This window comes from Melanostigma gelatinosum, assembly GCF_949748355.1.
Source record: "Melanostigma gelatinosum genome assembly, chromosome: 10".
In the NCBI taxonomy this organism is placed as follows: Eukaryota; Metazoa; Chordata; class Actinopteri; order Perciformes; family Zoarcidae; genus Melanostigma; species Melanostigma gelatinosum.
In genome coordinates this window covers 15,878,165-16,021,229 of record NC_136643.1, presented here as the reverse complement: position 1 = coordinate 16,021,229, position 143,065 = coordinate 15,878,165, and the positions used below count along the sequence as shown (strand labels likewise).

The 143,065-nt window shown below is 41.8% G+C and overlaps 8 protein-coding genes across 9 annotated transcripts; 5 read left to right on the top strand and 3 right to left on the bottom strand.

Annotated features, from left to right (window-relative positions):
• Positions 1-3,062: 3,062 nt before the first annotated feature.
• dlx2a (distal-less homeobox 2a) lies at positions 3,063-5,268 on the bottom strand. The gene is made up of 3 exons (XM_079276800.1): positions 4,831-5,268; positions 4,195-4,379; positions 3,063-4,060 (listed from the first exon to the last, which is right to left on the bottom strand). Exons 1-3 carry the CDS (start codon positions 5,138-5,140, stop codon positions 3,737-3,739), a joined length of 819 nt encoding a protein of 272 aa, XP_079132926.1. The 5' UTR covers positions 5,141-5,268; the 3' UTR covers positions 3,063-3,736.
• A 10,190-nt stretch (positions 5,269-15,458) lies between these two features.
• itga6a (integrin, alpha 6a) lies at positions 15,459-31,367 on the top strand. Its single transcript, XM_079276492.1, has 26 exons — positions 15,459-15,665; positions 21,776-21,900; positions 22,007-22,086; positions 22,199-22,460; positions 22,594-22,725; positions 23,539-23,752; positions 23,982-24,175; positions 24,256-24,350; positions 24,777-24,904; positions 24,984-25,073; positions 25,165-25,226; positions 25,314-25,483; positions 26,202-26,345; positions 26,445-26,560; positions 26,971-27,133; positions 27,809-27,895; positions 27,988-28,067; positions 28,171-28,248; positions 28,329-28,431; positions 28,510-28,686; positions 28,794-28,874; positions 29,422-29,529; positions 29,622-29,720; positions 29,820-29,945; positions 30,623-30,743; positions 31,229-31,367. Exons 1-25 carry the CDS (start codon positions 15,469-15,471, stop codon positions 30,728-30,730), a joined length of 3,219 nt encoding a protein of 1,072 aa, XP_079132618.1. The 5' UTR covers positions 15,459-15,468; the 3' UTR covers positions 30,731-30,743; positions 31,229-31,367.
• Positions 31,368-32,202: 835 nt separating this feature from the next.
• On the bottom strand, positions 32,203-34,988 carry LOC306783462 (nuclear pore glycoprotein p62-like). Its single transcript, XM_079277111.1, has 2 exons — positions 33,011-34,988; positions 32,203-32,905 (listed from the first exon to the last, which is right to left on the bottom strand). Exons 1-2 carry the CDS (start codon positions 34,703-34,705, stop codon positions 32,747-32,749), a joined length of 1,854 nt encoding a protein of 617 aa, XP_079133237.1. The 5' UTR covers positions 34,706-34,988; the 3' UTR covers positions 32,203-32,746.
• Positions 34,989-35,627: 639 nt separating this feature from the next.
• On the top strand, positions 35,628-40,065 carry pdk1 (pyruvate dehydrogenase kinase, isozyme 1). The gene is made up of 11 exons (XM_079276996.1): positions 35,628-35,977; positions 36,437-36,578; positions 36,668-36,739; positions 36,824-37,008; positions 37,643-37,738; positions 37,839-37,916; positions 38,040-38,104; positions 38,199-38,297; positions 38,377-38,487; positions 38,779-38,892; positions 38,968-40,065. Exons 1-11 carry the CDS (start codon positions 35,869-35,871, stop codon positions 39,106-39,108), a joined length of 1,212 nt encoding a protein of 403 aa, XP_079133122.1. The 5' UTR covers positions 35,628-35,868; the 3' UTR covers positions 39,109-40,065.
• A 112-nt stretch (positions 40,066-40,177) lies between these two features.
• On the bottom strand, positions 40,178-59,992 carry ppp1r9ala (protein phosphatase 1 regulatory subunit 9A-like A). Of its 2 annotated transcripts, XM_079276948.1 has the most exons (20): positions 59,859-59,992; positions 57,348-59,376; positions 49,754-49,886; positions 49,537-49,657; positions 49,052-49,156; positions 48,578-48,713; positions 47,087-47,248; positions 46,873-46,926; positions 46,327-46,556; positions 45,977-46,073; positions 45,752-45,878; positions 45,416-45,567; positions 44,582-44,897; positions 44,449-44,506; positions 44,293-44,364; positions 43,795-43,993; positions 43,351-43,395; positions 42,422-42,538; positions 41,437-41,625; positions 40,178-41,264 (listed from the first exon to the last, which is right to left on the bottom strand). In XM_079276948.1, the coding sequence occupies exons 2-20, from the start codon at positions 59,223-59,225 to the stop codon at positions 41,106-41,108; spliced, it is 4,350 nt and encodes a 1,449-aa protein (XP_079133074.1). In that variant the 5' UTR covers positions 59,226-59,376; positions 59,859-59,992; the 3' UTR covers positions 40,178-41,105. The 2 variants fall into 2 exon arrangements, with proteins under 2 accessions (XP_079133074.1, XP_079133075.1); XM_079276949.1 differs by lacking the exon at positions 43,351-43,395.
• Positions 59,993-65,565: 5,573 nt separating this feature from the next.
• Positions 65,566-93,741, top strand: rapgef4a (Rap guanine nucleotide exchange factor 4a; the record flags this gene model as incomplete). Its single annotated transcript, XM_079277647.1, has 31 exons — positions 65,566-65,633; positions 69,106-69,248; positions 69,361-69,449; positions 69,973-70,119; positions 81,541-81,613; positions 82,796-82,860; positions 83,976-84,026; positions 84,140-84,246; positions 84,661-84,782; positions 84,889-85,072; positions 85,169-85,253; positions 85,545-85,605; positions 85,755-85,831; positions 85,941-86,087; positions 86,899-87,014; positions 88,183-88,268; positions 88,649-88,727; positions 88,841-88,991; positions 89,841-89,929; positions 90,094-90,124; positions 90,210-90,288; positions 90,760-90,906; positions 91,567-91,664; positions 92,038-92,163; positions 92,315-92,493; positions 92,599-92,689; positions 92,765-92,815; positions 92,996-93,083; positions 93,229-93,293; positions 93,371-93,425; positions 93,608-93,741. 31 exons carry the CDS (start codon positions 65,566-65,568, stop codon positions 93,733-93,735), a joined length of 3,078 nt encoding a protein of 1,025 aa, XP_079133773.1. The 3' UTR covers positions 93,736-93,741.
• Positions 93,742-95,705: 1,964 nt separating this feature from the next.
• Positions 95,706-114,998, top strand: map3k20a (mitogen-activated protein kinase kinase kinase 20a). The gene is made up of 20 exons (XM_079277036.1): positions 95,706-95,831; positions 97,230-97,415; positions 98,421-98,508; positions 100,903-101,004; positions 102,054-102,119; positions 102,243-102,271; positions 102,756-102,893; positions 104,038-104,124; positions 104,297-104,371; positions 104,467-104,573; positions 106,933-107,068; positions 110,413-110,457; positions 110,554-110,584; positions 110,685-110,824; positions 110,950-111,012; positions 111,125-111,214; positions 113,203-113,319; positions 113,489-113,563; positions 113,726-113,876; positions 114,043-114,998. Exons 2-20 carry the CDS (start codon positions 97,257-97,259, stop codon positions 114,762-114,764), a joined length of 2,421 nt encoding a protein of 806 aa, XP_079133162.1. The 5' UTR covers positions 95,706-95,831; positions 97,230-97,256; the 3' UTR covers positions 114,765-114,998.
• A 1,366-nt stretch (positions 114,999-116,364) lies between these two features.
• cdca7a (cell division cycle associated 7a) lies at positions 116,365-120,902 on the top strand. Its single transcript, XM_079276517.1, has 10 exons — positions 116,365-116,449; positions 117,165-117,305; positions 117,408-117,542; positions 117,625-117,825; positions 117,958-118,035; positions 118,120-118,311; positions 118,420-118,548; positions 118,642-118,791; positions 118,876-119,012; positions 119,105-120,902. Exons 1-10 carry the CDS (start codon positions 116,429-116,431, stop codon positions 119,136-119,138), a joined length of 1,218 nt encoding a protein of 405 aa, XP_079132643.1. The 5' UTR covers positions 116,365-116,428; the 3' UTR covers positions 119,139-120,902.
• Positions 120,903-143,065: the final 22,163 nt, after the last annotated feature.

Genomic DNA, 143,065 nt, shown 5'->3' with positions numbered 1-143,065 from the left:
AATAAAAAAAACTCAGGACATATACAGTCCTTTGCCCAAGGAGAATAGGCCCACATTTCCATACCATTAAGAACGAGTATGAATTGTGCTGCTGCTGCTGCAGTGAACATAAATCTGCTCACCTAGCCCCAGAAAGGCGCAGCTGCATCAAGAGGGTCAGCGTTATTTCGCTGTATTCTCCTCTTGATTATACGAGCTGGGCCCATCAAACCCAGCATAATTACAGTAATTTCGCCCTTATTTATTCTAATGCAGTTTCCCCATCTCTGAGGTAATTATGAGCATTTTTCTTTTCGCACGGAGGATCTTTCTGCGTTGACAAAAGAGATAGTGCTCTGAAAGAAATGTGCTGCTGCAGATAGAAAGAAGCGAAATAGGTGAGCTGCCATTTCGTCACTGTTCCCTTAGACTGAGCTTATGTGTAAGGCTGGCAAATTGCTTGCAGGTGTACATCACAGAGTTTTCAATGCGAAGAGGCCTCAAAATTAGCAAAGCACAATGTAAGAGTAATGAGAGCATTTGTGTGTCTCCGCTTCCTTACATCCTCTCGACAGCTTTCTTTGCTACAGGACTTTTTGTCCACACAAAATTAGCACACTGAATACAGGAGACATATAAAAAATTTAAAAAAACATATCCAGCCTGAGATTTTACTCACAAGGAACCAACCAGTCCTAGACATACTTTGATACCATGAAAAATCAGCAAGATTCAAGCATGTTTCCTGTTTTTTTCTATACTTTCAATGAATATTTAAGATACAAACATTTAATACACACCTCTCTGCTTGAAATGGAGAGGCAAGCTCCCTCTCAGGATCTCGCAGAAAGCTGCATGGAGGAAGATGGGCAGCAGCATCCTGCAGCAGATACAAGATAAGCGAATAAATCCCACACATTGTGTCCCATGTGTTGGTCTCTCAGCTATAGCAGCAGAGTTCAGAATATGACTGAAAATGTCTGCTTTATTTCCCCTCTTTATAGCTGTTGGGGGGGAAAAATGTAGATTATTAGCATAAATGTTTACTCCTCATTACGCTGATGACATTGTGCACTCGAGATCTTGGTAATCTTTGGGGTAAATTATGAGTATTTTTTTTTATTTAAAGCAGCAGTTACCATGCAATTCAGGCTAAATCGGCGTAGGCTTCACACGGATATAATTATCGTTGAGTCAAGATGTTAGACTAAAAAGTATGCATTGATATCCCCATTTATTATGTACATTCAACTTTGACAATTTTGATGCTTGAAATAGCGGGAAATTGTCTTGTGTAAAAAAAATAACACCCCATATTAGGACATCTAAAATTGCGAAGAATTATATAATTGCAGGCTTTCAGATTTCAGAAAGCCAATGCTCAAACCAGAGCAAATGTTATTGAAATTGCAGATCAGGGTATCAATTAGGATAGGGGGCATTTACAAGCTGTAGAAATGCAGAAGTGGGCCTGTAATAAACCACAGTAAGCTCTAATTAATGGAGGAAGTCACATGGGGCAACATAACACATCCACAATATTCAATTATCTTTATTTTATTTTTTTAATGGACGAAATCGATAAACAGTATTGTTCACTGTGCTGATAACTTCACAGCTGTCGTATCAGTAATGCACTCATCAGTGAAAACCAGCTCGTATTATTTCACTCCACATCACGAGGGTCATGATACATCCATTAGTCTCTGTACAGTAACATATAGACACATTAAATCTACAAATGTCCACTCAAAGGTATACCCAGGCCCATATATATGTCGATGTATGTTTTGGCGCACAGCAGACCTGCTGCATGCTGGGATATGATCCTGTCAGCTCCATCATAGAGATCTAGCATCCGCTGACAAGCTACAGTCCTAATTATGTAGGCTACAAGGAAACGATCCCACTTGATGGCCCGTGCTTGTTTGAAGGGAAGCGTGTGGGTAAGACAGTGATGATCATGAATGAGAACTAAGTGATGGGACTGTGCATTAACAATAACCCCCTCCCCCCCCTCATCTATCTATCCATCGGAGTCAAAATAGCTCAAATACAACAGACTTTACTGCCAGCAATACATGTCGTTTTTGGACGTGCCTGCGGGCCCTGTGAGCCACATAAATAATGTAGGTCAATGTGCTCGTCTTCAGAGAGATCAGAGGCTTTAACGTTGGCCTACTTGTGAGAAATGTTTCCATGATGTTGTAGCTCCAGGCTGTCTTGGAACTAGTTCCTCTTGTTAGGCTGAGTTCATAAAACGTCTGGAAAGCGATTCACTGACTCCACAGAGTCTGAGGAGCTTGTACTCATTCATACCCACCCTCATCTTCCCATCTCGCATGCCAAGGCGTGTTGTTGTGTTGCCGCCCCCCCCCCCCCCCCCCCCCCCCTCCGCTGAGGCTGCGCCCCGGGCCCCCTGCCTGCCTGAACGAGCTCCGGTTCGGCTAACGCTGATCATGTGCGGGCTGAACCGGGTAAAACAGACAGCCGAGGAATCGTCTCACGCTTGTCCCCGCTTTTGATAGCACCTACACTCTTGTAGCTTATTAAAACAACAGTATCACTTAAGAAATCGCTTAAAATCCAACTCATTTACAGCTCAGCTAACATGGTTGTCGAGCAACACAACCAGAGGTAAGCGCAATAAGGCAATCGATAGACAGGTGTGCGTTTATCGGCTAGTGTATTGCAACCAAAATGCAGGTAGTTTAAATAAATCACAATAACATGTTTGCCGCAGCCCGGCTCCATTTAAGGTGGTAAGAGTTTCCCAAAGTAAAGTGTGTAATATTAAGCAACATTATCATTTTCTGAAATAAAGACATTTGATGTGAGAACATTATGCAAGCGTTGATTGTACGCTTTAATACATAGCCTTGCTCTAAAATAAAGCAGGCTGGAATAATATTATTCTCTCATTGCAAAACGAATAAGACAACACAAATTCTCCCCAGTCATCCATAAATGGCTGTCAAGGGGGGAAAAGGGAGAAATGCATGTGCACAGAAAACATTTGTGGAAATAAAAGGAGGGATGCATATTCACAGAAAACATTTTTATTTAAATGACGTCTGGTCATATATAGAACATTGCTAAAATAAATAAGACAAAAATACAATTAAGTGTGATACAAGTAGCCTAAATCAGAGGGTATGACAATCAGTAGCTCAAGGTGGTTAATGGATTTGCACCAATAGCCTAATAAAAAGAGTCAAAGCAACACGGGCTGTCAAAAAGCTGTGGTAAAATATTTACAAACATGGATTCACTTATCCCCCCCAGGCCTATATATAAATCAACTTGACATAAGGAAAGGGTAAAGGTACACTGTTTTATCGCACAACAAAATGAGGTCATATTGAAAAAGGCACCATACAGTTATAACTTGTGCTACATTTGTGACAGGTTGTCCTGCGATGAAGGTTTTGTTTTTGCGCATATGGCAGAAAAAGTGAAGCCCGCGTAAAAGTAGGCTTGCGCCCAGGCTGCGATTGCTTTGGGTAATAGTGGTTCACTCATCCCTCGACATAAACAAAATAAATAAATCCAAAAATAACTGTAGAAATCTGTGACTACCATTTCCTAGCGCAACAACTGACAAGGTCCATGAGCCTGTCTGGCTCCCTTAACTTTTCTGTGACGTTCGCATGGCGCGCACACACGAGGTCTGTAAAATGAAGGTAATGCCATTTTTGTCATTCTATTCACCAGTATTGTCCGATTTAAACCCTTTGCTTTTTTTTGTATTTGTTTTTCAGAATATCGTTCCAGCGCTTATGGCGGAGTTGTGGTGGTGCTGGATCAGAGGTGGCTGCAGATGCATTGAGTTCGTGGTGGAGTACCAGGAGTAGTTTGCCAAAAACGATGAAGGCGCAGACGTGTTGGGAGGGCTGCAGCTCTGAGGTAAACTGGAGTTGACACTGTTCATTCTTTGAGTCTGTGGAAAGTCCCAGGCAGTAATTGGTGGAGACACGCAAGAGGGAGATTCACTGGAAGCAATGTGTTGCTCTGGGATGAGCTCTCCACTTTTCCACAACTTCTTGAATTTTGAGCGGCGGTTTTGGAACCAGATTTTGATCTGAGAAACAAATGGCAAGCGTAACATTGATTAATCGTTATTTTCCGGCTCAAATCCCTCGACCGTTTTAATCCATCACAGATCAGACCTGAGAGCGGACAGTTGACAGAATATAATGTCTTTGATGCACCCACCTGTGTTTGCGTCAGGCCCATCGATGCTGCCAGCTCGGCTCGTTCTGGTAGAGCCAAATACTGCGTCTTTTGAAACCTCCGTTGAAGTGCAGCCAGTTGGAAGCTGGAATAAATGGTTCGAGGTTTCCTGACCTTCTTTGGTTTTCCATTAACCATCCGGATTTCTGGCTCGCGCTCTTCTTTTTCTGAGGGAATATTCAAAAAACATTTCAAGTCATGCATGAAGAATATTTTTTTTCCCAGTTCTATAGAACTATTAATCATTTTTGCACGACCATCAGTTTGTGTTTCGCAGTTATGTGTAGGCTACACATAATAATAATAATTTTTTTTAAATCAGATTTGTATATTATAATGAAAAAAAAACAGGGGTAGTGAAAGGTTGCTTAAGATTCGTGTTGAACAATAAGTAATTGAAAATTCACTATCGGTGTTTTGTGCGCATCTGAAAAGTTGTCTGTCTTAATCATTTCTGAACATAGTAGGCCAAGTCTTGTCCATTATGTGTTATTTATGATTCAACTTGCTCTTCATACAGTTCATGCAATAAGCACGTTTAGAAGTTTGGTCTCAAACAAAAGCATGAAATGAATTAAAATATTATTTAAACTCAATAAATAACAAGAGCTTCTTTACCTGTATCGACTGGAGTAGGAGAGGAGTTGGAGCCGTAGGAGCTGTATGCACCATAAGATGAGTTGAAACCAAGGTCGTAGGACTTTGCGTTATATGGCACAGTGCTGGTGGCGTTGCCGTGGTACTGGTAGCCGAGTTGGCCAAATGGAGAGCCGTGGCCAGGCTGTTGGTTGTTGTAGTAGCTGCTGTCCGTCGCCGTGGACACTGGCAGAGTCGGGGACTCCTGCGATTTATGCAAACTGTGGAAATTGCTTGAGGTAATCTGGTTCGAATGCATATCAGTATTTAAGTTTTCAAAAACCCCGGTCATCTTCGAGTTGGAGCGGAGCAGCCTCGTAACCTATGCGCGGAAATAAAATCACAGAATTGCGAAAACTGCAAGCTGAAAACACGACTCAAATCTTGGACTGATGACACCTTTTCGTGAATCGAAACGCATCCCCGTGTAAACTGCGGCAAAAATCAGCGGAAAAATCAGCGGAAGGTGTGTCCCTCTCACAGTGGCCTGTGATTATCTGCTACGGGCGGTGGTGGGAGCACATTTATGAGAGAGGGAGAGCTACTGTGTCTGAGGCAGCCAATGAGTAAAGGCTGCACGCCTGACTACTCCCCACCGCGTCCATCCTCCATTATTTGCTCAGGTCTGTCTGGTCCGGTTGTCTGCAGAGAGTTTTCTCTCAAAGCATCTCAAAAGAATCAGTGAACAGTTCCTGCTGGCCCAACAGGTCTGGCCCTATAACTAAGACTTTAATCAACTCTGTGCGCAATCAGCCATCTAACCCTGGAAGATAAAACGTGACTTCAGCATATGTATCATGTACTTGACTACACAGCAGTGAAAGGGACCGCAGATTAGTTGCGGTTAGCCCTCTTCATTTGAATTTTACGCTTGTCAGTATGACATATTTATGTCTGTTTGTGTGTTTTGGGGAAACAATGCCTTTTTTGTGTGTTTTTTTTGTTTACATTCTGGACTAAAACAAGCAAAAAACGAAGTGACGAGTAGTCTACAGAAGAAGTCGCAACCACACAGAGAAAGGGAGGGACACTGGGGGTAGGACTAGGTCAAAGGGGGATCTAAATGTGTCGATGCAATATTAAACCCAATATGATGCTTAAAGCGGTGACAACAGGAAATAACTACAGCGCCCTCAGGTGTTGGAAATCTGACTTACTGCTTGTCTGCAAGAAAAACAAAACACAACAAAAACATGAACCGCCTGATAATCAAAATCCTATTTACTGTGACAAGGTTCACAGAACTATGGTTCACCACAACAACTTCATTTGGAGTCCAACGTGTTGGTGATGTGTTTAGTGAAGCACAGAAGTTAATGTGATGACAAAGTTGTTGAGGCACCTGTTCACCGCCACAGGATGGCAGCACAGTTTCTTTTACAACTGAGACAGAGTCACTCAGCTTTCTGTAATACCGCTGCCATGTATTGATCGGGCTAAGCTGCTGTCTACTTGCTTTTTGCTTTATTCATTCGGCCAGAGCATCACCAAGCACTCCAGACAGTGTCATGAATATGCAGGGCTTGTCAAAATAACACTTTTACAATCGAATGCAAGCCAAAACAACAGCACAATACTACATTTATTAAGCTTTCCTGTCTGTTAAAGACATGTTGCACAATGGTATGGTTATGGTATTATAACTTTAAAACATTCAATCCAGTGGGCCATCACCCATTTCAAGCAAATAAAGGAACAAAACAACTAAATCCTGCGTAAAGGGGCCCTCCAGCAATTTAAGACTTGCTGGATCCCACAATTACCGTAATGCAACTCGATAGTGATTTACCAGATACAGCTGGTAAACATCCACATATTTCAAACTCAGTACACCCAGCTTTCAAATGCTGGCTTTCTGTTATAAATAACCAAATACCTGGATGATATATAAATGTTCCCAATCTGAGTATTCCTCCCTATGACGGGTGAACGAATGTTCATGTGCACAATTGGTAGGATGTCCCTTTTATTTTCTTTAGTCTGGGGAAGCCTGAGTTAATTGGTGTTCCATTTCAGTGACAGATTCTTTTTTTTAATCCATTTCATGACACATTGTTGTTATTTTCCTTTATTCTGCCCATTTGCCAGTGAGGGCATGATGAGACCCCATAGATTCAGTCCAGGGAGGCGTCTATCTGCCCATTGTTTCCCATGAAAGGCAAGCAATCCTCTTCCACCATGGGCCAGTGGGGCTGCATGCCACTGCTCATTAGTGGAGTACAGTCTCTGTATTCAAAATCAGTTTCTCTATAAGACTGAATCTGTAATTTACTATTCTCATAGTTAACAACTGAAGTCAGCTTTCTTTTCATCGGGGTGCAGGTGAGAAAAAGGGCCTTTTCCTGATTTGAACAGTGTTAAAAAATGTTTGAGTGTAAAATATCGAGCTGTTTAATAGGGAGGAAGTAAACAGCATCTAAGTTTATTATACGAATAAGGAGGTTCCCCTAGAGAATGCACAAGTCATCCGATTTTTAGATCGTGTTCAGGAAGGAATTCACAACATAGTTCCACAATCTTAGAGTTCAGAGTCAACATCTGGACGTGCCAAAACATTCATCACAGCGGTGTGTCGACTGCATGGCAACATGGCTCTCATCATACCTTTTCTTCCAGCCTTTCATGAAATAGACGGTTGCTATTGCTGCTTAAGTTCTTGACAGTCACGCCCAGTTGCTTGATTATAATTTCAATCCTCTGCTGCGGAGCAGCTGGTGTAGTGGATCTTCCCCCAGTGTTCAATGACATGAAAATGATGCCAAATGACGGGACACAGATGTAAGCTGCTTTTATCATGCATTCCAAATTCCCATTTGTACAGGAGCTTCTCTTGACTTGGCCTTTAGCACACGAGCCAGAAAGCTTTACATATGTATTCAGCTTCTTTTTTTCCAGTTTTTAGTGTCTCATCTTTTTTCATTCTCGGTGTAAAGAAGGACGAAACGACACTGTACATAACAAAAGCACTTCTCTATGTCTTTTGCTCTGCTATCAATAATTCAACCATTGAAATAACTGTCTTGACTGCTAGACATTATTTAAGATGTACATCTATTGTGAGTATAAAGTATGAACAGAGCACACAACGTACTGAATCAAAAGTTGCAAACAAGGGACAGAAGGTCTCATAACTATACGGGAGACAAATACAGTATGTAGTACAAGCAATACGGTTATAATGTAGCCTGTTTCAATCACCATTGGATTACAGCCGCTACATCATTTCAAGAGAAAAACATGAACTCATGAAAAGGAAACTGGCTGATATTGACATTTTGTCTTGAGGAACCAAAGTGCACAAAACGGGAAGTCATTGTGAAAGATAACAACCCAGACATTCTGGGGAGATATTGATTTTGAGCATCTGTTATATCGTTTTTTTTGTGTTGCAGAAGCTCAAAAGGCAAACAAAAGATGAGATCCTTTCAATGACACGCCATTTGCACACTGTGAGTTGACGTTTCAGAAATAGTAACATGACGCAGTAGTCAATAGAGCAGTATAGCGTAAATCAACACAACGCTCCATGACCACACCGTGTCTCTGTGCTGTCAATAGTAATGGCACTGTCCAGTACAGAACCTGCAGTACACTTAGCAATACAGGAGCCAGAGGGGGGCGGGCTACTCGTCCCACCTATTATGCATGTTATACACCAAATAAAAATCTGTATTTATTTAATTAAAAACGGCTTTTGATTTCAGGACATAGTGGAAAGTCTGAAATCCTAAATAAACCTGAAAAGATGAAAAACATGCATAATCTGCCATAATTATGTGCAGAACAATGATGCGTAAAAAAGTGAAAAGGAAGAGTACTTTTCCAGACCTAAAATATACTAATAGCACAGAAAGTGTGTTAAATGTACTGTATATTAATGTGTACTTCAAACAGTATATGTCTTGTGTTCTCGTTAAAGTACATTTTTATCGAACAAAGTTATCAAAATGCACTCAATCTTTTTTTCGTGGACAACCACAAAGTATATTAACGTAGCAATACAACTCAACGTGAACATGAATATACTAAAATTGCACTATTTGTGAGTACATTGCCCATACTATTTCTCCCCAAGGTGTAATGATCTTTGTACTAAGGTACATTTTAATTAAATACCAGCAAGTTATTACCATTTAACCTAAGCTGTATTCTACTGTACCTGTTAATAAAGTGCATAATATTTGGTAAGCTGAAGTATGCAAAAATACATGAAAAAAATAACATTATATTCCAGCATATCTTGAGTGCAGCTTGTAATATGTATGTGTATTTATATATGAACAACTTAAGTGGTTTCAATTTAAGGCAAAATAAAATATACAAAGTAACACACAGTAATAATTTGTCAATATGTATTTTCTAAACTTGGGTTTGGTAAATGGACGTCAGGTGCTTTTCATTATGTACTGTACTCGAGGGTCAACAGAGGCAGTAATGGTTTCTAGCTCAGCAGAGATTTGGCTGTTGCCGGGTTCTCTTCATTGATCTCCCGCTGAGTCTATTGGAGCATACATCACCTTGGCAACTCACCCTTTTAGTGAGATCAAATTATACTGCAAGTTTTTCAGCTTTGGCTTAAAAGTTTAAATACCTCCATGAAAAGCTTCCAAACAACAGTGGGAGGTTGTTTTTTCTCTCCATTGTTTCCAAAATGTTTTTAAGCTTTAGCCCACGTCACAGAGTCAGCAAATATGAGATGCACAAATCCAACTCATGTGCTTCTTGCGAACATGGAAATGATTTACCAAGTGTTTCTTGACCTCTCCGTCTGAAAGGTTGAACCCGTACTGCATGGCTGCGGACATGAGTGGAGGTGAAGTTGGAAACCCTCGGCGTGGTGTTCATGATTGAGCATGTGTTTCCTAAGAATTAGTCATGGTGGCTTTTCCTCTGAGGAGAAGTTATTTTTAACAACAAAGGCTTTGATGACAAGCGCAGGCAGAGCATAACAATTGGAAGGAAGTGTGCAGTTTTGAGCCCATAACAAAAATCAAGAAAAGGCAGAACTCAATTGAGACAATGCTGATGTATAAAAAAACAAAACACAACCGAATCTTTAGACCTTTTTTGAGTAAGTTCTTGGTCTCCAGCAGGTTGAAACATGCCCACAACCTCTTGGCCACTGAAATATTGCAAAACAGCGTCGTGTCTGATGTGAAAACACACTTCTTAGTTCCTCATGAAAATTGGATCATTTTAAAAGATTGGTGGAGATGGTTTTCACAAAAAAAAACAGATTCCAGCTCAAGTAAATTCCCCGCCAGCTGTATGATTGTCGTGACATAATGATAATACACCCTATGCAATTCCTTTGCATCAATGCAAAAAATTGGTTTGCACTTTGCAGGGATAACAAAGGAATCCCCAGAATTCCCTGTGTCATCTGCACGGCCTGCCTGAGAAAGAGAGGTCTGCGAGGTCCCGCTCCCTTCATTGTTGACTCAGTGGCACACCCCCCACCCAGGACCCATAAATGGAAGCAGTCCTTTGTGCGAGGGGAGTGGAGCAGATTTACTGCGGATGGTCTCCCTACAAAGGACCACGGCACTGTCACAACAGGACCAGGATCAGCTGCTCCCCTTTTTCACACAGTATGATTTAACGCCGTGCTTCACACGACCACTGACGCAGACACAACTTCAGCAGTCACTCAGCATCCAGACCTCTAAGGTTGTACTTACTATACTTTTGCTGATCATATTAATTCCAGTCTTACTAGCCATGTAAGGCCGATAATTACCTCCTTTCTTAATTTCCCCCACTGGTCATATTTTAGACCATGTTATCACAGATTTGTGTGTCGAGTCTGTGAAGTAATACTCTAACCAAGGATGACGAAAATCCAGCGTGATATGTAATCAATCTTACATGCTCATTATCAGCAGGGTAGGTCATTGACTTAAGTCTATCAGATGTCATTTAGCAACAACAGCCATCTGTTTAAACTTTGCATTGCATTCATTAGAAGGGTTTCTTGGCACACCCCCCCCCCCTCCATAAATGCCTAGGCCAACTGTGCATTTTGGGCAGGCTGCCTTGTCTCTCCTACAACTTCTTTGGGTTTGGTTTCCTCCACCAGTCTCTGTTATGTTGGCTTCATTACTGTGAAACAGAAGGAGTTGGCCCTTCTGTCTTACCAAGGTTTTGAGTTTCAGAGCTCTTAAAACATAATCATTTCAGCACGATGGTGGCGAATCAGTGAAATCCAACCGCTACCACCGGTACCACTCGGGCGTTGCGAGTCGTCCAGATTGCAGCACAGATGTAAACTCCTCACAGGATTGCTGAATCAGCATGAAATGTTATCAATTTGACATGCCTCTGTGTGCTGTATAAATGTCATCAATGTGCCTAAATTAAAGTATTCCAGATATCCTGCGTTTAAAGTAACAGCACCCATCTGTTTGCATTGCATTGTAGTCATCGCTATGCCCATGACAACTGTGCATCTTGGGCATGTTTCCTTGCCTCTCTGATAACTGTGGGCGTTGGTTTCCTCAAACAGTCTCTGTAATGTTGACTGAATGGCTGTTAAACCCGAGGAGTCGGCCCTTCATGTCTCACCAGATTTTGAGTTCCAGAACATCTCAAATCTAATAATTTCAGCATGAAGGTGGAAAATTGGTGTAATCCAACCATCAATAACAATTAACCATTTAAATCTCAACAGAATCTCAACAAAAACCCGTGTTTACATGTTACATTTAAAGAACTTTGTAGCTAAATGGCTGTAATTGCAATGTTCAGATTCTGCAGGCTGAGGCTAATAACGGCATGCTTACAAGTATTACATATCTATTAGGGGTGTAACGGTCTCACAAAACTCACGGTTGGGTTGGGTACGATACAGTGGAGCCACGGTTCGCTACATTTCGGTACAGTAGAAAACTATAAATGCCAGAGAAATGTACTTGGTTTTAAAATATATTTGTTCATTACAACTAACATCATGAAGTTATTCTCTGACTTTGAACAATGATGGAACTATACCTGAGTGACTCATCTTCTGGGGTGTCTTCTTAGCAACACATAAGCATAAAAAACAAAAACTGCTCCTTAATGTTATGTAGTATTGTTACTTACATCTTGCTTACATCTTGTATTGTTACTTACATCTTGCAAAGAGATTTTTAATCTCAATGGGACTACCTGGTTAAATAAAGGTTTTTAAAAACGTATTCGGTTCGTCATGCGTACCGAACCGTGAGCCTCGTACCGAACGGTTCAATACGAATACGCGTATCGTTACACCCCTAATATCTAGATATAACTTTTCTGCAAATACAATTCTTTTTATAGAAAGACACATTTTCAACATGCTGTTATTGTCAAAAAACGTATAGATGGTCTATAAGAATGACAAGGAAAGAGGTTTTCCATTGACTAAAACATTTTGACATTAAAAAGCTTGAATAAAAACAGTCTCCCTGCATGTGAGAAAGACTGTTTCTCTGATTAAGACTAGGATAATCAATATTTAGCTTTAACGATGGAATATGTATGTAGGTGGCACTAGAAAAAGGAACCTAAATATTTACCTCCAGATAAAACTGAATATCTTCACCAGTGATTTGACGAGGGGGCCGCACAGACCTTCAGCGTTCATTTTGCTCCTTCAAACGTGCAGCTAATCTGTGAAGAAAAGCCTCGTCACCTGCAGGAGTCCACCTGCTAAACCTACACCAAATCTCCGGTTTCTCTATTCCCACTGACCTGAGACAATACGAGACCATTGAGCTTCACCTCCTCTTGCAGCTCGTGTTACACAACCACCCAGGGCAAAAGTGGACATGAAAGTGCCGTTTGTGTGGTTGAGTGAACCCAGGTAAAGGCAGCTACACACCTTTTTGCCCGCAGGGACACACACAGAGACCACAATTTCAGAAAACATTTTTTTGGTTCTTTAGATTTATCAATTGCACCAATAGGGATCTACAGTTTTGCAAGCATACAAGGATATATTGCACCTGATCCTATATAATGCATTGTAATAGGTTATAGACCATAGCATGCATGATATGATGTGTATCTGTCCATGTGAAAACTTTCAGTTTGTTGCTCATCAATATTACTGCGAACTATCAAGAATAACTGTATCAGTGTTAATCAGAGTCGAATTCATATTTAATTAGAACGAGGGATATCATTTCAACAGTCAAGTGAAATGGGATGCTTTAGTATGGAAAGCAACAGGTGTAGGAATCCATAAAATAAATCCTGCAATATCAATACACAGCACTGACAGCAGAATGGGACGGGAACAATTGTGCTCAAAGTGAAGCCTGTTGTACCCGCCAGAGATGGGGAAGCCTGTTTGTATGAATGAGGGGGCGTATCGTTATCAATGAAAGAATTATCTTTCCCCAGTGAGGAGCCTGTAGAAGAAGGTCAACGGCAGCTTACATCAGTGAAGAGGCTTGTGATGATGCATCTGAAGCATCCGTTACCAAACCCACAGCAACAGAGATGCCATTCACATATCTCACACCAGAACCTCCCAAGTCATTTGCTGCAATTAGGAATGTGGTTAAGACCATCACCCCCCTTCAGCCACTGCCTGCCAACACACACACACACACACACACACACACACACACACACACACACACACACACACACACACACACACACACACACACACACACACACACACACACACGCGCACACACACACGCTTTCTAACTTCAACAATGCCCACATTGTGTTGTGTTCTGCTGAGGATTGTTGGCCAGGCTGATTCAAACTTCACACCAGCATCAAACACAGACACGGTGCTAAAAGTGAGGAGGCGATACAATGACGCTGTTTTATGTTTCCTGCAGGTTTGGCCGGCTCATATCACTGCTGCTGGTGGGTGGAAACCTCAAAACCTTTTGCCAGCTTTTCAGTAACTGTGGGGCTGATCCTTAAGGAGAGTTTGTGGAGGTGTTTGTGAAAGCATTTCTTGAAGATCGCTTTAGAAATGAAATCGGTGTTGGGATGTCCTGATGATCTCTCGTGTGTTTCATGAACACAGAACCACAAAACCTTTGTCTGCAGTTGTTCATTATTTATGAACATGGTCAGGTTAGCAGGTGTTGTTGCGTTAATATTTTATTCATTCATCAATGGATGATCAACCCCCAAATCAGAGTACATTGTCTATGTTCAAGTAGTCACACAGTGAATCAGGGTTTTTCCAATAAATCATGACATTGACTGAAATTCCAATCCCTCCAAAGATAGTTCAGCCTTCTAGTGACCTTCAGCAGCTTGTCTGGCTGAATCTGGGAGGTTTATTTGTTCAGCTGAGTGAAACACTGGCTGTTTATCTGCGTTCAACCAACTGAAATAGCAAAACAACCTTAATTAGTGTGGCCTTGGCTGCTATTTGTCCTATTTTATAGAACATGTAAAGCCTATACTGTATAGATAATTGCCATCATGTATAGAAACATAGAAGCTACTCAATGTTAAAATACAAATTTCCTAGTTTGGTTCTAATGGCATTACTATTTTGTTTTTAACTCTTTAAATGAGGCATTTAGAAGGAAAATGAGAACACTGGCCATTCATTTAGATTATATACATGTAGAAGGTTAGATTTTGATATACATTTTGTCCAACGCTACTCTAGTGCTTCTCAAACATCTCTGACGCAATTTTTAGGTCTGAAAATGATCAACAACTCTGGCATTTAGGGAGCAATTTGTTCGTTTTATCTACGCCAGCAGTAGGAATTTTAACTCCTTCCATACGTGAGCCAAAAATAACTTGATAACTTGATATATTGTATTTCACATATGAACCAACAGTAGATGATGAGATGTGAAGCAAAGCCGTGAAAAGTCTTGGTTGTTGGATGGTTGTCCACTGATTATATGGAAGTGATGATACATTTCATAACTGTTACCTCAATTTAGTTCAGTTTAATAAAAAAAATACCTTATTATCTTCTATATTTGGCTGTCTTTTCACAATAAAATGGTCCTGTGGTCCACTACAGTGGACATGCTGTGAAATTAAATATACAAATCATTTTTAAAAAGTCTAAATTGTAAGATGTTTTTTAAACTCTGAATAGGAAAATCACAAAAAAAGAAGAAGTTGGAAGACACTCTTTTCCCTCGGTTCCCAGGAGGATATAGGCCCTTTTATTTTTACCAGAAGACATTTTGACACGCCAGACAAGAACGCACAGGTCTAAATGATAAGATATGATCAGATAATCAAGCTGTTTTGCAAACATTACACATAAAATCACAACAAACACATTCACACAGATAAAAGGAATGTAAAAATCCAGATTATAGTCGTGTAAAGATAAAATGATAGAATGGAATCAACTCATGCGCAACAGTGCATAAAGGCACATAAATGCATTATCTGTTCATCACCTTTTTGCTATTATCACTGATTTTATGTAAACATACCTCAATTATATATTATAAAAAAATCCCGACTGCTCGGCACTGTTCACTGTTCACTGGTGACCGAAGGGAGCGCTGTGGAGCGGGAGCGCAGAGTCCTGCGGGGGAACAGCCAGGCTCCAGTTAAAGGAGACCGGGCAGCGCGCAGAGGAGCAGCGGGGTCAGCGGCTCGACAACTTTGGACTACTGCACTCACCTGGACAGCGCTGCAATGCTGCTGCTGCTGCAGCCGGGGAGACCCTCTGCTGTTTATGCTGCACTTTTATTTTATTCTCATTTTCTGGAGCCAACTTTGGTGCTCGCATTCAACCTTGACACCAGTCATGTCATCAGGAAGGACGGAGAGCCGGGGAGTCTGTTCGGGTTTTCCCTCGCCATGCACCGGCAACTCAACCCGGATAAAAGAATGTGAGTGGTGTTCTTTCACTGTAGCACTTTACTGCTCTGTTGGCCTTCATCCGCCAGTGATTGTAGTTTAAACGCGCACCTGACGCGAAAGGTTCCTTACTGACAGAAGTCCATCTTAACTTTTACAAGATCCTCATCCTAATTTCTTTGTCTGAATAAGTTTTTCCCGTGCAGGAAACACATTGTTTATTAGGGATTCTCCTTTTTCAAGACAAACTGATTTCCATCCAGGCGCTGCTGCAACCTATAAAAATGCTGTAGTCACTTTCTACTAAAGCCCACAGTGTTTCTTCTCGTGTTTTTGTTCTAAATCTCAATAGCAGTCTCCCCGTGGTGCTTTGAATATGAAATGGTGAGGAGTCTAAAGACAACAAGTGAATACACAATGGTTACAACTGTGATGTAAATGTGCCTGTATGGTCACACTGAGAGGAGAGCTGTAATGTTGCAACTGTTCTCAAAGAGGTGGTTCTCTGGATAGCGTGTGAGGATTTGCTGCTTTTTCTACTTTTGATAAGATTGTAAATTGAACATCTTGTTGACTAGTTGACTAATGCACCCTGTAATGCAAATGTTTCATTCATGCACAAATTATTCAGGGCCCACATGTTTTGTAATTGTGCCAAGATAAGAGTGAACAGCAGTTAAATTGTGAGGAAGCATTTAAAGGATTTCTGATTCTGCATGTGTGCACAGTAAATAGTTTCCTTTGGCCAGCCCCGAGGGAGCAGAAAAGACACCAGAGTAAAGTGAGCCTGATCAACCTGCCACACAAGTGTAACGGGGGTGAAGTGAGGAGGGGGGGGGCACAGGGTCCTGCAGCAGCATGTTGAGAAACAGAGAGCACAGATAAGGAGCCCTGATAATGGGACATAGAGAGATATCACATAGATCAGGCTTAACTTGTGGAATTTTATCTTACAAGTGTTTTGACTAATGTGCAAAGGTGTGGTGTAATGAGTGAAGAAAGTTCAACGCTGTCATTTCTTTCTTTTTTTAAATTTTTACAAGGATTCTTCCGCGCAAAGCCTGCATCCTAAAAAGAGGCACTTAGACATTTGTCAGAGTTGCCAAGTGTAAAGAGAAAGTCATATTTGTTGGACAAACAGAGGCTCGAAATGTGACACTGGCCTGATATTTGGTTTTCAGCCAGTAAAAGTAAGAGGAGAGTGAAGATTCACCTCGCTTACATGAGGATGAGGAAGCTGCTCCAGTTTGACCAATCGTACTACACACAATCTGCCAACATGTGCAAAAGAAACAAACAGCATCCTTGCATAGGGTTACAATTGTTGGCGTATGCTTTGGTTAGCTTTAAAGCTGCTACAAGGAACTTTCATTTTGTGTTGAATTTGGCGGCCCCTGTGGAGAAAAGTGGTTGTGTTCCCGAGCATCAGATTCCCTTTAGGAAAGCTCTAATTTTACTGCAGCAGGGTCCGACAGTGTTCAGTTCTGGTTCTGGCTTTCCCGCGCCTCCTTTCTCTCCAGCGGGCCCAGCAATACGGCTTAGCCCTCCAGCAGCGTGGCGTTGGCTCCCAGCGGGGACCGGCGGAGGAGCGAGGCGAAATTCTAAAGCTGAAGGAGTTTCTGGGGCACCTGCATGATTTCATATCATTAACAATGACAGATATAGCCAAGCGTCCTGCTGATGGTCATGTTAACTCATATAGAGGCATCAGTATAAAATTGAGATTGACTTCTTAAGACGTCACTGTTCCATGATATTTTATAAGCAACAAGAGCTTCAACCAACCAAAGAATATTAAGAAACTGTGTAAAAACAGGATATCACAATTCCCTGAAGCCCAAGGTGACAAATGTTCTTGTTGTCTCAGCAACATTTCTGACTTATCGTTTCAGCTCGACTGACAATTAATTGCTTAACAGCAAAATACATAAACAATGAAGTCAATCATGAGTTGTATCCCTCGTTCTAATTGTTCACATTGTCGTCCTCTCACATCCTGGTCTTTGAGTCTGTGTTACGGTATAAAAACGTTGCACGTTATTGTAACTGACAGCAAGCTCCCCCGCCTCAGCTCCAAATCCTCATGTGATCCTGAGATTTTCAGCCAGCCGAGTCAAGTGAAAGCTCAGTCGAGCACACAGAAGTAGGTGATGAACAGCCCCGTCTAACTCAAAGCTCGTGAGGCACCGTGAAGCCAGCAATGCGTCACACACATCTGCATCTGTCTCTTCTGTGCTTATATACGAAGATGTTTCTGATGATCGCCAGCAGCTGTAAAACTCTACTGGCTGTCACTGTATTAATGTGATAATAATACATTATGTGTGAAGAGAGAAGTCCTTTCTAAACACTGAATATGTTTGGTGAGCAACATGTGTGACTAGTAGATCGATTAACTTCCTCTAATGTGAAACCCCAACTGGCCTTTGATCCCTTCAGAGCTAAAAGCCAAACCTGCCCCACTTTACTGCAACACAAAAAAACATATTTTTTTGTGATTACAGTGATTTTCAACTCATATTGCTTCCATCCATGTGTGCCACTCTCTCCATGTTGTTCCTCTAATGGGTTCATTGAAAAGCAAAACTTGGCTTGATGGTGTTGATGGTGTTATTACGCCTCTCATTGGTCTGTGATGAGTGGAAGGAACAAGGAGATCCACGTTTCAACATGAGACTGAACAAAAACGCGGCAATGTGCAAAGAAGCAACTGGATGCCCCCTCCATGAATAATGTGTTGGGTTAATGATGTGGATATAACAGCCTCTGGATGAAACCAGAGAAAACGGACATTTGACTGGACATACACGGCCATCTGTGCACATGTAACCTGATAGATTAAACGCATCAGTGAACCATCGGTCGAGACATTCCAGTCAAACTTCACACTGACGTTCGAGAGTGATTGTGTTGCTTAAAATATGATTAATAAACAGTTAAAATGGGCGACTTAGTCTTTGTTTTAAGCTGGATTCTTTACTTAAAGTTGGTCTGTATCTGTAGTAAATATTCATGATGTATTCTGTGATGTGTACCCAGCCAATCACAGGTCAGCACCAATCAACGTGTGTGTGTGTGTGTGTGTGGGTGTGTGTGTGTGTGTGTGTGTGTGTGTGTGTGTGTAAACTGAAACAGTTAGAACAGCTGCAGCAGTTCTTGTGGCTTTGAGTGCACAGCTGTGGAAGCACCGGACCACATCTGTTAACAAAGACCAGTGAGATCACTCTGTAAACCCACAGCAGTCGCTGTGTATTTCCATTTACACTGCGACACGCTGCATGATGGGACGTGGTTTCACGCTGTGGCTGTTACTGGGTTCAGGCTCTGTAGTAGTTGTAGAGTAAAGAATACGGTCTGCGGCTTTATAGTTTATGCTATCATCACAAACAAAACATTGCATTCATTTCTGCTGCAGAAAGTAAAATCAAATACAGAAATTTAGTCTTTTTGTTCAAACTGAAAAACTGTCTGCTTTCGGGCGTGTTGCATGTAAATGTCAATGTTACCCCTCAGCTACTTGCTAAATTCTCCAGCTGTCACTTTCCAGAGTAGCGGTGCTGTTGAGTTGGAGGTGTTGTTACGGCCTCTTCATAAATCTGGTGTTTGTTCTGCATAAACACCTGTGAAATCTACAGGGCTGTCCTCGACCCAAGAGATTTTTTATTGGAACTCACATGATTAGTTGGTTTAATCAACAGATCTGTAAAACTGAGTTTCTCCACATGTAATCACACAAAAGCACCACTTTAAATCTCGTGTTTACCAGAGATGTGCTCACAAGCTTCTTGGAAATAAGTCATTCAGCATGAAAAAGCATAAAGAAATGACTTATTACCAAATTAAATCTGAGTCGACCAAAACATAAAAACAATTGCTGATTAATTTCAAATCAATTGTTGCTCTAAATCTAACGCGATCAAATGTAATTCATTGGCTCAACTCTGAGGTCATTTCTGAGGCAGTAGATTGCAGTGGTGTTGTGTTGGAAAATGTTATTTGGTTTGTCCGATATAAAATAACAGCGCTGTCAATGTTTCTCGTGTTCTGCGGTTCTTGTTGGGCTAAAACTGCTGTAGCTCGGAAGCTGAAGTGAAGCCGACTTTGTAAAGGCTCTTGTTTGTATTTGCGTTTCACTGGGTTTTGTTTGAGGAGAGGATCTGGTCTTCAGTCTCACATCAGTCCTCCTCAGTCAGAAGAGTCCTTGTTTAAAATGAGGAGCCACGGGGCCGTCCCGAGATCAATAGGTTACTGGGTTACTGAGGGAACTGCAGAGTCACAGGCAGGAGAAAAGGGCGGAGAGGATTTCCTCTCAGTCCTTTGACAAAATTCCTCCACTGAGCTGACCAGCCTAGCTCACACGTGATAGTGCAGCTCATCACTGTGTGCTGTTTGCTATATTTCTTCCTTCACGTCAAAGGAAATTTCAAACAAACAAAAAAGTCTTATTTCGGTAGTTTTGATAATCTTGCTACAGTGATCATACTATAGTTTAGTGTGAAAAATCCAAACCAAGGCTGAGCCTCAAGTCTTCATAAGTACATTGCGAGTCATTTCTAGTCTTTCAGGTCACATGAAGAATTGCGTTTTACATTTTTGATCTATATTGTTGAGTTGTTAGACAGTTATAACACAAAGTATTTTCAATTGATATGGACGATAATAAAGCAGCTTCGCCCCATCACTGTCTTGTTTATTTAAAACAGAGTCAGTTGAAAAGATTTAAAATGTGTTTTTAACCAACTCACAGAGCCAAATTACGTTATCTTAATTAGCTAGCTAGCTGCAGCTGATAAGTCTGACAGGGACAGTCGTCATTTCAGCCGACAAAAATTGGCAGTTGCCAGCTGGAAGTGGGATGCCTGCTTTTGTTTGTTCGACTGAAATGAAGGACCCAGTTGTTTAAACAGTTGCTAAGAAAACCCGAGTGGCAAACATGTCTCCATTATCATGTGAACTGTGTACAAGAAAAAACAGTTAGGGGGATTAGCTAATGGCTAACTGCTGACAAGATAAACAACTCCATGTCGTGGAAATTGAAAAGTTAACTACTTAACGATGAACCAAGTTGTGAAAACAGAAATGAGATGATTTCATCAACAAGTGGACTTTTATTCGATGAGAGAATCCTTTCTGTTGATTCCTCAGTATGCACGATGAACTCACCACATTTCAGGAATCCAATTATGTGCATTTTGAAGGAAAGTCATGTGCTAGTTCACAAAGATAAATACAAAAGTATGCCTGCTGCAACCAAATTAGATGATCGTTTTGTTAAGTGAGTCATGTCCCAAGGCATTGATGATATTTCATTCAGAAGTACAAATTCACAAATACTGTGACCTTACTCAATTTAAAATCACATAACATGAGAGATATCTTTCACTTTTTTTGTCTGTGTCTAGTTCTTGAATTACTGTGTAAAAGAGAAGTTAATAAGTAAATCCTTCCAGTTGCTGCGGTCACCCAACTAGAAACACATTGCTTCTGCATGCCTGCTGAGGCTGCATGATGCTGTGGATTTAGCAAAGAAGTTGTGGTCAATGAACTATGGTTGAAGTGAACGTGCTCCAAATTGCGGCTTGAATTGATGGTGAATGATAGTGACAGTGTAAATACAGACAGGAATCAGAGAGATGGGAGCACGGGGGTATGACATAACCTGAACTATTCGGCCCGACTGTTCTTAATTCTTGTTGATTCTGAAAATGACAGAGATACTTGCAGCTAAGCGACATGTGACTTGTTAATCTGAAACAAGCTTGTGTTGTCAATTGGCTGTTTTCTTTACTTCTTCTACTTCTTGACAGTTTTTGACAACTGTGACAGTCGGATGGAGCAATGAGGAAGAAAACCACTCGCCCTGCCAACAGCAGCCACAGCCTGAGCCTTTCAAGATAACAGCCAGACGACATGTGGCACATTTTTATAGGCAGGAAATGCCATTCCTGTCACTGTCACAGTCGATCTTGTAACTAAATTTCAACAAGCTGCTTCCCTGGAGCTTAGAAAAGTAGAAAATGACTTACTGAAGGTGTAGCAGACAGTTACTTCAGCAAAACCACCTCAGTACATATCAATACGTCTCGGTTTGCTTCAGTAAATAACAGTTTGATAATATTGTTTTTTTCTTCTTCTTCTTCAGGCTATTGATTGGAGCACCCAGAGCCAGAGCTTTGGGAAAACAGACAGCCAACATCACAGGAGGCCTTTATAAATGTGAAATCACTCAGTCCAACCATTGTGAGCGTATTGAATTTGATAGTGAAGGTGAGTTGTCTGTCTGTCTGTCTGCATATACAGTACCGCTTACAAATGTATGAATATATGAATATAAATGCTTACATTTTTGTCTTGTGCTACTGCACTTTGAAAGAGGACGTGCGTGTCGAGAACAAGGAGAATCAGTGGATGGGGGTGACGGTTCAGAGCCAGGGACCCGGGGGAAAGATCGTGGTGAGTCAAACCGAGCATGGGAACCAACGTTCCCACCAACAGTCAGGTCTACTGTGGTCTTATGGGCTATAAAAGGCATGAACTTAAACTCAACTGTGTTTCGCAATTTCAGACTTGTGCTCATCGCTATCAGAGGCGCTTGTATGTGAACACGCCTTTGGAGTACCGGGACATCACCGGGCGCTGTTATGTCCTGAGCCAGGACCTGACCATCGACCTGTTGTCTGATGAGGATGGAGGCAACTGGAACTTCTGTAAGGGCAGACCCCGAGGCCATGAGATGTTTGGGTCTTGCCAGCAGGGTGTGGCTGCCACTTTCACCAAGGACTACCACTACGTGGTGTTTGGAGCACCAGGAGCTTACAACTGGAAAGGTCACTAACTAACCACACACACACACACACACAGTGAATGACACCATTTACTGAGAGAATAAAGTTCCAGATTCTGTTAAAATAAGAACTGGAATATTTGTGTTTTTTAATGATGAAATAAACATTTCTGCAGGCATAGTTCGAGTGGAGCAAAAGAACAACACTCTGATAGAGATGGGAGTGTATGACGACGGGCCGTATGAAGTTGGAGATGAGCATCGCTTGAGCCCAGAGCTGGTGCCTGTACCTGCAAACAGCTACCTCGGTGGGTTTCTACAAAGTAAACGGAACTATATTCGTGGGTAACTTGTGTCCTGATTCATTTTTGCACTGTGGTTACTTCCTCTGTAGGGCTTTGCATTGCTTACACATTTGGCATGAGAAGTGATTTACTGAAGCATTTTCGAGCTTTGCCTCAACATTAGTGTTGTGAAAACCTTTTGGTATTTTACTGCGGGACATTTGGAGTTAAACTAAAGTTGAATTCAACACAACAGCTCTGCCATGAATATACCTTTAAAAACTTTATAATGTTCAGTTTTTGTTGGAATTGCGTATTGAGGCGCACTTCTCATTTTTTTCCCTCCCTATTGACATTCACGCCAGTAGAAGAATATACCGTGGCAGTTTGGGGCAAAATGGTATTTTTAATCATCACATCTGAAACTAATGACATGCTTGAAGCAAACATGCAGCTCAGGTTCTTGATTATATCTTTTAAAATCGGATTAATCTAAACTGTCTTTGTTCGAAGTTTCCACAGTATTGTTACCAGTTGATTACATTTCCGGCTGGGAAAGACGAGGCAGACAGAGCAAGTTTTGGAACCGCTGCAGTAGCCTAAATATAGTTTTCAGTGACAGACATATTGTCGTTGATGCTGCACTAGTGACTCCAAGTGGTTCGTCGGGGCAACTGCATAGAGGTAGAACAGGCAGGTGAAAAGAAAGTGCTGCACTGAGACACGTGGTTGCCTTTACCTCACTATTCCAAATTAGGGAAAAAAGGGGGTGAAACTCTAACTTTTCTTCCGTGTAAAATACGATGTTTATGTCCTACAACATCTCTCACACTTCAGGATTCTCCCTCGATTCGGGACACAGCATCACCAGGGGCCCTGGCCTGACGGTGGTGGCTGGAGCACCCAGAGCCAATCACAGTGGAGCTGTGGTCCTGTTGAAGAAAGAGAGCCAAACCTCCTCCAAACTTTTGGTGGAGCACACTCTGCACGGGCCAGGACTCGCGTCCTCGTTTGGCTACGACGTGGCTGTGGTCGACTTGAACGGTGACGGGTAGGGAACTTTTCACCGTCTCTATTCTGCGTCAGGATACAGATAATTCATGTCATCAAAGAAACTTCTGTAAAACTTTGAGATTTTAGGAAAAGGACCTGACTTACTTTGAGGTTACTTTATTATAGTGGTGTCTTATTTGCTTGTAATGTATAAATTCAATCAGTTCTTGATTCTGTTCATATTGTGTATGATACTTGTCAATCATTACCTCGCTTCTTTGATTCAGATGGCAAGACATAGTTGTGGGAGCCCCTCAGTTCTACATGAAGGACAGAGACGTTGGGGGAGCCGTTTACGTCTACATCAACCAGGCAGGAAGGTGGGACAGAATCACACCTGTTCGTCTAAATGGGACCAAAGACTCCATGTTTGGACTGGCAGTGGAAAACATTGGAGACATCAATCAAGACTCATATGAAGGTAATTTATCGGCCATTTTGTCGCTTATTTATGTCTCTCTATCAGTCTCTGTCACATCATATGGTTTCTTTCTCATGCAGACATTGCCATTGGAGCTCCTTATGATGACGGCGGTGCAGGAAAAGTCGACATTTATCATGGCTCTGCACAAGGAATCAAAACCAGCCCTGCACAGGTCGGCTTTCTTCTCAATGTTTTCATATCAACAAAGGTTCACGTAGGGATACTAAATCACCAGGGTTTGAAAGCTGATCATTCGTCAGTGTTGTGTTCACAGCATACTTCCGCTGCCCCCATGTGGCCAAAACATCAGTTACTGCCGGTTTAAGCTCTGAAACGATTGCATATGTTCAAGACGTTGATTTGTCTGGACCTTCCTGTGGACAGGGACTCAAAACAAAGCTTTCCTCTGTGTATTTCATTAGTATTGACACATAGTTTTGCTTTGGAACCCGGAGTTATTGAAGTACTTGCTGTCAAAAGTCTCAAAGTCAGTTTGGCTTCTGATACTAAATATAACACGTTGTGTTGTTTTATAAATCAGCTGACCACGTTTTTTTAAGGCCTAATTCATTCTTAAATGTTTCCTCCGTTGTTACAGATCCTTTCAGGAAAAGAGCACAACATGCGACTCTTTGGATATTCTCTCGCAGGGAACATGGACTTGGACAGTAACTCTTATCCAGATGTGGCTGTGGGCTCTCTGTCGGACACAGCCCTGATCTACAGGTAATTATCACCCATTTTTTAAGTCAATTTAAACACTGCTGATTTGTACCACAACTTCTTTCAACAACCTTTATTTCAGGGCACGGCCAGTCATTAGCATCAGGAGAGATGTCAAAATATCTCCACAGGAAATCGACCTTACAATCAAAAGCTGTGGTAACAGTACTTGGTAGGTGCTCTAACATTCCTACATTTCAACAGACCTCACAGTCAAAGCGTCGTCTGTTGTTGTTAAAAACAAATCCATGTCCTGTTCTTAGCTTCACGGTGGACGCGTGCTTCACCTGGAAAGCAAACACGGCATCTTACAACCCCAGACTAAGTAAGTGAAATGCTGAAACAGAATCTTCTTTTGCAAAAACAAAACAAAACGTTCAGTTCATTTTTGATGCTTCCCTCTTCACTGCAGTTATCGGCTACTCTGTCGAGGCGGATGGAGATCGCAGGAAACATGGGCTGCCCTCCAGAGTGATGTTCCTCAACAGCTCCCGCACTGAAACAGACTACCAGTTAAATGGCACCTTGGACCTCCGCGGCCAAAACCAGAAGTCATGCATCAAGATAACAGCCAAACTAACAGTGAGACCAATCTCCCACATACTTAAATCACATTTGTAGGATAAATTCGACTCAGAGCGCAACCGTCAGGAACAGTTGGAGTTATTAGTCTGCGCTTGTTTAGCTCAGCGAATGCTGCCTTCAAAGTACGTTGTTGCGAGTAAAACAGAGAGGTATATTTCGGTATTTTTGTGGCAACACATACATTTGATGTCACAGAAATAGCTTTTGAAGTTGCAAGCTTTTTTCTTGCATACAAAACAATTCTACTTTCTAAGCTTCTTAAAACCAATCCTACACATATTAACAAGTTGATTCATCGATCAGTTGATCATCAGAAAATGAAGCGTCCACTATATTTGACAATCAATTCATCGTCTCAGAGTTCAACATTATCTGATGAGAGCTTCTCACTTGTGAGGATTTGCTGCTTTTTATCTTATGTGACAGTAAATTAAATACATTTGAGCTTTGATTGGGTGACATAATGCTTTAGGAAACAAAAAGATGTGCTCTTGCCTTGTTTTCTGACACTTATAGACCAAAGTATTAATCAATGAATCAATCAATATTGAAAGCAACTCTGTTTCTGCATGAATGCAATGACAATAAAAGCCACAGAAATAAACAAATGATTTATATAACAATTCTAACAAAGGAAAAAAAAGATTTTCCTGTACAATAGAACCCATGTAGAGATAACTATTATGCACCGTATGGTGTTTTCTGATTTGCACAGGACAACATTAAGGACAAGATGCGCAGCATCCCCATCGAGGTGTCTGCAGGAATTGCGGGTACTAAGCGGCAGAAGACGAGGAACGGCCTCTCTCAACTCATGCCCATATTAGACTCCTCTCAACCAAGCAAAGACGTCATTGAGGTAAACATTCAGACAGCATTTATTATCAAGTTAAGGACAACAGGTTCACAGCGGAGCACAGTTTTCACATGGTTTTGTTGCGATTTGTTGTTGCTGCAGGTCAACTTTGTAAAAGAGGGATGTGGAAGTGATCATATTTGCCGGAGTAACCTGAAGATGAACTACAAATTATACTACAAACAAAGCAACCTCGACGTGTACTCCCCACTGCCCATGTGAGTAGAATGTGATCGAAAAATGAGCTCAAATGCATTGATTAAATCTGCATCGAACAACATTGTTCATATTTACAATCAATCATAACTATAGAACTGCTTGTACTTCAAATCCCAATGAGAGCCAACACCCAGTTCTTCCATAATTAACTCCTAAACTTCTTTTGGTTTTTGAGCCGCACATACTGTGGGTTGAATGGTGGAGCTTCACTACTCTAGAAAAAAAAGACTGTAATGCTGCTTTAGTTACATGTTTGTTGCTCAGTGTCTGCTGGTACAATGTCAACTACAACAACTTGAAAAGCCAATGTTAATGTATGAAAACACAACTATATATTATATACCATAAGAGTGTTTTTTCCCCCGTAAAACTCCACCTGAGGTGAGTGGTTATGTTTGTGTATTTGCAGCAATAACAACGTCCCTGCGTTCCATCTGAATTACGAGAGGAAGGACTTGGCGCTGCGTGTGACCGTCAGCAACATGAATGAAGATGATGCATACGAGGCGAAGCTGGTGGGGACGTTCCCAGACGCGCTGTCTTACTCTGGAGTGCGCTCGCATCAGACGACGGTAAACAAGACCGGGCACGCCGAGAGACGAGAATGTTTTACCCAAGTTACAGCTGCTGAAAAGACATTTTACTCAAAAGCAAGTCAAATAAGAATGAACTTTAATAGAAGTCGAAATTAGGTCAGTCAAAATTTAGCGTAGGGAGGTTAAAGAAATAATGTTGTGATGATGATTTTATATGATAGACATATTAAATTAAAGAACACAGAAAGGCTACAACATGTAAAACACGAGTCCTTATCTCCAAACCAACAGAATATTACTTTTCTATTGATGACACAGCTTGCGCATACAACGGATTATCAATTATAAATAACAGGCTGTACAACCTCCTAACTTAGTGTAGCCTCACTAGAATTATCAAGAAAAGACGACACAACTCAATCAATTAAACCCAACTGGCTGACAATAAATGACAAGCTTATAAACACTGGACACGAGCATTAATGAAAGAACCTGAGACTTGTTGTAGAATCAACAGCAGAATAAAACATACAGGCAGACAACACAGAGATGAATAAACGAAACAAACACAAACTTAAACACATTAAAGCCGATAGAGAGATGCACCGTTTTGATACAGTGTAGCGTAGTGCACGTTATATATGTACACCACGTTATCCTGCTCTTACGTTTGTTGCAGCTTTGTTTTAACTTTCTGCTTTTGTTCCCCAGCTGGAAAAGCCAATCATCTGTACAGCCAATGTGAACGCCTCTCAAGCCGACTGTGAGCTGGGGAATCCTTTTAAGAGAGACTCAAAGGTATACGGACTACAGTTTCACATGTGCATCCTGACACTTAGTTGTTGTATTTGAAATATGAGAGATGTGAGGTGTGTTTTTTTTGCCCCCAGGTTACATTTTACATCATCCTGAGCACTGTGGGTATGACTGTGGACACCACGGAGATTGACATCGACCTGCAGCTCCAAACGTAAGTGTTGCTGCTTCATGCTTTTCCTGTATTTTCAGATAAATTGACATCAACATAAATGCAAATATTGTACTAAATCTGTGTGTTGTTGTTTTTCTTGCAGTACAAGTGTGCAAGAAGATATTGCCCCCGTTAGAGCGAAGGCTAAAGTAATCATTGAATTGCCGTTGTCAGTCAGTGGGTAAGTGTGTGGAACTAGTTTGACTGCAGATAAAGTGCCTCCAAAGTATGTAAAATAATACTTTGGCTTGTTTTCATCAGAGAAGCCAGCCCTAATCAGGTTTCCTTTGGAGGCGTTGTGAAAGGTGAAAGTGCCATGAAGACAGAAGAGGAGATTGGAAGTTTGATTACTTATACATTCAGAGTAAGTTTATTCACCCAACCTTTGCTGTCGTAGAACCTGCTAGTCTTTGAAATCACAACATATTGATTTCTCCTTCAGATTCACAACTTGTGGAAGTCTTTGAAGTCTTCAGTCAAAGCCTCGCTTCACATTCAGTGGCCCAAATGGAACAAAGACGGTAAATGGCTTCTGTACCTGGTGAAGATCACTGCCGCAGGACCGGAGGACGTCCTTTGCTCTCCCGAGTCTGAGATCAACTCTCTCAAACACATCCAGGTTAGTGTTTCTAAACCTTCACTTTCATGTACTCGAGGTTAAATCAGCACTGACCTGAAGTCTGCTTGGTTCCACTTTGAATTAATGAGAATATAATGTACTTTCAGCGGGCCAGGACAAAACGTGAAATCGGAGAAAGAAAGGCTGTTGGCAAAATGTCGTCACCGTCAGAAAAGAAGAAGGTTTTGGTGAGTCTTTGTATGGATGCGTTCACATTTCTTCATAAACAGTTGTGGAATGTAGCTAACCACATTTACTCAAGTACCACGCTTTAAGTATAAAAGTGAGGTACTTGAGTATTTTCTTTTCATGCCCACAGTTCAAACATATGAAGAGCTTATGAGATATGATGTTGTGTTAAAAGTCAAACTACAGCAACAGTACAAGTACAGCTGAAATGATTAGTCAATGAACTAATTAGTCTCTTGACAGAAAATGCATTGGCAATTATTAAAAAAAAAATTTTTATTTCCTGGCTCCAGCTCCTTAAATATATTTGCTGTTTGTCCTTTTAATTATTTCTATTTATTTCTAATCATGTCGAGGTGTGGACTATTGGGCTCTTGAGTAATTGCGATGAGCATTTGTCACTACTTTCAGTCAATCATTTGAGTATTTTTTAACAGTGTACTGAAAGCAGTTTAACGCAAGTAAAATAACTACACTTGTCATCCATCACAGTTTATAAAGGTGTAGATTGCTCTGATGTGTAATGGGCTCTCCCCCCCCCCTCAGACGTGTGACAGTGAGATCAAATGTGTGGTGCTCAAGTGCCCCCTTCAGGGCCTGGACGGTACATCGCTTGAACTGAGATCTCGTCTCTGGAACTCGACCTTCATCGAGGTGACACGTCGTCTTTCTAATACGTTCCACGTGTCTCATCTGTGATGTGGAACCAGTGTCTGACCTGAGCGGCTGCTTTTGTTTCCACACAGGATTACGCCTCCATCTCAAACTTGCACATTATTGTGAAGGCCTCGCTCGTCCTCCACACTCAGGCTCAGAACATGATCCTGAGAACTCCTCACACTGATGTAAGCAGCTCAACAGCTACCGACGTCTTATTCCCGTTCCGTCTCGCTCCTGACTCACCCGGTCTCTTGGTTTTTCCACGCCTCGCTGTTTTATTGCAGGTGACAGTGGCGGTGTCGCATGAAGGTGCAGTCGCACAGCACAGCGGAGTTCCCTGGTGGATCATACTGGTGGCTGTTCTTGCAGGCAACTTGATTTTGGCTTTGTTGGTGTTTCTGCTGTGGAAGGTGAGATACAGGGATGATACACCTTCATATCACACATGTTTATAATACAGGATGACAATAGGAGGTAAAACATGAACTTCATTGAACTGCTTATGATCAGAAAAGGTTTTTGAACAGTACAAGACGTGAGAGTTAATAAAAAAGGACTTGATCACTTTGTTTTTTGATTTTTATTTGCTGGCTACAGATTAAAAAATAATGGTATTTTGTCTCTCTTTGTTTTCATATTAATGTGAATAACTTTATTATTTGTTTTGACTGTCAAAATAATCATTATTTGAAGGCGTCATGGCTGTGGTAACCGTTCTTTTTTGACATTGTGATGAACATAATGCTCTATAATAAAAATTACAGTTTGAACAAATATATCTATACATCCACATGTTATAGAATAACTAAACAGATATTCACAATGCATACTTTATTGTCTGTATGTGAATATGTATGTCTTCAATCTAAAATGGATGAATTCAGTAGGTTACAATATTCTGCATCTGTAAATCAGCAAAGCAACATTTAGTTTTTGTCAGGTGACGTTTGAGCATCAACATCTGGACTCTCCAGATAAAGTGTTATGTTCATAAAAATGCATTTTCTCTGGTGTTTTGATGGAAGACATCATAACCGCTGTTGAGTGTCATGTCACTCTAAACACTTCATCACTTGCTCCCCCTCAGTGTGGTTTCTTCAAGAGACCATCAAAAGACCAATACGATGCTGCATATCAGAAGGCAGAGATCCATGTTCAGCCCTCTGACAAAGACAAGCTCTCTGCTGAGGCCTGATTTATGAGCAGGGGTAACACCAGCTGTCAGCATGGAGTGTGACTACCGCAGTGACTAATGAACTCGCTTTCCAGCCAGCTGACTTCATGCAGAAATATTCAATCAGACACATAATGTAGTGAGCTGATGAAACCTTAACATTTACATTAAACAAAATTAAAATATTTTTAAAAAGTAATGTGTTGATGAAGTGCTTGAGGTTTCTGCTATTCATACAATATGTGTCTCTGGATTTTCCCCCCCCAAAAAAATCTTTGCATTTTCTTACCAACAGGCTTATTGTTTTCATTTTTGGGGTAGTTGTTCTGCTCTGCAAGTGCCTTTACTGCATCGCTGTTACTGCTTTGGCTGTTTGAAACGTCCAATTAAAAACTGCAACGCATGCTCAACATTGCTGCACATCTCTCCTCTTGCTGTTTACAGTGTTGCATGAATATTTACGACATTTATCGGTTTTTAACAATGCATCTTGTTTTGTTGTTAAATCTCCCTTCCCAGTGTGGATTCTTTAAACGCTCCAAACAAGAGGACAGCGTCCCTCGTTACCACGCAGTGCGGATCAGAAAGGACACTCCTGAGAACAAAGACGGAAAAGTCAAGCTTGATCCTTTTGAAAGAAAGCAGTGGATGACTAATTGGATGGACGGTGAAATTTACTCGTGACGTTAAACGTTAAAATGATTTTTACAAACAGCTTTAACCGGATTTCTTTTTTTCCCGGATGAATTTTGCCTTTCCTTCTTCGCTTGAAGAACATCAGTGATTTTACTTTTTCAGGACTCAGTTGAGTTCATGTCTTTGAATTGTTACACTGTATAGATGAAATGCTTTTTTGTACGTTTAGTATATATTTAAATACTTCTGCACACTGTATATTTATTTTTTGATAAGAAAATAATTTCATGCAGCCAAAGAGTTTTTTTTCAGTCTCGCGTGTCCTTTGAGCGGATGGACGAAGTGCAAAGTTTACTGTTGCTGTGGAGTTGTAACGTCTTAAAAAAGCCAAAAATCTATGCAAGGAAAGCGCTCCTCGCTCAGTATTATCTGAACATTCATCTGCGTTTCTGTCTGTTGATTTATGTCTAATTTCAGGACATTTCAACATAGAAATCCATCTTTGGGTACATTATCATTTCACAATAATGAAGGGTGCATAAATGAGCACAGCTGAGGTCTTTTCCCTCCACTTCTGTGCGTTGATTCGTCACCTCTACTCACTATTGTGGCGTCAGGTAACATCCACTACTGTAGGTCAACACTGAATGTTTTGTTCCATGTGTGGAATCCAAAGGGAAGGTGGTCAGTAGAAACTGCCATGTAAGTGTTATAGATTAAATTCCAGGTGAATGACTTGTTGAGTTGCCAAGTGTAATAAAATGCTTTGAATGCTACTGTGCCTTTTCATTAACATTGGAAGTATAAACCGACAAATGTAGGGCTGGAGCTCATCATTTAATTCACTTTCTCGTTGAGTCTATAAGATAACAGAAATAATGAAAAATGCACATCACAATTCCCTGAAGAGAAATGTCACATCTTCAAATTATTTGTTTTGACCGAAAGTCAAAACCCCAAAGATATAATCAGTTTACCACCACAGAAGAGAAGCTAGAACTAGGCAACATTTGGCTTTTTGTTGATAAAAACACTTAACTGATAATCAAAACAGTTGATGAAGTCTACCTCTGTGACTTAAACATTGCCACTGAGACATATTGCAGACATTCTTATTGGCTATCCAATAAAACAGAGCCTTACGTCATTGATTTATTTAATGATATTATTTAGAACAACCATAGCATTTACATGGGAACAGATCATTTCACTCTATATAAAAGCTACTGCGGAAATATTGAACTTTATGCAACCAAACGAAAAAAGATAAAGCAAGTTAACAGGAATTGCGACTGGTTTTGCATTTAAAATATCTAAACCCCTTAAAAAGACTTCCCTCTTTAGAACAACTGGCAAAAAGCATCATTTCGTCAATATACACGTCAACGTATTCATCCCAGATCAGTCGAATGTCAGACGAAAGGTTTTCTCCTGCTCCTTGCGCTGGTTGTCACACAACTTCGACACTTCTTCCACTCTCCTCTGCAGAAGAACAGAGTTCTGATCGATCCACTGAAGTGAATCCATGTGGGTGTTGAGGATTTTACAGATCTGCTGAAGCTGAAAAACAAAAAAGACAGAGGTCAATTTAAATGTGCAACAATATATGTCAAAGCAACAAAAAAGTGTCACGGTAGGTTCAACTTCAACGAGGCCTCGTCTCACCGGGTCACTGGTGTCTGCTGGGCCGCTGGACGTGTTCAGGTGCTCGATGATCTCCTTCAGATCCTGAGACATCCTCTTCAGCTGCGCGTCCACGTTCTCGGCGAGCTTGTAGGTTCTCTCGCGTTCCTCGTCGGCGTTCTGCATGTAGATGGTCCCACTCTGCTCTTTCACCGACTCCTCCAGCGGGCAGAGCAAGTCCTCCAGCTCTTTCTGTTGGGAAAGGATGAAGTCCAGCTCCTGGTTGAGCCTCCTCTGGTCCAGCTTCACCTTCTCCATCTCCTTGTGCAGGGACGTGATCCTCTCTCCGTTATCCACCAGCATGCGGTCCCAGGCGTTCACCTGAGTCGCCTGCTGCAAGAAATGCCTCTCTTGGTCCTCAAGCTCCAGACTCCACTTGTTAATGAGACCCTCTAGCTGGGCGTAGGTCATCACCGGAGGGGCGGCGGTTGTAGAGAGCGTTGTTGCCGTAGAAGTCGCTGCGATACCTGTTGAAGGTTTGAGCCCCATTGTGAAGGCCGTCGCAACACCTGTTGGGGCAGCTGCAACAGTTGCGGTAGGGACAGAGGTGGAGGTGATGGTGGCTGCCCCCAGAGGTTTCAGCATAAAAGCCAGACCTCCACCAGCTGCCGTAGTGGTTGCAGCAGCCGTGCTTGCTGCTAAAGTTGGAGCTGCACCCATAGTAAAGCCTGTACCTGGTGCAGCGGCAGTAACAGCAGCAGCAGTGGCGGCGGCGGCGGCAGCAGCAACAGCAGCAGCTGTAGAGATGGGTGAAGCAAAGAGAGACGGGCCTGGAGCGTGGACTGCCTGGTTGGATGCGGGAGGAGCTGGGGTGGATGAGGGTTTAATCCCAAAAGCAAATCCTCCACCCTGACTGGCTGTGACTGTAGCAGTGGGTGCTGGCTGCTGGGGCTGCATGCTCATAGTGAGGTTGGATGGAGCACCGGTGCCAAAGCTAAAGCCCCCTCCTGGGGCAGCAATGGGGGCTGCAGGTGTGGTAGCCTGGACCTTGGTTGCTCCAAAGCTGAACCCTCCAAATGAGAGGCCACCTGCTCCTGTAGTCGCTGTTACTGTGGCTGTTGGTGGTGCCCCAAGTTGGGGTTGCATTGCAGATTGGAGTTGCATTGCAGGTTGGGGTTGCATTGCAGATTGCAGTTGCATTGCAGGTTGGGGTTGCATTGCAGATTGCAGTTGCATTGCAGGTTGGGGCTGCATTGCAGATTGCAGTTGCATTGCAGGTTGGGGTTGCATTGCAGATTGCAGTTGCATTGCAGGTTGGGGTTGAGCTTGAGGAGTACCAAAGGCGAAGCCCCCTCCTGCAGGAGCGGCAGTCTGTGGTGGGAAACCCCCGCTCAGGGTGAACCCTGGCCCCGCAGCCGGAGCTGCTGTGGTGCCTAAAGTCAGCCCTTGTGGCGCTGCGGGTTGAGGAGTGCCCATGCCAAACGAGGCGTTGGGGGTCCCAAAAGAGAAGCCTCCGGCGGCTGCTGTGCTCTTCGCTGGGGTGCCAAAGTTGAAGGAGCCGGTGTGGTTGGTAGTGGCGGTGGCCTGAGTCGGAGTGCCAAACGCGAAGCCCCCACCAGTGGCTGCAGGTACGGCGTTCGTCATCCCAAAGCCCGTGCCGGGGCCTGTGACTGCTGGCTTCGGAGATCCGAAAGAGAAGCCCGTGGAGGCTTGTCCGAAGTTGAAACTGCCACTCATTTCAGTTTCCCGGGACAACAACTTAAATATAAAGCTATCGAAACCAGCTAACTCACAAAATGGTCACTTCCTCGCTGAACTTCTGCGGCTTTTGGCGGGTCACCAACACGAGCTGGTTCAACCCACGAAACCCGAGGGAATAGTTTCTCTGCTACGATGGCTTTCCAGATGTTAGCGGTTGATGAAGTCAATCACGGGTTTTGGAACGTTACGGAGACTTAAAAACTAACAAAACATCCTTCGCAAAACGTGGGCCTCTGTTTCGTACTTCTTTAGACAGGCATTTCTGTCGACGACTAAAGGAAATGACGGCAGATCGGCCAAACTTAGTTGAGTTTGCCCCGAGTCTTGTCTGCCAACGCACAAAGCCCGCCTCTTGGTAAGACTGACAGCTCTAATGCCCAATTAAGGCCCGGACCAGACGAACTGTGATTGGTAGAGCTTGCTGCCTGAAAAACTCTCCCAGGGAAAAGAGAGCCCTGTGTTCTTCCCAAGAGTACTGAGTCTACGACAAGATGTTAAAATTCATGCAGCTTACGAGCCGTGTAAGGAAATGAAACACTAACGTAAAACTAAATGTAAAAGAAAATATATGTCCGAAAGGATTATTGAGTACATATTGTTACATTCTTAATGCCAATGACATTCAACTATTTATTTTTTTCTGAAAGACTATACTAAATACACTTTTTGTAATACCATTAAAAAATAATTTTAAAATTAATAAAATATTCCATTATGCTTTCCCATTTATTTAATATTTTTTATCCGTTTTATATTTATGGTATATTTCTTATACCTACAAAATAAGAAGCATATATGATTATTAGTATTTTTAAAAGTATGTTAACATAGCCGAAATACTCACGCTCTTGACACAGTTATGACTCTTTGTTACCCGCATAGCCTTCTTTCTGTGTTGACATTTATTCCACTTCTCCATGAACAATTAAAGGGCGATTAATAAAAAAACAACGGCGACTATTCACAAATTTCACCAAATCACTCGGTAACAGATCGTTGATTCCACGAGTGTGTTTGCGTGCTGCTGACGCTAGCGTGGAAGCTAATGTCAACAAAGATCAGCTAACTTAACTGCGTGTCGGAACTGTAGATGTGACCTGTAAGCACCGCCATCGTCTGCGAACACAGGAGCTGCCACGATGCGGATTTTAAGGTTTCTGCGGAGCAGCGTGTCCATAGGAAAGGACATTGACTATTACTCCAAATTCTCGCCCTCTCCTCTGTCAATGAAGCAGTTTCTGGATTTCGGTAAGAGTCGGTACACACACACACACACGTCAGTTTTTCCCTTCCAGCTGCAAGGATCCAGTCACAGAGGGTGTACAGATTGTAAAGCCCCTCGAGGCAAAGCGCTGATATTGGGCTTCATAAATAAAATTCACGTGACAGTAAATTTACCAGAAAAAAATGAATGAGAAACTCTTTCTATCGTTAAAATAACCAGACAGGCATGTATGTCTGTTTTTGGACTATTCCAACAAAGACACCTGACAAGTTAAGGAAGTGCTTAACATGAATGCAAAAATCATACAAATCCAATATTAGCATAACCGGTCTGGGTCATTATTTTGCAACATTGCCCACAATGGGCCTTTTGATAGCTGCCTCAGCATGAACTGCATGGCAAAAGTATGCATTATCAAATCACCCAACCTGACAACATCGATGATTACGGTAATCATTTTTGTCTCCCAATAATGTTTTCAGGCTCAGAAAATGCGTGTGAGAAAACCTCGTTCACCTTCCTCAGACAGGAGTTGCCCGTGAGGTTGGCAAACATCATGAAAGAGATCAACTTGTTGCCGGACAACTTACTGAGGACTCCATCGGTGCGGTTGGTCCAGGGCTGGTACGCAGGCTTCCTTCTGCCTTTTCTTAGTTAGTTGTCTCTCAAAACTACGCCGCCGATGCCAATAAACGGTGCTGTTTCATGTGCAGGTACATGCAAAGTCTTCAAGAGATTCTTGAGTTCAAGGACAAGAATGCAGATGATGAGAAAGTCACATATGAGTAAGTAGATGAAACCACTATGATGTTTTATTTCCTCTATACGACGATCTAATGCCTCGCAGTAATCGTTGCGTCTTCATTTAGGTTCACAGACGCGGTGATAAAGATCAGAGATCGGCACAATGATGTAATCCCCACCATGGCTCAGGGAGTCGTGGAGTACAAGGAGAACCACGGCACGGACCCCGTCGTCAGCCAAAATGTCCAGTATTTTCTGGATCGGTTCTACATGAGCAGGATATCCATCAGGATGTTGCTCAACCAGCACAGTGAGTAGAGCCTCTTCTGCCCCATAAAAGATGGTCTGCAAGCTTTTAACGCCACTGCCACAGGAAAACAAAAACAGATAACACCCAGACACCCAGACGGGCAAAGACGCAGTCAACCAGCCTAGACCTGGATGTTATAACAACAATGTTAACACTAAATATTGTTGTTGTTATTAAGACACAGTTCCTGCTTTGTGCATGGCAAACACATAATAAGGAACAGGAGGCATATAAAAGAAAAGAAAACATTACAATTAGATTATGAGGGAGGAAGAATGAAAGAAACACGCCACGGTCACAACATTAACAACGGGCTTCTCTGTGTTTAGGAGATGAGAGAATGCAGAGATGGAACGTTTTAGTTTTTGGTCGTCACGCTCCCAGTGAGTCGGGACAGAGTGAGAGTGTGTTGAGTGTCAGAATTTAGGGTTTTGGAGTTGAGAAATAACAAAAAAAATGGAGAGACTTAAGTGAAAAATCTCCAGTTTCTGATTAAATGTTGCATTTTTCAGACGGTTGATCAATTAATTGAGAATTGGGGGAGTAATATGTCCTCAAATGTCTATTTTTATTAGAATAATGAACACTTTCTATCGTAGCGCGCGGTTATATATCTCTGTGTGTTTGATTGCAGCGCTCCTCTTTGGTGGGAAGGTGAAGGTGAACCCAGCTCATCCCAAACAGATCGGCAGTATTGATCCAAACTGTCGCGTCAGCGAGATCATCAGAGGTGAGAACACTTTTATGTTGAAGTGCTCAGAAATGTCGTCATTTGTGTTCCCACCTCAAAAAAAAAAAAAAAAACTTCTTCCCCCCCCTCTTCCCTGCAGACGCCTATGAAAATTCACGAAACCTTTGTGACCGGTACTACGTGAACTCTCCGGAGCTGATACTGGAGGAATTCAAAGGTAACTTCTTCAGACATTAGTCAGAAAAACAACACTTTAAATTGCATTATTAATGAATAGATACACATGAATTACTTCAACCGTACCTGATCAACTGTATTATCATCTCTTTGTCCCCGACAGTCAACCCCATCACTGTGGTCTATGTTCCATCTCATTTGTACCACATGGTCTTTGAACTTTTTAAGGTAGGATTTGCTTTTTGAACCGATAATTCCACAGCCGGTGTTTCACACGATACGGTTTCACGTCACGCTGCTGTCTGTGCTTCCGTCGCTGCAGAACGCCATGCGGGCCACCATGGAGCTGTACGGCGACGCCACGGAGTACCCTCCTATCCACGCGCAGGTCGCTCTGGGAACTGAAGATCTGACGGTCAAGGTAAAAGCTGTGCTGTTATATACCCCCCCTCCAAAAAAAAAACATGGCAGCGTAAACCAAACAAGATGTTCTTCTCCAGGTGAGTGATCGCGGAGGAGGCGTGCCGCTGCGAAAGATCGACAGGTTGTTCACCTACACGTACTCCACGGCTCCTCGCCCCAGCATCGACGGAGCCCGAGCTGCTCCTCTGGTCAGTAACCCTCATTGTGTGATCGTCACTCCTCTGACTTTGCTCTCGACTTATCCAATGTGACATAAAACACATGCGGAACGAATAACGCCAAGATAAACATAATAACCTTATAAAGCTTTTAAGATTCATCAGAGGATACGTCTGGGACTGAACTACTGTTACTACTTATGTCTATAGTTAGACGGTGATACTTTTTGTTTTAATTAAAAACAAAAGAACCCACATGCCTCTTACATCATGTGCTCTTTGCCATAAATCTGCTGACTGCTCTGTTTTACTTGTGTCCAGGCTGGTTACGGGCACGGCCTGCCCATCTCTCGACTGTACGCCCGCTACTTTCAAGGGGACCTGAAGCTGTACTCTCTGGAGGGCTATGGAACCGATGCTGTGATCTACATCCGGGTAAAATGAGTTGTGCGTGAACATCATGTGTGTGCGGCGTGCGTTATTTACAGCGTGTGTTACCTTCGTGTTTAGGCGCTCTCCACGGAGTCCATTGAGAGGCTCCCCGTGTACAACAAGTCGGCCTGGAAACACTACAAGACGATCCACGAGGCCGACGACTGGTGCGTCCCCAGCAAAGAGCCGAAGGACATGACGACGTTTCGCAGTTTCTAGATCCAACAGGCTGCGCTCCTGCAGCAAAGTATGCAGGAGAGGTGGTGTTGTGCCAAATTCCTCATAGGTCAATTGTTTCATTGTGACGAAAAACGTGTTTCCTTCTCACTCCTACTGGTACCATGAACAGCGATGACTCTGGAAAGCCACATTGACGTTGAAAGTCTAACTAATGCTGGAAGTTTCAGGCTGATAACATATTGACCGTGTAACAGAACCCTCAGATCATCATGAAGGACGAGCTGACGTATGCCGGACAAACAATAACGTAATCGTTTCAGCTGATTAAATCAGTTGAAAGGTCATTTTTCGATGCTTTGAGAACAAACTAAATTCCATTTAATGACGCGTCATCTGAAAACGTCACCAAGTGAAACTGTCAGCGTGGTTTAAGGTTTGAACCGTTTGCTCCACTGGTTTACAGCTTTTCCTTCAACGCGTAGCTGCTTTCATTTAGCTGAAAGCTGAAAAGCTTTAACTGTTACAGTCCGTCTGTGTGAGGAGCTCGTTCAGCTCAGCTCCTCTGCTTTTCAACACTTGTTAGATAACTAGTTGCTGCTTGTTTTTAAAATCCGTTGGAAGTTTCTGCTGATGAGTAAGTGGTTAAAAAGTGTCTATTCATCAGTTGGATGATGTATACGGGCAACATGTGATCAAAACCATTGATTTTTCCGTCTGTAAACAGACATTTTGCACCTATTTTCACTTTATCTATACAAGTAAAGTGGATTGTTATAATTCAACATTGCTGACGCACAAATTTATAAGCCATGTTGTATTGGGTTTGCAACATTTAGTTTTCATAATATCACATATAAGAGAAACATGTCTGGATTACTGTGGTTGTATTATTAAGACTCATCCTGTCAAACAAGCTACACAACATTGTCCACGTTACTCTGAAGCAGTTGCTCTGTATGGATCATGTTCAGTGAAAAATAAATATCTCCACACAGACGGATGTGTGTTTGTGTTTATGTGGATGGAAGTGATGGTGGAAACCGTCACTCGATGTGTTGCACGATAAGATAAGCTAGAACACAACACAAGCAAACCACATGAAGTGAAAATGAGTTTATTGATGCTGTACCAGGAAATGTCTCTTTAATTCACAAGAGGTGGAAACCATGACTTTTTTGCTTGGCACACAGAACATGGCGTCACGCATGAGAGAAGACGAAAAGGAAGCACTTGGGGGTTTGGGTTGAGAACAAATCATTGTCCAGCCTCGCATTCATGCACGACTCACACGGGTCCTTGTCATGGGCACGCTGACCGTCTGGTGGAGCGGCAGCGAGGCGTACGTGTAGCAGACCTGCCGAGTCAGCGTTCGCCTCGTCCCTACTCCGTCTGTTTGCTGCCACGGCCTAGCTATTCTACTTAGTAGAAAAATGTATACAGTATAAAATGAACAATGGTATTTAAGTACAAAGAAAAAGAAAAAAAGATATGCAGTTAATAAGCACATGTATAAAATGTATTTATACATTTAAAACCTTGTCACCCATTGAAGCTTAAAAGACAAATATAGTGCTTTTATCTGAATTGTACAACAACCGTTCCTGCAGAAGAGTTCATGTACATGAAACAAGTTGTACTAGCAAATATAGAAAATGCTGGAGAAGCAGTACACATTTGACTTCCATATTTAAATGTGTGCATTACTACATTACATTCTGAAAACAAAATTTGTTTTTTTAAATCATAGCTTCAAGCTTGTAGTGGTAAAAAAAAACGTTAGGATTCCATTTTTGGTCACATACCAAACGTGTTTTTTTTTTTTTTTTACATTCCCCATCTTTCATTTAAAATAGTTTGAGCTGAAGTTTGTTAAAACATTCCAGAGAATCAGTGACGAGAGAAGAATGAGGAGCTACTGGATGACCGTGAATCACAACTGGCACAACAGTCATTTCTGTGGTTGTCGGGGTGCTCAGGGGCCCGGTAGTGATGAGGTTTATGGGATGCATGAATATCCAGAGAACAGAGCTGATACCTCAGCAGACCGAGTCGGTGCTGACCGGCAGTTTCCCGCTGCGCCGCACCTCCTTCTCTCTTTTCTCTCTCTGCTTCTCCAGCTTCTCCTGGGCCTTACGCATGTCCTTCAGCTTCTTCTTGATGGTCGAGCGGTCGCTTTGACTTGACACACCGAGTGCCTGAAGGAAAAAAAGAGCACAGTGAGGACAAAATAATGCTACCATAGGATGACCACATGGTGGCAGTGAACGGCTGACAATATTTCACTGAACAATAGACGTCTTTTGCAATGAAAGAGGCCTTTTACGAGATAATTATTGTCATAATTATGATGCTCGGTTTTATTTTTACCTTCAACTTTTCACTGTCCAAGTACAAGAGCTGTTGTCCGTCCACTCCCTTAGCTGTGAACTCCGGGGTGTATTGGTCCATGTTCATGCCCATCAACCAGTGACAGACCTGTTGATTGGTCCATTCACAGACAGGCCGGTTCTGCCACTGATACTCTTTCCCTGTGGCTACTGGTTCATCGTCTAAAGTCTACAGAAGACACAGGTGGTGCGAAGAGACATTATAAAAGTAAGAGTGAGACTCTCTGTGTGTGTTTCATGTCAGTCGATGCCATGGACTGTACTGTATGTGTTTGACAGCGTTGATCAATGTTCCTAAAGCACAGTGAAGTGGTGAAATGCAAACATTAATCATCACAAAATCACTTGAATAAATGCGGTTTGAAATGAATTCCTCTGAGTGAATTATTATTTCTATAGGTGGAGAAATTGCTGAAAAGTGAAGCCAACTGGAGGATGTATACAACAAGCAAAAAGAACATGAAGTGCAAGTTCTGTTGAACAAAACTGTGTGCAGTGTAAACACTTCCTAAGCTAGCACCAAGAAAAACAAGCGTGCAATGGCATCAAAAACATCAATGACATTCTCAGACACCGGTCTGCGTGTCTTCATTCTGTTTGTTTCACTGAGAGAGACTCGCCCTCTGTAACACCAGAGCAGACTGCTGCTGAAACACCACTGAGCAGGCAGCAGAGCAGTCGACATGCTTCTGTGGTCGGCCAAAGCTCGTAAAGAACGTGAAGCACCGGTTGACGGTTTAACAGAAGCTGAAGTGCAACATCACAGCTGACTTAGTAAAAAAACAAAACAGCTTTAGCACACACACACACACACAGACACAGACACATGCAGCTCTCTTCAATTCCCTCTGCATTCATGATTCACTCTCAGCTGTGAAAGGGGGAACGGCTCAAAGAGCATGCTTGAGAATGTCCCCTTTCAGCGGCATCGCGGCGTCCCACACGGCAACAAGGAGAGCACTCACCTCACTGGAAGAGAAGACTAACGTGTGTGAGCGCCCAGACAGATCGGGTTCAGCGACTAACCCAGAGGTGTCTGAACTGGGGCTGGCAGGGTTAGAGTCATCTATCACTGAGAAACTCTGGAACAAGTGGGGGAAACAAGGAACGCAATTTACTGAAGCAGCACATCACCAAACAACAGTTCTGTAGCAGGACAAGCAAAACATGACAGCGGTGAGAGCAGCGCTGCTTCCATTAGGACTGAAATGATCGTGATAAACCATTTCAGTGGCAGCAAGCCAAGTGAGTGACTGTGACTCAACATGCTATGCAGCACAATATTCAAGAGTAATTAAAATCCAATCCACCACCAAAAGTACATCAACAACCTCTAAACTACAGCAACTAACTATACTAACACACAAGCACACACACAACAGGTATGGGGTAATGTTTTTTCATTTAGTAGATGCTGTGAGATTTATTATTTGATTCATCAAGAGATTGGTTTTTAAACTATATTGGGAATCAGGGAAATATTACCCAGACTTGCAGGCTGTTGCACCAGCTATGTGTAAGTTCATATGAAGTTTAATTTTAATGTAGCGGAAGAAGTACACTCTAAAAAAAACATGTTGCACTATTCAAGTTAGTTACAACGCAGCAGTTAGTGTTGATTGTTACACACACACACTTCCCATTAGCTGGTGCAACAAGCCCTACAAACTGCATCCTCTTAACACGAGCTGCGAGGCTTTCTGAATGTGGATACAAGGACAGTTAGCCACGATTAGTTTCCTACAACACTACCACATACCCAGTTGAAAAGAAAAAGGTGAATTATTCATAGGATGTGTGGGGGTGAGAAATTACAAATCGCAGAACTCTATTTGTTAGTGACGCTCTAGCGTGGCATGTAAAATCAAAAAAAGGTAAAACAAACATACTGTACCAAATCTAATGAGCGACTGAATAAAGAGGACCAGGAGAGATTTGTCTGTTTAAAGGAAACACGGTTCAGTGAGATAAAACGTCCAGGCAGCAAAGCACTGACACAAACTGCCACAATGCACACGGCAACCAAACCAAAACTCTTCTCCGAGTCATCATTTTATTCTCGTTTCAGACGGTGTCTTGAACTCATTAAACGGCTTCGTGGGAACAGATGTATTTGATGCGTCGCTATTTGCAAACTCATTGAAAAGCCACCAAATCCTCCCCTGCTGGCTCTCTGGCTAACATGTGGATCCAGTTAGTGCATCTCATGTAGAGAACTAGCCAATGACAGCACATGTCTGGCTACTGCCTGCTGTTACGTTTCTACTAGTTTTACTCTTTCAATGAAGACAGAACTGTATTATGATGATGGAGGACAGACCCGGACTGTTATTCAAACCTTATTCTTGCGGTCCTGGCTTTGCTCACTGCTGGTCTCTGCAGCGTACGGCAGGCTGCTGCTGGAAGAAGAGGGCTCTCTGTCTCGGTCCCGCTCTTTGTCTCCGAACCAGGAGAAAGGCATACAGGTGGGGATGGAGGTCATCGAATCCGCAGGAGACAGGTTCCCTCCAGACTCCTCCAGTAACTCTGCCGATCCCCTGGGCGTTGGAGAAATGATCCACACTCACCGTAAACATGCGACAGCTTAATGCATCACGTGTTGCATTAAACATGGCTCAGTAGGTGATGACCATCAGATAAACTACATTTCTGGCAACAAGAAAGTAGGTCTTGTGTGGCTCAATATCCACGTATCTTTAGTTATCTACATGTGGCACTTTCCCCAACACCTACAGCAACATGGATCAACGGATAACTCCAACAAATGTGTTACAAAACCATTTGGAATATTCCTCACCTTTAAATTGTTAATAAATGAAGTTGAGCAATCACAAACCTGCTGTCCAGAGATGCTCTCATAGCCTCCTTGTCATGTTTCTTTCCTTTGCCACCTGACTTCCGGAGACCTCTGTTGATGTAAAACCGTTTTAGTTAGTGCAAAGACAGGCGGTCAGTCTTGAGACCAACGACAGCGATCACGACGGAGTCTCACCCAAAGTCTGGAAATCGTCTTTTAGGTTTTCCTGCTGATGAGGCTTCATTTAGTTCCTCTGTAACGAAACAATAGGCTCAGGAACAAAGCAACAAGAAGTGCTGCGATGGCCCATATTGGTCTACTTCCATACCTTTGAGCTCTTTGCTCTTTCCTTTCGACTCCCTCTTCTTGACATTGCGCATGAATCCAGAGGGGGAATGTGGGGACAAGGTGTCTTTTGGAGAGGACAAAGAGGGACTTCCGCTGCTTTCGATACCGTCTCCCTGTGATGGAGACAAAGACGGGCTGCTGGACAGCTCTGACTTACTCCTGGATCTGTCCCTGGTCACTCCTGGATCTTCTTTTTGTCCATTCCCAGGATAGCAGACAGGAACCGGAAGGGACAGGCTCTCCTGGATGGACCTCCTCCTCCTGGGGGATTCATGCTCCTCCTCCTCTTCGGTTTCCTGTAGGGACAAAGCTAACTATTTAAGGACAATGCAAGGAGGGGATAAAAGCTTATTACATAACAGAAAGCTCCGATCGGCTGAGTCATGAACACACACACACACACACACACACACACACACACACTATAGAAGGTGCATTACTGTTTTGTACGATCAAAGAGACACTCAAGGAGGTTCCCTCTTGTGTTTTAGAGCAGCGGCGAGTATCTTAAGGCAATTCCCTATTTCAGGCAAAGTGCTGCCTCAATAGTACAACAGTGAGTTTTTTTCAAGATTTTGCTTTGACAGCAAGAAAACAGATCAGCCACAGAAACGGTGGCAGTAAAATTCACAAGTTTAGATGTGCTCTGCTTCTTCTATAAAAGAGAGAAACGAGGTGTTTCGTCACCATTAGCGTTACCCCTGAGACAGCATTTTGAGCATGACATGCCTTGACAGGGTTTTAGGTTTCATGTCATAGCTTACGTGTGGCCTCAGGTGGCTGTACGTATCACTAATAGATGCTCCTGGCTGACCTGAGAGTGACTTGAAGCCACTGCGAGGCTCTCCTTCAGTTTGCTCCTCGATGGAGGCTGACGCTTGGCCTTCTGAGCCAGCAGGCCTTTTGCTCGGTGCGCACTGGTGTCCAGGCGCTCAGTCTCAGGCACCGACTCACTCCAGTCCTTTTCTGCACAGGAGGAAAAACAAACAAACAAAATAAGTCATGAGACAGTGTGCACGGTTTTAATCATTTACCAGGCTCACTGGAGTTTATGATGCGGGCTTGTGAATGTTTAACAGATCACACAATTGAAGTGTGACGCGCATAGTACCCGTTTTAAATTAAATTATGTTCGAGTAACCCTTTGTACCGAGTAGTGAGTCAACGGATTGTGAGTTGGCGGCTGGGTCTTGGCCGTTTAATCTCTCGTCTGCCGCTGAGTGCTGACCATTGTGACGCTCCTCGTCTGAGGCCCCTCTGGACTCCAGCACAGCTATCTGTAGATACAACAACACTCAGGCTTATTCCAGTGTCTCTGCTGCGGTGTGTGTGTGTGTGTGTGTGTGTGCATTTCCTTTTCAAGCGGGGGTCTTACCCTGTTCTGCAAGCTCTCCAGCTGCTCCTTATACCACTTGTCTTTTTCATCTAGAAGTTTTTTCAGCTCCTCCTCTTTCTTCACAAAGTCGATCTCTCTGAGGAGGAAACAAGGAAATGTGGTTTCCCTTCAGTCCTTCAGCTTGTAAACACGTTCTAATGGATGTGGTTATGACTACGCCACTGAACTCCAAAATGTAAAATCAGATCTTATACTTTAACAATACTTAACTTCTATGTAAAATAACTTGTTTGTATGCTCTTGATATATGAATAAATTGACTTGAGTGAACCACTGAATTCAACAAGGCCTCCAACTGTAAAGCATGGCGTAACTCGAGACAAACTTACTTCTGCTGGTAGTCCTTGAGCAGCTTCTTGGCCTTGTTGTACTTCTTGTCCAGCGTCTCCTGCTGGGCCTGGGTCTCAGCTAATTGCTCATTCACAGTCTTACACAGACCCTGGGCCTCCAGCCAGCAACTCTCCAACTTCAGGATTTTGTCGTCGCCATCCTCGATCTTTTGCTCCAGTGTGCACTCCCGCGCTTCCCACAACGATCTATCCTCCTCAGACACCCGTAGCTGCACAGAGAGGATGACATGCTACTTGGGTGGGCTAATTGAATTTGCAGGTGGGCCACAGGAATAGGACAGTCTCTGTGTTGCTTGTAGTAATAAATAGAAATGTAAAAGAACATTTACATTGTGTCTGTCCCTGTAAATGCAACAATTCACATTCTTCTATAGAATCTGAGTGTCAAGAGGCTATCCTTAAGTATTTGAGGATTAATCATCATCTCACTGAGAGTACATAAGAGTTAAACATTCGGAGGCAAAAAGGCTACTAGGAAACAACTATTCTCAAAAAAACAAGAGAATAAAAAAAAAAAAGTCGTACCTTTTCCTTCAGTTGGTTTATTTCTGCTGCAGCAGTGCTGTGTTTATGCTGCAGCTAAGGAACAAAAATAGGAAAATAAAAGATTTGGTTATGCCTGTCGCTGTATGTTAACCTTTGGTTGTCAACACAGAATACTGAGATGTCTGATATATATTGTGTATCACATGAGACAGAGAGTAATGGTGAGGAGGGGGGGGGGGGGGGGGGGGGTTACCTCTTTAAACTTGAAGACCATCTGAGAGCTGTCCATGTTGGTCGGCATAAACAGAGCCTCTGTATCAGGCGGCTCAAACAGCTCCGCGTTGTGCCCGGGGGAGAAATTGGAGCACAGAATCCTCTCTTCCACCCCGTCGTCCTCCTCCTCATAGCGCTCCTCCTGAAATATGACGTCACACATGGCATCACGCATTGCAAACATCGACACACCCTGCATGCCCGTGAACATGTCTAGCGTGTCAACAACACTCCCAGAGGCACAGGTCACCACAGACTGGAGGGAGCGTCGGAGAGTCGCTTCACGGGAGGCAGTTTGGCTACACGTCTGTAGCTCGTCCGCAGCGTCGAACACATACACATGAACAATGTTCTCATTGGACAAGACTTAACACACCTACACACACTTTGCATAACCACAGAGTCACTTAGAAACTGTGTCCACTGCAAGTTATGCAACATTCCCTTTCTGTCTTTGTCAATCCCTCTTACGTTCTCTGCCCAGCGTCTCTACAGTGAAACAGGAGACCGGCTCCTAAATCATCAGAAAACAAACATTTCACAACTCTGCCAGACAGTCAAGAGGCCGACTGCACCTTCCAACACAGCAGAGCGGTGACGCACGGATTGCCTCACAGCCAGCGTTTCATTTCCTGGTTGAGCTGGGTGGGATTGGAGCAGGTGTGGCTCGGGGGGCTAATGCCGTGTTTATGTCAGAGCGATATTAATTATGACTGTTAAACTTATAAACAGCATACACATCAACACCCAAGTCATATTTATGAGCGGGAAACTGGGATTTTTCTGGAAGCTCTGATAAAACTAACTGGGCACATAATCACAGAGAAGCTCCTGGAAACCACACAAATATGGAAAGCCCACATCAGTCGATTAAACCAGAATTTAACGGATATTATGTTTTTCAACTGTGAAGCAAGGAATCTCTTTCTGTGTGTGTGTGTCCTCCACATATCTCCAAAACCGCTCGTCCAATCTACTACACACGGTGTAGCGCCGGGGACCAAAGGGAGTGCTTTGTTGAATTTGGTGTAATTTGGACACTCGACAAGTTAAATATCAATAAACTTTGACAGAATAAACTTAGTGGCTGAAGAAGAAGGCTACTCAAAACTTTATTAACTATTAATACCACACAGTGAAAGTCCTGTATTCAAATGTTTAATTAAAGTGAAGCGTGAAAGAGGCATTATCGGCACAATAATACTGGGTAGTTTTATGAATAATAAAGTATTATGTTTCAATTTGTCAGGTAAATGTAGTACTACAATGTAGTAGAAGTATACAGAAAGTAGTGTACAGTTGAGTTGCACATTTTTCACCTGGTTTAAGAGCCTTTATGTAGTTAATTTGGGTAACAACTGGTTAGAATAGGAACATAATTCATTCATTTCCATATCTAAACATCATAATAGATGTATAGCTGTTGGTCGTCCTTGTAGTCTACATGGTGGAGCAGTGACAGCTCACTCACCTCCTCCGTAGAGTGTTCATAGGGGTCATCCAGATGTTGTTGCTCCTGCTGCTGGTTCTTCTCCTGCTCTAGTGTCTCGCTGATGAGGCGGGCCACCTCGCTTTGGGCCCCCGGCTTCTCCCGTCCAATTGAGAACCTGTTTTTCAGAGCGCGATGCGTTAAGCGTGCCATGAAATGGAATATTTTACACGTTGGCTGTAAACAGCTTACTGTAACTTACTGTCTTTGTCTTATTTGCAACGGGGAAATGCTAATTTTGAGATGCAATTTAGGTCTGACCATGTCATGTGAGGCTGTTTCATTTCAAATCATTAACACGCCGCAATACTTTGTGTTGTCGAAATACACACAAACAATCATTCATGGCCTCTGGACTCCAGAGATAAAAAGACTGTTCACCACTTTTGGCTAATTATGATAGCAGTGGCTCAGTCTGGTAATCAATGGGGTCGAGGAGACGGCCTTTGAGCTGACCTCACTGTGCCTTTGGTGTTCTTCAGGACTGTTGCAGCAAACAGTTGGGTGACGCCCACAAGACTGACGCCGTCCACCTCCACTATCTGGTCATTCACCTGTATGCTGGAGACACAGATGATCATCGTCATAAGGAGTTATATGCACCACCTTCAGCGTAGTAGCACATATGAAAAAAATACAGTAGAGTCAATGCAGCTGGGAATAAGACAAATCGAAACATGCATGGGAAACAGAAGTAGCAACTGTTTTCTTTAGCTGCCTCGTGTGGTTATAAATAAATGGGATTATTTGTGTCTCGTGTGTCACTGGGCCCTGGGGGAATGAGCAATTCCTAGAGTGTGATGTTAAGAACCGTTGCGGTGGTGCAGTGTACAGCGAGTGTGTACCATGTTTACGGTTCTATACAAACCACTACCGGTGACGCCGTAACAGGGCTTAAATGTGGGGTTGTACAAAAAGGAGGCAACAGTGCTCTAACTCACCGTCCATCGTTCTCAGCTGCTCCCCCCTCAGTTATGGTTTTCACAAAAATTCCTAGCTTCTCCAGACCCTGGTCAGCGCCCACTCCCATTCCAATGATACTGATGCCAAGTCCATTGTCTCCTGAAGGCAGTAACATTGTGAAGATTTTTTAAAAAGGTGCGTAAGAGAAGAACTGCTCACTCTTTGCTTATTGTACGTAGTGTTGACTGAACTCACCTTTCTCAATTTCCACAGGGAACACCTCCATCTTCTCCACTCTCTTTTCCAGCTCATACTCTGCGGAGGCTGCGACTGGATCCACGTCGTCATTACGCCGATCGTATTCCTCATTGGAGAAGGTGCTGAAGACCTGCGTCAGTCAAAATATCAAGTGCATAAGCTTCAGCACACCACCTTCTGTGTCCTTACCAACAAGTCAGACAGATTTATGTTGAGGGGTATCTATGGAATCTGCGCATATAATTTTCACTTTTGAGCTCTTATTTATCTTGGCAGGAGGAACAAGGACACGTTTTTTTCATTCGAGAGAAATTGCAGCAGGGCCTTTTGATGATGATTTGGACGACTGGCATTGAAAATCATTCCTTTATTTATCAAACTCTGGCCACAACAGTGTCTGACAGAGATTATGATCTTCAGTTATCTAACCCTATAGACTGCATTGTCAACTCTAGTTTATAATCTTTTGCATCTTGAATGAAAGCTATATCAATCACATTTTAGAAACAGATGTAAATGAAGAGACACGGAGGCCTTTCGTCACTGTTTTAAGACGTTGTGAACTTTGCAGGCAGCCCTCACAACGCACTGGATGTGACCCAGAGGCCGTTTTCTGGTTGGAATTATAAAGCGCATACACACAGACGTGCAGCAGCACATGAGCAGCGTGGAAAGTAGGGCACAGCTGGGGAGAGCTGAGCAATGGATGCAGCAAAGATCAATGTTCAGAGGCAACAAGTGTTGTCAGCAGCACAGTTAAAAGACAGATAATAAAGAACAATACAGCGACGAAAGTAATCCCATGACCTTCTGTCAATGGGTATTACCCGGTACTCAACACCAGCCTTTCGCGTTGTTACATACACCATGTGCTATTTACCTTCAATACCAAACAGAAATATTATTCTTAATCCTCTCCAAACTACACTCACAGGGTCAGGCTGAGGTGAGCACCACAATATTCAGCATGAAACGGACTGGGGACGAGCATCTGTTGTGACTCAGATGGTACATAGTCGTACGAGTGTAAAGGTAATTCAGGGTTAAGACGAGGTTAGCACCAGGGCTGCAACAAACAACTATTTTCATTATTGATTGATCTGCTTATCTTTTCTTGATTCATCTTTCAAACATAAATACAGAAAACACTATAGTAGGCCAAGGTGGCAAAAACGTTAGATTGTTTAGTGCTTCCCACAGGATTTTGTGAGACTCTGGTGGGTGGACCTTGGACCCTGTAAATTGTAAATGGTGGTCTAACGGACCATTGTCAATCCGTGATCCGGCTGGATTCCCCCTCGCAGTTTGGGCGTGAACAGCAGATTCATTTCACAATTTAACGTTAACTATCACAGTGTGAAATAAAGTTTTCCGAGTGATCGTTATCCGCCAATATTCAGTAGAAATATGCCATCAGGACATCTGGATTCATGCTTTGTGTTCGCCTATCCCTGATAAAAACGTGCGTTGTAAACAACGTATCTGTGTTGAAAATTGATAGGAGAGCTAGTAACGGTCATTTTCACTAAACAGAGCCTGAACCCATCATAATGTAACTGAACGAACCTTCGTTCATTAGTCGTTAGCGGTGCTTGCCACCGTTACTAGCTCTTCTCCTGTAAATCTTAACACGGATTGGTTGTTTACAATCTAACATCAGGGATTGCCGAACAGAAAGCATTAATCCAGATGTCCTGATCGCATATTTTACTGAATATTGGCAGATAACGGTCGCCAGTAAAACTTCACTTCACACTGCGATTGTTAACGTTAAACTGTGTAATTAATCTGCAGTAATGAATAATGAATGTAAAACACTGTTCATTTATCATTAACAACATAAAGGACTAAGAAAACCACATTTAAAAAGTCAAAAAAGTGAAAGAAATACTTGGCCAAACCCTCTTAGCAAAATACTAACAAATACTATCAGTCTTAACAGAACAAGGAGAGAAGAAGCAGAGAGTGAGCTCAATTATGAGAGACTAGTTTATAGACATAAAGACAATAAGGCTTGTTGATAAAAAGTAGATTAGAGTTTGGCAGACTCCTTTAGGGGATAATGACTGATTATAGGGATGAACCCAACAGTGGGTCTGTAACATAACCCCGACTTGGTCATCATTAGTCTTAATCTGGGTGGAGTCATGATGAAAATGGTGGTGGTGGTGATGATGGTAGTGGTGGTGGCACGGATGCTGGCAACAGTGCCCAGGTGCTGCAGACTGAGTTAATATCAAGCATAAATTGTGATGAACACACTAAAAACAATCCAAAAACAATGGGTGACTATTTATTATGGGATTAAAGGATCGAATGCAACATTTGCCATGAGGATGTATGATGTAATCAAGTAAACATTTCCACACGAGGCAATCACGTCTGAGGTGTGGATCTTACAGCATGTCAAGACCCGAGGAATCAAATAAACATAGTGGTGCAACACATCATAAAACTCAGGGTTCGGATCACAGATCGGATCAGCACAAAAGAAAAAAAAAGGAGCAAATTTAACTTTTAGAGATCCCTGATCACGGCTTTTATTTTTTTAAATAAAACTATATTTTCCACTGTGATGTTAACCCATCCATGAATCACAGTGTTATGTTAGAAACCAAACACATAGTGATTTGGTACACCACTCCCATGTAGCCTCTCAGACCAAACGAAAAAAAGATGAGAAACCTGAGGATTATGCACACTGGTGCAGCTCTGTGGTGCAGGCAGGAATGCTATTCATGAGGCCTCGACCCTCCATCAACCCGAGGGAGCCCTCCGTCTGAATCCTCCTCCTTCCTTTCACACTCATAGGTTTATAAAACAGCTTTTAGTTTATGACCCATATATTGTGGAATATGGGTGTCCTCTTCATCACATGAAGGCAAAGTCATTGCACACCAAAGAGCACTGAAAACTGTTTTTAAATAACCAACAAGCTACTCAATACATTTTTGCCCTGCTTGCATGTCGAAGCTTATTTTGCATGTCTCTGAACAACAAGCTTGAAAGTGCCTCTATAAATACAACAAAGCTCATCAACTTGTAAGTTAAAAATGGATTCACGGAACTAGAGCAGACAGAAATTTCACTGAGGATGAAAGACGCCTTTTTTAGGTTAGACTTTGGAGACTTAAGTAATTAAGGGTTTAAAATGTAGGCTAATAGAATATAGGGAGCAACACTGCATCCTTGAGCAGTAGCAGTCGGATTGGCCTCTCCTCTACTTCCCCAAAACTCCTAAGTCTGACTTTCCTGTTGCCAGGGACCCACAGGCCTTTATCGAACAATGTTCTGTCCTTTTCTGAAACCCAATCGCTCAACAACTGTTTCCAACAAACATGTCTTTATTGGCCTCTCCGTCACAAACAAGCCTCATACACATGTCAGAAAAATAACATGGATGAAAGCAGCGGGAAGTTGGTGACTGTTAAGCCCACATCTTTACAGAGACCTGGCTCTAGACAGAAGACAATGAAATTAACAAACACTGTTCCTGTTCATAGTCTGTAACAATCTTTAAAAAGCAAAAGCAGGACTAGCTCGAAATCCATAAAACCAGCCTGAAAATGAATTAAAACTAAAACGATTGCATGAAAGCAGTACAGTATTGTATAGTATAAGTGTGGATCCTGGTGGGAGTTGGTTAATGGTACGATATGATTGGCCAGTCTGCACTCAAGAGGCGGGATTTAGCAAAGGGTCAATTTCTCCCCTAAAGTATTAGTGCCATCACTGAGGTTGTGATGTGGGTCAACTGACTGCTATGCCATCTTCATATTTCCATTCGCTCCCAGCAGTGTGTGTGGGCCTTTCTTCCATCTTTCAACAACTGCAGTGGTCTGTCCTCTCTACATGCATCACATGCCCACACCCAAACCAAAAAATCCTTCCCATATTTCCCCTCATTCCTCTCCCCACAGCAGAACACCGATGTGGGGAAATGAGTCAGCAGCTGCGAGGAAAAGCAAACCAGAGAAATCTCTCCGCCGGAGCAAAATACGAGGGCTTCACCACTGGATTTGGGGGAGCTTGTAATGTAAGTGGGCCGACAAAACGACAACAAATCCAAACATGCTGTGAGAGCGAGCCGGGGCAGATCATAGAGTGATTACGGAAGACGACATGTGACCCAGTTTTTAGATTCTGTGTAAACACACCAGGAAAAAGAGTTAAACAAATAGTACTTCCTGTCTGCATGTACTTGGAATTATCAACACTTGACTGTAACTGAAATAACAATGCTTACGTTTGAAGCGTTACTGTGTGACCTACAGCAGGAAGAGGTGGAGTCTGAGAGGAGCAGAGTGGAATCAACATTTCCAAAGGAGTGCGAACAAAAGAAACAGGTTAAACAGGTTTGTTATCAATGGAACACAGAAGCTACTGTTGTCCTGCAAGGGCTGCTGAAAACTTTTAACACACAACTACTGCTAATGTTCAGTTAAAAAACACACACACAGAGTCTTCTAACGTGTTTGTCTGTAATCACATAATGAAAGCGTTTAAGGCAATCACAATCAAGCGCCAGACTCGTGCCAAGTTGTTTAATGAACAGCATTGAGCCGACCGCATTAGTATTCCGCCCAGTTTTGTCGGATAGTCGCCCACTTGCCCAGGTGGCTGGAGGGAAAAGTCAGATCCCACAAGGGGAGGGCCTGTCTGCTGGTTGGATGAGGGTGGAGTCTTTGTCAGACACATTCCTCTCTCTGCCCAGCAGAAGACCTATCTCAGAGAGGAAATGGAAAGCATAACACTATGGGATGGGTTGGTTACAGTCCAAATGTGGAGGATGCCCCATTTTTCACAAAATAGATTTTTGTACATTGTTGATAAAGACATGTTGACGGAACGGAAAAAAAAGATGAACTCAACCGCATGAGCACAGTACAGCATCGACGATAACGTGCTAGATTTATCTTTCACAAAAATGCAAGCGTTTAATAACTTCACAGTTAGCTTTCTATTGTGAAAGTTAAGTATTTTTTTCCCTACCACCCAGAGACTGGCTAATATTAGGTGCAGTGGAGCACAGAACTCCAGATACCACCCCTACGGTGGATGGCGTTAATCATTCAATAACTCTTTGGTTTCCCCCCAAACTATAGGCTTCAAGGTGGAAGTAAATTCCAGTAGACGCAAACCTGTTAACTGCTTAAAAAAAGAGATTTGAGATTCAAAACGTTCTCCAGATAAGGTCATGTCTTCACACACTAATGTTACAGGCCTGGTTTATATTTGCAGTTACAGAGGAAATGGCCTCCTCACCAACACCAAAGATATCATCAGTACAAGCAGTAGTGCAATATTTAGACCGCTCGTACAGCCAGAGGGTTTAGCAAACTTATATACTGACACAGCAGCAAAGGGATTGCAGCAACAATGCCCCACTAAAGTACGAGTCTGTGTTACCGTATATGCAGAAGAATCTTCTCACAAAACCTAATGTACAGAATTATAGCTGTGCCATGGAGTATTTTAGCGATTTTCTTTCTAACATTACACATTTTGAGTATTTTTTTAAAATCACAAAGCAACTAATTTAGCAATCATTAACATCTTTTATTTGGCTTGACAGAAAACTTTCACTTTTTAAGACTTATTGAGAATGTGTGCACTAATCCTGACTGCTTTAGAAAGCCCTCTTCGACAAAGTTTGTTTTTAAGGGCGATACATGCTGAAACTGAACATCTCCTTTACTTTAAAAAGGAGACCTTTCTTCCACACAAGACACCTCCTCTAATCCAGAAGATTTGGGTTACCTCGGAACCTAAAGAAGCACAAAGCACTTCCTCTCTCCTTGTTGGCTACAACTCAAGTGTGCTCAATCCCAGAGCCGGCTCGGACTAGCAGACGGCGGAGAATGATGCAGTGCTGGCGGGAGGCCTTTGTTAGCCGGGCCACAGGTAGAAAGGTTGGCTGAGGGACATTTGTGTGACTTAATTGGCTAACGTGCATACCACGTAGCCTTGACCCCATGGTTTTAATCCAAGCGCATGCCATTGTTTTGACAAATCTCTCGGAGTTCTTTCCAGCCTGTCAATTAGAAGAGAATAGGGACTGAGGGAAAAAAGCTAGTCTGAATTCTTTGAACATACAAACTAATATTAAGTATTTACCGATTACTTACTACACACTATTATAATCCATATAATTCAATGATTATTGAAGTGAATTTGACAACTTAATGTCCTCGCATAACAACTAAACCTTGCATCAGATATCTGTAGTCTCCCTCTCATGGTTGTGCCAAACAGACACAGTCTACCATATTGTTGTGAGCTATAAAGCTGTGTTTATCTATGTTATAGCTTCTCTTTGGGCAGAGGAGGCACACACTGCACACACTGTTGTTTGTGTCCACTCTAGGGTCAGCTTCTGGTCCCCTCTCCCAGGACCCCCAGCCAGGATCACTGGGATGGCGGGGGGGGTCCACACCCTGAGATAACAGTGCATTTTAAGGCCTGGATAAACACTGAGCTGTCCACAAGATATGTATGCAATTTGTTTTTCCCTGCTTTAGCTAAATGTTATTTTTAGATTTGGTGATCGTAGAATATCTATGGTAGAAGATGTTACCTCCACTTCCCTTAAAAACATGTTTGCAATGTTTACAACATAAGATGTGTGGCGATATACCAAACGAGAATACACAAATACATACTATGGCTATCATGATATCATACTACAGGAAGTCCTGTTGCTGCAAAATTGCAGTATGGTGCTGTCTGTTTCTACAACCTTATTTGTATAAGGACAACATCTCCAACTGAGACTAGATAGAGTATGAAAGCACCAACGGTCATATTTGAAAATGGCCAAAGTCAAAACATTATAGGACATCAATAAAGAGATATTACATCTCTTACTAAACTCAAACATGAGGACATTCAGAGAAAATAAAAAGACAGAATGTCATTCTCTGCATTTCTAAAAAGATGTATATCCTAGTTAATGGCTGGTAAAGACTCCCCAGCTGTAATATGATAACTTAGCCATGCCTGTAAAAGAGATGGTATGGGTGAACACCATCCCTGAAGTCCTTATATCCACGTTGGAGAGAAGTGAAAAGTCCCTCATGATTCACCAACAGAGGGGAACTACTCTAGATGGGTATGAATACCCGGGCAGTGGAGTGACTCAGAGGTAGCCATGATTTATTTTACTGTACAGACTCAAGTTTTACATGTCTCCACCTCACTGCTCCTGCTTCCACAAGCTCTTACGCAATGTCAACAATATTTTCAGAAATACCACAAACAATGTTGCCAGCTAAAGTCCCCAAATGTCTCCCCCCCTCTCTCTGCTGATCTCTTGCAGGAGGGGGGGGGGGGGGGGTCAAACTGCCTGCCTCCCTCATCAGTAAGATTAAACAAACCATAGCCTACATTTTTGATAATACAGTGTGGCAGCTGTGACGTCAACCTGCCCAACAAAAGCACTCATTCTCAGCCTTGACTAATTTGTCTTGCGTCTGCAGGGAAACATCTCGGTCAGCCAGTTGCTGAATCAGTGCCGACGGTGGTTTATAATGACGGTGCAGTGCAACATGTTTTCAATAGCTCAGATGTAAACATCACGCATGATACTAACCTGAATGGGTCCCGTGGAGAACTTGATTGTCCTCTTTGGGAGAGGCTCCTCCTCATCCGACAGACCAGTCGTCTCGTAACATTCTTCATAATCCCTATACATTTGATCATCCTCCTCTTCCTCTTCTTCATCCTCCTCCTCCTCCTCTTCTCTGAGGACCTGGTCTACATCTCTGTCATCCACAAACGCTGCATTCTCAATACCGTACACCACTGGTGAAGCTCTATCCAGGAGGATCTGGCCCACCTGCTCCTCCAGCTCACTCTCCTCCTCTGCAACCTCGTCATCTTCCTCACGATAATAGTCACCATCTCGATCCACAACTGAAACGTCCTCCCGTCTCTCCCTTTTCAACCCAAATCCCTCATTGTCCTCTAAAACTCTACCTTCACCCACGGTCTCTGCTGCCCTTTGTGTCTCTTTTGGGACGTGATGAGCGGGGTTACAGCTCGCTTTTTCTGTTGGAGAGGTTCTCTTCAGGTTCGTTATTAGGTCATCTTTGGGGCTTTGCACCTTCTGTTCCTCAAACACATTATCTTCAACGTTCTCATCCTCCTCACTCTCTGAGGACTCATTCTGAACCACGACCAGTTCTGCCCGTACCACGCCCACCCCCCTGGAGTCCGGCGATGAGGTCTGGCTGGATGGCTTGTCCGTTGTAGGACTCCTGGCCTTTTCGGGGTGTTTAGCCCTGTTGGTGTTCTGAAAGCCACCATCTGATGCTGGAGGCTGCTTCACATCCCTTGGGGGCGGACTATGTGGCTTGCCTTCATCCCCACCAACAGATGTCCGACTAAATCCATCACCGGATGACGAGGAGCGTTTGTAGCCATGGTTAACTGGGCTGGATTTTTCTGGTGAAAGGGGTTTGTGAGCGACATCAGTTGTTGGAGAATTAGATTTGCATGCTGCATTGGTAACTGGGCTGGTTGGTTTAACACTAGACGTTGGTCTGTTCATGGCACAAGCCGTCTGGGATGTATTCTTGTTAGTGGCATCAGTCACAGTAAAGTTAGTGGCTTCTTTAACAGGAGAAGTGGATTTGTGTACGCTGTCTTTTGTTGGAGAAGAAGACATTTGTTCAGTGGCACCGTGTTGTTTAGCAGACGCCATTCCTCCCTTTGCAGAAGCTGTGCTGTTGTCTACCGAGTCATTCTCTGCCACATAACTCTCCAACCTTTTGGACATGGGTCCCGCATTCAATGACACTCTAGACCCGTGCCTTTTCTCACTATCAGGCTTCTCATCCGGTTGACATTTAACTGTGGAAGTGGGAGTTTGCTCTGCTTTGATAGCGGTCTCAGAGGATCCCGATACCCTCCTTGTGCTTTTCCCCTCATCGGAGGAACTTCCGAGGGACAAACGATTCACTACTCTGTTTGGAGACTGTTTTTCAGCTGCAGGCTGCTCTTTGACGCGCCGTTCAAAGAGTTTTCTGGTCACAGAAAACTTCTCTGCCAAAGCCACTTTGTCAATCTCAACATCTTCCCCCTTGGGTGTTTTATCGACATTTTGTGGTTCTGGGCTTGTGGCACTGTTGAGGGGAACTCTGGGAGTGTTGACTGGAAACTGCTGCTTCGTTGGGGATACAGGTGACACGTCGGGCTTCGGGGTCACTTTACCCTCTTGGCACTCCTGTTGTTGACCATCCATCTGCAGGAAAATGTTCTTTATCTTGTTCACTCTGGTCCCAAAGGGCCTTCCCCTCGAGTCCTCCCGGGTGTCACTGGAGCCATTTGCATATGATTTGGCGTCGCCCTCGGATTTTGACCCATCAAAAGTACACTTAATGGCGTGGAAGTCAGACTTGTATGCATTCCTGTGAGGGGATGCGCTCCTCAGGGTCCTCTCGCCTCCTTTGCTTTCCGCTTTGAGCATTTTTTTGCTTTTTGTGACTTCAGCCCTATTAAAGAGATGCCGGGTTTGGAGAGACTGATGCTTTGTGTTGGTGAACTATTATCCCTCAACTTTACCAAAGCGGTGCCATGGGGGAGTTGATGTCGTAGCTACACACTCACAGAGAAGGCATCTAAAGAGAAAAATGGCTACAGTTATTAAAAATAATAAATACAATATGTTAATACAGAGATACCATTATCTCACTATGTCCGTATTTAATACGAGTCAAAATGTATTTCTGTATGCAAATCAAAACAGCATGAAGGTGACGTTAGAATATGACGTTTCAGATTAGTTGGTGGTTGTCTGACTAATTAATATGCGTTAGCTTACGTTAAATCAAATGGTTCTGAATTTAAAGTTAACTTTAACCAGCTACAAACGTTAAGCTAACTGTACTCAACTCAACCAGTCAAACGTTGCTAGTAACGCTTACGTTTCAGCACAGTTAAAAAAGTGAAACAAAGTTGAACTTGCCGGGCCAACACAGCCCCAAACTAGTGCCTCAGTCTGAACAATTCATTGTGGCGTTTCAAGTACGAGCCGTTGAAAATGTTAACTCCGGCTCTACGCACAACGCCAAAAAGGTAAACAACTTTATAAAGCTCTCACCTCCCACTTGCTTCATCGTGTTAGGCGCCGAAAGATGGCCCACAATGTTCCAGTTTTACAGTATCAAACTTGTCCTTTTCTTCTTGCTCACCGCCATCATTCCCCCGCTCCAGCAGCGTTTTCCTGCGTCCCTCCTTGCACTTCCAGACCTGTCGCGGGGCTGCGCGCGCACACGAGTCTGTCTGTGCCGCGCGCGCCGCGGCCGACGAGAACAGAGCGCTGTCGGGGACGCGCACACATTCCAGGACTGTAACCCACCACCCCGCTCCACCCACCCCCTCTTTCTCCACAGAGACACGAGGAGTTGCAGGAGAAAGCCGTGGGAAAGAGCTCACTGTGTATTTGAGCTCACCTAGACCTCTGCATGAGCAACAGTCTACACCTAAACTACAAAAACAACTGGCTTCACTGCGCATGTATGTATTACAACCAGGGATGTAAAAGGTACAGCAGACATGGAGAGTGGCCTTTAAAACTTTGCCCAAGTTTTCACTGAGAGATTGCTATCATTATATATTTGCATTAAAGGGACACCGCGCCGATTTTACATATGCCATTCAGTTTCTAGTCTGTGCAACACTAAAAGTTGCACAATGTCTTCTCTGGCTCTGAAGAGAGTCCTGATGGCGTCACAGTCACCTTGGTTTAGGCTTGACACAGAAAATCTATCTAACAAATTGGAGTTGTGGTGTTCGAAAGGAATTTACACTCAGGAGGCAGATAAGATGCTGTTGAGTTGACTTATGGAAAATGTAAGATCCATTGTTTGTAGCGTGTAACTAATATATGTATCTGCCGTTGCTGCTTCTTTTTGTGTTTTTTGATTCCCCCAACTTAATGGAAGTGCAAAACCAAATTTATAGAGTAGCCTTTTAGGATACTTTGCTGAAACAACAGTTGCCAAATGATGTAACCCTACTTCTAGGCCTATGTATGGGAAAAAGACTCGACCAGGGCTGGATTACCAACTGGGCAGAGCAGACAACTGCCTCAGTGCCACCAACCCCCAGGGGCCCAAAGCCCCGGGTCAATGGGCTTTGGTAAGATGTTTTGACATGTTACACTCATAGTAGGGAAAGCACAGTTGAAAATAATTACATTAGTGAAGGCGGAACTTTTATAAACAGTTTCAGTCTTGGTTTCAGCCTTACCAAGAACCCTGCAGGGTCCTATTGTGTACGGTTGAATGCACTTGTTGTAAATCAGCTTGTTGTCAGCTAAATAAATGTAATGTAAATGTAATCTATGCTGGCTCACTGTCACACTGCCATGGCTTACTGGGACACTTAAATAGAACAGAGCCATTGTTAACCTCTACTGTAAAAGATTCCGCTGTGAGGAAGGGAATTTACCCTCTAAAATTAGGCCTATACAATATGAACCTTGTACCTTATTACAAATCGTCTGAACGCCTCACTAGAGTTAATCCAGGTTATAGCCCTGAAGCGAGCAAGAAAGATTGCAGCCGACCCCTCTCACCCTGGACACAAACTGTTCGTGCCCCTTCCATCTGGTAGGAGGATTAGGTCCATCAGGACCAAGACCTCACGCCACACCAACAGTTTCTTCCCGTCGGCAGTCGGGCTCATAAACAGAGCCCGGGTCCCCCAGGATACCCTCCCTACACTCCCCTGCACATCCCTTCATATTTTAATACACTTGTCACTTTCAAATTACACTTACATGACACTTGTTTACAGTCCTGTTATCTGTTTGTTGTGCGCTTTATTTTATATTCTTTTAAATTCTATTGTACGTTTTAATATGTTTCTATTTCTTGCACTGTTGATTGTTGTTGATTGTTTAATGCTATTGTTTAATGTTATTGTCTAATGTTATGCACCACCTGCCATGACAAATTCCTTGTATGTTAAACATACATTGGAAATAAACGGTTCCGATTATGATTCTGATGTGGGACTAGTCTCACTTCACAGATGTGTCATGTGTATGATGTGGCTCAGTATTCCTTCATATTACATACAGTAGGTCTGGTTTATCTATTATTGTAACTCTAAAGTTGCCCTAAAAAAAAGTATATTTTTGAAAGAGTATACATTATTTCGTGACTATGAGGAGAATTATGCAACAAAATGCAAAGAGCAATGTAATTATTGATAAATACATGAACCAGACTGCAGCAAGAGGCCTGAACAGATGGTGATGGTGAAGGCATGGCAGTTTTCTGTTGCCTAAAGTGTAATCCCATTTACATTTTTAATTCCTTAAAACATGAAATATTGAACCCTCAACACTTTGTGGATATTTGTTTTCCACAGAGCATTGCCTTTGCCCTAAATTGTTAGTTGAAAAATATGAATATTAATCAATTTAATGAGCAAATTATGAAAATAAAGCCCATCATATCAGAGTGGTCATTTTACATTCAGAGAGATTTCTCTGGAAAAAGTCTGGTCCTCAAGCATTTCCCCTGGAGTTATCTGCCCTCACATTCCATTTGAAACATAGTTATCTGACAAATGAGCATTATATATATAACTTTGTAAAACCAAACATGTCCATAACTTAGGTAAGTAAGTACATATTGGCTTTCTAATGTGTTCTGTATTCATGTGTCTTACCTAAGTTCATTGACATTTGGCTCTGGGGGATGTGAGCTGTGAGTTTAAAGTCTTACTGTCAATTCTTTGACTCAGGAATTCAGACTTTCCTGTTTCAAGTAAGACTCATCTCGTCTTCTGCAACACACTTAACATTTCAACATTTTCATCTGACAAGAAGAAACGAATACGGTACATTTTAATCGAAGTTTGACCCTGAACATTCACGATATTATACTTAAGAGTTCTACATACCAGCAGTAACAGATATTTTCCAAACGCTCAAATTATGCCGTGTGTGCACATAAGGGCTGCATGTGTGTGTGTGTGTGTTTACCATTTCCAGCTTGCTGGATCATCTCCTAGCAACTGTGGTACTGAAAAGCCGTACACACACAGTCAGTGGGCTTTCTTCCTCCAGGGGTAACATGGCAAGCCACAGCCAAGTCAGTGGTCCCTGTAGCAACCCTTCAAACAACATTCGAATGAACAAGGCAAACCAAATGGAAACAGGAGCAGGTGAAGAGCAGGTCACAGTAGCCTTTGAGACAATGTCTCAAACTCAATCCAGCCAGAACAAAACTGTCTCTACAGCGTTGTTCTTCCTTACTGAAAAGGGTGTCATGTTTAAGTATTGCTGCTGTCAATGGCGTGCTTTTCAGTATGAATAGCAATTATAGAGCCTTTTCAGGAAACAAGATTGTTTGCAATGGATGAAGATATGAATGAACCCTCGAGGTTACATGCAAACATGTGTGAGTTAAAGGTTTCTCTGAGAGAAGAGTACTTTGCAGTAGTTTGTGCACTGACTTCTCACTGGAAGTAATAGCAGGTTGTGGCAAAGTACTGCAGTGCATATTGAGATCGTCACACATTGTTGTGTGTTGGTCGGATGCAGGTCTGAGTTGGTGGCACGCAGCATTACAAGGAATGTGTGTTTTGTGTTGTGCATGCCCCGGCCTGAGCTCAGTCTTGCATCCTCACTGTGTATCTTAGCAAGAGAGGGGGAGACAATTGAAAGGGAAGGGTAACGATAAAGATGTGCACCTGTGTGCTCAAACAGTAATTTTACTAAAAAATCTAGTTATTTGAACTTTCGTCAAGATATTTTGTCATAAACTCTTACCAGGTACATGACAGAGTACTCATGCAGACAATACAAGTGTGTCAAATGTCCACCACACTGTGGCTCTCAATTTCTTTTCAAAATGAGTTATAAGATGCAAAATATTTTTGGAAAAACACACAGCGGACATTTTTTCTCATGCTAGGGAACTGTAAATATTTCAGTGTCAGACTGAGGCCTTGGTTACATTCCCAAACAATCTTTGAAATCAGTGTCAAGGCAGAATGGTCCTCCCTTCTCACTTTGAATGGGGAGTTGAATTGTGCCCTGATAAGCTCATCTTCTTTCCTTTTACAGAGGGCATTCTACCATCTAGTGGCAGATAGATGTATGGGATTTTAAATATTGATTCAAAGAAAGTCACGATTTCCCGAAAAAAATAAAATCATGATTTATGTGTGCCCTGTCCAAACCATGATCATCACAAAACAGTTGAAACCCCTGGAGCATTATGATATTTTGGATGCACTTTTGGGTTTTAAAAACATCTGCCTCTAAAGCATCACTGACAACCATTATTTGATCAGTAGTTTACTGTATTTCTTCAAGATACAGAGGCACAGTCTGTGCCTCTGTCACTCCCACGTTGAGTACCGTACAAGGTCTTTGAATAGAGAACTGACACTACAGCCACTGATGACAGCAGCTGAAGATGTGTGCATATCAGTAATGCTCATCTATCGTGGGAGAGAATTGGCCCATATTTTTTAATTATCGTTGTGTAAGAGACACACAAGTTGCTTATTTTTCATCTCCGGTCAAACTTCTTAATTGAACATGTTGAACTTCTGATGGGCCTTTAATTAAAGCTTTTGAAACATGAAACAATTGTTAAAGCAGTTTTATGTTTTGTCCTATTCCTTAAAAAAAATGTCTTTAACCCCCAAACTCAGCTCTCGTGTTCAAAGTGGTGACAAAGAAAGCAACACACAAACAGTTTTCTTCATACATTCGTCAGCACAGAAGGCATTGTGGAGCTGCAACACGGAGTCTCCGTACTTCTGTCTCCGTGGCAGTTTGTTGCCAAGGTAACTGAGAGAGACCAACGACCCTTTCATCATGTGGCCCCTGATCACAAAGCATACTTTTCTCAGGTCCATGATGAACAAGTCAGTTAAGCAGAGTTATGCAAAGAGTTTATGTTGTGAGTCCCTGATGAGCTGTGGATACTCATGATGATAATGTGGATGTTAGGATACCCATAAGGTCACCCTTTTTATATGCTAATATCCACAGAGAAGTCACTCATTGTGCTGACTGCCCACTTTATTCAAGGCCCATGTACACATGTCCTCGACCTGCAAACAGCTGCCAATTCCTTCATGGTCAATGTATGCAGTCATGCCAATAAGATATTTCTAACACAATCACAAGGCACAGATTCCAAAGACATAAACTGGTATGAGCAGCTACTCAATGTGTGCTACACTTTACAATACAAACTCAGAAATTATATTTCATTCAGATAACCATCCATCCATATTCTTTTTAAAATTTACACTCAGTTGTCTATTTATTTGGTCAACACAGCAACAACTAACACAATCTACAACAGCCCTGTAATAAATGCTAACTCCATGACGATTTGTTGAATTGTATTTGGTTATGTCAAAAGTTTTCTTTTTGTTTTCGTTTATCCTCACTGATATAAGTAGGGTGGGCAAAATATTAGACACACCTCCCAGTGTATCCAACAGCACTCCAAAACAAACAGCATCTGAGCAACTTCAATGAAGGCAAGATTCATTGCTTGTGTTGCTGTATTTCAGTTTGCAAAATGAGTCACGTTTTTTCCTCAAAGCAAACTGGTCTTCATTGGCCTACTGCTTTGACTGGCTTCACGCTCATGACAGCTGAACCCGATTGTATTTCCTGTTGGTGCTGGTCAGGTGTACGCACTGAGCAGCAGCAGCAGCAGCAGGGACAGCACATCCACTGTTAGCGGTGGATGAGTGAAGGCAGATGAAGTGTTGTGGTCCAGCTCTATCCACCTCCTTCTCCGCAGCAGCAGCATCTCAAGATGGTAGCAGCGCACACTTCTTCACATTCGTCGGAATCTGTCGAGTGGATTATTTGTCTGGATAAGAGGTATTTATGTCACGTCCCAACTCATTTTAGACCACTGTGTAAGCGACTATTGACGTAATAATAAAGCGATTTTGTTCCCCCCCTTAGGCTGGGCGATGTGTTTCAGTAGCTGAAATGAAACATTGTCGGCTCTGGAGTTTTAATTTCCCGACGGAAGTGTTAATTAGGGCATCCTTGAACGCGCCATGTGTAGCATCCTTATGGTTATTGCGTTCATGTCAGGACACGCGTTCATTTGGGCTTCAAACAACGTGCAACTGTGGCTCTGGTCAAACTCAAAGACCGGTGAAATATTGGAGCAAAGCTACGAACTGTAGACATGCCTTTGATATGCTGTTAAAATATATTTTGTACCGCTGAATACATAAATCACTGACTGTAAACAGCTGTTTCAGTTACTCACTTAAATGTGTTGTGTGGATTAACAAGAGCAAGTAAAAGTTTCAAAAAGACAAGGTCCTTTGGCATTGTGCTGTCTGTAATGAGCAGGAAATGAGCCACAATGATGCTGTTGCTTAATCCACACACATTAGTTGGTCCATTATGAATAATATAGTATAATACAATTCAGCATAATGGCCCTGCAGATTTGTGTGTTTTGATACAACAAGATTAGTGTCAATAAGCCATTAGAATATTTAAAATGCCAGGTGGACAGCTCCGATCATGATTGTGCTATTTTGAGGTGCCTTAGCTGTACATTCTGCCCCAAATCACTGCAGAGCACTTGGCCAGCAGCTGAAACTACTGCAGGAACACCTGCCAGGGGAGTTATTAAACCACCAAGCAGCTCCAAGGGTCTTGCTTAAAGTCATCCAATAACAACACCTGATAAAAACTGAATAAAGTATTTCAGATAATTATGAGTCACCATCGTTTTGCATCACTGACAGGTGCAGTGTTGCGCAACTCTAATGCACATGTCTACCATCTACAGCAAGAACAAATTGCAATGTGTGTGACGATGTACTGTACGCGCTTCAATTGATTTATTCCATTGTGGGGATTTCTGACAGCACTTCCTTGTGCATACATTTTACATCTTGAATTGACACGCTCAAAATGGGGGACAGCCAGGGATGTTGGACACATGGCTCAGGTGTAAATGACGAGGGGCTGCGACAAAGAAAAGGTCCAAAGTGCATCAGCTATGAACAGCAGTGACGCAGTCTGCCAGACGTGTTTACACAGTAATAGCCTCTGGTCAGTCCGAGAAGCCTCCTGTGTCGCTCAAATCAAACGGTTCTTGTATGACGCACCTTTTCCGATCACATACCTGTAGCATGTATGCTTCACTTTATTGTTCTGTTGCTAATTTTGAAATGCAAGTCAGGTGATGAACACAAATGTTTCCCTGCGTTTTTCTCACTCCATTTGAAAAGTCATTGGATTTCTTCACAGTATTTGGTGTAAAAAATAATTGAGTAAAAAAAAAATAAAAAAAAGCCCCAAAGGTGTCGCCGAAACTGTTTATGTTGTCACGGTTTAATGCAGAGCTTCTCTGTACTCTTTGAAGTCTCATGCTTTTGTAACTGAACTGTAAATTAGACACAGTATAGGTTTGTAGTGTTCATACTGCAAGAAGCCGCCCTGTGATGAAAACATTCTGTCCTCAGGTCGACTCTAAAACAGCACCCTTTGAAAGCTTCTTTTTGTTGACTTGGTTGGTTTCCAAACAGACACCTTGGCTTTGAAACTCGTGCTCCCACACATCTCTCCGTTGCCTTGTTGTTCTCACTGTGTAGCGTGTTTAACAAAGTACGCAGTGCTGAAATAATGCAGTGTAGGCTCCGGTGTGATTATGCAGTCCAATTGCGATGTGTGTAGTAAAGACATACTTCAATGTGACGACTGTGAGTTGAAAGGTTGCCAGGGAATACATGATGAAGCTTGGTGATGACGCTTTTATTGTGCTGATAATATCGTGCAATACATCATTTTCAGAGTTACATTAAGTCAGAGGATTGTTGCAGCGGTGAAGTAGGAACTTGATTCCCTTTCTGAATTATTGATACTGCATAGTTTCATTTTTGAAAGGATGGATATGGATTCAAAGGTGATAGTAGCTACAGTACAACCACCCGCATGTTACATCAGAGGCTCCACATTCAGTGTAACACGTTGGGGCCGTGTGATACAGGCAAGAGAGGGATACAACACACTGCTCTGTGATGATGTGAACGTGATCAGTATTTTCTGCCATCATTTAGATCCCTCGCATTGTTCAAGCTCAATGTGATGAACAACAATGTATGGAGTTAATTTAAGCAATTCTATCCTTCTGGAAATAGTCTCTTTTTGCATCGTCCAGTTGAAACAAATGGTCAGTGAGCAGCTTGGTTTCACAAACGTGTGCAAAGCTCTGTGCAACTTTTCATCGGGAAATCGAGTCTTTTATTGTAAGCAACATTTAATCAAAGCTATTGTTGCAACCTAAGACCCTGCAGAATTCCCTATTCTGATTCTTTATTTTACTCAACCTTTATTTAGGAGGGAGACCTTGCCAAGACAGCACACCAGTCACAGTGATATACAAATAAAACACAACAGACAGGAAATACATACAAGGACGAGGCTAAATCCAGCTCAAACAAAGTAGTTGCGTTTCTCAGCTACATGGACTTTTAACATGGCTTTACATTTTTCCAAGGTGACTATATTATCAAAATATAGTATGTTCTGCAGATTATTCCAAGTCAAGGGAGCAAAGTGAGGAGGATTTCCCCCTCGGCTCAGGTTCCTTGGAACCTGGTAAGGAAACAATTTGAAGTAACAAAGCTGAAGATTGCTGGATGTCTGTGTTAGGAGATTTACCCACGAAGACAACATCACCATCGTCCAAAACACAAGGAATACTTTGATTTAGGATCTAAAATGTTATTGATTATTGATATATATTATTAGTCTTTGGCGATTAGATGGGTCATAATTTCATATTTGACAACGAGATTATTGGCTCACACAAGTTGTGGAAAATGTGATTGGTTGGAGTGAAAAGTATGAGTGGCCTCTGAGTTGAAAAAGAAAGTCAAGGAAAGATGCTCTTTTTGACTGGAGCTTAAGTACCCTGCCATTAAACTGCAGTGCAGCACAGGAAGTGATACATAAATTGTAACTGTGAAAACAATGCTGTTACCATTCTACATGTGTTTCTTGATCAACTTTATTAACTTGTTGTCTAAGTTCATGATGACTACAACAGAGTGCTGTTGTGAATTCTGACCTTCTGTCCAGGGCGCTGCTGTTGTGCAAGTTTAAGTTCTGACATAAGAGCTGTAACAGGAAACCAGAGGACAGTGTTCCTCAGGGATAAATTGGCGTCACATCGCTCCTGCAGAGCTACAGGTGTTTTCAGAATCTAGGCCAAGATGCACTTATGCTGACTCAAGCTCTGCAGCCTATTTAGGTACCTTATGTACATTTATTTTTACCATTACCTGTACATTGGCCCCCTTTCATTTTCTTTTTCCAGACCAGGAGAGCGCTCTGGAGAAGATGTTGACATAATCCTGGCACGTCTGAAAAACGCGAAGGCCTTCGAAAGATTCCACCCCAGTTTGCTGCAGCAGATTTGCCTGTGTGGATTCTATGTGTGCTTGGAGAAAGGCATCACCCGTAGGTCAAAATACAGGCTCTGAAAGGGTCATATTGTATATCCGCCGCCAAAATAGAAGTACGTTTCCTTTCTAAAAGCCTGTTGATTTTTTCAAACTGTTCTGTTTTTTAGTGTATCGCCAAGGAGACATTGGCACCAGCTGGTATGCCGTCCTTTCTGGTTCGCTGGATGTCAAAGTTTCAGAGACATCAAGTTATCAGGTACGACTGATTCAATTAATGATGATTTGATGTGCTAATTTACAAAATGTGGGATTAAATCCGCATAATGTTCTAATTTCTTTACAATCTTTAAGATTTGAATGATTTTGTCAGCTAAGGTGCACTTGAAATCCATTACACTGGCAAATTAATTTACATCCAACCTCCAGTTTATTTGGAGTGTAGGCTGTAAAGAACATTTTTCTTATACCATTAGGGGATATTACTGATTCGTTTTTAATACCGCAGCTTCATGCACCTCGTTCAGTTTTCTTGGGTGCTGATTGAAGTAATTTCTCTACAGATTGGAGAGCGTCCATCTGTCTAACACAAGTGTTCAGGTGATTGCCTGTAGCCGTTGAAAGTGATCTGATCAGTGCCCCTCAAGTGCTTAAAAAAGGGCCATTCATCCAGCAGAATAAGGACATTGCATTGGCATTCCCGAGGTTCTTTGTCTGGGTGCATGTTTGTATCCTTACGGAGTAATGGTCCATGTAAAGCACCTTCTCTGTTTCTTTTACAGGATGCTGTTACTATATGCACGCTGGGCATTGGCACGGCATTTGGGGAGTCGATCTTGGATAACACCCCCCGGCACGCCACTATTGTCACACGGGAGTTCAGTGAGCTCCTACGCATTGAGCAGAGGGAGTTCAGGTCTCTGTGGGAGGTGAGTACCTCTAGCTGCTCCATCTGTACTTGAATCATACTGCAGACATTTCTCTGGCTACATTGCAGCTTGTGACACATCTCCGAGGTTAACTCAAGGCTGATGCTTGTATCAAGAGATGGGAAAGAGCTGCTTGCAAAGTATATCTAAGCATGTCTTTTCCAAAGTTCAAAGGATCTTTAATGTCTCTTACATGGAAATTAGTTTGCAGCCAAGTTACATACAGACACACAAGACCCTGAACACTGATGAACAGCGAACAACAGGACATAGTTGACAGAGTAGTTCAGCAGTAGGCTCTGAAATACAAGTAAACCTTTGTCATTTTCTTTAGTCTGACTTTGTTTCTCTTTAGTCACAATATTTACATTGCTTAAAACAAATATGACAAGGAATGAAATTAAACTAGCCCGGTCCCATATGTCCGAGTCTCTGTTGACTTGATCTCTATTTTTTTTTAGCGAATTAATCAAATAACGAGGTGAAAACAAAATTCAGCCTGATTATGAGGCTGTAATGAAATGGCAATTCTACATGTAGAATCACCCACAAATGGGTAAATGCGGCTATTTATACATATTTTCAGTAAAAAATGATGCTCTTTTTTTTTTTTTTTTTTCATTGTTAATGCCAACAATTTCAGACATAAAGCAGATCGATAACAGCTGAGTGGGTAGCTTAAAGGCGGCTTGCATCTCTGTCCATCCATTGACCTAACTGAGGGGGCTGCTCAACGCCAGGGGAGAGCCACCTGTCTGAGTTTGTTCTTGTTGCAATTGAAATGTTAAATTTGAAAACTGTGATGAATTGAGCCAAAGGCAAGCCAAAGCGTAGGTGGCGTATTGTGGCGTATCTTGTGGCTTGTTCATTTATTGTTGTGCCCCCCCCCCCCCTCCAGGGAGTAGAAGGTTTACAGTGCCTGACCACTAGATGGAAGTGCAGTGCTGAAGAGAACAAGATTCATTCTGGTTCTGTGTTTACTGGTGTCTTAATTGTGTGCACTCATTCAGTCACTCAGCACAAGTACAACCTACCATAGTCGTACAGACGTATATCTCACTGTGTCAGGACAAACCTGAAATTCAACGTACTATGAATGTTAGATTGATCGTAATAAGATACTTAAGAGAAACAGCGTTGTTCATGGTTGGTCACCATGCACCACCCAACCCTCCATCTCCTGCGTGTTAGTTGTTCGATGTCATGCTGCGTAGAGCCCCTCGTCTCTCTCTGCTGGAGCCGCTGCAATGGGCTGGTTTACTGAGAGAGACAGCCCAGTTGTTTTGTGATGTATCGACACACTGGGAAGTGACTGCATTTAGGTGTAGTTCTGGCACAGAATGGTTCACCGATAATACGGAACTGCTTTTCTTTGGCATGGTTGCGTTGTTATGTCTATAATCTAGTTACAAAGAAGCAAATACACTTCATATCACACATTTTAACTGGTGCAGCTGCAGTTTTGTTAATTGTATGTTGCTTTAACACTCATACACCAACTTATTTAACATACAAGGACTACCGTCCCGTACTTGAGATCGGTCTCGGTCTCGAGACTGATTTGTTTGTCTCGGTCTCAGACAAAGAGGATTCAGTTTTTGTTTTGAAGACTGGTCAAGACCGCAACTGCTGGGATATTGTCTGATCATTACTGTGATTGTTCATAGAAAAATAAGGAAAATGCAGCTCTGCAGTGCTTTTTGATTATTTTATCAAGACTTTTCTCATGCTACACTTATACATACACCCATTCGCAGTACAGAGGTGAACGAAGAGGGATCGTCATTTGTTTTCATGTGGGTGTTTTTATGGGAATGTGGATCTTTTTATATCAATTTGAGGATTGCCTATAGTTTGCATGTCCCTCATTTTAGTGTCATGCAGTGGGGGACTCACACTGGTCTTGACTTTGTCTTAACCCCTCAAAGTCCTGGTCTTGTCTTGGACTCGATAGGTCTTGGTCATGACTTGGTCTCAGTTCAGGTGGTCTTGACTAAGTCACTGATTTGAAGATTTTTAAAGGTAATTAAACCTTTTGGTCGAAAACCCCCCCCCCCCCATATCAGAAATCAATATCCCATGCAGAGTCTAAAAACGTGTGGATGTTTGTTTCTTGTTTCAGTCCAGGTTCTCCAAATGAGACATGCACTCTATTTGCCCTCAGTAATGTTTCTAGATGTACTTCACCCAAAAACAATTTACTACGTACAGCATCAGCATCAATACATGGACCTTTTGTAGATGTGCTGAGCTGGCTTTGCCTTGCAAGTTGGCCAAGCTGTGACAGAAGGGCTATCGAGTCAACGTTCACATAATCAGCTTGTTGACAGATAATCTTTACTTTAGCGCCCAGTATGTTACGATTTGTTGTTCGAACAACAGTTTCACCAAACTATTCTACCTGGCACTGGTGCTCATTTATTCCTCCCAGTATTGCCGCAATGCAGTACAATTGCTGATGTAGTGTCCTGATGCACAGTGGGGCCAAACTGCCTCCAACTTCCCTGGATGTCTCTCTGGCTGTTTAAATAACTGAAGTTCATCTACATCACACTGGCTTTATTAAAGTTGAAATACATTTTGTGGTGCATAAAAAACATTAAGCTTCATGGGATCAGTATTTGTATGGCTGAACACCAGTGTGAACAAAGAAATACTCCATTTATTGATGCCAGGAGGAAGCCCTGAAACAAAGTTACACACCTCCTCCTCCTCCTCCTCCTCCTCCCACACAGTGTAGCGGTAGCGTATAACAAGTGCATGAATTAGTGTCTATGGGTACCACTCATGCATGCAACTCGTGCAGCGCGCTGTTTGTTTAACAGAGCAGACACTCGAGCTCAGCACACTCGGGCACGCTGACCGAAGCTCGGCCTGATCATCAATTTGCTCTTCCCTTTGTTTCCTGCTTCCGATGGGCTCTGTGATTGAAACAACAGAGTTGTGATTTTTATTTGAAGGGTCATAAGACAGCTCTCGTATACAATCACGTCATCCCGCATGTGGCCTGAATAGAATTGCTTTCATTATCTGGAAGCTGTGATGTATTGGATTAGATGTGACAAATTACACGTTTTAGGAGGACAGTTTGATAAGCAATGCACATGCTTTGAGTTACATTGTGTGTCGATGCTTTTGGCACTAAGTATTTTGCAGGCATGTTTAGGTTCCAAGCGTATCTGTTGGGTGCTGAGCAGAGAGAGTAGGTGGGTGGGATTGGTTTGTCATCAGTCCATAGAAGCAACCTGGTGAGCAGCCAGTGGAGAAGGCTGATGAATAGGAAGTGGCAGGGACGCAGCGTGCCCTCTGGTGTCTGTGGATTGGGTGAAGACTGGTTGGAAAAATAAGGCCACATGGATCCTCTGGTGGTTCAGTATCCAAGTTGTATGCCACATCCTGGGCCGGAGTCACTCCAAGTGCCCAGCGGATGTGTGTACAGAAAGGGCATGAAGATTACCGTATATCAAAACCCTTCTCTTTTATTCCCTTATCTCTGCACAGAGTCATTACATCATCTAAAGAGGATGTAATGAACTCCAATCTAGAAAATAAAACTCGTCATGCAGATGTTTTTGTTATCAGTTCAAATTTTGCTTCCTTATTCAGTCCACAAAGTAGCATTTTGTTGTTGTTGTTGTAACAGCTTTTATAGGATTTATGTATGATTTTATGATTTAGATCAATGAGATAGAAAGATCTAGGATGAAAGTGAACAGTTACAGCAACTGTAAACTCACAAAACGCCAACACATTTCTGCAGTGCAGAATAATGTGTCCGGTAGAAAGAACAATGCTGTACTAAAATGGTTCAGCTGGCACACAAACTATATTTCTCTCAGCTTTCATCTTCCATTTTGTCGCCTGGTTTATGCGTCTGCTTTTTGCTTCGCTGATCTGTGTGTTCAAGTTCAATCAAAGCTTGGCCGAGCAGACTAAACTGACGTCAAACAAAAAACAACAGTGAATCAATTTCAAATGTCAAATCAAATTTGTTGCTGGCATGGGGAGTGAAGATGGAAAATGAAATATATTCTCCTTCCAGTGACTCAGTCCATCATATTGACATCCAAAATACATTTTAGAAAATTGCCTTGTCTTAAATTGGTCCCTGTTCAATACAAACTTTTAGTCCATTAAATTCAGGATGACCATGATATCACATCCAAAATAAGACATCATTTCCTCACATGGTTTTACTGAAAGTGTAGCAGATAAGCTGTTTGGGTCTGTTTTGTTCAGTCGGGAGTGTGAAGTGACAAGGAGTCAGATTTGACACACATCCACACCTGCTCAGCCCCAGCGCTCTATTTTTTAGTTACATCCATTCCCCGTCCTTATTTCTTGACTCAAAATCAGTTTGGTGGTAATTTAGGCCTGAATTTCAGTTCGACATTCAGAGCATTAATAAGCAAATAACAATTTACTCTGTAAAGACATAGTGGAGTAATGTCTATCTGAGCAGAGAACGAAGTCACTCCCCCTCCGTGTGTCTTGTAGTCTGAGCGTGTTAGTGCTTTGTTTGACACAGCCAAGCCGGCTGCACGTGACTTTACAGTGCATCTTCGTGCATGTGAGCGTGCCACAGTGGCTAGCTCATGGCCGCACTCTTCACTGTGCTCATGCTGCGGTCAGTGCTGACTGATGGTGTTGTCACGGAAGCGTAGCGCCCACCCTCCACTTGGCAATATTACGAATCCTACTGTAGTGATACTCTGCCTGTGATTGTCTTACCTTAACCCTAAGCAGTCTCACTCCTCTAACCCTAACCTCTTAACCCTACTCTCACTCAGGCCTAAACCTGACCAGTCCAACAAACAAAGGCAACAAGTAGCCAATCAGAGGCAGAGTATCGTGCGCGTCATATTATTTTTTAACATTTTATTCTCTCGTAATGTTCGCATAGTTTTACTTTAAAAGAAAGGCTTATGTATCCCTTCACATTGTTCATTTTATTAGAGATTCAACATTACAACTTGGACCTTCTTTCAACATCATCGAAGGATCTATAAAGCTACGCACTGCAAACACCTGAGATGATAACCAGCCACCATTAAAGTATCCTTAAAATTAGACAACTTATATATATATATAGATATAGATATAGATATCTACACAGTAAATACAACTTAATGTTGGGGAGGCATACAAATTTCTTGGTTTGAACAAGTTCAGTGCAGCTGTTTTGTGGATTTGATAGTAGGTCAAAGATAAGATGCCATCTGGTCTGTGTCCTTGAGAGGAAGACGCTCAGTGATAGGAACACCATGCTGGATGGTAGACTACTGTCTTTACAATTTAGAGTTGGATTGGAGGCACAAAGGACAATTCACACGTTTAACTAAATTCTGCCGGCGTGTTCACGGAGGAAATGTCTCCCTGAGGCGTTATAAGTCGATGAAAGCAGCAGAGACATTTTTACAGTATTTCTTTTATATATTTCTGTTATTCTGGATCCTGTGAGACTCTCTGCTTTAACTCTTTGTGAAGGTGGCCAAGCAGAAAAAGAACAACTACTCTGTATTATTGTATTACGTGTGAAATTTAGCTAAGGCTTGAGAGGGAGAGGGAGAGAGAGAGAGAGAGAGAGAGGGAGGGAGAATATGCTCTCCCGTGTGCTCAGTGACTGGAGTTGATCACCTAGCAACTGCTGCTCAGAAGACTGGCACTCTGCTGGTCTGACACAGTCCGCTCACTCTGCTCAGGCTGCGGTGAGGGAGCTGCTGGCTTCATGCTGGACCACGCTCGATGTGACCCATGACTCTTAGGACTGGATTTACACGCTTGGAGTGTTTGTTAACGCCCGGATTAAGAAGGTGTGGAGGACCTTCCATTAACAACAATAATAGGCTGCATGGGACGCTGGTAGCAGCTTTAGGTAATCTTTGCCAAACTTTTTGAACAATCCAATGCATTTGTTGCATGAGAAGCACTGTATTATATATGGGGAAAGTGAAAGAAATGCTGGTTAAAGAAATTTGTTCGGAGTTGTTCTTGCTGGTTTTGCAGAACTATCTGGAAATTCAGAATTTGCAATCCAAATGTCAAAAGTAGAATTCAGTATTTTCCGACTAAAAGTAGGAACATTTTGAATTTATATTCTGTTTCAGTGTGAGAGGAAATCTGACGGAGCAAAGGAAAAGGGAAACTCTTGGAAGGAGTTTTTCACCCAATTGTTTCACCCAAGTGGCCTGAAGTGTGCCTGTCAGAGTTCACAACAATCAGTGACTGCTTTGAGAACAGTTTGCACGATGTGGGTTACGTAATCTGGGGTGAATTATTCAAAATACAGCAGTGCATAATGCAGCATTACAGCATAATGTGATCAAGCATGAACAACAGAGCAGTAGCTGGAACTGCACTGAGATGACTTGGTTTATATCTTCACTGATGTGTTTGTTATCACACAGATAAGACTAAACTCATCTGTAAACTCTGGATAGCAACAATAAGCATCAGATAGAGATATGGACTCACTCCATGGGTCAAGTATGTCAAATTATAGTTCTTGAAACTGTTTGTGAACTTCCTATGTTTCAGAAAATATCACTTTCAGAGGTTGGAATTACATTTGCTGTTCAAGTTCCAAAGCTTTTCAACTATTACTACAATCAGTGGTGCGGTGATCGTTGATGATGTGGTTGTACTACTAGGTGGAAGGGTTGGTTACAGAGGAGGAAGTGGGTATACTCTCCAATTTATTATTATTTTATTGAATTGCTGTTTGGCTGATAGGTGGGTTCACTGTAAACCACCAGAAAAAGATGTGAGTATACCCCATTCACCTGTATATTCCCTCCACTACAGCACTGACAGTACCCATGGCCCATTCAGTGCATCTTTCTAATTATTGTGCCACAGCCGAGCTACTAATGCTGCTTCCCATTTGAAATGCATTGCAGTTTTTTTCAACTGATGGCTGCCCTAACGTCCATCATGTGGACACATGGCTACGGTGTTTGTATGCTCAAAATACCGGCGTAATGCAACGGATATTGCTAACAATGGCTAACAATTGCTAACCTTGCTGGAGCAAAGTTTCCCGACATCTGAGTCTTTAAAAAAAACATTTAAAAGTATAAGACTGAGTGCTTAAAAGGAGAGAAGTCAACCAAAACTCTAAAGGAGTAAAGTAAGAAACTTACCGTCATCAAGCTTCAAATTGTTAGATATTCGATATTAGAAGCCAGCAAGTCAATACACTGTCGGATTCTGGATCAATAATGGAAGAATTTGGCTAATTTCACTATGATGCAGTGACTTGTTATTGATTATAATTATTCTGAATTTGCCACTGCTCTGACTCACATGTCTGTCTGGCACATTTGTCATGCTTGCCTTGCTATATTAATGTCTCACATTTAACACAATTCTGTAGTTGTTGTGTATCTGATCGTTTCAAGATATGTTTTTATGTCCAAATGTTGTTTTTTTTGTCATATTCTTTGAGCGACGTGGTATGCTAAAAAACTAAAAAGATGTATTTGTTCTCCAAATAAAATATGCTACCTCTACTACAATTAAGGAATATGTCGATGTTCGAGTTTACTACTGGTAATGGTTTTTATGTCAGGCGGAAATTTGTCAAAAGGTATTTTTAAGCTGTGTTTGGGGATCAAAGACCTTCTATCGGAAGACAAGGATGTGACTTCTTTTGATCGTTGAAGTGTTCGTTACACCTGTCAGTTGCTCAGAGTAAATCAATGAAAGAGAGATAAAACAGATTGTGGTCAATTATGTTTCTTCTATAAACACAGATTGACGCTGTAAGCTGTGTGTCTACACCATTGTGCTTGCTGTCTGGATGTCGTGACAGATTATTTTTGACACAGTTGAACACGCCTAAAGGTTTATCCGTACTTTACACAGTGTGCAGCAGAAACATTTGCACTGCCAATACAAAGAGGACGTTCTTTTCAGAGCTGTCTGTGAGTCCCATTGGGGCTCGTTTGTGCCTTATGACTATTGACTGTCCATTTGTTGGGAAATGATGTATAAAGTGAAAGACTAGGAGGAAGAATAGCTGCACAAATCACAGCCAGTGGTTGTTTTATTGTGACTTGACATGTCATGAATATTTAAATTTGTGTTTCGAGGGAACATGACACATTTAGATCGATGTAAACAAGGCTTATAAATATTTAAGTCTCAGGGCCTTTTATCTATTCATTATAACAATTATATCACAATACTAGTATATCTACAGTGTAAATCTCTCTACTTCATGCATAAAATGATTCCATCCATTCGTTCCTGCTTATCCGGGGCCGGGTCGCGGGGGCAGCAGGTTTAGGAGGGTGTTCCAGATGCTCCTGAGCATCCCTAGTCCGGGTCTGCAGTTCTCCTCCCCTGCTAACAAGCCCTGCGTTTCCTTTCTGAGTTGTCTCACGGTTTGCCAGAACTTCCTTGAGGCCCACCGAAAGTCCTTCTCCATGGTCTCTCCAAACTCCTCCCACACCCGGGTTTTTATGAACCGCAATATGCTCGAACGTGGTGTTTTGTTATGGCTAATCCATTACTAGCACAGCAGTCCAACAACAAAGCACCACTTGGGTTTAGATCAGGCAGGCCGTTCCTCCCAATCAGCCCCCTCCGGGTTTCTACATCGTTACCCACATGAGCGTTGAAGTCCCTCAGCAGAACTATAGAGTCCCCTGTTGGCGCCATTTCCAGAATGCCACCCAGAGCCTCCAAGAAGGCTGGGTACTTCAAACTGCTGTTCGGTGCGGTACAAAGGGTCCCCTCGCCGACGAACTCCCCTCCCAGGTCTGGCTTCAGAAGGGGGCCCAGGTTTCCCTTTTTTGATGCTCTAACAATCTTTTGGGATTACAATGATGAAGGCTAATGTGACAATAATCACACTGGTTTATTTAAAGGAATAGTTAGACATTTTGTAGTACTAGACGTTTCCACTTTCTTGCCAAGTACTAGATGAGAAGATCTCTACCACTCTCTTGACTTCATGGTAAATATGAAGCCACAGCCAGCAGCTTGTTAGCTTAGCATAAAGATTGAAAACAGGGGGAAACAGCTAGCCTGGCTCTGTCCGAATATGTGTTAAACGAGACATAAAGTTTAAAATGTTTAGCTTTAGTGTTTCTAGTATTTATGCTAAGCTAAGCTAAACCAGGGAGTGTTATCATTCTCCTCATCGGACTCTTGGCAAGTAAGCAAATATTTTGTTGTCCCAAAATTTCAAACTATCAATTTAACTCTATTCAGTACCAAAACTGAGCTGTGTCGTAAATTGACATATGTGTGTGTGTGGTGTTGTTGACAAAATAGCCTCAAATGAAGGTGTGCATCATCATAATAATACATTTTTTTATAGAAATCAAAACCGTTACAAAGAGTTTTTCACAGAGCACAAACAAAGACAAGAATCGACAGACAAGAGCAGGACTGCAATTAATAATTATTCTGATTCATTAGTTTATCTGCTAATTATTTTCTGAATTCATAGACGAAACATTTGGTCCATAAAAATCTGGGGAACAACTCCTTTCCAGTAAAGCCAGTAAAAATGACTTAAATGATGAACTGATCATCAAAATATTTGAATTGTCTAATGATTTCAGCTTAAATAGAACACACGTATATGCAGACAAAATGAAAAAAACAACTGAAAGGTCTGTGACTCAATTTCAAGCGGGAGGATGTAAATTAATCAAATGCATGGTGTGTCATTAGAGTCAGAGACATCAATACTAACAGAGTGGAACTGAGTGCTTTTTACACACCAGACAATGGTCCTAAGCCTTTTCTGAAACAACTCCCCCACCCTGCCTACTGGATTCAATCCCTCAGGGAACTCGGCTTTATTGGCTTTATCAGAGGGGTTGAGTTCATTTGTTCATCTGGTGCTCAGTTTAAGTGCTCCTCCCTAATCCTGAATCCTTTAATTGTCAACAAAGGTACACAGATAGACTTGTTGAGGTGACTCTTTGAATATGTAAATCTGTTGTTTGCATGTGTACAAAATCCCCTCTACAAAAGACGCATTTTAATAATCTGAGTGTTGCGTTAGACATAAATCTGTATCTTTTAGCGTATTAATGAGCACCAAGTCAGTCCTTATTTTGGAGTCGATGGTTTAAAGACTGAGGTCACTGAGCGATTCTAAACTGCTTCTTAATTGAGGGGGAAAGCTGTGTGCCCCTGAAGGGTTGCTAAAGTGATTAACTGACTTCAGGGGGTAGAATTGAATTTAAAACATGACCTCTGAGAGTACATTACACATGCAGGAACAAACGGCTCTGTGGTTCTAGCTTTCGTTCAGTCTCCGCTGACCAGATGATAGCGAGGTAGAGAGAACTAAGTGGTCCTCAAATCAGCTTTTGATCGACTCAGAACGTAGTTGCTTCGGCACATAATACGTTTTCCTGTGTCTTTTGCCGCAAATGAATGTTTAATCTTGATCGGTCTACTGATCAGATTGAAAATACAATTTTAAGAATCAGCACAGATTTATTAGAGTAGATACTAAATGTAGTGGGGATGCTTTTACACAGTCAAATGTTTCTTTTAGTACTTTCTGCTAGAGAAAAAGCACCCAATGCAGAATAAAAATCCCCATTCGATAGTAATAATTAAACAAACTCTGTTTTGAAAAATCTAAATATTTCGGTATATTTTGTTAGCCAATGTATGGTTATTTTAAACCCAATTTTTTAAGTCTGCTGAGGGGCCATTAATATTAGTGTATCAGGCTATATGTTGTTATGGCTCATTGGTTACTGTTGAATTGGCCTCTTTGTACAACAGTGTCACGGAAAAAAACCTTTACAAGAGTGCATGAGTGCAGTATGATGTTCATTACATAACATCTGTGATGCTGCAGGGCTCTGTGATGGTACAAGGCATGTACAGTTAGAATCCATGTCTAAGTGTCCTTAAGTGAGACGCTGAACCCCAAGTTGCTCCGGGCGCTTTACAGCAGTTCCTGGATAGGGTGGGTTACATGCCGAGATTAGATTTAATGTAAATAAAGTTTAAGTTGCAGCTTGCACAACATTAAGGAGTAAGTACCCTATGATTAATCAAGGTAATAAAAGAGGACTGCTGCTATTATTTTGTCCAGCCCATTTATATCAACTCCAGGTACCCAAATCACAAGCAAGCAACTGAAAAAGTGAGTTTTTCCCGTCAAAATTCAAGATCTCAGGTCTAAATCTCAATTTTCTTCCCGAAACACCAGCTGTGAATGTCAGCTGTTGAGTTACAGCATGTTACCGTACCCTTGTCCAGGGTACATTACCTTGGCCTCCCGTGGTGATAAAGTGATGAGACACAAGGACAACGTTTTCTTTACCAAATACACAATCTGCTGCATTCATATTACCACTACTTCACACATGTCGGTGAAACAGATCATTTCTTGTCCGCCATGACTGATTTGTTCTTGTATTTTCTTTATTTTCATAGAGATATCATCAGTGCATGGCTGGACTGCTCGCCCCACCATATGGTGTGATGGAAAGTGGTTGTAGTGGTGACAGTAAGTATTACTGTTTACATTTCTGAGTGGTTTAGGCTCAGCAATCACACATTCTATCTGTATGTTTGTAAAACAAAACACTTCCCTTCTGACGTACTCAAACTCAATCTGATCTTTTACCAACAAATTCGATTTTAGATTTTTGTAATTTATATCTACTAATGGATTCATATCTCACATGTGATGAATTGGTATGACACTTGAATGGGTTGCCTGATATCACCTGGACCAGCACGGCAGCGCCACAAATATAATGATGTACAACTGTGTTAACTTCTAGAAACCTTCAGCAGCAAACAGACACAAGTAGTCACTAGTTGGTGGACAAAGTGGAGCACTTGGCAGCTAAAGAGCCAGATATTTCCCTCAGCGGTTGGTGGAGACCAAAAACAAAGCTTAAAGAGAATATTAGACTTACATTCATCAGGAGGCCAGAAACATGAATCCAAACAAATGATAATGTTCCTTCATAACTGCTGGATATGTAAATAAGCAACTGTTTGCTAACAAGAAAAGACTTAAAAGGTGATAATGTGTTGATCCTGTTTACAACCTGTTTTTGTTGTACAGTAGTCTGAGAAGCATTTTCTAAGTATAGCTGAGTTATTCCCTGCAGATACAGTTGTGACTGAGCAGCTCTGACTTTGTCCTGGAGGGTTCCTAATACTGAGAAATAACGGTCACATTTCCTCATTGATTTGATTTTTTTTTTTTCAGAATTTGTAGTCTCCCCCAGAATAATAAAGTCTAACAGCATGTTTAGTTAAGGAAAAATGTAACTTAGAAAGCATTTTTTACTATAGATTTGTTAAGAAATGACAATTGTCTCCCAAAGGTAAGCACACATGGAAGCCTAAATTATTTATAATGCCGGATAAATATTTGAAAAATAAATAAGATAGTCATTGAAATGGAGATAGAAATTAGATGAAATTTTCCACTGTTATGGGTTCATTTTCTGTTTCATAATGGTGACAGAAATGTCATATTTGTTTGATTTAAAAGGTAAAAGAAAAATAACGATTAAAAGTGGAATAAAATGAAATAGGATGATCTGGCATGACGTTTAAATGTCAAGGTCATTATGATATGTTGCATCTATTTCATTGTTTTAAAGTCATACTAAATATGTTTGTATATACACGTTGTTCTTATAAATATGTGTTTTTTTTTTGCCAACAGGAATGCCGGACAAAGAGAACATAAGCAACAACTCATTTGTTTCTGTCCCCAAACATCAGAATAAGGTATTTTGCCTGCATGACACACATGAATTATTTATTGCGACCACAAGTTATGAAAGAGCGAGAGAGAGAGAAACAGAGGGTGAGACAATGCTGGTTCGCTGGCCTTGTTTCCTGTCTTGCTGAGTGTTCCTGTACGTGAACAGTTTGGCACTTAAACCTAAAGACTATAACTCATTCTGTGCTTCTACTTCGCCTGACATAACGGCATCCTTTACCAATACTTTCCTCTCCAAAAGAGGATGGAAAACAGCGTGGAATGTGAAGTTTGTTTAAAGTCGGTCTAAATATAAACAAGATGACTGGCGTTTTTGTCTCCATCCACGACAGTTCCTGTCCCACCTTTCTCCTGTTGTCGTTTCCTGCGTTGATAACGTGGCACTGCAGCAGATTCATGATGCCCTGTGCTTTACTCCTACAAAGAGTTTAGTCACGACATGGCCACAGAGTTGTTCTGTTATGTAAAAAAAAAAGAAGAAGAAAAAAAAAAGCTTGTATTCCTTTTTTTGTAACAAACAAACTGCTGTGATTTACTTTAACATATATGAATAATGCTTATGATATAATGCCCAGCTTCTTTTTGTACTGAGTGGAGAAATTCTTGTAAATAAATAATGAACTTAAAAGCCTTCACATAAATGCACGAGTTGTGCTGTTCTCTGAAGCATGCAGAATGCACTTTAAATGTCAAAGCCCCGCAGCCCACCCCATGGCCCCAGTGGGGGGAAAAAACACATTTCCATACAGTAATTGACATTATCTGTGTCCCATTTAAGCAATTGAATGCAGCAGTCGAGATTCTGATAACAGACTATTATTTTAACTGAGATGCAGTATAGAAAAACATAAGTTCAATTAAAGTTGACAGCTAATGTCAACTGTGAGTCATACAGTATAGCAGTGAGGAAGATAATCTGTGGCCCGACGTGCACTTGACTTGTCAGACATGTTGTTGCTTCCCTGATGTATTTTATTGCCAATTACTGAATTGGTGTTTCTTACAACAACAAACCTTTAATGTCACCCAATTTCTGTGATGTTGAGCCTCCGTTTTATTGTCATGCATGATGTGTTTTATTTAAATTCCTCTCATATTTTGCTTCTTTTTTTTCTCGCAGAAATCATTCATTGAAAGTCCAGCCAAATCCCACCTTAAATGCATTTCCCAGGTAGTAAACACAATCATCCTTCTGTATGTAGCGCCCAGTCATTACCTGTTTATGTGGCAGGTACTCAGTAGGACTCTACTGTGCTTAGATTTAACTTGAGTTTGATTGTGCAGGTCCCTTCTGAGAAGATACTGTGGGCGGGGAAGATTCTCCGAAACGCCATCCTCTCCAAGGCGCCTCACATGATCAGAGACAGGAAGTACCATTTGAAGACGTACAGGTTCGATGGCATCTTAAATCTTTGATATTTGGGAAAGATTGCATCATTCTATTTGATTCAAAATACAATATTTGGTCCTCAAGGGGCAACGTGAGTCCGGCAAAAACACATAAGCTCCTCCGGTCAGGAGCAGAGCTTCGTCTCGCCGCTATAAAATGAACTCTGGTGCTCGGAAACACTATAGCTTTTGACCACGGGAACCGCCAAAATCAACACAAGATTAAAGTTTCTCACAGTAGCTTTAACTTCCTGGCTGAACATAGAGGCTCCTTTTTGGCAACACCCTGTTAGCAGTTTAGTAAAACAACAGAAACAAAACAAGAACAGGCAGGTTGAAATAATATAAACCGACAAAACATATTCTGCTTAGCCTTGTATAAGATCTTATACAGACCTTTCCTGTCTTTTCTATAGGCAGTGTTGCGTGGGGACAGAGTTGGTTGACTGGCAAATGCAGCAGAGCTCATGCATCCACTCTCGTATTCAGGCTGTGGGCATGTGGCAGGTGCTGCTGGAAGAAGGTGTTCTCAACCAGGGTGAGACTCTGTGTGATGTCTGTGTCTGCAGCACATGTACGTGCAAAGCAGTGATTTAAAAAAAAATAATAATTCGAGCCCTGCTGTCTGTGTTGTTGCGACACAGTGGACCAGGAGCTCAGCTTCCAGGACAAGTACATTTTCTACCGCTTCCTGGATGACGAGCAAGAGGATGCTCCTTTACCGGGCGAGGAGGAGAGGAAGGAGAGCCAAGAGGAGCTGCAGGACACCCTGCTCCTCCTCTTGCAGATTGGACCTGATGCCCACATGAGGATGATTCTGAGGAAAAAGTACGACCATAAAACAATACTCTCTCGAGCAACTTTAAATGAATTGAACTGGTGTTTCGGTGTCACGATTTTCTTTACATATTACCTGTTTTGCAGTCCGTCTGAAAGAACAGCAGATGATTTGGAGATCATTTATGAAGAGCTGCTCCATATAAAGGCCTTATCTCACCTGTCCACCACCGTGAGTTCTCCGTCTTATGACGTTCTGCAAGTAAAATCATTCGTTTGCATTCATTTGGTTTCACTCAAAGTTGGGTGAGAACTACTAGAAACTGCCTGCCTTTTTTGAATGGATTTTTAGCTCGCATTCAATTTTAGGAAAATCAGTTTTACACTGGAGGGGTATTGACTGGCAGGAGGATAACACTTTGCATGGTTGTACTCTTTCTGGTTGCTCCCAGTTGCACTAGTCAGTCAACTTAATTTCTCTTCATATTGATCCTCCTGAGCTATGAATCTGTCTATTCTGCAGGTAAAGAGAGAACTGGCAGGAGTGCTGATCTTTGAGTCTCATGCCAAGGCAGGAACAGTGTGTAAGTAATGCGGTGAAATAAGTAATGTGACGGTAATGATCTTTCCCAAAAACCCGATACCAAACAATTGAATTTATTAATGAATTACAGAGTGAGAATGAATGAATACCAGACGACCAACATTTGTCTTTGTTTCTTTTCTCTCTCAGTGTTCAATCAGGGCGAGGAGGGCACATCATGGTACATTATTTTGAAGGGCTCAGTCAACGTTGTGATCTATGGAAAAGTAGGTATTTCTCCAGATGAGATCACACTGTTTCTAAAATCGATGAAATGAAAATCACCAGGGAATTAACTCATCGGTAAGTAACTGATCAGTATGCTGTGTGTCGCAGGGTGTTGTTTGCACTCTACATGAGGGAGATGACTTTGGAAAGCTCGCTCTTGTCAATGACGCCCCCCGCGCTGCCTCCATTGTCCTGCGAGAGGACAACTGTCACTTCCTGACAGTGGACAAGGAGGACTTCAACAGGATTTTGAGTGTGAGTTTCTTTTGGTGCTTTTACAGTGTTTAAAACAGTTATATTGCCCTCTGTTGGCAAAATCTCAGCATTGCGGCCATAAAAGTTATTTAATGCATCCTTTGAGATAGTACTCCAGTCCTTGTTCAGGGGGTTAACCAACCTTCTACCCCATCAGGGGTAAAACACTTTTTTTTACAATAACACTGAGAAGTAATCCAATGTCTTGGTTGAAAAAAAAAAAATCCAGTTAGATTCTATTTAAAATATATTCACATTTCTTACGAACTAACAATCACCACTCTAGACTGTGTTAAGACTCACAAAATATTATGTAGCATGATTGCATTGTCATGAACCCTATTTAAGCCTTCAGCCTGCTGCTGTTAGCGTGGTCGTGTGCTGACTGTATGCCGGACGAGCCAACTGATCCACTGCTCGGTGACCAAAGCCAAGGGTCATGCCACCTTCTCTGCAGCAGGGAAACTGACAGCTGGCTCTGATGCAGAGAGCAGAGAGGAGTCAAACCTCTCTGTAATTTTGAGATCATGGTGTCAACATTGTGTTCAGTTTATGACGTGTTAGTGTTGGAAGGGACACCTCCTCACATTCACTGAAACAGAAATAAGCTCAGATAGAATTACATACACACAACCTTCCAGTGTGTCGTTAACGTTATTATAGCTGTTTAACTGTTAGATCGAACAGCTTCTTGCTCACTCTGTATATTAAAATGCATAACGTGTGTGTGTGTGTGTGTGTGTGTGTGTGTGTGTGTGTGTGTGTGTGTGTGTGTGTGTGTGTGTGTGTGTGTGTGTGTGTATCTGTGAAGGATGTGGAGGCCAACACGGTGCGTCTGAAGGAGCACGGTCAGGATGTTCTGGTGTTGGAGAAGAGTCTTAGCAGCAGTCGAACCTCGAGCCACGGAGCCTCCTCCTCCCATTACAAGTAAATGTACCCACAATCCACTGCACTGGTTTCACTTAAAGTTTTGCCGTTTTCACAAACACCTGCCAGACAATTAGAAAATGAGTATTTGCATGGATCATAATGTTTAACAGGGGGACTTAAAGTGCCATTAAGATTAGAAGCTCAAATGCAGTTCTAGTTAACAGTTTACCTGTCATATTATCTATTCTGTCAGAGAGTAGGACATAGTAAACTGCAGTTGACTCTAATTGCAATACTTTACACTTTGTTCTGGTCAGTCAATGGTGAAATATGCCTTAAAAAATTGGATGATGATTTAACACAGCCTCCCTTTCACTATATTGAATTTCTGTCAACAAATCTCACTGGAAGTGACAATCTTGAAGATCTTGTTCCTCTTTTATTTTCTTTGGTTGCGCCATTGCCGATAAGCGGTTATTGCAGGTGCGTTAGCAAGTTGAAGAGCGGGACTGTTGCGTTAGCTCCACAGATAATACTTCCTCCTGTTGGTTCATTGTTTGATTTCGGTCTTTCAAGAGATTTGTTGGCAATATGAAAAATATAAAATATCACCAGCTTTATCCTTAAAAACATTGAAAGTGCCTTGTGAATACTGACTCTATCAGTCAGTGTGACAGCAGATGAAAAGGCTTACTGACCATGTCTGGCAGGCACAGAGCAATCCTGTGCACTGCAGCCAACAAGTGTTATCTTAATAGAAGCATCTGTCACTGCACCACGGCGGCTGTAATGGAGAGAGACACATTAATGGTAATGATGGCCTTCTGCTCCTTGGGGGGAAAAGAAGGCCTGGCAAGTCACAATTACTTGTTTGGGGTCGCCCTCTAATCAACTCGGCTCCTCACACATGAGAGTGTCAAGACTATGAGGAAGACACAACAAGTCTTGTGATAATGAAAACAACTGGGGCTGGACTGTGTTGGTTCACCTTCACGGACGAGATGCCCCTACATTTTTATTTTGGCTTCTCTCGCAGCTCTTAGCCCAGACTCCCCTTAATCTTCAAGAACCCTGTGATTGTAAATAGGATTGTTATCAAATGAAGCAATCGCAGACCCACGTTCAAGTAAGACAAATCAGTCGAGGGCCACGGAGGTGTCACAGATCATTTAGAGCCCGTGTGTCTTGATTAGTGAAGGGTGTGTCTTATCCTGTGTTGCTCCAGATACAAGGTAATGTCGGGGACTCCGGAGAAGATTTTGGAGCACCTCCTCGAAATGATGCGATTGGATTCTCAATTCACAGAGTCAGGTACTGCTCGGCATGCAACTTTCAGCATGTCAGATTACAGCCATCGAATCCAATCTGTCAGTATGGTGGTCATCTTTGCGATGAAGGGTTTTCCTCTATGCTGTGTGTTTATTCTCTCTGGCTCAGAGTTTCTCTCCTCTGTCCTCTGCCTGCTGTTCTGCACTGACCTGTTTGTTCTCGTCTATAATTAGCCACACGTCACAGAGCTGATCTCATTACTCTCGCTAGTGTGGATACATATGGTCTTTATTTGCCTGCAGAGGTGACAGAGACAGCGCCATGGAGGATCAAAGGGCCTCCAGAGGTGGCTCTAGAGGCCCTTTGATCTGCTGTAACACAGGTGTCTGACGTAACCTTCTTTTTTTTTTTTTTCGTCACAGACTCAGCCTTAGATGACTTTGTGCTCACGCACTGTGTCTTCATCCCAAACAGTCAACTTTGTCCGGTGTTGATGGCCCAATATCCTTTCAGCATTATGCTACCTAATGTTGTTAAATGTGAAACTAATCTTTAAAAAAAACAACCTTTCTCCTCTGCTTTACTTCCTGTTTTGATCTTTAACTGCTGTGCACCTACCATGCCCAAGCTTTGCAGGGCTCTGAACAGGAAAAGCTGGACTACACGATGAACAACAAGCGCAGGGTGATCCGCCTGGTGATGCAGTGGGCTGCTGTACATGGAGATCACCTGCAGGAGGAGGACGACTCTGGGGCCTTCCTCGAGGTCAGCATATAGATACAACAAGCAACGCTATGACCGCTGTTATAACAACTGCTATAGGTGCAGCATGATAACAATAATAATGTGATTTAATAATCAATGTAAAGTCAGTGTTTCTATTTCTATTTTTATTTGAGTCTTTCAGTGTATGTTGCTGTAGACCAACATTTAACAATTTAAGTCAGAAGAGTTGTGAAATATAAAAAAAACCTCAAGATTTACTTTTTGAAAAATGAAGAAATAATTGTATGTTTGTAAATCTTTTAAAGACAAAACAACCATGCAATCACAGTCATGAAAGTAGTATCTACAAATGGTGGTGGAGGTGAACTATGGAATAATATCCAAAACGTTTTACATTCCTTGAATGTCATAACAGCAGAGAGACGAAGAACCACCTGATGCAAAGAGGGTTGTGAGAAATCAACTTGTCCAGATTCACACAAATATAATTATATTTTTCAACTAAGTGTCATTTTTGGTTGCAAAAATAACACTGCCTCCTAACTGTAAAGCACTGTTTTTACCTTGAGTGTACTACTGGCACCTTTATTTACAACAGCAAGCAAATACCTGCATCAGAGGTGTCCAGTCATAGGTGAACACCTGCCAACCAATCAGAGTAGAGACGTCTCCCTTGTTGACCATGGTATGACACAGATTCATGAGTCTTAATAAATCTTTACAACATAGTTTATACTTGCCCTGAGCACTAAGGCCAGGGGATGGATATTGCCTGCATTTACATGTCTGTTCTTTGATTTGTGTCTGTGATAAAACTCCAGATGTTACTCAGAATAAATCGTTTTTTGTTTACTAAAGGCTTCTATTTATTCTTGTTGTCTTTTGCAGGAGTTTCTCATGGCGGTATCTAATGATGCCAAAGCAGTTCCAGCCCTCAGGGATCAACTCGCAGAACTAGAGAGAAGTTTAAAGCGAAAGTAAGTGAACGGATGAATCTTAATCCTGAAGCTGGCCGTGTGTATTTATCATTCTGTGCCCACCGTATGTTCACGTAATTAAAAAGCAATTGGCAGGTCTTATTGGTAGATGAACAAATATGCAAAACGTTAACCTAAAAGTTGCTTATTGTTTCATGTTTTAGCACTGAAGATGCCAGAGTCTCACAGAAAAAGGTAACACACTGACTCTGTCCTTTTTTCAAATTTAAAGTTCATGTGCAAAAAATGTCTTGATAAATGAACCTGTTAAACTTCACAGCACAAAGTCCTGCTGCGGCAGTTCAGTATGGGAGATGAGAAGCTTCAGAAACGTCAGCCCATCAAGAGTAATGATGAAAGTGAGTAACGGATGTGTCTCCACATGTATGATGCAACATCTGTCCCAGACTAAAGAGGATCATTTCAGTACATTGTTGCGACACACTGCAGAATGTCTTTACTTTGTTCATGCGGATCTTATGTCTGAGTGAGAGGAAATGAGTCACTGGTGTTCTTTGCCTCTTTTGCCTGCACAATCACACACACACACGGACATTTAATGTTTGCATATATGCTTCATCAATTTCGGTTTTCATTGAATATCGCTGGAAATAGGAAGCTTTAACACATTGAATCCTAATGTTTTTAGCTCATGACCTCTTCAAACATAGCAACCTGTAATTGTGCAAAGATATGGTTGTGAATCATCTCACGCAGATTTGGATCTATTGCTCGAATCGAACTGCTTCCATATTTCCAGCACTGCTTTACCGCTCTTTCCTTTTCCTTCTTGCTGACAGTCGCATATTTGCTCTGATTCATGCCTCCAGTTCTGCTCAAAGTCTACTGCTGTGACCACACCTACACAACCATTCGTGTCCCCGTGGCCGCCTCGGTCAGGGAGGTCATCGGTGCCGTGGCCGACAAGCTGGGGTTAGCGGAGGACCTGCTCCTGGTCAACCTCAGTTCGGCAGGAGGTGAGAGCGGCGGCAGCTACATGTTAATCAAACGGTCGAAGGTGGAACAAGGGCGAGCCCAAGCAGGGGGATGTACTAATGAATCCCCAGCTGATTGTGCAGACTGTGATGGCTGCTAGTAGGTGCTACAGAATGGAGAAAAACTTGAGCTCAGTTCTTCTCATGGCATTCGACATGAGGCTGTTGGTGCTCGTGGCTGCTCCTTGGTGTTGTGATATTACAGAAAACTCTAATGCAGCTATGCTGACATTCAGTGATTAGCACTCAACACAAAGCTGAAGCTGATGGTTTGTCTTAGATTTGTGAATTTTTGAACAAATGGACACTAAAAAGTAGATCATTTTGACATCATGATGGCGCTATAACGTTAAGGGAACACTAAAGTTACATGAATATATCTGTACCCTATGGTCTGTACTGAATTTCATGGTAATCCATCAAATAGTTGTTGAGCCATTTCACTAAACAGAAACAGAAAAGTTGACCTCATGGTGGCGTGATAGAAAAAGTCATGGGATCGCCACCGTCTGTCGAATTCATCCTCTGAGAATAATGATTGTACAATATTCCTTTATCCTTCAAATATTCCTTTCCATAAATTAACAATCACAAATTGAAATCTTTTTTTAACCTTTCTGTGTTATGTTGTTGTTTCTACAGAGAAAGTCATCTTCAAGCCCAATGATGTTTCAGTGTTCTCCACTCTCAGCATAAATGGCCGTCTGTTTGCCTGCCGGAGGGATCAGTTGGATTCTTTGGTGGGTTCATCTCTAATTACACAGCACATTCTCATCATACTTACAACTAAACATATTTGAAATCTGTTGCTCTAAACACACTTTTCTCATTTTATTTTACATACTTTTAGAATCCAGCTAGCTTTTAAGCAACCTAGTGAATGTGCAGATTTATTTTTTATATATGAATGTTTTTATTTTATTATACCAATACGAACAACAATCCTGTCTCTTTTTTAACATTTGAATGTATTTTGGCTAATATTTTTGTATATTATGAGGACCTATGCCTCAGTTGATCTGAGCTGCATTTATTTTTTTAATTGCAAAACAAATATTCCCGATACAATCCATAATTATCAAATATAAAAGACAGTTTTTTCTTGTTTTCTAGACCCCTTTACCAGAGCAGGAAGGTTCCTCTACGGGGCGGTTGGCCAGCTTTGAGCTAATGAGCTCCAAAGATGTGGCGTACCACATAACTTCCTATGACTGGGAGCTTTTTCACTGTGTACATGAGGTACGACTGTGATATGAGACCGGCAGAACTGATTAATTGCTAGTACACCTGCATTCATGTTATAGCATAAATTAAAGTTAATTAGTTTTCATTATTTTATTTGATGCACTGGTTTGTTCACAAGAACTGTTTTTCTTTGGTGTCCCGACAGCTTGAACTCGTCTACCACACAATTGGGAGGCAAAACGTCAAGAAAACCACCGTGAACCTGGACCTGTTCCTGAGGAGGTTTAATGAAATTCAGTTCTGGGTGATCACAGAGGTGTGTCTGTGTTCTCAGTTCAGCAAGAGGGTGCAGCTTCTCAAGAAGTTCATCAAGATTGCCGCTCAGTAAGTGGACTGTGTTTCACTGTCTGCTCTGCTTTTCTTTGACTCAGCTTGCAGTTTTGTTTATTCACTACTCTAACGTATACTTTTCCATGTTTTATGTCAAAGCTGCAAGGAGTACAAGAACCTGAACGCCTTCTTTGCTATCATTATGGGACTAAGTAACCCAGCAGTGTGCAGATTGAGTCAGACCTGGGAGGTGGGTACGTTGTCTGTTTCAAAGTTATTCTTAGCCTACCTGCCAGTTAACCTTTCGTGTAATCTGTGTTCACAGAAACTTCCCAGCAAATTCAAGAGGTTTTACGGGGAATTTGAAAACCTGATGGTCAGTCCAAACAAGTCATTTTGTACTTCAAAGCGTCTCCATCTTTGAGTTGTCTGTCCAGCCTTTCTTGCACCATCGGCTGGTCAAGTGTGGGTTCTGCAGCATCATCCTCGGGCGAGTGTGCTGGATCTGTTTAACACGGCGACGTCAGATCTCAGAACAGTGTGATTGTTTCCACAGGACCCGTCCAGGAACCACCGTGCGTACCGACTGACAGTTGCCAAGCTGGAACCTCCCACCATCCCCTTCATGCCGCTGCTTATCAAAGGTCAGAGTTGTTGATTTGATGACCATTCATTTTCAATGTAACATCATTTTGACCTGTACGACCTGTACGACACATTTTGACACAGTTATGTTGTTGAATCTTTTCTTTAACAGCTTTAACCATCTAAGCGATTGATCTTTTACAGACATGACGTTCACTCATGAGGGCAACAAGACGTTTATCGACTATCTGGTCAATTTTGAGAAAATGGTTGGTGTCGATCTTTTTTTTCAGCTCTTCAGTTAATTGCTGATGTCTGTTGCTGATTATCGCTCTTTGTCTTTCAGCGAATGATTGCTAACACGTTGAAAATTGTGAGATACTGTCGGAGCAAACCATTTAGTGAGTGTGCACCCCAAAGTTTTACTTCATAGTGATGTAAATTGGGATGAAATATCAAATGGTTTGATTACAAATAAAGTATTTAAATTATACTCCAGTTCCCTGTTGATGTTTCAGGGAATGACATTAAGTCATTACATAATTCATCTAACCATTTTTACTCCTCCTTCCAATCTATTCAGGCCCAGATTCACCTCTGGCCAGCAAGAACCATCCAGAAGTTCGGACTTACGTACGTCAGCTCAAGGTGATCGACAATCAAAGGACGCTAACTCAGCTCTCTCACGGACTCGAGCCCCGCAGGTCTTGAATCCACTCGGGGACAGAAATGTTACACTATGACGCTGCTTCACTAAATGGCATGCGCTTGCATGTGGATGCATTTACTCCAACACAATCACATGAGGTGTCAGATAAAGGGATATTGTTTCAGATGCCTGACTTTTAAGCCTTTTATTACAGTCATTTGTGATACTTTAACAGCAGTAGTTGTTGGTGGGTGAAGAACCTCTCATATCCCAGTGCTGCAAGTCAAACAAGAGCGACAATTGAGGGAATTAACATGCTTTTGAGGGGATCTCATTCATCAGATTAACATTTCAGACGTAAACACTACGTGACGCTGATGCTTTAAAAATGCAAAGTCTTGATATTCCTGATATTCAGTTGTTTCGTATCTTTTGTATCAAACAATATTTATACATATTTAAGTTTGTGAGAATCGTATGTGTTGTAAACTGTATGCAAATATTTATTTTGACATCCGCATGCAAAGAGTTCTTATGATTGTTTGCCTTTTTATTCACGTGAGCACATTTCTCTTTGGAGATACAGTAAATGTCTGAAAACCTTTTGTGCTGAAAGTATTAAATATTTGAGATGTATTTGTGCGCTGTATTGCCATTTCATTAATACATTGTTAAAAAATCATGGCATGTTGAAATATGTCGTTTTTCAATTTGATTTTCCATTTAATAAAATCGGTTATGTGTTGTCAATCAGTGTAGTGGAGCATGAAGTTACTCGTTGCTGAACGTCTTAGACTGATTCGTTTAGTTATAGGAGGACAGTTTCATTCAGATATCGTCATCTGAGCGGATTGACGAGAAGAGGAGCACAATATTTGGGGCAATAGAAGGTGAGAACCCTCCAATCAGAAGTCAGTGTCATGATCTTCTGGAATCAGCTCTGAAAGAACTGTTTTAAAACACATTTTAATATAATGCAGTCTTGTACAACATCACAACTAACTATGACACAACAATAACCATATGATTTAATTAAAACCTGAGAAGCATTATAATCTGGCAGATCTGTTGGATTGCATTAAACTGCAGTGGTGGAAGAAGTACTCTGAGCTGTTACTTAAGACACCGCTGAATGAAAATACTCTGAGTGTGCGAAGAAAAAGTCCTGCATTCAAAATCTTATTTAAGTAAAAGTACAAAAGTATTAGCGTACTTGTACTTATACCAAAAAGTAAAAGTATTCATCAAACAGGATGGCCCATTTCAGAAAAATTACTATTTTATAATGATTGATGCATTAATGTATAGATCACCTTAAATGTTTCAGCTGCAACTACTCACTTAATTAATCATTGATAATAATACATAATGTATTAGTTGATTCATATTTTTTATTAATAACCTGAATCTGCAAAGTAATTTGTCATTTACATTGTCAAATAAATGAAGTAAAAACTGTGAAAAGTATTTGCTTCTAAAATGCAGTTGAGGTGAAATATAAAATAGTACAGAATGGAAATACTTGAGTAAAGTGAAAGTAGCTAAAATTTGTACTTGAGTACAGTACTTGAGTTAATATACTTTGTATCTATCTCTGAAATATAATAGAGTATAGTAACATAATATTTATTGGCAAATCTAGGAGCGGTAAGAGCTCATTGTACAATGCATACAAATACAATGTTGAAACCACAGTGAGAGGAACATTACAGCAGAATAAAATTGACACCGGGACATTTGACCGAAGAATGAAAGCTATCGAGCAGTTCCAGTATTATTGGAACATTTTAAGGGACTTATGCAAAATTCTAATGGGGACCTCGTCTGGCCCGCGCACCACACGTGGAGCACCACCGTCCCGGGACGGTGTGGAAAAACAACAAGGGTGGAGAACCTCGAGGTCTGTCCCACTGTGGTCCGGCGGGGGGAGCTGTTGTCATTGGGATCGTGAGTGTAAAACACTGCAGTCCAGTCAGTGTTGGCTGCTGCTGGTAGAAGTTGTGTAACCAGTAAAACCACCGCGGGGTGCGGGCAGACATTAGAAAATCGTCACATGAGATTTCCCGGAACACTTAACTTCTCCGGTTGTCTTACTGAACGTTTGCAACGTGCACCTCGACGAGCTACGCAGGAGACGAAAGCGTCCCACTTGATGTTGGTATGTATGTTAATAATGTCGGAGTGTAGCAGTTAGATACAGTATTCACATGCTGGCTCACTGGAGTCCATGCGAGTATGAGCCGTGTAGGCTCCACATGTTTGTACAGGTTTACTTTTAGTTTTGAATTGTTGAGTGTGAGACTTAAAGCAGTGTTTGTAAAGGGGCTTCTGTAAAAGTGTAACTATAACATGTACAGTCGTAATAACACTGATATTTATAGGAAAATATTTTCCACTCTCCCAATTGTTGATACAGTAAACTATGCCCGTGGCTTTTTCAAGTTTGACTATTGAGAAATATTTGCAGTGCATCGTGTCTTTAGAGAGCTATGTGGTGTAAATTACCACAATAATCTAAGCCACTCAGCGCATGATCAATACCATGCACTGTAAGATCATTGATAACTATTTAAGATTGTGATATCAATATGTGTCTGGGATTAGAAAATCACTGCTGCAGACTGTTTTGGGTGTAACATCTAACAGTTGACAGGTCACCCTCCTGTCTGCTAGCTTTGTGCGATTTATTTTTCTTTTATTTTCGATGAGAGTACCGACCTGTGGTTTGACATATGGCTGATCAGGCCGTTATTGTTGCAGTGTTTGCTATTAAGTGAGAACAGGCAGGAAGGAGATCAGGAGTGCTACCATATCCCAGTAACCCTGGCTTCTTGAGTGGAGACAATACAGTGGGCTGGTCCACTGAGCAGATTGCTGTTAAGTATAGCATGCATACAAGTAAATCAGCAGAGAGCAATGGCCCCCCTTTGTGACAATGGAGGCATTTCCCGCTGTGATGGATAGCAATCCCAATGAATACCCAGGTAACAGCCTTTTAAAAGCCATAATTGCTCAGCTTGAAATGGGAAACCTATGAACAATAACAGAACTACAATTTCCTGTAATGATGGAATTATGTCTTTTACAAGATGCTTTTATGCTCTTGCAGACAAACAAAAGGATGCGATAATCAATGTGTGTGGACTCCAGTTTGGGAGCTTGTACCGAACACCGTAGACCCTGCTGGAACAGTGTGTGACTTTGGCTGCACGATCACAGCATACCAGGCATGCCATCGTCCTTATACAAGCAGAGTCTGGACCCTGAGCTCATTGCTTTACTGATACTGGTGATGAGGAGTGTGTGTGGAGCAGCGAAAAGAGACGGTCTGTGAATGACAGAGCTAAAACCAGGGCTTTCACACTGACACGACATGCAGAATCAGCCACAGCTGCCCCCTTTTCCAGGTCATGTCGGAGTCTCATCAAACCTGTGTATTTCAGAGTGAAACTATTCTTTGAAGCGTCTTGCACAGCAGGATTCCTTTTGTTTTACCATGCAGGACTCTGTTGAGTGAACTTCCTTCCTTCCTTCCTTCATTGTGACCCCTCCACAGAAGCACTCTTGGTGCCGATGAGATGAGATGTTGCCTCCAAGCGCCTCCTTCGTGCAAATCACGTTCAATGACATCCACTTCTACGAGAACTGTGGCGGCGGCAGCTTCGGGAGTGTGTACCGAGCCAGGTGGATCTCCCAGGATAAAGAGGTGGCGGTGAAGAAACTGCTCAAGATTGAAAACGAGGTAGGAGTCATAATTGCCTGGGCTTTTCATATACTTTTTAATTGTCAGTATAATACTCATTTTAATTGCTACCCCGTGTAGGGGACGTGGCTACTTCTGTACCCATCACTCATGGTCATTATACACCCCCACTCTCAAAAATATGCAGGGAAAGAAACGGTATTGCCAAATGAAAGAATGTATTTGGCCCCATTATAGCAGGGACCGTTGCTGAGATCTCTTTGAAAGCTCAGGCTCATTGTCTTACAGACAAAAAAGAACTATCTTTGAAATGGTGTCATGGAAATTGTATTATGTTTGGCCTGTGATAGGATGTTCAGAAAGCGATTCATGGTTTCCTTTTTTTGAAATTGTAAAAGATCACAGATATCCATTCAACTTCAGTCAAGTGTTGGAGAGATAATTGTTCAGTGAAAATTATAATGTAATCCTTTCACATTGAACCAATTGTTCATTTAATTACAGTGTTTGGCTACAATTAAATAAATTGGTTTTGTCAAGTTTCTGTTCATTCAAGGAATAGTTTCACAGAGATCTTTACGGATTTCCGTGTAAAACATTCACGGTCCGAAGTGGGTGAATGTTACTGACTTTGTTGATACCCTGACTTTTTCTATCGCGCCACCAAGAGGTTGATATTTGGGTGTTTCAGTGAAATGACTAGTGATATGATAGATTGCTATGTCATTTCATGGTAAAAACATTCATGAATGCTTGTCCAGTACTTTGGTTTGTGACAAATACCTGCCAAACTAATTCCCATCAGCCTCCATTGTGTTTAGTTTGGTGCTAATTACCAAATGCTAACGCGCTAAACTAAGACAGTTAACACGGTGAACATTGAACGTAGCATGCTGACGTTAGCATTTAGCTCAAAGCGCCACAGGCCACTAGCACGGCTGCAGACTCCTGTTTCTTCAGACCCTGAAATAAAGGTGTTCACACATTTGTATCGCATTCGCATCAAAAATACCCAGCTATGTTGTCCTATGTTTATTGTTTTAGGCTGAAATCCTCAGCGTCCTCAGCCACCGTAACATCATCCAGTTTTATGGCGCGATTGTTGAGGCTCCCAACTACGGAATCGTCACAGGTAAGATATTTCAAAGCCTTTCACATTGGCCGTGTCATAAATACAGTATGTCTCGATGATGATCAGTGTTCACCAGAGCTGCTTGGCTACATCATGATAGCAAACACAGCAGCTCAATCTGTTTGCATCAGTTGCAGTTTGCTCAACACTGAATGGTGCAGAGGTTTCTATAGAAACATTCGTGAATGCCAGAGAGTTCGGGTATGTGCACACATTGATACAGTCGTTGTGCGCCCCTTTCTTTTGTGTTGAGGTTACAGGCTGAGAAGAATAAACCTTAGTTCACATTTGTCCTTCCTAAATCAAATGGATTCATGGTGTGTTATCGAATACAGTAAACTGTTTCTTCTCCACAACCAGGGGTGTTGTTCCATTATATTTATTGAAAAAAACTTTCGTCTAAAGTACCCCATACGAAATACATTAACACTCCTTAAGACCAAGAGCTAGATGCAATCAAACATCATCGTGATAATAAAGAGTGCAAGTTATATTGCTTTAAAACATGGCTTGATTTGGAGGGTGAGAGGCGAAGCATAAACACTGAGAGATTGTGGTTCTGCTTTTCTTTATTTACCTTTACAAAGACGCCATAGCTCTGCATTTGTTTGTCTATTTTGCATTTCTAACAGCGTCCAACAGCAACAGTAAGCTACTGCAGTGTTACAAAACGACCACAGAAACAAAAGACAGGTGACAGGTTACGCAACCAAAACTGTCTTTCAGTTTACAAAACGGCAAACACACGCTCCTCAGTAAAGACAAAAAGAAATAACATCATTAAAAATGTGTATTAAAAGCCTATTATCTAGTGGTGATTAAAAGAAGGAAATTAAACTGTTTTCTACTTCAGGAAGTCATTTTCCCCTCACATCAAACCCACTGAAATGTTTTCCTTGTGTGACACATCCATTGTTAGCGTGACTACAGTCATCTCAGGTGAACTCCATAACCTCCGTGACCTTAGATTTCTGTTTTTAAATGTCCATCCCCATGCTGATGTCATTTTTACTGATGACTATTTATGTCCTTTTCTTGTGAAATGGAGAGCGGTAGAAGAGACAGAATTGTGAAACCTCACCTCGTACAACATGACACTGTAACAACGTTAAGCAACTGCTGCCTCTATAGAGTTTCCCATCTTACGCTCACATAGCTCCATGTCCTGCAGGAGAAGATTGTGATTATCGTGAGCAGAAGTCTTTCGTGTGAAATCAGTGTCTGCACTTCAGTTAAATGTTATGCAAACCACACTTTCTATGTACTGGCTGTGTGTGGGAGAACTGTATAAGAAGAACAATAACGAAAAACTCACGACACCTCAGCAGCCTCTATGGTATTTTGCAGCTGTGAAAGAGAGAGGTTTTGTTTGTCAAGTCGCTGATTGACGCCTCTATTTGTCAAAGCGCAATCTAATTAGCAGCAGATACAGGAAAAAAACAGTTTATTGCCATCCTGACATCAGCTCTGTCATAAATGTCCGCTGTCTGTTGACACACAGCATCAGGCCAGGCAGTTCCCTCTTTCTGCAGCCAATATCTACAACCTATTTGAGAAACCTGTTTGTCTCTGTTCACCTGCGTGAGTTGAACAATGTCTGTCGCTCAACGACCTCATGAACCTGATAAATTAAGGTCAGTTATTGTTTTGGGGTAAAGGTACATTTACCTGTGCGATACACTGCAAGGTTGTTTGTTGTTGCACACAAACTGATCAAAAGAAGTACAACAGAGCCTCAGGTAGCCACGTTATTCATGGAATGTGGAGGATCGTATTACAGTGAAGTGCAGAAGCAGACAAGTCTTCACTTGCACACACAGGCGAAGTCGGGTGAGCTTATTCATACATCTGCTGTCAGACAGCTTTTGCCACAATGCAAAATCCAGAAGAAAAAACAAAAGGCATCTGTGTATTTTATGATTGTTAATTAGACTCCTGCCTCGGCGCCGATGCATGTTTACACTGTGTTGAAACATGATTGGGTTATTATGCACAAACAGAGGTTTCCTGCTGTTTTATCTGGTATGATGGCGCTTGTTTATCTTCATTCAGGTACTATACCTCACCAGCTCAACTTTAGAAAACAGAGCAGATTATTTGTGTTTTAGAGAGTTGATAACATGTGGGCTTCTAAGGGAGCAGTGTTCATTTACACCGTGATAAATTGAGGTCCAATGCAGCAACAGGTCAGTGACAGGAGCAATCTGTAAACAAGACACAGTCAGCAGGCGTCCAGGAGTTCTCTGGCGAAATCTCTATTCCCATAATGCTCTCACATACTGCACTAATAATGTGCACTGCAACGACAAGAGTTTTTCACGATAAGACATTTCACCATCACAAGTCAGTCACTTCCAATAAAACAGACTCAAACATGATCACATTTCTCCACAGAGTATGCAAGTGGTGGATCGTTGTATGATTACCTGTCCAGTGCTGAGAGTGAGGAAATGGACATGGGGCAGATCATGACATGGGCTGGAGAGATCGCCAGAGGTAAATGTGACAATTATTTGATCTACTTTATTGTATTAGTAACTAACAGCTTGTGTTTGCCAATAACAGCGTCGTTGTATTAATCAATTCATTGAAAACCTGAAAAGGTCTGTTTTAGAAAAAAGATTCTCTGATTTCAGCTTCTTAAAATGTGAATATTTTCTGGTTTCTATAATCCTCTGTGACAGTGAGCTGAATGTCTTTGAGTTTTGGACAAAACAAGACATTTTACGATGTCATCTTGGGCTTCGGAAAACACTGATCAACATTTTACAGACCAAAATCCATTAATCGAGAAAATAATCAACAGATTAATCAAAAATGATAATACTCATTTGTTGCAACCTTAATAAATGTAGACAGTGGTTTTATTATGATAAATAAAATATGACAAAGACAGCAGTTAAAGTTTTTATACACTTAATTGTAGAACTTAAGGAGGCTGGTACGGTATGTTTTGAGGGACCTTCATTTATTTTTCATAGAAAGCAGTTGTAATAAAACTGATATGTGCAAATAAGTCGTTTTTTAAAAGTGATTTAAAAAGACAAGGCAGGGTTTGTAGTCCTATTAAAGTCAGTTTCTGTAAGAATCACAACATTGCATAATATATGACATCAAAGACCTAAAACTGATTGTTAAACAGCAGCACTATGTTCATTTATCAGCTGCGAAAGTATTAAGAAGTTTTACAAGTCAAGAAAAAATGCTCAACTTTTTTTTGACTCAAGTCATCATGTGTTGCAGTCATGACTGATGTTCACACTGATAACCAATGTGTGTGTGTGTGCTGTCACTCTAGGTGTACATTTACTGAGCAATATAAATACAAGTCAAAGAGTCTTGATTTTGCTCATGAGTGAATTCCTAATAGTATGCGTTTCTACTCAAGGTATCGTAGGTCTCCCTCATTACTACTCCACACATACAGTATTACAAACCAGATAAAACAAGCATGATTTTCTCCTGATTGAGTGATCAGAGTCACCAGTGTATACAGTGTTTCCAGCGACCTGCCTCTGAAAAACGTCTCTTTATTTCCGCTTTAGGAATGCACTATTTACATTCAGAGGCCCCCGTTAAGGTGATCCACAGAGACCTGAAGTCCAGGAATGGTAAAGGATTTCATTTCTAGAATATTTTGGTGTCCAAACCAATATTAATTTGTACACATACATGAATGTTACATATTCTAAAGTGAATACAAAGTTTTGTTGACTTTCTATTTTCTCTTGCAGTTGTTGTGTCGGCAGACAAGTCTCTCAAGGTTGGTTTTCATCATGACTTATACTCTGTTGACTTTCACCTCAGATACATTGTGCTGCACAATAAGAGTGCTCTGATGAGGCGATATACTGTCTGCTTAACTGCATGTTTCAACTTTCATCTCAGAATTTAAAAGGAGTATGAGCATGAAATACTGGCTTATTATTTACCTTCAGTATGTGGACACAAGAGGGCAGTGACTAACTTAGCATTTACAAGAACCAGCATTCCTGGTGTGCTCCGCTGTAGACGAGATCAGTAGAAAGGAGATTAAATAAAACTCTTGAAAGAGAGGTAGTATATTATGGAAAACTATTTAGTAGCTCCACACTGTTTTTGTATCTGATGTATCATGAGACAAGAGCATATTGTGCCAAATTGCAGTGATAAAAAAACAAGCAATTGTGTCCAGGCCTTAATGATGTGATTGCAGTACAGCATTTAGATGCAATGATAACCTTAATTTTGTTTTTTTGTCACTTCAGATCTGTGATTTTGGGGCATCCAAGTTCCTGACCCACACAACGCACATGTCCTTGGTGGGCACGTTTCCCTGGATGGCTCCGGAGGTGATCCAGAGTCTGCCTGTGTCTGAGACGTGTGACACTTTCTCCTACGGTGTGGTGAGTGACAGGAAAGGAAAGGAGGGGAAAGCACCACTCTCACAAGTGATGTCATTTTTAAGTTTCCAATTCTGTAGACCATTGTTTCGGCACATGTTGCCTTCTTCAGAGTACCAGTCAGCAGACATCTGACTGACATGTTCACTGTGTTCTAAATCACATACTTTTAGTTTATACTGCAGCCGCCCTTACAAAGTATGTACTGTTGCATTCAGTAAGCATTCGATTGGGACATATTACTTCCTCATACCATCGCAACAAGATAGAGCGGTCATACAGCATTTTACGTACCAAGTATTGCAGAAGTGAAGCCTCTTAGAAAATGTCTTTGTCTTCCTTCTTCCTGAAACTCGTCCTGAACTTGCTGAATTTGCTGTCTAAAGACTTTTGGAAGTCATTTCAAAATGGAAACCAGTCAACAGCTCAAAACAAGTTTTTTTTGCAGTTCCCACTATGCAAGAGTGAATCTCTGATACAAAATCTCAAAAATACGTTTCCTCAGATATACAGTAGGCAGGATGTTACGTGCTGAACAGTCGTTGTTTATGATTGCAATGAGTGCTAATTGCAGATTTACAGTAAGTATGCAGTCTCCCCGCACTGACACTCTTCCGAGGAGCTGATTTCTATAGAATACATACATTTAATGAGAGGCAGCTGGCAAGTGTAGCAATATAGAAATGTAGAGTACAGTAGAGCCCTTGGCTGTTTCAGAAATGTCTCTCCTCCACCTTTTCTTAAATCTCCTTTTTTAAAGACGTCGACTCAGGTTGAATACCTGAGGAGCACCTACACGATCAAGGGAGTGCTGTTATTGCACTTCAGACGTCATTTCAGACTTCAATCATTTAGATCTAAGAATATTTCCTTTGCCTAATTTATATGTTGCATTTAGTCTTCAAGAAAGACAGAAAAGTCTTTTAAATGTTTATTTGTATACAAACACACAACAGAAAATGATGAAAGCTACTTATTTGGTCTGCAATATTTATTATTCATGCAATATGTTTTCTGTGCAAAGCAAAAGATTCATAGGTGTGTGTGTGTGTGTGTTGCCTGAGCATACACATACGTCTGTGCATATTATTTCACAGTGTTATAACGTTGTTTGTTTGCTTACCGTGGCTCTTTACTTCCGTGACAGGTTCTTTGGGAAATGCTCACCCGTGAGATACCCTTCAAAGGTCTGGAAGGTTTACAAGTGGCCTGGCTCGTGGTGGAGAAAAACGAGGTACTCGCGTGTGCGATTATGTGTATGTCCATAAGCAGTTAGCAGATGGTCAGCTTGGCTTAGCTTTAACTCTCAGCAAGAAAGCGAATAAGCATGAATTCCTAAATGTCAAACAATTCCTTCAAATCAGCAGCCCTTCAGCTCATCCTACACCTGACTCTGTGTGTTTCAGAGGTTAACCATCCCGAGTGGCTGTCCTGCCAGCTTTGCTGAGCTCATGAGGAACTGCTGGGCAGCAGAATCTAAAGTGAGTGGTCCACTAAGTTACAATTATGCAAATTGCCAACATATGTATGCTTTCATTTGAATCCTACAGAGCAAATGTTTGTATGTTGATTCCAGGAAAGGCCAATGTTCAAGCAGATCCTCTCGACTTTGGAGTCCATGTCGAATGACAGCCAACTTCCTCAACAGTGCAACTCTTTCCTTCACAACAAGGCTGAATGGAGGTAATGTGATCAGCCATTCTCCCAGGCCCAGTGAATGTATTTATAACTCTCTTTTTCTCCGATATACTGCCTCAGCCTAAGGAAATGTGCGACTGTTTTCAAAGAGCGATGTGGAAATGTAGCTGATGGGGGCCGTGGAATACAAAAAAGGACTTGAGATCGTGCTTATAGATCTTTAATAATTACACTGATAGCTACATAAAGGCCTGAAAACCTCCACAGAAGCATCCATCTGGATATACTTCCTCTCTTTACCCATAAGGCCCTAAAAATAATCACCATCTTTTTCAAGTAGAAGTGTTTAATTGGGTTGTATGAGCAGCTGGAGGTTTGGTGATGTTCAGCACAGCCTGAGTCTCAGCTGTTACTTTATTCTCTGTCTGCCTCTCTGCGGGGCTTGTCTGTGCTCTGAGGTTTTTCTTCAGAAGTTGTGCTGGTGGCATCATGTCCAGGCAGCCATCTGCAGGTGCAGCAGGTTGGAGTGAAACTCGCTGCTGGAAAACAGAAACTGAGAATGTGTGACACAGAAAGATGCATTTGTTGTAGCTCGAGAGGTTTGATACTATGAGCTTAGCTGGCTTGTGGGTGATCAGAGCTGGCGGTAGAGCAGTGAGATGTTATGTTGGCCATATATCGATGGCCGAAGAGCAAAACCTCCTATCTGAAAAATGCCTGGATCATTTTGCAGATCGGATCTTTGCAATCTTTCCATCATTTGGTGCAAGTTGGAAGAGGTTCTACAAAATGATGCTCTAAATGAAGTTTCAATAAAGGGCGGGATTATTTTAAAACAGACTGAATATGAACAGCCTTCCTTGTTCTCATCATCCAAAATGAAATCCGGCAATCAGAAAATTCTGCAGATAGGATGTTTTGTGCTTTGGCCCTCGATGTGCTTTTATGTAGTATAAGAAGACTAAAGGTCTACTGCCTACTAGCAGCACTGTGTGGCTGCACTTATGCACTCATCGATCGTCACTTCATTTTCATGTACACTGTTAAGCTGCTCTTATAGCCAATTAAAACACCTTCCACTTAAAGGGGAGAGTCCCTACTTTAACCTGACACTCGTTGTTTCGTGACAGATTCACCATCAAATGGTGTAATGGTCAAACGCAGCTGGTTTAATTCAACGATTGCTGTGTCTTATGGCATCTAAAATTAGAACTTGAATTTTGCGATCTAATTCTTTGTCTTCAGAACTAAATATAGACTGAGTCACGTAAGTTGAATGTCATGTAAAACTAAACAGACGCCTCTTGTTCAACTCTGTATCAGACTAGCTTGGACAGAACAGGAAGAAAGTCTTTTCTGTCTGGATTAGACATTCTGCAGCGTACAGGGCGATGTGCAAAGACAAAATGTTTTCCAGGAAAGTGAACAAGAGGCAAGAGAACAAATTGTTTGGGAAGTTGAGCAAGAGAGGAAATTGTTTGAAGTGGGAAGCGCCGGGGTGGAGGAACCGGAGGACTGGGAGGAGTCAGGATGGGCTTTCCTGCTACATGTGTTTATGAACAGAGAGAGAGTGTGAGAACCAAGTTTTTGTTGGGCTGAAGCTCAGCGTGGATTTCCACGACACACTGTGCAAAACAAACTTCCCCCACATGAGACATTGTCCCGTCCTTGGCATCCGAAGCTTTAGACACAGCCTGATCACCTTCTGACTGCAGGGGATCGCTCGTGTTTTTTACAGTTTTACTTTAGTTAGCTTTAGTGCTACTGCTTACTGCCATGGTACTCTACTCTAACTGGTATTCATGTAATTATTCTTCACACTGGGTTGTTTAAAGGAGAAGGCTGGTGATATTTAATCATTTCTTACTGTCAACGAATCCAACGAAATGACCCAAACTTAAGGTGAGAGCTCCTTTAAGCCACACTGACCTGCCAGTGAGTTACGCATGACATACAACTGCTCTGTGCCAAACCCACACGACTTCATTTCAAATTCTAGTGGAAATTCTTAAGCTTCTAAAGATGCCAAATAAACACATTTAATAGAATAATCCAGCAATAAAACCACGGAGCCTTACAAATATGGCACGTCAGTTTACCTTAAGGCTGATTAAGTTAAAATAAGAAGGTAAACCTGGATTTTTAGGGGTGGAAACTCCTTCATTTCAATTATCACAAGCACTGTAGTTTACTAACACACCCTGCTAAAAGAAAGTAGGGCGCTAATTGTGTATTAATCCGCAGCTAAAAATAGTCTACAACAAAATCCCTATTTACTCCTGACAAAAAGAAAAATATGAAATCATGCCCGTCTTTAACATTTAAAAAAAGCGTTTGCTTTCCGAAATTCAATGTGGAGATATTTGGTAAATTGCTGAGATTGTTCTGTTGCTGCTTATTGCAGGTGTGAGATTGAAGCTACGCTTGAGAGACTTAAGAAGCTGGAGAGAGACCTGAGCACCAAAGAGCAGGAGCTGAAGGAGCGAGAACGCCGCCTAAAGATGTGGGAGCACAAACTCATCGAACAGTCCAACAGCCCGGTGAGTTGCTCATTATGTCCTCTCCACCTCGGTCCACCTTCACCCGCAGGACAGCCGCCGCCAGCTGTCCAGTGGTGACAGCAGCAGCACCTCACGTTGACACTGCTGTTCACATCGTTTCCTCAATCCCATTGCGAGAGGGACAGACTCGAATGAAAATAAAAAAAGTGTGGAATGAGGTACAATCCTAGCAGTGTGTATTATTGGCAGTACTTCAGTTATGTGAAGTGTAGTGCATGGTTGCCCGACAAGTACATGTGCATCATGATTACACAGAGTGAATGCTGCATTTCTTACCAGAATTCACATTGAATTGTGAGCGTTGCAGAACCTGCAGTTCACCGCGTTGCTGTTTTGCCGGTTTGTTTCCTTGCATTGCAGTAGTTGCATGCAAAAGACACAACAGATTATGTTTTTTCTTCTTTGCACTTTGTGTTTCTGTGAACAGAACGTGTTTGCTTTCTAAAAAACCATGTGTGACGGAATGCCACAGTAGTGTGCAGTATAGATAACTTGAACACCTTTGGATCACTGAAATCTCTTCCTGTGTTTCCTATCGTTTCCTGTCCTCCACTTATTCTTTTGTTCCGCAAACTTTCTTTTACCATCTACTTTTCTTCTTGGGTTGGGGTTAAGATTGTCCACTTTTCTTATTTACACTTGTGTTTTGAAACTGATTACATACTTCCCTTTCTTCTCCATCCTCTCTTCTTTTCCTTCACCCCTGTGTCCCTCCTTCCTCCACCCGTCTCTCTGCCTTTCAGCTCCTCTTACCTGTGGCTAAAAAGATAAGCGCTAAGTCATTCTATCAGTCTAAGACGGAGGAATCAAACAGTTCACAGATGTCATGTCAGATCACCACCTCCAGTCACGAGGCGGTAAATCTGCACTCCATGACGAAGGGCTTTGAGGACATGTTTTCCTTGGACTTTGGCCGGCCTATCCTGCACTCGGGCATGCAGGTCAACATGCAGGCCAGGCAGAACTCCTCCGTGTCGAGCCATGTCAGAGAAGGACACAAGATCGACATGACTCTGGGAACGGGACGCTTCACTTGGTCTGACGACAGTGAATAAAGCTCTCCGACGCTCTGCGTCTCCGCGGCTGCATCTATCAAATACTGGAATCTCACGCGACGCTTTATTGGTTTTGTGGAAGCAATCTTTGGTGATGAATTACTGGTTCAGTCATGATTATTTTGATCATTTCAACAATCATGAGAAACACCAGAACACATACATTGACTTAATATTTCTTCTGCTTTGTTCAAGTTGTATTCAGAAATCACTCAATCTAGCACAGAAAGGTATTTTAGAATACTTTTAGAGCCCTCCACCTATAGTATATTATGGATGTCATTTGCCGTATGTCTAATGTACTGGATGTATAGTGCCATGCTGTGAAGAAAGAGCCACATGAGCCAGTTGCTTAGAGAGGGCCAGGCTTTTATGATGAAGTGACATTTTGCTGACATTAAGATTGGCCAATTTGTTCTGGATGTGTTGGAGTGCAGTTGTTGAGACGCAGTCTCTTACCAGGATGAGAAACCACATGTTTTTTTTCCTCTGACTGACCCAAGGTTCAAAACAGCAGGAGCAGGATGTGGCTATACGACTGTCAGCTTCGTCGCTCACGTCACATTTCACTTTGCAAGACAAGCTTCTTGCTTAGGCCTTACAAGATTTACAAACATTAAGAAATAAGGAATTATATATAACAACGTTTCTGCTCGAAAAGGCTTGATTCAGAAGTCACGGATTTTACCAAACGTAGATTTTAATAGAGTAATTCCCTTCTGTTGACACATTTTTCATACAGAATCTCACCATACGGTCTAACTGAATATTCGCCTCAAGACCTGCACTTTACAGTAGAGAAAATCGTATTAGCATGAGTGTTCAAGTAGGTATTAGGCTTCATCTGGGGGAAGGACATGCTTCCTTGAGCACAGCACATTAAATTGTCCCATTCACTTGTTCTCATCAGTCAGTCTCATGAGGATGTAATCCTCTGCATTCCTGTGTTGTTGCTTGTTAGCATCGTGCCGTGAGCTCATATTCAAACACCGCCTGTACTCTTGTGCCTTCAAGCTCTATACACACGAGACTAGACATAACAATTAACACACACTCCTACCAATATTTCCCTGTTTGGAATCCAGACACTTCAGAAACATTCAGCCTCCACACTTGTTAATAATCTTCTTGAGCTTTTCACCCAAAATCATGCAACCAGCAGCTTCTTGATGTGACTTATTTTCCTGCATCCTTCGCCGTTCTGTCAATAAATCAGTTTCTTTCAACTCTCTGCTGATCTGTTTCATGAGAATGATGTTGTATTGCCACTATTATTACCAAACCCCTTTGTGATGGAAGACAGAACAGAGCATGACTGATAGCATTTTAATAAGATTGTAAAATATATTGCTTCACTGGGCATTCATGTTGAGCTGTTTCTTGTGATGTTAACTTTGTAACTCCCAGTGTTCATGGTCTGGTTGCTCATCATCCACTTGGTCCACATGGGGGCAGGATTGTGTGAACTAAGCCAAAGTCTTTTTTTTTTCCCCCTACAGATTCCACACACATGTCATGAACACAAAAACCGTGCGCCCCATTTTGAATTTGAGATAGTCCTCGGAGAAAGAATCACGGCAGCACATTTGTGAAATATAATACGCTGCATGAAAAGTGATGTTAAGTCACTCCAATGAGACTTTGGCAGCGGCAGAATGCTTCTGAATCTGTTTACTTCCGAAACCGCAGCACTGGAGGAGGCGGAAAACGCTGCAGTGCCGAGTGGCTTTGTGAGGCGGGCGGGCTGCACTGAAATGTATGGCAGCGACTGTCTATTGAGACCGGCATTCAGCTCATAATCTGAGCTGTTTATCAGATGTCGTGGGAAGAAGACAGTGAATGGGGGATTACTCATTCATTTAGTCATCTTTCCTCCAATTTTCCATTGCATTATTTCTGTCATTACACACCAGTCTCGTGATCACAATGATGAAATCTTTATTTTGGCTGGCAAGTTTCTGCCTGATTACATTTAATGAGCAATAAATGATTTATCATTCAAACAGATCACGTTAGATCAGTCAGATGGACATTTCGGTTTGATATAGACCATTAGAGGCAAGTCGTCTTCATCCCACAGCACAATAACCGGAAAAGTAATGGCTTCACAGACATGGAAAACATGTCTATTTTCCATTTTAATAACATTTACTTAAGTCTGGTGATTTTTATTTCAACGTCTGTCTGTCGCGAACACACATGTTATACTGTCTGTATCCAGCCATCTTCTATTGCTGTTACTTCTGTTTGTCTTTTGTTTTCATGCAGCTGCTGCCACACTTTGACATCTATACATGGACAGAAGAGCATGTGGTCAGTACCATTACTAACCTCATGACTAAGATATTATTTTAGATTTCCACACGCCGGTGCTATTAAAAATAATCAATTACAATTGCATTCTTTCAGTATTTCTGGATGCAGCAAATATTCGGTGCAGGTTTGTTCATGTACTTTGTCTTTCGTTCAACTTTGGCATCTTCGGACTCTATATTTGTAATCTGTTGTTTAAAATCTGGGCGTGTCCTTGTCTATCTCAGAGGAGGGTGCATGGGGCATGCAGCTGTATGCTGACCTGTTCAAAGAGAATCACATCACTGGGAAGAGGTTGCTGTTGCTCACAGAAAACGACATGAGGGACATGGGGGTCAAATCCAAAGGCCACGCCATGCACCTTAAGGCAAGGCACAGTTAGCCATTAACCACAACTCTCTTATTTCTTTTAATCCATTCGTCATTTACAGGGTGAGTTTTATGCTCGTATGTATTGGAATTACAGTGAATCTCACATTTTCTCTTCGGCAGGGTGAAATTGAAAAGCTAACGAATGATTACCTCGGATTGGTCCACTTCCCACCTCTCTTGAAGGTATAAACCTTTCTTCTCTATCTTTAGGAAGAGTTGGGGGGGTTTTTTGGGGGGGGGGGGGGGAGCTCTCTGTGCATATTTGGTGCCTAAACTCCACTTTTTTTTACCCCAGGATGAGTTGGGAAAGGAGGTTGAGATGAGTAAATCTGTAAATCTGGAGCTGGTGTTTGGGTACCACTGGAAACCAGGAACTGGGAAATCTGTAAGTTTATAGTGAAGCACACACACACACACACACACACACTGACTGACTGCATCAACATATTCTGCAGCTGTGAGCGTCAGATGCAGTTCATCATTCGCTCTGTAAAGGACGACCAAAAAGAAATAAAGGACAACCACAAAAAAATGTTGTAACTACTTTGATTATTAATTTTTAACATCTTTAATAGGTTTTGTAATGTTGTTCCTTTGTAAATGTGCAGAATAATGTGTTTGCCGTGATTGAATCAGCCGCCTTGTACTGAAGCTGTTTGTTCTGAGGATTCATGATGATGGCTGTTATGCTGACCATTGAAGGCATCACCAGACATGCATAAAACCAGACGAATAAACATTTCATTCTCAGCCATGTACCACATCCACCTCGACTTGCTCGCAGCCCTTTGTTAGGGTCTCAAACTGTGGAGAAAGGATGGCTCTTCACTTGCTGTTTGAATTTAATCAAAAATAGCCCATTTAGCCAGAAGTCATTTTCTTTTTAAAAGGCAAACGTTATTTAATCTTTCAGCTGTTCATTGTCCCATCATAAATAGTCCTCTTTCAGTGTGTTCGGCAGGGCTGAAACGAGCCTGCTAATTGCCTCCCATTTCTTCTGACATGTCGTGGTTTAGTGGGTAGAAAACACAGCAGGGAGAAGGAAACAGGAGGCTGAGAAAATGAGAGCTAATTATTTTCCCCTGCCTGGTGTCAGGTTCCGTGTCAGCCTTGTTTTTACAAACTGGAAGGATTTTTGCACTAAATAAAACAAACCCGCACTGCATTTTTTTTCTTCGCCCCTCTTTGCTGGCGATGTCATGGAAGCAGCTGCACTTCTCAAAGACAAAATGAGGGCCCGCGATTGTGCGGCCACCATCTGACAGCCACTGAGGGTCCCCTACTAATGAGGATATCACCGTGCAGCCAAGTGAAAGGTGCTGAATTATGTATGAGTTGTCATTAGACGCACTCGGGTCCTAGGCATCATTACCAGACATTGTTTCTGCTGGAGTGATTAGACTAGCATGGACCTGGAAGCCCCGGTGCGACCGTCCAGTGCCGACAACAGGCCAGCACGGGGCCACTGGTGTGTTTCTGAGCCAGAGGCTTGCTGAAGCTTCCCCTTTGAGCCGTTTCCAGCCCCTGGGGACGATGCAGGAGAGGGCGAAGGCTCCTCAGACGAGTGTGTTGGTGCCACTCCTCTGATGTCTTTCTCTGTGATCACTACACAATGGATTGGCCTGTGCCATGAACCCTGTGTGGTTAAGCGGTGACCTGTGGCTTCGTGGTCGGCTTTAGGGGATTGGCGGAATCATTACTGCTTCGTCAGCATTCAGTATGCAGGAGAAGAGGTCTGGGGAATTGTTCAGATTCGTGCCTCCTGGTGAGGATTTGATGTGTGCCGCATGCAGCAAGTCATGAGGAAAAACCTTCACCCTTATCACCTAAAATCGACCCGATTCCTGCTCCAAGAAATGAATCCTGGATCCCACCGAGAATAATAACATCTAGTGTTTGACAAAGAATTGACAATGTCTACATCAAAATATTTGCTACCGCGTCATTTATTTCTGTTTCTCTCTTATAGAATTTTCACTACAATGTTGAGACATTAGTACTGATTTTGATTAAAATCCATTCTCTAAAAAAGGTGTTTCGAAATCACATATTACACAAATTGCATGATATACAATTTCCCGTTTTTCGATATGTAATATTTCTGTCCTCCCCCACAGTAGGTGGCTTTGTGGCCACTACCATCAAACTACCTCTAGGTTGTGCTGTTGGTTTATATACAAGAGTTGCCAAGTTCTACTGCAATTAGAAACTTTTCCATACAATCAGGTGTTGTTTGTGAGTGCACCAGACCAGACGCCCATTATCTCACCATTATCGTTTTTCTTTTTTAATCAGACTGTATTGCAGCTGTACAGTAACAGAGATATTGGTGTCGCAACAGAAAATGTCCAACTCATCCTATTTTCTTTAAAGGACTGCAAGTGGAAGATGTACCTGGAACTTGATGGAGATGATATTGCAGTAACCTACATCAAAGATGTCATCTTTAACGTCAACCGGCAAGATGTGGAAGTCCTGCGGATGACTAAGGTGTCGTCATCAACACATTTGCTGAACAAAGTTACAAATGACATGACCACTCATGTATTGAATCAATACTGAATGCTCTCTTTGTTTCTGACCTAACTGTTTGCATTGTACCTCTAAGATTGTTGTATTGCCAGATTTCTTTTAATGAACTAAAATCTTTGCAATGCAGCCACCTTTTGTGATGGACAAATGGATCGTTGGACTACAGCCGAACCATAAAGTCGACTACACAGTCAATTATGAGGTGAGAGGCACCACACAAAACAAAGCAAATACACTATGTCAGCCATTTGAAATATGAATTTGTGAAATGCATCAAATGCAATCACAGAACCCCGAGCATAACATGTTTTTGTATCTAAATATGTTACATTATATGTATTCTCTTCCTGTCTTTTGACTTCAGGATGATGTCAAGTCACCAAAGTCGACCAGACACAGCTGTCCAGTGACGTGGAGTCACAGTGGTAATCAAGACGAGATCAAGACTGTGGAGCTGGCCATCCAAACAACTCCAGCTAACATCAACTTCAGCCCCACGGACACGTCTTACTCTGGTAATTGTTTTATTTATTGCTGGATTGACCTCAAGAGTGCCAGAGCAGCAGTTTTCACTGCGGGACAAATCAAGATTGTTGAAATTCCTCATTTGAAGATATCACAAATGTATCAGTGTTAAACACAGACTGCATGAATTTAATTAATGCACATCTTCCTTTTTAGATATTGATACCACATGGATGTACAACGTAAGGCAGAGGCAGTTAAAGACCCAGAAAAGCCAGCAGACGACTGCTGCTCTGACTGCCTTGACTCGGTCTGACGCCCGCACTCTGCCTCAGTTCCTGTCTGCACATGAAAGCCAGGGGTTTTCTTATGCTGCAGCTGTGCGTCGCTCTCCAAACCGCACCCATGTATCTAGTTGGATTGACTCTCGCAGCTCCTCGCCAACTACCAGCCTGTCGGCCAAACTCTCCCCGCTCCATCTCGGGTCAAAGGGCAGCAGCCCTTCCAGCACCACGTCAGAGAGCGCCTCAGAGAGGGAGCGAGAGCGCCCACTCAGTGCTGGAGCACTGCATGACCGCCGCAGAAACCTCTACTTTGGCAACACATTAACTGTGGGAGGGGAGCAGGGTAGGGGGAATGAATGGACCAATACCAGAGGTAACTATGTTCATCATAAAACAAGCAAAACCTCACGCCAGCCAGGGAGGCCACGGTCCAACAGTTACAGTGTCACACCACAGAACCGCCCCTCCACGATACCAGGTATATTGTCTGTGACAGAAAGCCCTAGTGAGGGAAAAGAGGGGGCCAAAGCCAGCGAGGGAGGGTGGATCACAGTGGAGCGACAGAAAAGATTACCGCGTCAGGACAATAAACAAGTCAGAGGTCGACCGAGGAGAGGGGGCAGGGGAGGGCGTGGCGCTGGTGGAAGAACTTAATGTGGGCCACATGAACTGACAGCTCCCTGACATGTCATGCTCTCAAAAGGTTTTATCTGAATTATGTCTGCTTATATGCTGAAAATGAACTGCTTGTTTTAAGAGAATCACACTGATGCCTATGATCGGATGTATATATTTATGAACATAAGCTTTTATCATAAAACACACTGGCTCCTGTCAGGTTAATATAAATGATGTATTGTTATTAAAACAAATGGACAATTCACTCCTTGTTCTTCATCTTCTTCCTTACATTAAAAAGCAGATGGCGACCGGTGGTGATGCATTATTATTTTAAAATAATTATTTATCAGCCCGGTTTCTCTCAAGTAATCAAATAAACCGTTATGACACCTTTACCCAAGATAAAGGGTTCATTTGTTCAAATCCATTATTTCTGAGTTGCCTCTTTATTTTTAATTTTTTGAAATATAACATGGTCTTCTGATTCCACTGTGTGACAACATGCAATAAGATGAGAAACGCCTTTATTGATACCCAATGGGAAAATGTGGTTATTGCAGCAGCACAAGGACAGAAATAAGTACAGATAAATAAATAAAAAATGATAAGAGGTATACAAAACTAGAATAAGAATAGAAGACAAAAAAAATGAACTATTACAAGAGCATTCAGGCAAATGTAACAGTGGTGGGATGTGATTAGTAAGCAGTGTATACAAACAGCCTAGACCAGACTAAAATATAACATCAATAAGTGATGAGACTTTGTGTTTGTCTGTTTTAATGTAGAAATATAATAGAGGTATACTACAGTGAATAACGTACTAAAAGAGTATAAGATATTAACACAATAATATAATATGATATAGTATTGAATATTATAAGATATATTATAAAGTAGAGGTAAACTTCATAAACCCAGATATGCAAAGTTATATTAGGTCTGCTAGCCACACCCCGGTCTTGTTATGTTCATGCTTCAATCATTCATATCCACTTCCTGTTGTTTATGTCACCCAGTGTTTTGCCTTATCTCAGCTTTGTTGCCAGTCAGTGCTATCTTTTATTATTAGCCACTTTTACTCAGCTTTAGTAAATTGAATTCCCGTATCTCCCTGTTTCCTCTGCATATATATCTCCCTCCTTTAAATCCTTTATAAACTCTAAACCCTCTTAAAGTGTAACTGGAATATTCCTGTTTTAATAAGTCTCATAAAAGAGTCATATGCTTCATTTCTAGGTCCTGTCTGCTATAACGTGAGAGTGACTGATGTACCTTAACTTTGGCCTCTTCAAAAGTTACAGTTGGACACAGAGCTCAACATTTTACCCGCCTTGCATGCAAATTCACAAATAAAAAAACTCGCGCCACGGCAAAGCACATGGAAGACCCACCGCTCTCTTCCGCTTAATGCATCAGAAAGTAAAACATTTGTGACGTAAATAAACATCGAAACGTATTTTTAAATCTTCATAACGGAGATAAGTATTGAATTTGACCTCCCGTGTATTTTATAAAGTACGTTACTCTGCCAAACTACGTGACTACATTTTATGCATCTTACAGGACCTTCCGGTGGCGCGGGAAACGAACATCTTGATCAGCGTGCAGCTGCAGGATCCGTACTGTTCACTGCAGAGCTGCTGCACGGTTCACTTCTGTGTCTCTGTTTGTGTGCAACTAGTATTCAAAGAAAAATGCCAGCCACCCGCTCCAAGGTAAGAAAAGCTGCCGAACGTTCTTCTCCATTTGATCCGTTACTGTTAATACTACTTTATTGTCTTCTTGACAATAAAACATCCCGTTAGGACCACTACGTAACAGTTAAGGGTCACCATTAAAAGGGCCAGATAAGTTTACGTGAAGTTAACTTAAAAAAAGTTTAGAAGGAGGTAACTTTAATTTAGCTTATTCATTTACAACGACTAAAGTCAGTTGTATTGAAATATACATGAGCCAGTTACTACTACATGCTTACATTTGACCAGGTTTAACCAACAGGGGTGTGTCCCATGTGCAAAACTATGTTACAGTTTGATCTGCAACATTAGTGTTGATTAATCCATTGACAGAAAATGTATATGTAAACATTTTAACAATTAAGTAATCTACTTAAGTTAAAAAATAACTGGTTGTGGCCAACATTTTTGGTGGCTTTTAGCATCTAAAAGCTTGATAGCATAATCATTACTCGGTCCTCTCATAAATTATTTGAAGTCTAGCAAGCGAGATCACACCGTCCGCTCTGTAGATGTTGAGTCAGAAGTTGGTATTTGTAACTCAGCCTGATTAGACGCTCTGCTGTCCTCAGAGGTCAGAGGTCGATGGTATCCGTATCAGGGCTGGTATTGTCAGGTGGCATGTCTGCAGACACAGAGGCCTTCCTGTGCACTTTGGTAGCTGTTTCCTGAACTTGCTTGGTATGATCTACAGAAACTTGCCGCCCAGCCTCCGTCTTCCAGGATGAGTTTGAGGAGCTTCCGCAGCGTCCCTCTGGTTCCCGAGACGTCCTCTTCTTCTTCCTCTGATGACAGTTGTGACAGCTTTGGCTCTGATGGAGGCTTTGCAAACACGGTAACGATACAATATCTAAGTCTTCCTAATGTCAATAACATGGTGGTGATCGTGTGGGGTTTTTTGCAACACCATCTGCAACTAAAGAATGTGTCTGTTTAGAGGAGCAGCTTATTAAGACCGACAACGAGGACGACGACGACGACGGCGAAACCAAAGATGTTTAAAGCGTCATCGGAGGAGGACACACGCAGCGGGTTTGAGGAGAGTGTGATCAACAGCCAGATGAAAGCCATGGTATGTTTTCTAAAACTGGAACATATTTCAGAACCTCCTCAGACAGAGTTTAGTCCTAGTTATTAATTGTATTCTCTTTCAGAAAGTAGACTCTGAGCCTCTGAGGCGTGGCCGCAGGTCCACCATCCTGAAGGTGGCCATGACATTCCCCACCAAGAAGACGGGCAAGAAGAGGCCTGCATCCGAACCACTCGCTCAAAGTGAAGTACCGGACTCCGACTCTGAGGGGGAGGAGAACTTCATCAACAAGAGAGCCCTGAATATCAAGGAGAACAAAGAAATGGTACAGTTTGCTCTATTTATTTCACAATAATTACTTTCATTATCTGGTATTATGAACTGAACTTTGACCTGAACAGCCTCCATTTTTACTCTTTCATTCATGTTTTATGCATTTTTCTTCTTTTTTTTTTAGCTGGCGAAGCTCATGTCAGAGCTGAACAAAGTACCCGGACTTTTCCCAGGACGGAGGGCAATGTCTGCATCTACTACGGTAATTAACCCTGACGATGAACATGTGACACATGTTGGGTTATCAGTGCTCCATATTAATCGGGACCATTTTTGTCTTATTCAGCCTCGACAAGCACCTCGGTGGTCAGCGGGAGCTCCTAGAACTCTTCGGAGAAACTCCGAGCGTTTGTCTCGCCCCCACACGCGGTCCCGCACGCAGGTGGACGGACCCCCCAGCCCGACTCCAGAAGAAGAGCCCGAGGACGGCTTCAGCCTGGTTCGCAAAAGCCGCTACTTCGAGGAAGTCGATGAGCCAGTGAGTCGCGTCACAAACCGCCTCGCGTGTCTCGTCGCCTTTTTTACATTGCGTCAAATCGTCTTAATGAACTGTACGGGCATTAACTGCATTTTATTTCATGCGCAGCCCCGCCGCCGCTCCTTCAACGGCGTGAACGCCATCCCTCACATGGTGCGGCCTGTGGACGACGTCACAGAGACGGAGCTGCGGGGCATCTGCAACAACGTGCGGGAGAAAGTCTACAACAGCTCCACCGTAGGTCCCGCATTCGCTGCAAAAGATTTGAGCGGCTGCATTTGCTTGTTGAGCTCTTTGCCTGAAAACTTCTCTTTTTTTTTTTTTTTCCAGGGATCCACTTGCCACCAGTGCCGCCAGAAAACAATCGACACCAAAACCAACTGCCGTAACCCAGAGTGTGTCGGGGTCAGGGGTCAGTTTTGCGGCCCTTGTCTTCGTAACCGGTACGGAGAGGAGGTCCGTGACGCTCTGCTGGATCCGGTGAGTACCTAAAACCTACGAGGTTGTGTTCTCGTGAGTGTGTTGAGCAGGTCTGACTGACTTCTTAATCGTTGTTCGTGGTAGGAGTGGCAGTGCCCGCCATGCAGAGGGATCTGTAATTGCAGCTTCTGTCGGGCCAGAGACGGCCGCTGTGCTACAGGAGTGTTGGTGTACCTGGCTAAATATCACGGATTTGACAATGTGCACGCCTACCTGAAAAGGTGACCGGAGCATTTGCAAAATTTGAAGTGTGTTTTATTTAGACTTGACTGTCTGTGTTTTAACACTGAGACTCATTTTATGTTCACTGCAGCTTGAAAAAGAAGCTGGAAGAGAGAGGCGAGTGAGATGTGGAGGAAGGAGCTGATCCTGGACCTGACCAGTGGCGGGCCGTGCATTTTATACCTGGGCCTTCACTGCTGTCCTTGCAGCTGAAATACCACCTTATAACCACATTGTGGCACCACAGCTATTATTCATTTTTAAGGCTGTAACTATGTACATCTTCGTATTAAACCGTTCGGTACGAGTCGTTTGAATAACGCTCGAGCATTTCGAAAATGCAAAAGCCTCCATTCAGGAAAATATATAACATCCTCAGCTGGTCTGGCTGTGGGATCCACCGTCATTCCTTAACGACAAGCCACGACCCAAAGAGATTGGTATAGGATTTTACTTTCACAACTTGAACGTACTGCTCTGCAATGTCTTTCCTCCTCTCAGCACTCTCTGTCATGGTGCAGCTCAACTCAGTCAGAATGCATTTTGATTGGCTGAGCTGCATCACGTGATGTGATTCACTACCCATCAGCCTCTGCTGGCTGTTAAGTTTCGTTTCACGACAGTCACGTGCTCGCCCACTGACCAATCACAGCACACTCTGCACTTAGCGGGAAAGCTACAGATGAACACTGAGCGGCATGTAACGCTGACGTCATTATAGGCCGGCTAGCAGGCGCTGACGCGTCAAAGAATACGCCCAACATGTCAAACTAAAGATCTGGTTGGTTGAACACGATGACAATCAACAATATCGTCTCCATTTACTTTAATCTGCACTGGCTGCAGGTGAGAGTCTGCAGGCCTCTGGCTCTGTTCTTACCTAGAGACACAGATGAGATCTGATTGGATAAAAGCTCTACTTAAAACAAGCTGCACTGGAAGCAGAGCAACTGAGGAAGACAGTAGCTGTGCAATGAGAACATAAGACAATGGGAAAAATATTTTTATAAATTATAATACATGTAGTGTATTGAAGAAAAATTATTAAAATATTATTAAAAAAAATATATATATAGCTTTGTGATTCTGTTTAGGCCAGCAGAGAAGGCCTTGCAGGTCCTGCCGGCCCGCCACTGGACCTGACTGACATGCGCTGTGATAATTCCTACCAGTCCAAACATTCATGGTGTTTCAAGCATTATAACACAATGCTAAATGTTTTTTAGCATTGACTGACATCTGGAGCAGGGCCATGCTGCCAGTTCTCTCCAGCCTGACGCTTGCGTTGTTGTTTTCCTGCCTGTTCTAAAGAGTTTTTACATTAAGACTGGTTGATCGTAAACTAAGGTGGCCCAAAACCAATTTTTAGGAAGATGTCTCGTACTTGATTGTTGTCCGTGGATCTTAAATGTTTTAAGACGCATGATGTATATATTCCCATCGCACGAGATCATAGATGAATCGGGCATGACCTACTGTATTTTTACATTGTTTTAAATGTTACAGCTTTTGTCTTTCTCTCTTTTTTTTATAGTTGCAAATTAATGCTTGTGTTTTTACAAGTTCTGTAAATCTGCTGAAAGTGTAAATGTAAAAAATAAAACTAAAAACACACAAAAGGTTTGCTCTAGTTGGGACGTTGTGCAGAAACGGCCCGATGATCTGCATGCCGCTGAGGTGGTGCAGGTGGAAAGGGCTCTGGGGTCCACTGCCTCTCACTTCTACACCGAGAGGAGCTGTGCGATATACTACAGCGCCTGGTTAAATATCCTTCATTAGATAACTGTCACTAATGGTGTGGAAACAATTAGCACACTCTAATGGGAATCTCATACCTGTAAATCATTTTATCCTGTTAAAGCACATTCTCGCTCTGCTCCAGTCTCTTTGGCTCATTTTCTGCCTTCCACTGTTAAGTAGGAATCGTTGAAGGTGCCACTGGAGTGGCAATAGAGTTATGGCCTGCATTTTCTGCTCAGAAGTGCGATACTCTACGCGGAATGACACGGAATTAACCTTTGTGTCGCTCATCTTTGAAATGTACTTCATTCGACCTGCGCCAGGACACGCTGATTATACGATACTGTTTCAAAAAAAATAATCAGCGGCTGATTACTTCTTCAGTGTAATGGCAGGTGGAGGTTATCCTGCTGCTGCTTGTGTTTATCAGGCCCTGTGCTCCGAACAGGAAGCGTAACGCTGAACTGTTGATGGGAATATCTGTTGTGCAGATGCTTGATTTGTACTGTACATTTTCATTGAAGTGTTAATCACTGCAGAATCTGTGTTATCAGTTTTCTTTGACTTGACTTATCACTCTATCCAGAACAGTGGCAGCTGTAATTACTGTTCTTGAAACATGCAGGAGAACATGATGATGGAAGATCTCGAGGAGCGTGAAGGCTGGAAGTTTATCAACGTTTCCCACCGCTGTTAGCAAGCTGCGGTCAGTGTAGAGAGTAAGTTTGAGGGTGAAACTCATGTTAAAAAGACGACACCATCCTGTCTGCACAAGCTTTAACGGGTCAAATAATCACAATTTACAACAATAAGCTGCATTAAAGGGACTACACAAACAAAATACTGATAACATTTAACTACAAAAGGCATAATATACAATAAAGAAGTTGGAAACTAGTGAATGTTTGTATTTAGCATGATCAAAAAACTATGAGCAAAACTATTTTTACATCAATCCAATTGTTTTAGCATTGAAATCATATGGATGGACATGAGCCCGGCTACATCAACAAAGCGAGAAGAAGCTCTGACAACACGCACAGGAGAGCAACGTCATTCTCTGCTCAGACATCACTGCACTACATTCAACAAATGGGGTTTGCTGCAATAATGATGTTCAGAATGTTAAACGCAGCGTCTTTAAGAGACTGAAGTTTCCATTGCGATGTTTCGTAGAAAATGTCCCTGCAGCATGAAAAACGAGTGGGCTGACTATATGCCCTTGTTGTGGTCTTGGTCTCGCAGCAGCGTCTCTGAGAGAGTTTGCTGTGTGTTCACACACTAATAGGTGAAAGCAATGTTTATTTCCAGTTCACAGTGTCTATTGTCAGAATATGGCCACAGCAAATGAATAGACTGCAGAATATGGACTTTACCATCTTAGACAATCAGTGGAGAAATGTGCAAAGGGAACTTCACACCCTCACCACGACTCACCATCCAGGCTTTGAAGCGTGTTCATGAATCCAGCGGTCCAACGAGTACATGGTCCAGCACGATGTTGACTGTGAATTCACACATGAGCTTTTACACAAAAACACATCAGATCACCTTATAGGATGCTCTCATGACGGCTGCTTTGCTCTCCTTTATCAAATGGATTGTAGACGCAGCGTTAGCAGTACCTGGAAAACTATCACATCCTCATGTGGTGTTCATCAATGGAGAGAAAACATTGTTAAATTCAAATCAGACTTAATGTATGCTGTGTGTCATTTGATGCTGGATAACCACGGAAACTATCACTACTGTTTCTAGATCAATGAATGGTAAAATGGCCCAATAGTGACTGCATAGCACACACACACACACACACACACACACACACACACACACACACACACACACACACACACGTTCATCTTACTGTATTACTTTCAGCTCAATCTGTGGCCTCTTCAGCCCCAAAACAAAAAAATCCTTCATTTCCCATTATACTGTTTGGGTCAGCAGTCTTATTTTTCTTTAAATTAATTGGGTTTTGTATCCTATGGGTGGTCCTCAGTCGAAGGTTAGCTACCGGTAATTAACATTACTTTCCCCAATATGAGCCTCTCGTGTGTTACCATGACATTAGAGTCACAGAGATAAGCATCTTTATTTTATTCTTTTTGAAGGAAAATACACTTATTTCTTACCGAAAGTTTGATAAAAGATGTCGCTGGAGGCAGCGGCCGGTTAGCTTAGCTTAGCATGAAGATTGGAAACAAAAGGATACTCTGGATGGGAGAAAGAGCTATCCAGCTTTCAACAAATAGCTGTTTCCAGTCTTTATGCTCAGCACGATACACACATGAGGGTGAATCTTCTCATCTAACTCTTGGCAAGAAAGTATTCCTCTCAGGTTTGGATTTAAAGTGATCGATTCCATTTCATATTTTCTTCATCACACTTGTGACTAACAGTGACTCGCTGAAAATATTTTGCGATCCAATAATTCACAAATCCAATAGGTCCTCTATCATTGCTGTTTACTCATAATGAAGTCGGTAAATCTAGTGTTTGTTAATTACACAACTGTTGACACAACAATGAAGCAAAACAATAAAATACAATATTATTGACACAGCAATATTACACAGATATTGACACAACAATAAGCATAAAAAATATGCCAGGTCATATATTACCAGGAATACTAACATTAATATCACGTTTATTCGATACATTTGTCGTATCTGGGTTGTATTTTGTCTTGTCTCATTCATGAGTAGAACATTATATTCATTGCAGGTTTTTTTGTGTTGTTATACATTATAAAAATGGTAAATAATTAAAATGATCACATGATGATACCAATACAATGTAACTTATATTAAACAACTCCTCTTTTTTTCCTCCAAAAGGAACATTTCCAAAACTATTATTAGTATAATAAAGATGCACTTGAAAATACTAGTCCTGTATTAACTACCAATGATCATCCACTTTGGCGTGATGAATATTTAGGGAAGTAATTGTTTACAACGCTCAAGCATTGAGCTGATCTGGTAATCAGGCTATGAAATACAATATTTATTCATTAGAGCAGATTTAATGAGGCCTTGCGGCGCTAATTATGAAAACCAGTGTAGCAGCAAATGAGTAGCGCACGGTGTCGGGCTGCGGGGTACCTGTAAGGAGGGACTGGGGGTTGAAGTGCCCTGAGTGCCATGGCACACTGAGCAGCAACACACAGCCCTGACTGTGGCCGTCCAGCCCACAGCTATACATCAGCTGCCCTGCAGACAGGTCGCAGATGGGCCCCGCATCCCAGCATGCCCTGCTCTCCTACCTCCAGGAATTAAGGCTGGCTTTCCCCAAAGCATCTTATTGTCCAGATTATCTGTTTTATCGCAACAAAGTACAACATCTCAGTGCAGCGGTGCTGCAGGTGGACGTGCTCAGAGCAGCAAGGCTTTTAAATGTTGTGCCACTGATCTGCTGCCAGCCATGATCCTGGAACAGGTTGAGCGCTTATTCTGCAGTTTCTATTTGTATGCAGCTCTGAAGATACATGGTAGTGTTCACAGCATAATATGGGTTTTGATTGACTGATATTTTCATTATGGCTGCAGGGTAGCGTGGAGACTGTTAATTTGCTTGGGAGTCCTGCAGGTCTACAGTGATTGTAGTAGAGCCAGAAGAAAAGCTGAATAAATGAAACTCACAGGGCACAATCACAATCTGTGGGTCAAAATCAACTGATTAATTATAATTTCAATCTGTCAGGCCTCTGCAATAAACACCCTTTCAGACTCGCTGCTTAATAACCAGCTTTACATGGTACAAATGTAACATGGTACACCTCGTGAAGCTAGATTATTATGAATGAAAGATAATTGGATAAGTACAAATTGTGATAATAAAACGAGGAATTATCTAAAATGTTCTTTGTTTTGATGCAGCTCAGCGAGATATCTTTCCACGCAGGAATCTCCTTTCTGGCTCTGACTTCTACATCCTGGAAAGCGTAGTGAGGAGAGTGCTGTTAAATGCACAGTGAGTGACTCTGGGTGGCAGAAGGCTTATGACATGTTCCTTTCCTCCTGTACCAGCCTGCAAAGTGATGGAAACAGCAGTTTGGTCCAGGTGTCAGGGACATTATCAAAGAAAAGGGCTGCCGGCAGTTGCTCCATCTCACAGGAAATTGCCAACTCACCCTAACAAAGAAAGGCATAAGTGCACTTGCTGCTGCCTTCAAAGCGAGCGTGATAAGATGACATTATAAATACAGAATTGTTCATGGAGGTGGAGGGGTATAGGCACATCAGGAAGCTGAACTTGACAATTCTGTTTTTCATGTGAGTGCCTAAAAAAAACCTGTATGGGTTTATCTAAAACAAAATCAGCTTCTTATCCACTTGGGATTCATCGATTCCACAAATGGGTTGAGCTGGTATTGTGGGATGTTTGTATTTCAAAGTAGTTGCAGCTTCACATGGTTCACATGGTTCACGTCTCAGCTCCAGGAGGAGTGAGACGACTGAAAGAAAAGAAACACAATTTACAATACACTGAGAAAAAGTATTATAGGGATTTTAATTGCTTATTTCATTGGACACAAAGTCTTGTCTTTGTCACCAAAACATTTGTCGAAAAGGTTAAAAAAGAAAATCAAAGAAGCCACCAAAATGCATGCCCATGGTCTATCGAAGCTGGTGCTAAATAATGTGGACATGCTGTGACATGAAGCTGCTGCTGCTCAGGGTGTTGAGAGTTTGCTGCCAGATACAGCATTCAGATATAGTTCTCCATGGCACCTGAAGGGGGAGCTCTCATACAGGCGACTTGCTGCACTTTAAATCTTCCTTCAACTTTCAACAAGTCTTCAGGAAATGGAGGAGAAAGTGAAAGGGCCATCAGAGCTTTGCCTCACATATCACATACCTTTAATCAAATACAAGAAACTCTCCAGCACACCAGGAAACACTCAAAGAGTTGTGTAATGTGTGACAGAAATTAAGTGGAGCTCCACCTTATATCTTTAAAGAGGAGGCTTTTGCACCTGCAGCACCAGAGCTGAATATTCAGCAATCTGTCAGCAGGACGATGACATTGTCTGAGCACAGTGTTGTGAAACTTCACATACAATTCTCTTAAGGAGTCCAGCAGCACACTTTGACTGCTGGAGGGGGGAGGGGAAGGTGGGGGTAATTATGACCAGGGGAACACAGGGTTGTAATCTGTAAATCTATTCTTACCCTAAGTGAGAACTGGTACATTGGATTGATTTTATTGCGATCATACATTATAAATGGGGCATGGAGGAGCTTACAGCCTTGAGATGGTGGTGCTCACGTGCTTCATTAATTTTTACTTCATTAACTCTCTCCTTCAGACCCTTCAACACACAATTCACTGCCGACCATGAATTCCTGGCTACAGGCAAATGGACAAGCTCGGGTCGACTTTCAGTGGAGTGGACACACTGAAGTAACGCTGTCAAAACAAATCAGTAACACATGAAATATACATAACCTCAGATCAATGCGTATTCATGCGCGAGGTCACGTCTTTTCTGAATTTGTGGCATTACAAATTCTTTTTTTCATAAAGAATAAAAGTCACAATGAGATGAAGTGCTGTATCAATTTAGCTGTCAGAACGCCGTTCCAATCACAGAAACAAAAAGCACGGGAACACAAACACTGAGGGGAAAGAGTCCACAAGAAATCGAATACAGCATTTCTTGTTAATTCTGCTATTGACTGCAGGCCATTTTGGAACATTTACGAGTGTCACTTTCATTGTTTTTTATAATTCATCAGTGATTGGTCTAAAATCCTCATCCTTACGTAGCTATTCATGCAGTGTGCTTACTTACTTCTGTGTTTACCAATTGACAAACCATGTAGGTTGCTGCAGCGGTCGCTTTTTGTCTCGCAGCAAAGAATTTCAGAATTCCAGCAGTGGGCCCTTTTGAATGGACCATTTGTTTAATATTATAGCCTTAAACCTAACAACAGCAATCAGTCATGAATGCGCCTATGCATGCTGCTCTGCCCCTGCGTCACCATTAACTCCAGACAAGTGATGGCCTTCGCTGGTTTGCAAGGTGAGGGAAGGGAGGGTGTCAAGGAGGTAAAGAGGAATAAATGGATGGTGTTGGTTTGCGTTTTTTCCCCTCTCTTATCTTAATGATTGACCTATTCAGCAACAGTGGGAGTGTGTGTGTGTGTGTGTTGTGAAAAATCAACAGTGGGTGCAGAATTCTTGAGGAAAGTTGGAGAGAGACTTGGTGAGAGCATGTGTGGCAGAGAGCTATAGCTGGGGAGTTTTCAGGCTGAACTCAAATGTGCATCATTGGACTTTAAAGACACCCTCCAGAGATGCTTCAAGACATAAAAATCATCTTCTTGGAGTATGGATTTGTGTCTGATATGTTGTTTTCTTCCAAAAAAAAAAGTTTGAATACTTCATGAAGAATTTTTCTTCTCCGTCTTTGCAAAAAAAACAGAATCTATGAATACGCAAACATGTTTCACCAGACACGAGACGCCTCCTACTTCATCCATTCTCACTGTATCCTGTAGGCTTCTCGTCTTGGACCATGATTGGCTGCCAAACGAGTAGTGATGTCACGAAAATACAGGCTTTTCAAATCCAGCATTTGTATGTAGCTTGAGTGCATCTGTGTTGAGTCTCATATGGAGGCGGTGAAGTTGTTCAAGCTTCAAACCTGTTGTCAGACTCTTCCCTCACTGAGCATGAGAACAACACACATCAGTGAGCAGGCACTAAGTGCTTTTCCTCTGAGGCAGCATAAACTTCTTAACATTTCAAATCGCTTACGACAGCTGTCCCGGAGAACATTTGTGAGATCTGTTTCACCACACATGTTGAAATGATGATTCCCTCATTACATTTGCCATCAAACAATATCTCCAAAGCTAACAGTTGACAAAATCCAGTTAAAACATTCAAGGGGAAAGCTCTTAAAGGAAGAATTAATGGGAGCAAAAGAAAAACAGCTCTTAGACAATTAGCACCAGAGACCACTCTATAATCTTAAGATTATTTTCACCACTTTAAAAGCAGCACACATGTTTTGTATTGTGGCGGGGCCGAATGAACAACACTTGAATGGATTTGATTTGGTCCCCCTAATCTGCATTTCCTTCAACATGCCTTTCTTCTGTTACAAAATGTCAGTGTTGATCAAATCCATCTGGAATAAGCTCAGTGTCTGTCATCCCAGTTTCAAAATCTTTCACAAGACTTTTCCCAAGAGGGAAGAATAAAGCGTTTGGTCTGAGGCGTGTTTCCAGTTGTCGCCTGTGATTAAACGTTAATTTTGTTTCGTTTTTTCTGTGTGTAAACTGTCTGGAAATTAAGATGCATCTTATTAGAATCCTTAATATAGTATGTATACACGTTGAAAATAATCAATGTGTAAAACCTTATTTATCAGATTATCTATCACTTAAATATTATGGATTCTCAAGAAAATATCTAAAACCTCCGCGATACATATAGAGACGTCTTGTTGATGACCCCAAAAACTTGTATGAAATTATGATTCAAAACTGAGTGAAATGAATCTGCGGTTCGTTTTTCTCGAGAACCCAGAGGGCCCTCCACAGGGCCCACAGGAGTCCCCAGACCTCACTTTGAGAACCACTATATTAGATCTGGTTAACAGACACATCCCAAAGCTATTTTCATTTAAATAACACATTGTATTTTTGTGGATTAAAAAAAAAAAAAAAAAAAAAACTGTAATTGCAAAATCTGTAATTTAACCCTGGGGCTGGTTGCTTAACCAAACATGCTTTGGCTGGTTAGGCTTAGTCACAGAGGAAATGTCTGGCACACAGATTGAATTTGTTCTCTCTGAAGTCAAAGGCACGAAAACAATTAAGTGTCTGCCGCACATTTCACTGTGTACCACTTGACACCGTTTTTCACATCACTGGGGCAATTGTCTGCCGAGAGTGACGAGACAAAGACATTACTTCCAATGTCTCGAAAAAAAGATGGCACAGTTATTTTCTGATTTGGAAACATTTCAATTAAGCCACTGGTGGAGATAATAAACACAATGGTGAGAGACTTGCACGGTTGTCTTTTGTGCTGTCACGTCCATTTTCAGGATGGTTACATGCCGTTAAACCAGAGGTGCATCAGAGGGAGCTTTGGTCCCGGAGGTAGATACGTATGTGTGTGTGTGTGTGTGTGTGTCACTATCCTCCAGCCCCTTCCCCTCCTCTACCTTCGTCTTTCATTCAACGTCGAGTCCTTTCAAAACAAGGTGAAGTTCAGCAAAGTTTCTCTGCAGAGATGATCAAACAGTCACATCACTAATGGCGATGGGTGACAGGGCCAGTGAATACAGATCAGCTTTAATTGTGGTGGGTCTTACTGCCACTGTCTGTCAATCTGAGCCTTTGAATTGGTGAAAATGTGCTCTGTTCATTCTGTTAAATGACGTATCCAATTAAATGCTTAAGAATTCATGATCTTCAGTCAAGGTTAAATGAAAGCAGTTACTCCTGTCAGTAAGGTGATTAAAAGCTGACTACATCAGGCACATTTTGTGCAAAAATTAAAATTTGGAACTAAAGCATGAATCTTTGTTCATTATGCGCAGTCCTGCTATATAAATGTCCAGCACAGTCGCTCTTAATCACTTTGTTCATTTTAAATCTCACTTTAGTCCTTTTTTGAATAAAAGACATCCCGGTATTCAAATGACAGTGTTGTACATGGTACTCATGGAACTGTTGACAACTTTCTCAGCAGCAAAGCTGCTTTTAAAAAGCACATTGTTTTTGTTCTTTTTTTAATACTGCAAACTAAAAAAAAAAAATGCAGGTTGAGACCTTGATAGGCAGCCAGTTTAATATAATGCAAAGTAATGTTTGTCCCATTCCTTTTTTAACTATGATTGAAGGGATAGAGCAACTGCTGCTCAGCAAAACAAAGAAAAAAGGTTTTTTGACAATTGGTTTAAATGAACAAGTGCACCGCAGCAAGAAAAATAATTTCCTCCCAACAAGATGAATGTTGCGCCGGGTTATTAATGAGCATACATAATGTGCGTGTGCAAGTAACTTCTCTGTGTTGTGATGAATGTGACGATGGAGGTGAAGAGCATGTTGACTAATGAGTGTTGTCCAGGGATCTGATCCCGGGGGCCACTGGGGAGAAAGCCACCGTCTGGATTTCACACTCCACACGATGTTAATACCCACGAGGTCCACCAGTCAAGCTGCTTGTTAAAGAATCACCACTGTCATTTCTACATTCCCTCTGACCCATCCAGATCCAGGTTCAATTGCTGTTTGTAATTCAAAGTTTTACATACAGCTTCTTATGTCATCTGATTTGCTTTGAAATGGCATTAGCTGGTATTATGTAGTCAAAACCAAAGTCCTCCTCAGTGAGGCGGTAACCTTTAGTAGCTGTTAGTAACTAATGAGACACCTAATATTTCAACTTCAGGTTCCCAATGTTTTTGCATCTTTAATAACATCTAAAGGAGAATTGTATTTGTTGCACTTTATCAGTATAATATGAACGGACTTGAACAAGTCAGTCTTTCCTGATTTTAAATAAATACAACTACAATTTATGAACCTACATCTCAATATATGTTTTGTTTTAATATGAAAACCTGAGATTGACATTTTCCTGTGACAAAATGACATGTCCATAGAATGTTTGCTTGCAGATGATGTTCTGTTTTTGGCTGTAAAGCATTGAAAGGCTAAATATAAAAACATCTCATTTTAATTCACGTTTGTGTTCACATTAAACAAGAAAAACAAAATCTATTGTAAGATGGCTGAGAATGAGGTGCAAAATTGAGATATCTTCACATGTATAAAGCTGGTTTATGCACGAGATACCAAAATGAAAACTGATTATATAAACGGTGTCAATTTGGCTCGAGGTTAGCAAAGAGTGCAGCGCAACTCGTCGTAAAAGTTTCTAGGGAGGAAGAATGCAGCAGCAGACAAACATTTAAAGGGAGCTAAATGAAACCTCCATAGGTTTCTCTGCATCGACTCCTTCAGATACATAATGGGACACAGACCCGAGGGCTGAGATGTACATTTGAATGACTGCCAAATACATAAACTAGGCTCACTCAGGGGTTCACGCTGAATAAATAAGGCTGTGGATTACATCAAATCTCTTTTCAAACCACTACTCTCGCACACCACTCCCAGTGTAGAGACCATTTAAACTCTAGAAGGGGCCAAAACATCAGCAGTTGGTCTCCTTTAAACAAGTCTGACGAAAGTAGAAAAATAAATAAAGCCTCCGGCGCTCCACTTTAATGTATTCAATTAACTGGGGTCCCTCTAGAGAACCTCAGCGCACACTTGGATAAAGAGAGAGCATATCGCCTGGAGATGAATACGCTGAATGCACTCATTCTAGAGACCATGATTGGAAATCTTCCTCAACAGGTTCTTACTTAATTAAACTTCCCTTCATCTGACTTTCTGTTGCTTTCGAGGGAAAATTGGGAGAGGCATATTGAAAGGCAGGGAAACTTTGTTCACCATTGCATATTGTTTACAGGGCAATTGGGGGGGGGGGGGGGGTACTTGTAGGGCCTGTGATAACCTCCACCATCACTGTGGAAAGTCAACTCAGCCTGAAAGAACAGAGAAGAAGTATACGAAATCTCCAATTCAATCATAGACAATTATGTGCTGAAATGAGAGAAATTCAGCAGCCGTCAAGTCTGAGTGGGAGGGATAATTATCTGGCAGTCATTACTGCTCCCATAATAGCATTTAACGACATTCATATACTGTATGAACATATTGCGCTGGCTGGAAACATGTAAGTTGAAAATAATCAGACCAAGCTTGAAAATATATGAAGCCCCTCTGTATGCTGGGAAATGTAACATGTTCATAATGTCCTTGAGTGAATGATGTGTGAAATGTATCTAATTGTCTCAAATGTGTCTCATGAGAATCCATTCAGCACCCCTTTGTACCTTATTTTCCCTCTGCAGCCCCATTGTGCAGCAAAGCCCCAACAGAGTTTCCTATCTATTAAAATCAGTCTTTCATCACATCGCCTACATCCACCATTTGCTGCACTTTTTTTCCATAACAAATCAACTTAATCAAGCTCATTAAGTGTCATTATTAGCTATTTATTGTTATGTCCCTCAGTGTCGCGCTGACAGGTCCACCCCGCCCACGTGTGTCCCCCCCTGATACCGGGACCTTTGCTTGTCACAACGGCTCCGCACTCAGTTCTAATTGGCCTTTATTGTGTTCTTCTCGCATAAAGAGGAGAGATGTGGCATCATCTGCAAAACTGAGAGCATCTCTTTACTGCTCCTCAATTCTTCAGAAGTTGCTAAAACAAATCCGGCGAGGAAATAATGCACCGAGATGAAGCAATATGGTGCAAGGACGTGGAAAATGGGCATGAAGCAGGTGTCCCGCATTCCTTTTGTGTGTTGAGTGTGGTGTTAAACACTGTGGACGCTCCTTAATGCAGCATGGCGAATGTATTTCCACAGCTGTCAGGATGATGGACAGAGGGGCGAGTCTCTCCATTGCAGCGACATGCTTCTACCTGCACACAATAGGCCTGCAGGATGGGAGTGTTCGACTGATGAGAGAGAGCGGGAGGGAGGGAGGATGTATATGTGTGTTGCTGTTGAGGAGGAGGGGGGTTTGAAGGGTGCGGGGAAGTTTGTCCCATCGCAGGAGTTATTAAGTTTGTCTCTCGGACACACTTGGTTTCACCAGGGTGCTCGTCCCTCATTCATAATAGATGCTAATCTGTTCAGGGCTGACTGATGACAGAGCTTCCTGCCCTTCATAGAATTAGTCCTCAGCTTTATCAAAGGCCCCAAACTGCCTGCTAATTAGACTCATTTCCTCCAGCATGAATTATTTATTTCCATTGTAGCTGATCAGAGGCGATTGTGACGCATCATGCTGCCACCAGTTTTCACACAGATGCGCATGCCACCACAAGTTCTCAAACTCGGTGTATGGAGTTAAATGGGAGCAGGGACTGGTGCAACCGCTTCCTCGCTAAATGAAAGGTTTTCATAGTAGTTTAAGTGACACAGTATAAATGAGCAGTTTCCAGATAGACATTAGTATTTCAGAGACGTACACCTCATTATGAACAATAATACCACTTGGAAACACTATATTGTATATATATATATATATATTGTGATGCTAATACGTTTGTTCTTTCACTCAAGTAATGGTTTGAAGGCAGGAGTCTTACTTTTATAACATATCCGAGTAGCCTACTTCATCCACCGCTGCATATGCCAATATTAAAACAATTTTTGGTCATTAATCTGCTCCTATTCATGCTGACTGTGAAAAGACTGCTTCCTGATACTGTTTCAATACAAGAGATGAGGGAACAAGGAACGAGGACTCAGTGACTTACATTGTAAAGAGGAGGAACAATCACAGCACCCAATACAGCTTCATGTAAGCATGTGAGTATTGTATCAAAATAATGTTTAAAAATGTAAAAACAATCCTTTAAATAAGCGACGCCACACAAAGTTACAAATGCCCACTTCATAGTCACTGCATAATGTGAAGGTTTATGGATATATTCCATAAGTTCTGTTGTCCTCATCAAAACATTCACTCTCTAATTACATCTACTTCAGCAATTTTGTTGAGGGAAAAAAATAAATGTTGTGCTTAATTGCATTACTATCTGGAAGGCAGAAATATGCAGAGCGAGAAAAACGTATAGCAACGTGCGGGAACTGCTAATTAGTCCGATATTTGCTTCACATTACCAAATAGCACATTACGCCCGCACAGATAGGAGGCCAAAGAGAGTGAGGCTTGTGTTCTTGAAACTGTAATCAAACAAAGACAGATGTACAGATAAACACGAGAGGGAAAGTTTGATATAATTGTTCATCTGCTCTCTGTTCACACTGATTCTTCTTCTGGGAGAGATCAGGCTTGTTATAGACGCTTCCTTCTCTGTGATTTCACATCTATAGGCGCCAGGTACCAGATAAAGTGCGTATATCTGCAACCACATTACCTACTGATAAGGTTAATAAAAAAACGGTTGAAATATTACAATAGCATGAAATGGTGCGAGTGCTGAGATATTCATGATGGGGTATTGTGCTGCATTTCAAAAGCTTATATTTACAAATCAGCCCATTACAATGTGCTCCGGAAGCCTGCTATTTCTTCTCTTTCTCTGCACAATAAGGCTCAGTTCCATCTCATAATTTGAAAGTTTATTGAGACTTTGAAGCGGTCTTTTGAAGAAAAAAAGAGAGAGATGCCCTTTAGTCCACAATAACACTTTAAATGCTCTTTTGCCTCCCGTTTTCATGAACAATAGGAAATTATGTTGAGGCAGGACAGAAAATCTTTTGTAATGAATACCACATTTAGTGATTGCAAATAATTGCTTTAAGTGGCTTATTTGCCTTAGGTCGGGGAGGGTGACTACTGTATGACTAATATAAGAATCTGAACCCTCACCCTCACTGATGAGGCCTATTCACAGCTCGGCTGCCCTGTGCCCCCTCCCAGCTTCGTATGCTCCAACCTGATGAGGAGTGTGTTGTTAAAGTTTCAAAGCAATGATTTCACACCGTGATATTCATCCGCCTGTATGGAAGTAACGGACTGCTGCTGCTTCTGTTCTAAGTCTGGAGGAGGACAGTGGGAGCTGAAAGACGCACCAGAAACGGTAGAGCAGCATGTTATGAGCAAAATGTGACCAGTGCTACGACAACTACATTACCGGGTAGATAAAAAAGCGAATGTGGAGTCAAGGAAACGGCATGAACTGAATTAGTGGACGTCGCAAATTTAAAAAGTCACAACAAAAATGTCATTTAAAGCAAGAACAACTTTTAAAATGCTATTTACTCCTATTTTGTGTTTTATTTTGCATTACACAATGTTTCGTGTTCCTTCACCAATATGTATGACTGAATTAGATTCATAACTATTATTGCAATATGTCATGGATTCAACTGACGCCTACATTGACTTCAGCTTTGAGATACTTTGCTTATATTTGAATCTCCTACTTGACTGCATTTCAGAGGGAAATATTATTAATTGATTTTAAGCAATATTTATCTGTCAATCACTCTGTAATTACTTTACAGACTTTATATAAAACACACACGACCAGCCTATAAAACATGATTATTTGTTATACTGTAGATTAAGTGACCCAAAAGTAGTGAAGTAGTTAAAATTTGCTCGGCGGCCACCAGCTACATCATTAACATGCTGCTGACATATTAATGCATCTGTAATAATATAACACTATTTTTATGTAACACTTCGAAATGGGGCATTCGGCGTAATGAGTCCTTTTTTTGTCCTGCTAATAAAACTTTTACTGAAGTAACAATCTCTTCCCGATGCAGGACTTTTACTTTTAAAGGAATATATTTCGACACCTCTTTTTAATAGCGTAAGAACAAAACAGAGAACAAACCTGAATAACTTTATGTATTCCTCTAAAACTGACAGAATAAACCCCCTTTTTTGTGATTTGTTTTTGTGCAATTCATGTCATATATCTTTCACTCTGGCCCGCAGCCAACTATAAAAACACCGTGAGTTCATACATTCCAAATCCCAACAGCTGTAAAGAGGCGAATGCAATATGTTTCCCAGTTTGTCGTACCTCACACTAAGCTGTGTGCATCTTTTTGCGAGTGAAATGAAAACTTTGTAACATAAACTTCACTACAAATAAAACAAGGTTTTCCACGTGTAGTCAACATCTGTTTATCTCCTCTGAACACTTTGGCAGGGTCTTGAAGCAATCTTTGGAAATAAATTGTGCTGTCTGTTATTCATGGACACACGCCATGCAACACGAAGCCGACTATAAACACGGTTTCAACACAAAAAAACTTGATCTGTTTTGTTTTCCGGGCTGACCCTTCCCATTTGGCTGTGCTCGGTTACAGTTCACCTTCCAGAAAAAAAGGCCTTCGTGGATTATTAGCAGTACTCTGGCTGATGGTGGAAAACAAAAATATAGAAATGATTGCGCACATTGTCCTCCATTTGAAAAGAGAGCCCCAGGGAAATCATCAAGAGAACAAAAAACAAAACAAAAAATCGGGATGCTACAATAATTACTTTAGGGTATCCAGTACTCTCTCATGGAATATATCAGTGGCCACCATGTCTGGGGTTTGACCCACAGTTGCTGCAGAAACCTCAAGCAAACAAGGGACAAGAAATGAATCTCCCATTATGGACCGCTTGGACAGTCCCTGGATAGAGAGAATGCACAAACTGACCACCTGGACAGTGACCACAAAGACACGACTCACAGTCAACCGTATTCTGCTACAGAAGATAAAAAAGTTGACGTGACTTCTAACTCTGTAGAAATGAGGATAGTGATGTCGACCAGATAACAACAGGAATGATTGTATTATCTGGGGAAACTGTACAATTTAACATTGTACATAAATGTCACAATTATGTTAGATTTGACAAAGATTGAATGTGTAACATACCAACTATCAATTCAATTCAATGTAGCTTTATTGGAAAGACTATTTGCAAAAACAACAACAATGTTGCCAATAAAAATTATAACATAAAAGTACACAATAATATGAACATAATTATTAACACAAGATTAACATAATGTCAATCGTACCATACGTTGTCAAACATCCCTCAGATGGGCATTTAACTTTGCGAATTAACATATATTTATGATTTAGTTTTACTGTTTTGCTGTCAAATACTGTATATTATCCTTCGCTACATGAGTCTTTTTTGGTAAATACCGTAATCAAAAGCAATTAAAAACGTGTTGTAGCGTGATTTGCCAACACCACCAGCTCCTCTCTGTCAGACTAACAGGCAGGGAGCTGCTAACAACTTGGAAACCCACCAGATTGGATGGAGTTTATTAATTCGTAGAAGTGCAAATAAAAACAAACAATATTTCGTGATTAAAACAATGTTTACATTGCACCTTCTGATTGTGTATGCAGAGTGAAAACACAACAATTGTCCAATGTTTGCTAGCTAGCTATTACCTATTATTTAGTTTATTATTTAGAGCTATTTCAGTATTAATACTATCCTATTTACTCTTTGATAGAAAGTGGACTGAGTCAGTGTTCAGTGGGATATCCAAAGTCCACAGACTGCATGTTGGGACAACTTTAAATGGAACATTTGGTGGAAACTTAAATCCAAACAACAACACGTTATCATAAGTGAGTCACATTTTAATATGAATGCACTCTGCAGGAACTTAAGCACATATTTTGGCAGCGGTAGTGTCACACTGAGCTCACCAGGACTGTAGTATAAAGGAGAATATTTCCTGGCAATCATCTTTAAATACACCTGACTGCATTTCAGTCTGAGTTTACAGCACATTTACTAGAAATACAGCTTTTTCAAATTTCACAAATGATAAACACGACTTCCAATCATTCATATACTGTGTATGGCGATTCTTTAATTTTAGATTGAACTGAAGTGAAAAATCTTTGACAAAGGAATGCTTTAATCTGTCAATTCTGTGTAAATTTACACAATTCTAACAGGTCAGAAAGTTAAATAATGTGTGGTATTGGGGGTGCAGGAGGGAGGAAAGTTTTGCAATTCATATACAGGTCATGTAGTCACCGTAGGAGTTAACACTTAGCCTATTAGACTAGTGCCTCAGCAGCACGCAATTAAGTGTCTGGATGCAAAATGAGCACTCAGGTCATGTTTAATGGGCAGAGAGCTAATAAAGGTTGTGCTGAGCGGGAGGAGAGGTGACTCACCCTACAGTACACTACAGGTGCTGCAAAGACAAAAGCTGGGAGGGCCGCTGGGAGGGCCGCTGGTCGCCGCGCGGACTCTGACTGTCACCAGAGACACGCCTCATCAGGGGCTACGAGCCTGCACGTGCACACACACTGAAATATTAATCTTGTCTTACTGTGCAGGACTCACATCAGCAAGCTGAGAGTGTTATACAGAAATTACAGCTTACATCCATTTGAAGACAGATATCAACATATTCATATTGTCAATAATAGTCATATACATGCACTCAAATGATGAGTTTCTGTTCTGATGTTATGAATGTGATAGTTGCTCAAGCTGGCACAAGCAGCATTACTGTTGGTGCTGTGCATCGCGTTGGACGTTCATCAGCTGCAGCTACGTGGTTCATATGTTCCCAGTAATAGTGTAGACAAAGAGACAACATGACACGTAACATAAACCTTACAGTCGATACTTTGCTTTTAATGGAGAAAGATGAAAATATCAATACCAGCTCATTTACAAATGTGTTGCGTTGCCCAGTTACTTATAGTTAATTGATTTTAACAACCACATGGGAGAAGTAGCAAGAAATCAATTGAAGGGCCAAGTTAAGTGACTGCATGACAGCTCATATTGTGGCCAATTGGACATAGTCTAATCTGAAAAGACAATAATCCAAAGAAGACATGGCAGGAGTGAATATTACAGCGGCGTTTGACACTCCACCTCCCTCCACAACAGAAATACCAAGCTGTCTGGGGAGAAAACATGAGATCAAGTGGAATAAATCCTCCTGGTAAATGTTATTACAAACAACATGAAAAAAGAAAGAGGGAAGAGCAATCTGCACAGACTGACCATTCTGCGAACCGTTTATCAGCTTGAAATGCTATTTCATGCATTAATACTCCACAAACCGCCCCCCCCCCCCCCCAACACTTTCAACACAAAAGCCCTCCGATTTATGATTACCAGTCAACTAAGCAATGCCTGTGGCCCCCGCCGACACACCACTTCCTTTTTACTTCCCTCGACGCCAGCTCATCTCGGGGCCCCTGCAGGTTCAGAGACAAGGCTGTCATGGTAATGTGATCAAGGTGGATGCAGGCTGAGAGAAGCTAAATCGTGGCTGGGGGATGACATTCTTTGATTTTTAACCATTACAGAGTTTTCATAGAGCTGCAGTCAATTTATTTTATTTATTCTAATGAAGAGCATTAGGAGTGCCATACTGTGCTGCACTGCACATTGATCGCCTCGTTAATCACACTTTGCAGACACTCGCAAATCAAGTTCTAACAGCAAGCACTGAATCAAGTGCAATGAAGCATAAGCTCCTTCACAATTTATGATCTTTCAAATTGCATCTTTTCAACCATTAAATTGCAAGATACCATAAATTTTTATCCTCTCTTCTTCATTCCTGGTATTGATTCTGTCGTGTGAAAAATAGAAGAGTAGTAAATTCAGGCAGTTAGACAGAATTTAAGCCTTGTCTTCGGAAAGGAAACTGAATGGCACAAGGAGGGCTGTTAATTTGCCATCGAGAACAAATATCAGGTGTGATAAAAATGTAAAAGTCCAACGGGGGCTTCAAAGACGTGGCGGTGATGGGCTTCAGTCCTCTACAACCTTGAGTTCTTTTACTTCACTACCTCTGAAATGCCACTGCACCTTCAGGGTCTTTTACCATTTCTTAAGATTAGGTACCTGATGTGCTGAAGAATTAGAATTAATACAGAGTCATATGTCGTCCTCACCATCAGAGAATGAGGAACAGACAGTCGCAGATCCGGCAGCTTTTAAAGAAGGACAAACCGCAAGAGGTGCTGAGGACACGAGTATCAGCAGCCCATATATCTGATGTTATGCATTCACGTGTATACAATATCAATCTTTCACGTGCTTTTCCGGTGCTGAGCAACAAGCGATTTGAATATAGAAAAAATCACGACAAACTCAACACCTGAGTGGTCATTACATTTGACCTGTGGAAATCTAAAATGGTTCTTACCTGCCCCATACTGCTTTCAGAAAATGGCATAATTGTTCTGAGATTGCGTCTCATTCACACCAAGCTATAAGGAACACTTGTCAAACAATACAGTCAAATTAGTTCTCTGTGATTGAGCAGGTTGAGGATCTATCCAGTACATTACATGACTAAGAAAAGAAACAGAAGTGCCGCAAAAGAGTCTCAATTTGTGCGATAAAGTAAACGAGAGGCGAGAAAAGCAGTCAACAGCTTCTGTGAGGGAAGGATTAACCTCTTCACATCTGTACGGGGACCAACTCTTAAGTTATGATTGTAAAGAGAGCCCGCTGTTACATGTGGCATGGAAATAACAATGCCTGCAATATAAGGCCCCGTCTCAGAAGTTAGACACATTTTCTTTTTTCTTGTTCATGCTAAAGGAGAACTGCAGCTTGAAGTGTCAGGTACATGGATATCTTAATGTAATGTGAGGAACAACAGCAACGGTTGATCCTTTCAAGTTTTAAAAAGCTAAAAGAATTTAAATGATTTAGCAGATTAAAAAAAATGACATTTCCAAATGTCTGAAGCATTTAGTTTACTCCTTGGGACTGTGGAGAAGAAAGCCTTCACTGACCTCTGCACAGTGAGGAAGAGCAGGGCAGCCTTAATCATATAGTGTGCCAGACAACTGCTCTGAAAAGGTGAACAGTTAAACCTGCAGCGGCATGGCCGACAGGCGTGGAAGATAATGCTGCTCCAGTCACTTTCATGGGAGGTGCAGCCCAACTCAGACAGCACAAAATGTGACTCCACATCCCGAGAGAAGTAACGCTGGTGAGGCAGCAAAAGCGCTTTTGACACAGACCCTCCCCAAGGGAAGCAGAGGAAATAGCACGTAAGGAAAACAAACCATAAGAAAAGGCATAAAAGCTCACAAACATTGGATTGATCAGACAATTACAACCCATCTGGCTTGTTAAACTCAATCTGCTATCACACACAGGCTGGCAGTTTGGCTTTTTGCAGTTGGGCTGTTCCCAGACCTGCCAACAGCTGAAACTTAAAAGACGAGTCTGGTGAAAAGCTATGTTTTTCTTGTTATCATCAAATCCCATGAAGAAACAGAAACAAACAAACGAGTTGATTCTACTATACAAGAAAGGGCAACAAGGACTGCATTTTATATGAGAGATAAAGGTTTTTAATGTTGATTTTATGTTATTTTGTTATTTTACAGATCCAGCATCAGTCCTGGCAGTCCCACTGATTCGTTTGCGTGGTAATTTGAATATGAGAAACAGGAAGCAACTGGGCAACACTGTCACGGTGGCGAGTGAAATCGTTTATGAACAGCAGCCTTCTTTGTCAGACATTTCCAGACAGCAATCACATGGACAGACAGAACCAAGTGCATTTATCTGCGACTGAAAATAGTCCCGCAAAAACACAGTTATTGCACTTTCAGTAACGTTTGCTCAAATCACAACCTTTTTTTAAAAAGGGGACGATATATTTGTGACTCATTTTAAAATACTTACGTCTTCAGTAGGAACAAATGGGCTCGGGGAAGCGGGAAAGTATTTGGTCTCGTCTTCAGATTTGTTGACAACAACAAAAATATAGGATATCTCCATCCTTATTGTTTAAGCTGCAAGAATCCGTGATGCAAGTTTAAATCTAAGCAGGAGGGCACATCATCTGAACACTGCTGCCAAAAACACAACAAAACAAGCACCATGTTTGGTTCTTGCCGTGATGATCCATAACTAGGGGGCTCTTGTGCTGCTCTGCACTGATCTATAGTCGCAGCTGAACTCTACATAATACGGCACGTTCCTCTTGTAATGATTCAAATAGAAAACTGGACCAAAACACAGTCTCACTCTATAGGCAAGCACATATCAACAAGCACACAATAGTGCACTCAAAAAGACACTTTCACCAGGCCAACAAAGGGAGATGCTACGAGGTATGACAACTTCTTGTGAACGACAAAATGCCGCCTGACAAGCTTTCAAGGGATGGTTGAGCTCTGGCAGATTACAGAGATCTTTATCTTTTCATAAAACGGAGTGCAGCATTTAAGTGCCAATGACTGAGAATACAATCTGAATTGTAAAGTGTGTCACAGCCATTACATGGAGATGTAGGGCCAGTAATGGTGAGAGTAATTGTGTGATGACAGTTTCACTGCACAGTGACATTCTCCAGGGCATTGTCATCATCCCTGACAGGTAATACGGGTCCACTGGGAATTGGGTATGTCTTACAGTTGGAGTTTCTTCTTCATAAACACCCACCAACCCCTCAACCCATCCTTACTTACAGCTTTGTCAAACCCCAGAACTCGCAGTGGCTTTTCAATATAGCTGCAGGTCTGAGCGAGGTAATTAGATGTTAATGTGAAATAATGGAATCATGGCGGGTTGGTACATAGGGAGAAATGCAGACCGTGGCGTGATCTCTGAGTGAAAAGCACAATTGCTTAAAAATCAAAACATGCTGTCAGTGGCTCACCTAAGCAGCAGAAAATGCCCTGACTACATTACAATGGTAATTGCTCTGACAAAATTACCTTGTCTAAGATGAGCTCCACCAGACATCTGAGACGTGCATGTCGATTGGCTCAATTTCATGATCATTGGGAGGCTGAAATCAAGGCCTTTATGTGGGAGAAAATCAACAGGGAAATTGACATAAACATCTCGTCGGAGACATCACGCTGAATGGTGGAGGGAACACTGCATTGTTACGAATCCATTTAAAGCGAAGCTATACTTTCAAAGACCCATTCTTCAGATGGAAACTGAGTGTTTGAAAAGTGTAAGACGTCCAAATGAAATACTGTGCATTAAAAATGTATTTGATATCTCGATTAGAAATCAGAGCATGTTGCTCCCTCTAGTGGTTAATTCACCTTTTGTGTGATTAATAAAATGCGTTGACTATAATGTTTACTTTGCACAGCTGGATTTTAGATGTGAGAGTTACTGTTGCCTTTCTTTTGACTGCTGCATTAGATGCCAAACTTGTGCTTTGTGTGTTTCAGAGTAACAAAGGAGGTTGAACCACAGCCAAGACTGACTGAGATGACTTAATAAACAAAAACATAGCATCATGCATGGACTCCACCTTTGATTGTTCGTTGTGGCTCTTTCTGTCTGGGCTTTTCTTCGCACGTAACAAAACGGGGAGAGTTAAAATGCCTCTCGTGTCTGTGATCTGATGAGGATCACCTTCATCCATTTGAAAGGTGATTTCCGAGCAAAATTGTTTCTCCGAACACATGCTGCTTGAGCCGAGAGCACATTTTTCCAGCATGTTAACAAACATGTAATTTCCATAAACACGTCCAGTAATTGACAGCTTGATTTGGGCTCTGCCAGGGAGCTGACAGACAGTTCTTGGCTGCTTTAATGCAGGCTGCACAGACTTAAGGCCTCACCGGCTGTAATGAGCTTCTCAGGGCTTTGTCTGGATTAGACCACCAAAACACAGAAAGAAATATCACACAGATCCAATTCGACATTCTTTTTCTTGTTAGATTATACGACGCACTGTAATTCAGAATTACAGTCAAATCAAAAAAAGA

Excerpts from the sequence above, each read along its gene's own strand:
- dlx2a (XM_079276800.1), bottom strand. The coding sequence starts at position 5,140 with ATGACCGGGGTTTTTGAAAACTTAAATACTGATATGCATTCGAACCAG. Across the intron at positions 4,380-4,830 it reads TCCTACTCCAGTCGATACAG|AAAAAGAAGAGCGCGAGCCA; the intron begins GTAAAGAAGCTC and ends ATATTCCCTCAG. Across the intron at positions 4,061-4,194 it reads TGGGCCTGACGCAAACACAG|ATCAAAATCTGGTTCCAAAA; the intron begins GTGGGTGCATCA and ends TTTGTTTCTCAG.
- itga6a (XM_079276492.1), top strand. The coding sequence starts at position 15,469 with ATGCTGCTGCTGCTGCAGCCGGGGAGACCCTCTGCTGTTTATGCTGCA. Across the intron at positions 21,901-22,006 it reads TATTGAATTTGATAGTGAAG|AGGACGTGCGTGTCGAGAAC; the intron begins GTGAGTTGTCTG and ends GCACTTTGAAAG. Across the intron at positions 28,432-28,509 it reads TGATTACTTATACATTCAGA|ATTCACAACTTGTGGAAGTC; the intron begins GTAAGTTTATTC and ends TTTCTCCTTCAG.
- ppp1r9ala (XM_079276948.1), bottom strand. The coding sequence starts at position 59,225 with ATGCTCAAAGCGGAAAGCAAAGGAGGCGAGAGGACCCTGAGGAGCGCA. Across the intron at positions 43,396-43,794 it reads GCCAGGACCGCAAGAATAAG|ACAAATCTCTCCTGGTCCTC; the intron begins GTTTGAATAACA and ends TCCTTTAAACAG. Across the intron at positions 41,265-41,436 it reads TGGACAGTGAAAAGTTGAAG|GCACTCGGTGTGTCAAGTCA; the intron begins GTAAAAATAAAA and ends TTTTTCCTTCAG.
- cdca7a (XM_079276517.1), top strand. The coding sequence starts at position 116,429 with ATGCCAGCCACCCGCTCCAAG. Across the intron at positions 118,312-118,419 it reads TCGAGGAAGTCGATGAGCCA|CCCCGCCGCCGCTCCTTCAA; the intron begins GTGAGTCGCGTC and ends TTTCATGCGCAG. Across the intron at positions 119,013-119,104 it reads GTGCACGCCTACCTGAAAAG|CTTGAAAAAGAAGCTGGAAG; the intron begins GTGACCGGAGCA and ends TGTTCACTGCAG.
- pdk1 (XM_079276996.1), top strand. The coding sequence starts at position 35,869 with ATGCGGATTTTAAGGTTTCTGCGGAGCAGCGTGTCCATAGGAAAGGAC. Across the intron at positions 36,579-36,667 it reads GTGCGGTTGGTCCAGGGCTG|GTACATGCAAAGTCTTCAAG; the intron begins GTACGCAGGCTT and ends TTTCATGTGCAG. Across the intron at positions 38,488-38,778 it reads GAGCCCGAGCTGCTCCTCTG|GCTGGTTACGGGCACGGCCT; the intron begins GTCAGTAACCCT and ends ACTTGTGTCCAG.
- map3k20a (XM_079277036.1), top strand. The coding sequence starts at position 97,257 with ATGTTGCCTCCAAGCGCCTCCTTCGTGCAAATCACGTTCAATGACATC. Across the intron at positions 98,509-100,902 it reads CAACTACGGAATCGTCACAG|AGTATGCAAGTGGTGGATCG; the intron begins GTAAGATATTTC and ends ATTTCTCCACAG. Across the intron at positions 113,320-113,488 it reads AAGTCCTGCGGATGACTAAG|CCACCTTTTGTGATGGACAA; the intron begins GTGTCGTCATCA and ends TTTGCAATGCAG.
- LOC306783462 (XM_079277111.1), bottom strand. The coding sequence starts at position 34,705 with ATGAGTGGCAGTTTCAACTTCGGACAAGCCTCCACGGGCTTCTCTTTC. Across the intron at positions 32,906-33,010 it reads CAGCAGACACCAGTGACCCG|CTTCAGCAGATCTGTAAAAT; the intron begins GTGAGACGAGGC and ends TTTGTTTTTCAG.